A 135,961-nucleotide genomic window follows, 5' to 3' on the forward strand; every position below is an offset into this window, starting at 1 on the left:
CACTAATGGAAGATAACACTGTTAAAAGGCCATGTTTGTACATTTCCAGAAGTCTGCCCTCCTAGGCAGTGGTCTCCTTTTTAAAAAAAACAAACTGAAAACATATAATTTTCTCTGTCTTCACTGTTTTTTTAAAAAAGTGTTTTTAAAACTGGTTTTCCAAGTGAATAGATCAGATTCTATCTTTTAAGAATTTTTAATACTCCAGTATTTGTCTGTGATGTGGTAAACAAGGAATATAGAGGTGACCACTAGCCCTGTCTCTTCCTATACTCCCAAGGCACTAGAAAAGAATTCAACACTGACATTCCAGGCGTTAAGACCCTTAAATGAGTTAACAACAAACAAACAAACAAAAGGGAGGGGCAGGAGTGTCTTTACTCATCACTTTATGACTAACAATTATTCTTTCATTTCGAGAGAGTTATAGAGAGCTGGTAGAAAAAATCGGTAACTAGCATCAGTAATCATAGTACACTTCTTAATCATTACTGAACACTCCCTCTGTGCTCCCTGGGGCTCTCTCTGTGCATTATCTCCTTTCATTAGGTCTGCGGAGAGTATCCTACTTTTTCTAGTTTAGACACAACCACCACAGTAGGGATAGTTGAAACGTCTAAAAACATGTAAAAGAAATCCAGATGACATTTGTTGTGCTCTTTGGGGAAGCACCACCCAACTCCCTTCAACTGCAAACTAGGGTGATTTCCAAGATCTCTGCCCCTCCCCGCCCCCATGGTTCACTCCCTCTTCTGAGTGTTCCACTCAGAAAAGATCCCTGGACTCAGCCACCAGGTGATGTCAGCATCTTCTTATGGTATCTCTGGAGTGGAGGTTTCCTTAAGGAGTCTAACACTGACACGGTCTTAGAGTCAGTAGGCCTAACTTCTTTGGCTGGGCCCACAGCAGATGCAAGCCAAATTCTCACTAAAATTGTCCAGTCCTCTATCTTCCAAGTGTCTGAAGCACGAATGACAAATGAATCAGGCCCGTCTGAAACCTAACACTTAGCCTTTGTTTTCCTATCCATTAAAATGTAACGGGGTAATTCCTACATCCTAAAGTTTACTCACGTATTCCCTCGCATGTTCGTTCCTTCATTCGTAGGTTCATCCATCCATCCTTCCATCCATCCATCCATTCACTCATTCAGTCAGTTTACCAAGTATTTACTCCATGCCAAGCACCATTCTAGTGTGGTAATTCGCAGGGAATGATGTTCCTCAAGGGGTCGGTAAAGTCTAACGCTCTAAGCACTTACTGCTTTTACCTTTTACTATCAGGGGTCATTTCCCCGCAAATCAACAAAACAAAGAAAATTACCTAAACTACAGCGGCAAGATACAGGTCACACTTTCTCCGCACAGGATTTTCCCTGAAAGGACTCAGGAAGCAAGAAGGTCCTCCTTCACTCTGGACGGTTCTCTGAGCTGTCCTCATGAGGCCTCGAGGTTTCTGGACGACTTTTCTTGCCCAGAGAATCCAGAAGCCCTACAGCGTACTTCCGGGCTGTAATTGTGAACCCAAGTTCTGATTCTGCCCAGTACCATTCAATCTCTGTCCTTACGCTTATTAATTTTTCTGGGCTTCAGTTTTCCCGATCGAAAACCAGGTTCTAGGCTCCTGACTCGCTGGGGCATGCTTGGGGAGCAAGTGACTGAGCGTATCTGGTGCTGTTCCGAAAAGCGAAGCTTCCTCCAGACTCAAGTTCTCGGGTGGGTGGCCCGCGCCCCAAGCTTGGGCGCGCACCCCTGATAAGAGGGCGCCGATGTACAGACAGCGAATCCACCCGGTTCAACCCTGCCTTCCTAAGCATCACGAGACTTACCAGAAAATGAAACTGAAAACCGGGGAAGTCCCTCTTTCTAACCTGCCCGAGCCTCGCTCGCTAGGAGACCGGTGACGTCCCGGCGGGCGGGGTTCTGACTGGCGGCCTGGGCGTGGAATATAAGTGCGGGCGCGGGACCGGGCCCTCACTTCGCTACGCGGGCTGCTTCTGTAGCGATGGCTCCCTTCGTGACCTTGGTCCTGCTGGGGCTGCTCTCGCTGTCTGGCCTGGACGCCGTCCCGCGTGAGTGTCCCCTCCTCCCTTTCCCTCTTCCACCAGCCCGTCCTGTCCCGCTCGCAGCCACTGGGCACTAACTCCGTACCCCCCGGTCCCGCTCCCAAGTTTTCCTTCCCGACTCGGTGGAGTAGCACGCGGCTTTCTCTCGGGCTGTGGAGGCAGTGGGGGGGTGGGGAGTGGGGAGGGGGTGCGAGCCCAGGACGCCGGCTTCTCCGGGAGGGGACCTCTGGCACGCCCGCACCGGGTGGGTCGGGACAGAGCGACCGAGGTGGGGGAGGGGTTCTCTTCCGCTGGTTCGCGGGGCCTTTGGCTCCCCCCGCACAGCGGGAGCGGAGGGCGGGCTGGCAGGTCCCAAAGGGCTGGGTTGGGGGCTGTGAATGGGTGGAGACCACGCGTGGGCTTTGGGGGAGTCGCCGCCAGGGTGTATCAGTCCGCTGGGAGCCCGAGGGCCTCGAGCTTCCTCCAGGCGCCCGCCAGGTTCAGCTGACGCTCTGCACTTTCCCCAAATACGCGACGACCAAACCATGGCGAGGAAGTTGCACGCGACTTTTGTGGAATGTCCTGAGGTGTTTACATACCGTTTCACGTCGTTCATTCTCTTGTTCCCGCTACCTGTCACTCTTAGTAATAATCATAGAGCTACCCGTTGGCGGCTCACTGACCTGCGCTATGCGCTGTCTGTCATTTAATTGTGAAATGCGCCTGCGATGTAAACAGGATGCCTTTATCATCAGCTTGTCACAGATGAGGAAAGAGAGGCTCGAAGAGCTGAAGTAACTTAATCACGCAGGGGATTAATGGTAGACAGTAGAGCCTGACCAGAGCATTTGGCGGGTCGTGAGCCCTTTGCCTGTAATCGTGCGTTTTTCACAACCTTCTGGGGTGAGATTCTCGGGAGCAAGCTGGGCGGACATGGGCCCCTGTTGCCTTTCTTCACAGAGGGCCCCTCCTTTGGCTCCTTGCCTGGTTCTTTCCAAGATGAGCTGAGTCTCTACTTTCAGTTTTGAGTAAGCGAAGGTTTATCATTCAGAAAGGTTGTAAAACTAGGGATAAGAGTAATCAACATGCTTACCCAAGCTGTCTGTCAGGGACACCATGGATACTGAGTACCTTCTAAATACCCTGCAATATACCGGACCCTCAGATTTTTCTCTCTCACAAAAGGCTCTGTGAAGCGGGGTATTTTGTTTGTTTGTGTGTTTGTTGTTCATGAGAAAAAGGAAGTTAGTTTAAAATTTATTTACAAAAGAAGCATAATGTCTGTATTATCACTATTATTGATATTTGTGGTGGCATATAGCTTTAGAAAAATAGCAAGCCGACATTAAAAACTATCTGAATTTGAAAATTTCCTAAGTAGTACATGCCTGGAAGATATACAAGGCCATTTCCGGAACGTATACAAGAAACATGTAATTGTGATTCCCTCTGGGGGATCTATTTTCTGCTCTTTCCCCTGTGTGGGTTTTATTTCACTCTGGGTGTAGATAATTTTTCGATTAAACTACAGAAACTCAAATAACTCTCCCTAAAACCCAGAGCCAGTAAGTGGTTGAGGGCAGATTCAAACCCAGGCCTGTCTGATACACCTCCTCCTCTTAGAAGCCACTATTGTGATATTCTTCACAAAAAAAAAAAAACCCACAAACTGCCTAGCTCCCTCAGAGAGAGAATTCCAGGTGGGATGAACCTGTGCTCTCACTACTGTAGCACCTACTATGTTCTAATTATTAGAAGCTCAAATGCAAAGAGGTTTCTGAATTATCTTCACTTTGAACTATGAAAAAATATCGAGGCTTCATGGTATTTCCAGTCTAGCTGTTGGTGGGCCTAGGGGCCTTTTCTTTGATGATGGGACATTTCTAGACAGATACATCTGTTCAGAGTGGCCTGGTACTCCACCTTCTCTCTACCATTGGACATGGAGGATGAGCTGACCTTTATAACCATGTACTCTGAGTATATTTGTATTTAAGTGGTTATATATATATATATTTATATCAGTCTGTATATTCAGGAGCAGTAACACTTCACTTTGGAAGAAAAATATAAAAATAGAGTTTATAATATTTTCTTTACACATCCCCATGAAGGGTCTAGACATGCATCCCATTTTGGAAGCCACTGTTCTGTAGCATTATGCAATATTCCCAACCTGGCAGATTATGGCAATCACTTGAGCATGCTAATTAAAAATACAAATTCCACTGTCACATGCATTACTCCACCTGGTCCTAAAGGAGAGTATGTTCTCTCCCATTTGCCATAGTCCTCACCCTTCCCTGTTGTTCTTACCCAGCCCAACTACTTCATTTAAGGTATTTGCCAGCTCCTGTAGGTGTTTCAGTTTTATTTCTTTGTTTTCTAGCTCATGAAATCAGATACAGATTCAGATAGAGATTTGTCATATAAACTCTGGACATGATGAAGAGGTTGTGTTTTGTAGAAATATACTTTCGGTTGACTCTGTTAGGAACCTGAGCAAGGAGGTAAAATAATTACACCTGCCACTTACAGAGCAATTGCTGTGTGCCAGGCACTGTACTAGGCACATATTGAGAAGTCAGATCGGTCTGGATCTAGGCAGGAGGCAAAAAAAAAAAAAAAAAAAAGGAGTAAATATAGGGGGAAAAAATTGACTCGGTTGAAACAGCATACAATAACGGGAATTTTTTTTTTTTTAATTTATTTATTTTATTTATTTATTTTTGGCTGTTGGGTCTTTGTTTCTGTGCAAGGGCTTTTTCTAGTTGCGGCGAGTGGTGGCCACTCTTCATCGCGGTGCGCGGGCCTCTCACTATCGCGGCCTCTCTTGTTGCGGAGCACAGGCTCCAGACGCGCAGGCTCAGCAACTGTGGCTCACGGGCCCAGTTGCTCTGCGGCATGTGGGCTCTTCCCAGACCAGGGCTCGAACCCGTGTCCCCTGCATTGGCAGGCAGATTCTCAACCACTGCGCCACCAGGGAAGCCCAATAACGGGAATTTTTGATGTGGCTAATCTGGAGGGAGTGTGAAGTGAGAAACGAAGCTTGATAAGTAGATTAGGGCCAAATCATGTAGACTCTTGAATGATAAGAAATTCTGTAGGTGCTGAGGAGCCGTGAAAAGTTCTTGAGATTCTCCACAGAGAGATTATTAAAGATACAGCACAATCTCCACTGACAGAAGAAGATGTTAAGAGAAATCTGCTAGAAAAAGCCCTAAAGGCATGTGTACGGGAATTATGTGGGAAAGATACTAAGTCATGGTTTGTCCCAGAAAATGGGGGCTGCCTTTTGGAAAAATGGAAGCTCATTTGGCATGAGGGGAAATGGAATTGGGAGAAATGGAGGATCAAATATAAACCCTTGGGGCCTGATCTAGCTTTACACCAAGGTAGCCCCAAGTGAAATACTCTGCAATTTCATCTGTCTTTTCCCTGCTGCTCCTCAGGTCCTCCGAAGGTTCAGGTTTACTCACGACACCCCGCAGAGAATGGAAAACCAAATTACCTGAACTGCTATGTGTCTGGGTTCCATCCACCCCAGATTGAGATTGATTTGCTGAAGAATGGGGAGAAGATGGAAGTGGAGCAATCAGACCTGTCTTTCAGCAAGGACTGGTCTTTCTACCTTCTAGTCCACACTGAGTTCACTCCCAACGCAGTGGATCAGTATAGCTGCCGCGTGAAACACGTTACTCTCAGCGAGCCCAAGATAGTTAAGTGGGGTAAGTTTCCTTCCTTAGCTGCTGACAGTTGTATCTGAACATAGCCACAGCATAAAGCTGCCTTGATATAAAAACATCTGCATACTGGGATTATCAGGGAATGTTATTAAAGCTCTGATTAGTGGCACCTTCTGAGAGATCTCTGCACAGCGTGGTCACTGAGACAGTGGTTTCCCTGTAGTGAGAGCAGGGGGCAGTAGCAGCGCTTCCACAAGTGCACAGGCATTCCCAGTGGTTCTTCCCTACTGGCTCCCTTGGGCCTTCCTGACAGCCTCAGGGATACTCAGGACCAAGGAGAGTCTCGGGAAGGCACCGGCCTTGTCTGTAAGCCCTGCTGTGGTCGTGCCCTCCAATCCTAGACTCCTGCAGTTCTCTGGCTGGTTTGGGATCTAAGGCTAGCAGGCAAGGTGGGCACCTCCTGGGTTTTTCTTAACAAGGCACTCACGGTGAGGGACAGTGGGCTCTTCTGCCAGCTTTATTTATAACAGTTTTAGACATCTGTTAGTACATGGTATTTCAAAAGTGAAACTTAACTGTTTCTCTTTTTCTTTCTCCATTTTCTTTTCCGTAGATCGAGACCAGTAACCAGCATCATGGAGGTGGGTTTCTAATCTTAAGAAAATCTTTCTTTTATAAATTTATTTATTTATTTATGGCTGTGTTGGGTGTTTGTTGCTGCTCACGGGCTTTCTCTAGTTGCAGCGAACGGGGGCTACTCTTCGTTGTGGTGGGCTCGCTTCTTACTGTGGTGGCTTCTCTTGTTGCAGAGCACGGGCCTAGGTGCGTGGGCTTCAGTAGGTGTGGCATGTAGGCTCAGTAGTTGTGGCTCACGGGCTCTAGAGCGCAGGCTCAGTAGCTGTGGTGCACGGGTTTAGTTGCTGCGCGGCATGTGGGATCTTCCCGACCAGGGATCGAACCCGTGTCCCCTGCATTGGCAGGCGGATTCTTAACCACTGCGCCACCAGGGGAGCCCCAGAAAATCTTTTTTTAATGTCACTATCCCGGGACTGTTATAGACAGCTCTAATATGATAACCCTCACTGTCTGGAGGACATTAATCAGGGTAGCAATTTAGCAGGCAGAGAAGAACCCCATGGGGTCACATTCCCTTCTCCTGTGGGGTGGCATGAGGAAGGCATGTGGCCCTGGGTGGGGCTCTGCCAGCATCACTGACCCTCTAAAGGGAGGACAGAAGAGCTGCAGGTGTGCTGTGACAGGACAGAGGCAGCGGTTACCCACAGCACCTGCAAGGGTTTGCTCTTTCTTCTGCCATTTCTACCTTGGGCATCTCTGGGCCTTCAAAAGTGAACCGTCCCTTCCTTTGCATGGCAGTTGCTTTGTTATTTAGCCAGAAAGGAAGAGTGACATGGTTCTGCAGACACACCATTCCTAACTGTGTGGGCACTGTGGTTGCCTCTAGAAGCTCCCAGTCCAATGGAGGAAAGAAATGGAAACAGATTGTTGTAACCTAATGTAAAGCTACTATAACAGACGTATCTTTTTTTTTTTTAACATCTTTATTGCAGTATAATTGCTTTACAATGCTGTGTTAGTTTCTGCTGTATAACAAAGTGAATCAGCTATACGTATACATATATCCCCATATCCCTTCCCTCTTGCATCTCCCTCCCACCCTCCCTATCCCACCCCTCTAGGTGGACACAAAGCACAGAGCTGATCTCCCTGTGCTATGTGGCTGCTTCCCACTAGCTATCTATTTTACATTTGGTAGTGTATATATGTCAATGCCACTCTCTCACTTCATAACAGACGTATCTTGCAAGTATCTGTAGCAGCGTGAAACAGGGAGCAACTGGACTTCTCTGCATCTTCAGTTGGAGGCCAGAGGCAGATAATCCAGCTTTTCTGGGAAATTTTACTCCACAGGGTATCTTGGCACTGAAAACCTATTCAAATTTCCTGTTACACTGTAGGACAGGGAAGGTAATTTTCGAGAGCATGAGAGAGTTCGGGTGACCTGCCCAGAGTCACACAGTTACTAAATGGTAGAGCCAGGATCTGAACTGTAATACCAGCATTCTTTCCTCTAAGACTGTGGGAGAACCAATGGGATAAACTAGTAGGATATCCTCTTTTAATGAGTCTGGAAAATTATCTGCTGCTATTACTTTTACCAACAGTGATTTATATAGCATAGGTTAGGTAAAGTTTGGTAGTGCTATCTGTAATCCAAATAAAATAAATGTATTTGCTAATAACCGTTTTTTTCTTTTTTTCAGGTTTGAAGATGCCTCATTTGGATTGGACTAATTGCAAATTCTGTTGTCTTGCTTTTTAATACTGATATGCTTTTATGCTTTATGGACATAAATCAGAAGTTATATTGATGTTACCACAAATGTCCTTCTTTATAATTTTTCTTTGTGCACTGCGTCTCCACGTTTGACCTGTCTTGGCAGGTAGCTGTAGTTGGGGCGCTGGCGGCTTAGAGGTGGGGAGGAAAGAACTCTCATGTTCAGCATCAACATCTTGGTCAAATTTAAAGTCTTTATTGTCTTTTGCACACAAAACTAGGTAGTAAGATAACTATGCATATTTAGAGTAAACCTCCAATTTGTAATGTTTCTTAGAATTTTGGAAAATTTTTGGAAAGATAATTGTCAGAATTATTGGAAATTTGTTATAGCAGATGACATTTTGTCATATGAAATCATATTTACTTCTTAACATCTGTTAGTATGAGACATGGTTGTGCCTGTTTTTATTTTATTTTGTTTCACTAATTAAAATGCTGGTAAAACTTGATGTGTTTAGTACTTATATGTCACTCCTCTTCTAACCCCTTTGTTCAAACAGGGAAATGATCTTCCAGTATCACTTGGAGGAGAGTGTGAACTCCTGACGTATAGGGCTTGGCTCACAGTGGAAGGGGCATCAGCGATCTGCATTTTCCGAATGAGGAACAGCATCCCCAAGAAGTTAAATGACTTAGGGTGACACAGCTATCTGCTGGAAAACCTGGCTTCTGTCTTTTAACCAGAATTCTGTTCCCTGGGCTAAGAAATGAGGACTGTGCGGACTTTAAGAGGGAGCAAAAGTATCTGGAGGATTTCCTATTTTAGCAAGCAATATACCTAAATGAAAAATACTAGATTAAAAAATTTCAAGGCATACTGGCATACTTGATGACCAGCTTTGTGCATTTAAAAAAATTTGAGCAGGAATTTGAGTGAGTTAGTGCCAGGTACTGACGAGATGAATAAGACACAACACTGCTCTCAGATAGCCTTAGTGGAGGGGTAGACATGCACTTGAAGAAGTAAAATATATCCTGATAAAGAGTATAGCATAGTTGTGCCCAGAGAACTAGGTGATAGGAAAATGTGTTCAGGGAACAAAAATCCTTAGGTAGGTTGTACGGTAGCTCTGTTTTTATTTCTTAAGGAGTTTCCATACTGTTTTCCATAGTGGCTGTAGCAATTTACATTCCCACCAACTGTGCACCAACTGTGTTCCCTTTTCTCCAATATTTATCTGTATTTCTGCCTAACTAACTAACTAACTTCCAATATGCAAAAACAAAAACTTTAGGTAAGTGTTAAGGAAGGCATTTGCTTGTGCTGAGACTTACTGGGTAGTGGTTCTTCCAAATGGTAAACGGGGCCTGAAGTAAGGAGGTAAAACTATAAGACATATAGAGGTGTGACAGGTGTGGATAATTCCAACCAGTGGAGCAAGGGTACCTGGGTGAAGACTTGTAGGAACTCAGCTGAGCAGATTGAGGGGTGCCTTATTTAGACTGGTAACTCTCCACCCTCGATGCACATTAGAATCACCTGTGGAACTTAATAAACAATACCAGCTCTAAAAAATAAAGTCTATTAAAAAAAAAAAAACACCCAGCTTTCCAGGCACCAATCCAGACCAACTAAATCACAGTCTGTAAGTATGAAGCCCAGATATCAGTATTATTACTGGTTTTTTTTCTTTTAATTAAGACCTTATGTTTTTAGAGCAGTTTTAGGTTCACAGCAGAATTGAGGGGAAGGTGCAGGTATTTCCCATATACCCCCTGCTCCCACACATGCATAGCCTCCCCCATTATCAACATCCCCCACCAGAGTGGTACATGTGTTACAACTGATGAACCTACACTGACACATCATAATCAACAAGGTCCATAATTTAAGGTTGCTCTTGGTGTTTTGTTCTGTAGGTATATACTATGTATAATGACATATATCCATCATTATACTGCCCTAAAATTCCTATGTGCTCGGCCTATTAATTTCTCCCACCCCTGGCAATCACTGACCTTTTTACTGTCTCCATAGTTTTCCTTATCCAGAATCATACAGTATGTAGCTTTTTCATACTGACTTTTAAAATTTTTTAAAAATTTTATTTTTAAAAAATTTATTTATTTATTTATTTATTGGCTGCATTGGGTCTTCGTTGCTGTGCGCAGGCTTTCTCTAGTTGTGGTGAGGGGGGGCTACTCTTCATTGACGTGCACGGGCTTCTCATTGCGCTGGCTTCTCTTTGTTGCAGAGCACGGGCTCTAGGCGTGTGGGCTTCAGTAGTTGCGTCACACGGGCTCAGTAGTTGTGGCTCGTGGGCTCAGTAGTTGTGGCTCATGGGCTCAGTAGTTGTGGCTCACAGGCTCTAGAGCTCAGGCTCAGTAGTTGTGGTGCACGGGCTTAGTTGCTCCGCGGCATGTGGGATCTTCCCAGACCAGGGCTCAAACCCGTGTCCCCTGTATTGGCAGGTGGATTCCTAACCACTGCACCACCAGGGAAGTCCCTCATATTGACTTCTTTCACGTAGTTATATGCATTTAAAGTTCCTCCATGTCTTTTTATGACTTTATAACTAATTTTTTAGCTGGATGTACCACAGTCTATTTATCCATTCACCTACTGAAGTACATCTTGGTTTGTTCCAAATTTTGTCAATTATGGATAAAGCTGCTATAAATGGCATGTGCAGATTTTTGTGGACCTAAGTTTTCACAGTATTGTTTGTTTAAATTTATGAATAGTTCTTATGTGCAGCCAAGGTTGAGACCTATTGGGTTAAATCACAAAGGACTTTTTGTTCCATGTCACTCAACAGAACAATTTTGTGAAAAGCTGCTTTGCTGGCTAATGGTTCAATGTAATGCCCCTTTGGAGCATGGCTTAGTCCCCCATTTCAGAAGAAGAGATTGATCAAAGAGGAAAAATATTGGAGCTTAATTAAGCTTATTAAATATAACTGTGCAATGCAAATTAAAAAGTCTCAATTTCAGTAATAAAGAATTAGATCTTATATACTGACATGGAAGAAGAACCATGCTATATTGCTGAAACAAAAAGCAGTTTCTAGAAAATATATATTGGAAGCCATTATATACAAGCACATGCATTTTATATTTGTTATCACACACCATAGCAGGTCTGGTAGGTAATGCCCTTAATAGTTGTTACTCAAGGCATGGATGAGGGGTAAATAAAGAAGAGAAAGCTGACTAGTATGTCAGAAAATCAATTTGCTAAAATCCATTTTCCTTGGTGTCAGTTGGTGTTTTTCTGAAACCATATGTATTGGGGGGAAGGAGGAGGGATTTTGGGGTGGGATGAGAGTGGAGGAGTAGAGGGGAAATGGCAGGGTCAGACCCTGAACAGTGGTGTTTCCCTTCTGCTCACCATGGCCAACAATAGAGCCTGTGTCTTGCTCTTCTAAACACTGGGGGATGTGGCAGCTGAGCCAACCACCACCTACCATGGCCTGGCCAGAAGGAAGGAGGGTGGAACCCACAATACTCCGCCATTCTCCCAGGCAGAGGGCTGGTCTCACCCCAGGCTGTGCTGATGAAAGGTCCCAAAGAAGCTGTCTCTCAGTTTGGGGCAAATTAATTATTTGAAGAATTATTTGGCTAATTGATATATAACATTTTTCTTTTAGGAAATTGATTTTATTGTTCTAAAATTGTCCCCCTCATCATCAAATACTGAAAATAAAGAAAAAAATATCATGAACTCCTGTTATCTCTTATAACAGGATTACCACCTTTTGGATTCCACTGGATTCTCTCAATGTTTACCCATCACTCTCCATTTTATGTTATGGCTATTTTTAAAATTTAACCTTTGGTAAATAGTTCTCCTTCCATTTCCTTATAATTCCCCATTTAGAAGAATTTAGAAAGATCCAAGAAACTAGAGAAACACAGCATATGATCAGATGCAGGTTTTAGAACTGCAGGGACAGCCTGAGGGGACCCCCTACCTTAACTGACCAAGCAATAGTGAGAAAAAGCTTTAGGGAGGGACCCATGGCTTAAGGCAATTCACCAAGGTAAAGGGAGAAAAACACACCTGGAAGAGAGAGTCTAAAGAAATACAGAAATGTGAGTTAGGATTCATCAGTTTTAACCTGGAACTGCTCTGTTGATCCAAAGACCTACAAGGAAACATCAAGAGATGAGACTGTGACTGTAACTTAGTGGTTTGTGTATTCCTTGAGAATATTCCTCAAGAATGGTGCTCAGGGGCTTCCCTGGTGGCGCAGTGGTTGAGAATCTGCCTGCCAATGCAGGGGACACGGGTTCGAGCCCTGGTCTGGGGAGATCCCACATGCCGCGAAGCAACTGGGCCCGTGAGCCACAACTACTGAGACTGCGCGTCTGGAGCCTGTGCTCCGCAACAAGAGAGGCCGCGACAGTGAGAGGCCCGCGCACCGCGATGAAGAGTGGCCCCCGCTCGCCACAACTAGAGAAAGCCCTCGCACAGAAACGAAGACCCAACACAGCCAAAAAAAAAAAAAATTAAATAAATAAATAAATTAATTAAAAAAAAAAAAAAAGAATGGTGCTCAGATCTTGGCAACTGTGGTGGTCATCCTGCTCATCCCCCATTTCAGAGCATCAGCGTTTGCTATCTCAGGTACTCCAAGCTGAGGTGCTACCTCTGACCACATTTTTATATAGATTTAAAACAAACTACATTAACTTATTTTCTCAACCTCTCTAAGCAGATACACCAACAAGAAAAGGTCCAAAAATGTATCCAACAACCTCTTAACAATGTTTACCTGGGGTTAGGGGCTAAGATGTCAGGAGAAGATGGAGGCAGACTTTTAAAATATAATTCTACATACTTCTATATGATCTGAATTTTTACCGCTTTTATTGAGTGTATGTTCATTATTTTTAAAAATAGAAAGTTTGTATAGGCAGAAAAAAACTTGTTAATCCCACCACCTAGAGATGATCACTTATCAGTGTTCATTTTGGTGTGGTTGGCTTTTCAGGAGATTTTAATTCTATCATTTAAAAAATGGTCATTATTATTATGTTTATTTAAAAATTGTTTGAAATAATAATTTTTATATCTCACTTTTTTTTCACTGTCCCAAATGAAAACATGGCATAAAAGGAAACAATACAGAGAACTGGCAAATGTTCTTTTCTCGTTTTTGTCAACAACTACTCTCCCAATATGTTTCGGCTTGTTGCTTTTTACTTATATTTCTTATGTTGTAAACTCTTGAGGTAAAACTCAAAGCCTTTCTTTAATAAAAATCAGTATTTTGTCTGCAGTGTAGCCATCAAGATTTTAGGGCCAAAAATCAGCCTCATCTTTCCTTGAATTCTAGGCTTTTACAAAAAAAAAATTGAAGACTAAAATTTGGGTCCCAGTTATCTTAAGAAATAAAATATCTGTGAGTACCTTAATTGGAAACTTTATGCATTAAAAACTATTCTGATACTTTAGAGAGCACAAGAAGGGCTAACAGAAAAAAAACCAACTAGTAAATATAATTAAAAATCACAGTTTGATCATGTATCAAGTACTTACTATGCGCTAAATTCCACACAACTTCTCTCATTAATTGGATACAGTTATTCATCTTCTTTGGTCCTCCACAACATAGATGATTAAAAAGACTACAAAACTAAGAAGATATTTATATCTCTACAGCACACAGGCCCAACTGAAGACCTCAGTGATGTGCAGCCTTCCCCTCCCCCATGGCCCACTTCCTCTTTTTTACTGTTTTCACTTAGAAAAAACAGAGAGGACTCTTGACGCCACACAATGCCATACTGTTATTTGAAGTGGTTTTCTTGGTATACTAAGCTATCTACAACTTTGCATACCATTTGCATCATCTGAAGAGTCAGTGAATGTCTTAGGTTGAGTTCTTGCAGAAGCAGGCCCTGAGCCAGGGATTTGGATGTAAGTGATTTAGTATTAAGAAAGGGTTTCCACGCAGAGAGTCCCATACAGGATAAACCCAAGGAGAAACATGCCGAGACACATAGTAATCAAACTGGCAAAAATTAAAGACAAAGAAAAATTATTGAAAGCAACAAGGGAAAACGACAAATAACATACAAGGGAACTCCCATAAGGTTAACAGCTGATTTCTCAGCAGAAACTCTACAAGCCAGAAGGGAATGGCATGATATACTTAAAGTGATGAAAGGGAAGAAGGTACAACCAAGATTACTCTAGCCGGCAAGGATCTCATTCAGATTTGATGGAGAAATCAAAAGCTTTACAGACAAGCAAAAGCTAAGAGAATTCAGCACCACCAAACCAGCTCTACAACAAATGCTAAAGGAACTTCTCTAAATGGGAAACACAAGAGAAGAAAAGGACCTACAAAAACAAACCCAAAACAATTAAGAAAATGGTCATAGGAACATACATATCGATAATTACCTTAAACGTGAATGGATTAAATGCTCCAACCAAAAGACACAGGCTTGCTGAATGGATACAAAAACAAGATCCATATATATGCTGTCTGCAAGAGACCCACTTCACACCTAGGGACACAAACAGACTGAAAGTGAGGGAATGGAAAAAGATATTCCATGCAAATGGAAATCAAAAAAAAAGCTGGAGTAGCTATACTCATATCAGATAAAATGGACTTTAAAATAAAGAATGTTACAAGAGACAAGGAAGGACACTACATAATGATCAAGGGATCAATCCAAGAAGAAGATATAACAATTTTAAATATACATGCACCCAACATAGGAGCACCTCAATACATAAGGCAACTGCTAACAGCTATAAAAGAGGAAATCGACAGTAACACAATCATAGTGGGGGATTTTAACACCTCACTTACACCAATGGACAGATCATCCAAAATGAAAATAAATAAGGAAACAGAAGCTTTAAATGACACAATAGACCAGATAGATTTAATTGATATTTATAGGACATTCCATCCAAAAACAGCAGATTACACGTACTTCTCAAGTGCGCACGGAACATTCTCCAGGATAGATCACACCTTGGGTCACAAATCAAGCCTCAGTAAATTTAAGAAAATTGAAATCATATCAAGCATCTTTTCTGACCACAACGCTATGAGATTAGAAATGAATTACAGGGAAAAAAACGTGAAAAGAACAAACACATGGAGGCTAAACAATACGTTACTAAATAACCAAGAGATCACTGAAGAAATCAAAGAGGAAATCAAAAAATACCTAGAGACAAATGACAATGAAAACACGATGATCCAAAACCTATGGGATGCAGCAAAAGCAGTTCTAAGAGGGAAGTTTATAGCTATACAAGCCTACCTAAAGAAACAAGAAAAATCTCAAGTAAACAATCTAACCTTACACCTAAAAGAACTAGAGAAAGAAGAACAAACAAAACCCAAAGTTAGCAGAAGGAAAGAAGTCATAAAGATCAGAGAAGAAATAAATGAAATAGAAACAAAGAAAACAAAGCAAAGATCAATAAAACTAAAAGCTGGTTCTTTGAGAAGATAAACAAAATTGATAAGCCATTAGCCAGACTCATCAAGAAAAAGAGGGAGAGGACTCAAATCAATAAAATTAGAAATGAAAAAGGAGAAGTTACAACAGACACCGCAGAAATACAAAGCATCCTAAGAGACTACTACAAGCAACTCTATGCCAATGAAATGGACAACCTGGAAGAAATGGACAAATTCTTAGAAAGGTATAACCTTCCAAGACTGAGCCAGGAAGAAACAGAAAATATGAACAGACCAATCACAAGTAATGAAATTGAAACTGTGATTAAAAATCTTCCAACAAACAAAAGTCTAGTACCAGATGGCTTCACAGGTGAAGTCTATCAAACATTTAGAGAAGAGCTAACACCTATCTTTCTCAAACTCTTCCAAAATATAGCAGAGGGAGGAACACTCCCAAACTCATTCTACGAGGCCACCATCACTCTGATACCAAAACCAGACAAAGATGTCACAAAGAAAGAAAACTACAGGCCAATATCACTGGTGAACATAGATGCAAAAATCCTCGACAAAATACTAGCAAACAGAATCCAACAACATATTAAAAGGATCATACACCACGATCAAGTGGGATTTATCCCAGGGATGCAAGGATTCTTCAATATATGCAGATCAATGAATGTGATACACCATATTAACAAATTGAAGAATAAAAACCATATGATCATCTCAATAGATGCAGAAGAAGCTTTTGACAAAATTCAACACCCACTTATGATAAAAACTCTCCAGAAAGTGGGCATAGAGGGAACCTACCTCAACATAATAAAAGCCATATATGACAAACCCACAGCAAACATCATTCTCAATGGTGAAAAACTGAAAGCATTTCCTCTAAGATCAGGAACAAGACAAGGATGTCCACTCTCACCACTATTATTCAACATAGTCTTGGAAGTCCTAGCCACGGCAATCAGAGAAGAAAAAGAAATAAAAGGAATCCAAATTGGAAAAGAAGAAGTAAAACTGGCACTGTTTGCAGATGACATGATACTATACATAGAGAATCCTAAAGATGTCACCAGAAAACTAGTAGAGCTGCTAATCAGTGAATTTGGTAAAGTTGCAGGATACAAAATTAATGCACAGAAATCTCTGGCATTCCTATACACTAATGATGAAAAATCTGAAAGAGAAATTAAGGAAACACTCCCATTTACCATTGCAACAAAAAGAATAAAATACCTAGGAATAAACCTACCTAGGGAGACAAAAGACCTGTATGCAGAAAACTATAAGACACTGATGAAAGAAATTAAAGATGATACCAACAATGGACAGATATACCATGTTCTTGGATTGGAAGAATCAATACTGTGAAAATGACTATACTACCCAAAGCAATCTATAGATTCAATGCAATCCCTATCAAATTACCAATGGCATTTTTTACGGAACTAGAACAAAAAATCTTAAAATTTGTATGGAGACACAAAAGACCCCGAATAGCCAAAGCAGTCTTGAGGGAAAAAAACGGAGCTGGAGGAATCAGACTCCCTGAGTTCAGGCTACACTACAAAGCTACAGTAATCAAGACAATATGGTCCTGGCACAAAAACAGAAACATAGATCAATGGAATAAGATAGAAAGCCCGGAGATAAACCCACGCACCTATGGTCAACTAATCTATGACACAGGAGGCAAGGATATACAATGGAGAAAAGACAGTCTCTTCAATAAGTGGTGCTGGGAAAACTGGACAGCTACATGTAAAAGAATGAAATTAGAACACTCCCTAACACCATACACAAAAATAAACTCAAAATGGATTCGAGACCTAAATGTAAGACCAGACACTATAAAACTCTTAGAGGAAAACATAGGAAGAACACTCTTTGACATAAATCACAGCAAGATCTTTTTTGATCCACCTCCTGGAGTAATGGAAATAAAAACAAAAATAAACAAATGCGACCTAATGAAACTTCAAAGCTTTTGTACAGGAAAGGAAACCATAAACAAGACGAAAAGACAACCCTCAGAATGGGAGAAAATATTTGCAATCGAATCAACGGACAAAGGATTAATCTCCAAAATATACAAACAGCTCATGCAGCTCAATATGAAAAAAACAAACAACTCAATCCAAAAATGGTCAGAAGACCTAAATAGACATTTCTCCAAAGAAGACATATAGATGGCCAAGAAGCACATGAAAAGTTGCTCAACACCTCTAATTATTAGAGAAATGCAAATCAAAACTACAATGAGGTGTCACCTCACACCAGTTAGAATGGGCATCATCAGAAAATCTACAAACAACAAATGCTGGAGAGGGTGTGAGAAAAGGGAACCCTCTTGCACTGTTGGTGGGAATGTAAATTGATACAGCCACTATGGAGAACAGTATGGAGGTTCCTTAAAAAACTAAAAATAGAATTACCATATGACCCAGAAATCCCACTACTGGGCATATACCCTGAGAAAACCATAATTCAAAACCCATGCACCCCAATGTTTATTGCAGCACTATTTACAATAGCCAGGTCATGGAAGCAACCTAAATGCCCATTGACAGACGAATGGATAAAGAAGGTGTGGTACATATATACAATGGAATATTACTCAGCCATAAAAAGGAACGAAACTTGGTCATTTTCAGAGACGTGGATCGATCTAGAGACTGTCATACAGAGTGAAGTAAGTCAGAAAGAGAAAAACAAATATCGTATGTTAACACATATATGTGGAACCTAGAAAAATGGTACAGATGAACCGGTTTGCAGGGCAGAAATTGAGATACAGATATAGAGAACAAACGTATGGACACCAAGGGGAGGAAGCGGTGGGGGGGTGGTGGTGGTGGTGGTGTGTTGAATTGGGCGATTGGTATTGACATGTATACACTGATGTGTATAAAATTGATGACTAATAAGGACCTGCTGTATAAAAAAATAAATAAAATAAAATTCAAAATAAAAAAGAAAGAAAGGGCTTCCAGGAGAAACCAATAAGGGCATGGGGGATGAAGGATAGGGAATGGTAAGAAGCCAAATGAGGGTGTGATTTCAGAAGTCCTACACTCAACCTATGCCCATGGGAGTTCAGAATAAAGGAATAGACATCAGAGTTTGTCCTGCCTTGAAACAAAGGACCTGGGCTTTTGTACTCCACATCAGCCTGGCTTTGGCTATAGGCTGCCAGGAGGGTGAAGTGGGGTGAAACATAGAACTCCCAGGTACTTTCAGCTCACTCCAGTGCCTGAGGGTAATTTGCAGGACTAGGGGTAATGTGCAGGTGCAGCTGATAGCAGCAAAATATGAAAAAGCTGGGGATGGGCTCATAGACCATGGGTGGGGCTTCAGTTTGGTACTGTGAGTTTCCTGTTAACTTCCTCTACTGGGCCCACAACACATGTAATCCCAAACTTCCAATAAAGTTCAAAGTTTCTAAGCAGCTGGCATTAAAGTGTGAATACCATTGAACCCCAATTTGAGTTGAAATCCTAATTCCACAGAAGGAATGGGAAAAGTCATATTACTGTTTAAGTTTGAATCCTAACCCCATAAAAGAAATTGGAAAAGTCATTATTACTGTCTTGACTCTTTGTCACCATATCCATAAAACGGAAGAATCATCCCTACATCAGAAAGTTTACTCATTTATTTGATCAATCATTCATTCCATGAATATGGAGTGTGTACTCTGAGATTCTGTTCAAGGGTTATTCTGAGAAGCGGATGGTGATAAGAAGAGCTCTGTAAAATGTAAAGCTCTAGGCAACTGCTTTTATTTCCAGTGGTTATTTATTTTCACAGCCCACTAGAAAACATAAAATTACCTAAAACCACAGCAAGGAGATACAAGGGAAAACTTCTTGGTACTGAGCTGGTATAAGCAGGTTTTTCAAAGAGAGAGAGGAAGAGAGAGAGAAACAGAGTGTGTGTATAGGCTGGGGTCCCTGGCCCTCAGCCCTTAAATACCCGTAGGGACCACATTATTGGAAGAAGCAAAAGAAACCCAGTCAATTTCCGCCTCCATTGAGAACCACTTTTCTCAGCGTGAGAGTTGCTGATCTAATGACTAGAAAACAAACAAACAAACAACAAACTACCCGGTCGGAGATCCGGGCACGGGGGGGGGAGAGAGAGAGAGGGGGGGGGGGAGGGGGAGGGGGAGGGGGAGAGGGAGAGGGAGAGAGGGAGGGGGAGGGGGAGGGGGAGGGGGAGAGGGAGAGGGAGAGGGAGAGGGAGAGGGAGAGAGGGGGAGAGGGGGCGAGGGGGCGAGGGGGCGAGGGGGCGAGGGGGAGAGGGGGAGAGGTGGAGAGGGGGAGAGAGGGGGAGAGAGAGAGAGAGAGAGAGAGAGAGAGAATAGGGACGGGAAAGTCCCCTTTTCTAACCTGGAACAGCGATTTCTGCCCAGAGACCTGTGACGAGCTACTAGGGGCTCGAATGTTGATTGGGCAGTTGAGAAACTAAACTAGCGGGTTGAAAGGAGAGAAAACCCCAGCGTTTTCTGCCATCAGGTGGGTGGGAATAAGCGCCGCGACTGCTGCTCCGTGACCTTGGCTCTGTTCTTCACTGGGCGCTGCCGCCAGCCTGGGCGCGTTCACCGTGAGTACCCGCTCCCGCGCCGCCCCCTCCCTCCGCTTCTCCTTTTCTTCCCTGGCCTATGGCTCCTTGGTGCTCTTTCCCGGCCCAGTGTAGTCAGGCGCCAGGTTCGGCTGGTTCAGGCTCGGTCCCGAGCGGACCGACAAGCAGCGGAGGGGCCGGAAAGTGGCAGGCCGCTGGAGCGCAGGCTTCCTGCTCTATTCTTAGTGCATAGCTACCCAGGCAGGACAGGGCGCAACCGGACAAAACACTAGGTCATTGATGAGCTGCTGGCTGCGTGGGTGGAGTCGAGGGTGGTGGGCACTGTTTTGCAGGGCTGCCCGGTGTCACCCCGAGGGTTGTCTTTCCCTGAGTGCAGAGCGTTGGAGGGGCAGGCCGGTCACGAAGGTAGTGATCCGATGAGAGACAGGTGTTTGTGGGGTCTAAGATAAGGACTGACTCAGTAAGTACGTGGGCGCCATCGGGTGGAGCATTGAGCACTGCACCCTCCTCTGGGTTCCCCCCATTTTCTTCTGGGGCTCCCAGCTTCCAGGGCTTGTGTCTAAATTTAGATATCTCACACTGTTTTGTGAAATATTTCTATGGCATCTTAAAGTATTTGTTTTCGTTAAAGCTTTATTAAGGTATTTGTATTCGTTAAAGCCTCCTCTAGGCTCCCCCCATTTTCTTCTGGGGCTCCCAGCTTCCAGGGCTTGTGTCTAAATTTAGATATCTCACACTGTTTTGTGTAATATTTCTATGGCATCTTTAGGTATTTGTTTTCGTTAAAGCTTTATTGAGGTATAATTCACAAACCATAAAATCCTCCTATTTACAATGTACTTCAGTGGGTTACAGTATATTCATGGAGTTGTGCAACCATTTTCTCAATATTAGAACATTTTCATCACCCCCAAAAGAAACATTGTACCGATTAGACATCATTCCTCATTTCTCCCCAACTACCCCCAGCCCTAAGGAACCACTAATCTTTCTGTCCCTATGGATTTGCCTATTCTTGATTTATCATATAAGTGGGATCATAACAGTATGTGGTCTTCTGTGATTGGCTTCTGTCATTTGATATGATGTTTTCAAAGATCATCCATTATAGCAAGTATTGGCACTTTATTTCTTTTCTTATTGCTGAATAATATTCCACTGTAGGACTATACCACATTTTATTTATTCATTCATCAGTTTATGAGCATTTGGGTTATTTCCACTTTTTGGCTATTAAAAATAATACTATTACTGGGCTTCCCTGGTGGCGCAGTGGTTAAGAATCCACCTGCCAATGCAGGGGACACTGGTTCGAGCCCTGGTCCGGGAAGATCCCACATGCCGTGGAGCAACTGAGGCTATGCGCCACAACTAGTGAAGCCTGGTGCCTAGAGCCTGTGCTCCGCAACAAGAGAAGCCACTGCAATGAGAAGCCCGCGCACCGCAACAAAGAGTAGTCCCCGCTCACCGCAACTAGAGAAAGCCCGCATGCAGCAATGAAGACCCAACACAGCCAAAAATAATAAATAAATTAAATAAAATTTTTTTAAAAATAAAAATAATACTATTATTGACATTCATGTACAACTTTTCAGTGTGAACAGAAGTTTTCAATTCTCTTGGGTATATACCTAGGAGTGGAATTGCTGGGTCATATAATAACTATATGTTTACCATATAGTTATGTTTACCTTTTGAGGAACTGCCAGACTATTTTCCAGAGGTGCCACACCATTTTACCTTCCCAACAGCAGTATATGAGAGTCCCAATTTTTCTACATCCTTGCAAACACTTATTTTTTCTTCCAGTTTTATTGAGATATAATTGACATACAGCACTGTATAAGTTTAAGGTGTTACATCACGAAACAATTATCACAATAAGTTTAGTGAACATCCGTCATTTCATATGGATACAAAATTAAATAGAAAAAAATTTTTCCTCGTGATGAGAACTCTTAGGATTTACTCTCTTAACAATTTTTATATATAACATCCTGCTGTTAATTATATTTATCATGTTGTACATTACATCCCTATACTTATTTATCTAATAACTGTAAATTTATACCTTTTGACTGCCTTCATTGAATTCCCCCTCCCACAACCCCCTGCCTCTGGTAACCACAAATATGGTCTCTTTTTCTATGAGTTTGTTTTTGAAGTATAATTACCTACAACACTATATTAGTTCCTGTCACACAATGTAGTGATTTGATATTTCTATACATTTCAAAATAGTCACCATGATTACAGTGTCACCATACAAAGATATTACATAGTTATTGACTATATTCTACACACTGTACATTTTATACCCATGGCTTATTTATTTTGCAACTGGACATTTGTACCTCTTAATCTCCCTCATCTATTTCTTTCCTCCCCCACCACTGCCCCTCTGGCAACCACCTGTTTGTTCTCTGTAATTATAACTCTGTTTCTGTTTTTTTATGTTTGTTCATTTGTTCTGATTTTTAGATTCCACATATAAGTGAAATCAGACAGTATTTGTCTTTCTCTGATTTATTTCACTTAGCACAATACCCTCTAGGTCCATCCATGTTGTCACAAAAGGCAAGATTTCATTCTTTTTTATAGCTGAGTAATATTCCATTATATATATATATATATATATATATATATATATATATATATATATATATAATCTGTAATATTTTATGGGAAAACCCAAATGAACTTTTTGGCCAGTGCAATATATATACACATACATACCAGAACTTCTTTATCCATTCATCTACTGATGGGCATTTAGGTTGCTTCCATATCTTGGCTATTGTAAATAATGCTGCAATGAACACAGGGGTGCATGTATCTTTTCTAATTAGTGTTTTTGTTTTCTTTGGATAAATACCCAGGAGTGGAAATGCTGGATCACATGATAGTTCTATTTTTAATTTTTTGAGTAATCTCCATACTGCTTTCCATAGTGGCTGTACCAGTTTACATTCCCACCAACAGTTCACAAGTGTTCCCTTTTCTCTACATCCTCGCCAACACTTGTTATTTGCTGTCTTTTTGATAATGGCGATTCTGATGGGTGTGAGGTGATATCTCATTGTGGTTTGATTTGCATTTCCCTGATGATTAGTGATGTTGAGCATCTTTTCATATGTCTGTAACCATCTGTATGTCTTCCTTGGAAAAATGCCTGTTTAGACCCTTGGCCCATTTTTTAATCAGGTTCTTTGTATATTGTGGATACTAACCCCTTATTGGATATATCATTTACAAATACCTTCTCCTATTCCATAGGTGGCCTTTTCATTTTGTTAATAGTTTCCTTCGCTGTGCAAAAGCTTAGATGCAGTCCCATTTGGTTATTTTTGCTTTCATTTCCCTTGCCTGAAGAGACATATCCAAAGAAATATAACTAAGACTGATGTCAGAGAGCTTAGTGCCTTTGTTTTCTTCTAGAAGTTTTATTGTTTCAGGTCTTACATTTAAATCTTTAATCCACTTTGAATTTATTTTTGTGTATAGTGTGAGAAAGTAATCCAGTTGGTTTTTTGCATGTAGCTGTCCAGTTTTTCCAACATCATTTACTGAAGAGGCTAACTTTTCTCCATTGTATATTCTTGCCTCATTTGTCCTAGGTTAATTGCCCATATAAGTGTGTGTTCATTTCTGGCCACTCTGTTCTGTTCCATTGATCTATGTGTCTGTTTTTGTGCCAGTACCATACTGTTTTGATGACTGTAGCTTTGTAGTATAGTTTGAAACCAGGGCATGTGATACCTTCAGCTTTGTTCTTCTTTCTCAAGATTATTTTGGCTATTCAGGGTCTATTATGTTTCCATACTAATTTTAGAATTACCAGATTCATTGGTGAGTTCTAGTAGTTTTTTGGTGGTGTCTTTAGGAATTTCTACATATAGTATAAAGTCATCTGCAAACAATGACAGTTTTACTTCTTCCTTTCCAACTTGGATTCCTTTTATTTCTTTTTCTTGTCTGATTGCTATGGTTATAACTTCCAATACTATGTTGAATAAAAGTGGTGAGAGTAGGCATCCTTGTCTTGTTCCTGATCCCAGAAGAAATGCTTTCATCTTTTCACCATTTAGTATAATGTTAGTTGTGGGCTTGTCATATGTGGCCTTTATTATGTTGAGGTATGTTCCTTCTATACCCACTTCACTGAGAGTTTTTTTTTTAAACATCTTTATTGGAGTATAATTGCTTTACAATGGTGTGTTTGTTTCTGCTTTATAACAAAGTGAATCAGCTATACATATATACTCATATCTCCTCCCTCTTGCGTCTCCCTCCCACCCTCCCTATCCCACCCCTCTAGGTGGTCACAAAGCACCGAGCTGATCTCCCTATGCTATGTGGCTGCTTCCCACTAGCTATCTATTTTACATTTGGTAGTATATATTAGTCCATGCCACTCTCTCACTGACAGTTTTTAATCATAAGTAAATGTTGAATTTTGTCAAAACCTTTTTTTTTGCATCTATTGAGATGATCATATGATTTTTATTATTCAATTTGTTAATGTGATGTATCACATTGATTGATTTGTGGACATCAAACCATCCTTGCATCTCTGGGATAAATCTCACTTGATCATGATGTATGATCCTTTTAAGGTTTGTTGAATTTGATTTGCTAATATCTTGTTGAGGATTTTTGCATCTATGTTCATCAGGGATGTTGGCCTATAATTTTCTTTTTTCTGATATTTGTTTGGTTTTGGCATCAGAGTGATGCTGGTCTTGTAAAATGAGTTCAGAAGCATTCCTTCCTCTGCAGTTTTCTTGGAATCGTTTGAGAAGCACAGGAGGATAGGTGTTAACTCTTCTCTTAATGGTAGAATTCACCTGTGAAGCCATCTGGTCATGGGCTTTTTTTTTGGTTGGGAGTTTTTTGGTTACTGATTCAATTTCATTACTGGTAAAGTGGTCTGTTTCTTCCTGGTTCAGTCTTGGGAGATTGTACATTTCTAGGATTTTTTCCGTTTCTTCTAGGTTGTCCACTTTATTGGCATATAATTGTTCCCAGTAATCTCTTATGATACTTGGTATTTCTGTGGTGTCAGTTGTAACTTCTCCTTTTTCATTTCTGTTTTCATTTATTTGGGCCCTCTCTCTTTTTTTCTTGATGAGTCTGGCTAGAGGTTGATCAATTTTGTTTATCTTTTCAAAGAACCAGCTCTTAGTTTCATTGATCTTTTCTATTTTTTAAGTCCCTATTTCATTTATTTCCACTCTGATCTTTATGATTTCTTTCCTTTCACTAATTTTGAGTTTTGTTTTTCTTTTTCTAGTTCCTATAGGTGTAAGGTTAGGTTGTTTATCTGAGATTTTTCTTGTTTCCTGACTTAGGCTTGTATCACTATAAACTTCCCTCTTAGAACTGCTTTTACTGCATCCCACAGATTTTTGGATCATGTTTTTGTTTTCATTTGTCTCCAGGTATGTTTTAAATTTCTTCTTTGATTTCTTCAGTGATCCATTGGTTGTTTAGTAGCATACTGTTTAGCCTCCATGTGTTTGTGTTTTGTGTGGTCTTTTTTTTCTTGTAGTTGATTTCTAGTCTCATAGCATTGTGATTGGAAAAGATGCTTGATATGATTTCAGTTTTCTTAAATTTACTGAGACTTGTTTTGTGGCCTTGTGTTGTGACCTATTCTGGAGAATGTTCCATGTGCAACTGAAAAGATGTGTGTTCTGCTTCATTTGCATGGACTGTTCTTTATATATCTATTAAGTCCATTTGCTCTAATGTGTTTCTTAAGGCCAGTGTTTCCTTATTGATTTTCTGTCTAGATGATCTGTCCATTGATGTATGTGGGGTGTTAAAGTCCCCTACTATTATTATGTTACTTTCAATTTCTCCCTTTATGTCTGTTCATATTTGCTTTATGTATTTAGGTGCTTCTGTGTTGGGTGAACACTTGTTATTATCTATCTCTTAAATTATAGTCATCCTAATGGGTGTGAAATGGTATCTAATTATGGCTTTGATTTGCATTTCCCTAATGATGACTAATGATGCATTATTTTTAAATTACAAAATAATTTTTAAAAAGTATTTGCATGCTGAGGTTTTGAGAACTTTGTCTAGGTCACATGTCCCAAAGTCACAGAGCCTACACTCAAACCAAGTCTCTCTATGGCTAATGCTTGAACTCCATCTCTTGTTCCTAGATCAGAATCTAGGATAAAACTCTTTATAACTTCACTTGCTGCCTCTGTTAGAAAGGGAATCCCGGGCAAGATGAACCTCTGCATAGATTAATTGGTTCATTTCTTATTTGCTATTAGAAACTCAAATTATCAAAGAGCTTTTTAGTCTCTCCATTTTTACTCTGGAAAAAAATAAGTGTTTTCTTGAGATCCTCATACTGGATCATGTATGAAGTAGTGACCCTTTCTTAGTGTTTAATGATTTTGTGCTTCTCTTCATGTAAGTGCCCATTGGGCTTCTCCTTCTCCTCACTACCATCAGGACACAGAATGAGGAGGGACGCAAAGTTTAAACTTTGTTTAAATGCACAGTTATCAAAAACTTCTGAGTATACATTTTTCTCTATTTATCTATATATTTTATACTGCTGTCAATCTTATTTTAAGTATTACTAATGCTTAATCTTTGTCTCATTTTTTTTCAGTTAAAAATTCAGATTGAGCTTTCTCATAAGTGGCTCCCAGAAGATTCACCCTACCCCAATGTGGGAACACAGCAGTTGTGGAGATGGAGACAGGAATGGAACCAGAATCAGAGTTCAAATATACCAGAAAATGTGGGCTCTAAATTCTTATGTAAGTCAGAGACTGACTGGCCAAGAGCTGTGGGACACTGAGGACTTCAGCATTCGCTGTAAACTTTAGCACAGGTCACTTATTTCTCTGAATACTGGATCCAAAAAGCACAATGAACACAAGAATGTGCTATGGTACCAGGGTGAATTCCAGACAAGCACGAGAATTCTGTACACTGGGGCAAGGAGGCACAACTCCTGAGGTGATTCTGGCAGTGGAACTGATAGAACTTGGGGAAAGTGATGAAATAATTGACCTCACTTGTGACTCTCTAGAACCTTCAGTGATTGACCTAACTCACCATGACTCTATTGTGATTACTGAAGAAAGGAGGAGGCCAAGGGGAAATACAAGGTCACTCCAAGGCCAAACTGGCAGCTGTGTGGTGAGCAGTGATAAGGAGGGGTTGATGAGGGACAGAGATGTATCTGTAACCAACAGTGCCTATCATAATGCCCTGGAAGAAGAAACTTTAAGTTGCACACTACCTGGTTATATCTGGTGTCAAATTTGTATGGATGGGTACTTAGAGATTGAACTGAGTAAATGACATATCTACTCTACAGAATGTGGCCACATCTTCTGTAGTCAGTGCCTCTGCACTTCCCTTAAATATACTAGAAATTGCCCAGTTTGTTTGAAAAAAATCAGCTGCCATCTGTACCACCGCATCTATATGTGATGTGTGCTGTGTTGCTCAGGACAGACAGACAACCTAGCTAGATTCTTCCATGTCCTTGTGCAGAAACTATGGGTTGTTGGCATTCAGTGCACTGAGTTAAAAATGCCTGATTTTAAAAATTGTTCTCTGAAGTATATAAAATTTTTTTTTAATTTCCCACACACAATGAGACTACCTTTTGATTTGTTTTGTTTCATGCTGCAGGACTGGACTTGGTTGTCACAGTGTGCCAGAGACTGGTGGTTGTCCTCAAAGCAAATTTTCCTTTCTTTCTCATAACAATCAATTTTTAATTGGCCACATGTGAGCATTTTGGGTCATGTAAATAAGGGCAACATCCTAGAGATGATGGAACAAGAAGATGGAAGGAACCTGAGAGACTGACAACTTTGCAAACCAGAGCCACCTACAAGTTTAGGCTTTTACTTGAGAGATGAATAAACTTCATTCTTGTTTACGCAACTATTATACTGAGTCTTGTTTAGAGCAATGGGAACTTTATTTTAATTAATGGAGCAGGCAGGGTGATATCTTCCTGAATTTCCTGACTCCACTGGAATAAAAGGAAGTCAGTCCTTTCTGACCACCTCTCCAACCAGCAAGGTGGAGGTAGGTATACAAGCAGGCACCATGTCCTGCTGGGACTCCTGGTGGCCTTTGAAACCAGCCTGAGGAGTCACCTAGACACACTGGAATCTAAAGTTGTGGTTCTGTGCTCTCTGACCTGCCACACCAGAGAGAGGCTCCCTTCACCCTGGGCTTACAGGTGTGCCTGCCTTCTACCATACTGGTCAGCTAATCAACAAGTTGGTCTGCTTCTCTGTGAACAAATACATCACTGCATCACCATCCTAGCTGCTCCTGCAGCCTGACTGGGTCACAGGCTTGAGAAGACCTCATCACCCCAGACCCCCAACACACAGACACACACACACACACTAGCTCTTTTTTCTTTTGAAGAAAATCACAAAGGACTCACAATTCCATCTGTACTTTAGAATTAGAGAGGACATGATTTCTACTGTGCTCTCTCCTTTTCCCTCATAATGAAATGTGCAGTAAAGCTTGTTCCTTACTTTCAATGGTTGTAGCAGTGTTGCTTTCCTCCGTGGAGGCTCAGTTGTGCCAATGGAGCAGTGCCCATCCCAGCATCATGCCTGTTCTACACACTGCATTCTCTGCAATATCTCATACTCCAAACCTCAGTTGCTTGTCTTGGCACAGGATATGCAAGATAAATGGGTATACACCCTTGCGTGGGTTTCTTTGTATGTTCTAAAATGAAATGAGGGGATTTCCCTGGTGGCGCAGTGGTTAAGAATCCGCCTGCTAATGCAGGGGACACGGGTTCGATCCCTGGTCTGGGAAGATCCCACATGCTGTGGAGCAACTAAGCCCGTGTGCCACAACTACTGAGCCTCTGCTCTCTAGAGCCCGCAAGCCACAACTATTAAGCCCGCGTGCCAAAACTACTGAAGCCCATGTGCCTAGAGCCCATGCTCCACAACAAGGGAAGCCACCTCAATGAGAAGCCCACGCACCGCAATGAAGAGTAGCCCCACTCGCCGCAACTAGAGAAAGCCCACGTGCAGCAACGAAGACCCAATGCAGCCAAAACTAAATAATAAACTTATTAAAATTAAATAAAATAAAACGAGGAAGAAAAACAACATGAAAATTTTTTTAAAAGAAAGAAGTTCTAAATATTAGATGTAGAACTTCCTGCATTTCAATAGGACATCTTGTGTGTTCCACTTTGGAGACTGTTAATTGCTCTGTCACATAGCACAGTGTATCACAAACTTGGCTAATGATCGAAACACCTGAGGTGCCTATTAAATATACAGATTCTGCTTTTGCATATATTGCCCATGTGATCAGGAAAAAGAGCATACTCTCTCCAGCTTGCCAGCAGCCCTTGACCCTCCCTACTGTGTTCTACCCAGTCCACTACATTTTTACCTTATCTACCAAACTCATGTAGACATTTGAGTTTTTGATCTCTGCTTTAGGGGAAAAAATAGAGGGGATTCTGACTTTTCTGAAAAATTGAGATAAATTTTACAGACAGAAAAATTCACTGATCTTAAGTGTATAATTAGATGAGCCGGGGCAAGAATTCACTGATCTTAAGTGTATAATTAGATGAGCCGGGGCAAATATGTACATTCACAGGACCAACACCCCAATCAAAATATAGAACAATTCCAGAGCAGTTCTCCTGCGTTTCCTTTTGCTCTCCACCTGGGTGCCCCTTCCCAGTAAAGTCTTTTGCTTTGTCAGGAAAAAAAAAAAAAAAAAATATATATATATATATATGTATACACATACACACACACACACACACATACATATATAAAACAATTCCATCATTCCAAAAAGTTCCCATCTAGTCAATCCCCATCCCCCACAGGCAACCACTTTTTTGATTACTACCAACCACTTTTTTGATTACTACCAACCACTTTTTTGATTACTATCATCATAGATATGTTTGGGGACACTGACTTTTATTACTTCATTAGCCCAGATCATCTGGGAGGAAAGTTTGATAGGGAAATTTGGAACATAAGCATTAGGCAAGGGTCAAGGGTTTATTTTAGTGGGAGTATGACTTATATCATCTCAAGAATTGAAGCAAGAAGGTATTAATAATGACACCTACTATTTATTAAACAATAGCTATTTTCCAGGGGCTTCCCTGGTGGCACAGTGGTTAAGAATCTGCCTGCCAATGCAAGGGACACAGGTTCGAGCCCTGGCCAGGGAAGATCCCACATGCCGTGGAGCAACTAAGCTCGTGCTCCACAACTACTGAGCCTGAGCTCTAGAGCCTGCAAGCCACAACTACTGAGCCCACGTGCCACAGCTACTGAAGCCCACAAGCCTAGAGCCTGTGCTCCACAACGAGAAGCCACGACAATGAGAAGCCTGCGCACTGCAACAAAGAGTAGCCCCCGCTCACCGCAACTAGAGAAAGCCCGCGCACAGCAACAGAGACCCAACACAGCCAAAAATAAATAAATAAATTAATTAATTAAAAAAAAAAAGAAAAAAATAGCTATTTTCCAGGCACAGTACAAGGTACTTCACACATCACAGGCAGTCAAGGTATACATCTAGGCAACAGCAGGAACCCAACAGGATGTAAGAACAGAAGTCGAAGGCAGCTGCCACGGGCACATTAGTGTGAATAGGTTGGCTGACTATTGTACATGTCTGTGGGAAGAAGTGAGAACTAAAGCTAGAAAAGAATATTAAGGCCACATCATGAGTAGAGCATTGTGTGCTGTGTTATGGAGTTCAGATTTTATTCTACAGTTGCTAAGGAACCATTAAAGGCTCTGAAAAAGAGCCTCCAGAGAAGGATTCTTAAGGATTCAGCATGATATCAGTGAGGGTTGAAGATACTGTGAAAATTGGGGGGAAAATATGGAGGTAGGATCAGGAAGGAAAGATCCTGGTGTTGATTTTCCTCTCAAAATAGAAGTGAATTTTCTGAAATGTGTAAGAAAAAGGATGAAAGTAACCTTGGTCTGAGGAATGTGGTAATGCACTGGTACTCTCTTGCCCTTGATATTAACAGTTTCATTTTAGCACAGCCAGCAGGGCTGTGCAAGTCTTTTGAGCTATGGCAGCTCTTGGGAGATGGTTGTTGGTCTGAGGTGGCAATGATAGGAATCAAGAGAACAGCTGTGGCGGTTTGGATTTAGCTTTCAGGTACCTTTTTGGAAAAGTGGAAGCTCATTTGACCAGAGTGGAAATGTATTAGAAGAGGTTGGACAATCAAATTTATCCACTTGATGACCAATCTAGCTTTAGAACAAGTTAGCCTCACAGTGAGATAATCTGGCAATTTAAATTTGCTGTTTCCTGATGTTCCCTGAAGTTACAGCAGGGAACTAAAGCCAAACTTCTTGAGCTATAATATGTGAGGATTTCATCAACCACTGATTAAAATCAAGCTGTTCAAGAAAAGGGTTAAGAGAGACAGAGTGGAGAAGTCAGAAGCGTCTTTCAGCAAGGATTGGTCTTCCTATTGTCTGATCCACACTGAATTCATCCCTGCAGCAAATGTTAAGCACACCTGCCAGAAGGAACAAGTTACTCTCTGAGAACCTAAAATTAAGATGGATAAACTTTTAGATCCTTTCCTTAGCTATATCAATTAGATCCCACTGATTTGATATTAAAATCTGCATACTGAGATGACTATCCCAGGGAGTGTTAATAAAGTAGGTTTCAATGATATCATTGGCTCAGTGTCTTGTCTCTAAAACAGTAGTTTCCCTGCAACAAGAGCAGAGAACAGCAGCAGCACTTGCACAAATGCACAGGCACTCCCAACGGTTCTCTCCTACTGGTTTCCTTATTTATAAGAGCTTTAGACATTTGTTAGTATATAGTATTTTGAAAGTAAAACATGTAGTTTTCTTTTTCCATCTCCAATTTCATAGTTCAGTTTCATGTTATTATGCAGATGGATTTCCGACTTTGAGAAGATGTTTTTTGTTTCACTATCCAGGGACTATTTACAGACAGCTCTAACATGATAACCCTCCTGTATGGGGAACATTAATCAGGGCAGCATTGGACATGGGCCCTTCCCTGCCCCCTTAGCTTTCAGCAGGCAAAAAGATCCTACAGGGCATAGTCCTTTCTCCTGTGGAGTGGCATGGAGAAGGCATGTGGACCCAGGTATGACTCTGCCAGCATCACTGACCCTCTAAAGGGAGGGCAGAGGGGCTGCCAGTGTGGTGTGACAAGACAGAGGTAGCAGTTACCCACAGCACTTGGCTTCCCTGCTAAGATGAGAGCCTTTAGAGAACAAATTTCTCTCTTCCTTTCCTCTGAACAAGGCCAAGTCACAGAAGTAGCAGCTGCTGTATTCTCCAACCAGAAAAGAGAAGGTGCAGTGCATTGCTGGGCATGGACCATTCATTAATTCTTTCATTCATCTGCTCATTTGCCTAGTATTTATTAAATTTTGATAGTGTGGTAGACCTATATAGTTAAAAAGATATATAAGACAGTCTCCAAGAAGCTCACAGCTAGTGGGGAAGAGATGTGAAAATAGTTATAATACAATAAAAGAAATAATGCAGTGAAATAAAAGCTATGACAGAAATATCTGCCAGGTGCTGCCGAGGCATAAAAGAGGAAATAACTCTGACTTCTCAGTAGCTTCCTTGGAGTCTAGAAGATGGAAAATTGAACTTTTAATTTACATTCAGCTCCATGGAGTCCTTGAAGATTAATACCTACTTACATTTCTTGTTATATTTCAAGACAAAGTTAATTTGAGGGGGCATTAGTTTTGTAAACTATTTTCTATACCAATGTTAGTACAATAACAATAATAATAGCTATGACCATTTATTGGGTGCTCACTATGTGCCAGGTACTGTTAGGCACTTTACATACATCATCTAATTTAATCCTCACCACAATCCTATGAGGTAAGTATTATTATCTCTATTTTTATTTTATTTTAATTTTTTTATTTTTTGGCCACATCCCGCGGCTTGTGGGATCTTAGTTCCCCGACCAGGGATTGAAGCCATACCCCCTTCAGTGGAAGCATGGAGTCCTAACCACTGGACCACCAGGGAATTCCCTATTATCTCTATTTTATATATGATAAAATTGAGGCTTGGAAAAGAAAAGTAACTTTGGTTTATGACTTTGTTTTTGTTTCCCATCTCCTGGTACCAATTATATGGTAAAACCTGGTATGTAGTTTCTTAAACATCACTGTTCCGCTGCACAAAACTTGGTTTTTAAATAGTAAAACAGAAGCTTGAAGTGCCTTTTTGTGAGATTTGGGACCTCTTGCTACACAGGTTGTGGAATCACAAACTTTGGAGGTGGAAGGGGAGTCTTAGGAACTCATATTTTATGGTGGAAGAACTGATGCCCAGAGGAGTTAAACATCTTAACCAAAGTTACTCATTGTTCTGGTGGGAGACAAGGCTTCTCTCTTCTTTTTTTTCTTTTTTAATAAATTTATTTATTAATTTGTTTTTATTTTTGGCTGTATTGGGTCTTTGTTGCTGCTCATGGGCTTTCTCTAGTTGAGGCAAGCGGGGCTACTCTTTCGTTGCAGTGTGCAGGCTTCTCATTGTCTTGGCTTCTCTTGTTGCAGAGCACAGGCTCTAGAGCGCAGGCTCAGTTGCTCCGCAGCATGTGGGATCTTCCTGGACCAGGGCTCGAACCCGTGTCCCCTGCATTGGCAGCCGGATTCTTAACCACTGCACCACCAGGGAAGCCCAAGGCTTCTCTCTTCTAGCCCACTGTTCTTGCCCCAGGGCCAAAGACTCAAGAATGTGCAGACTTCAGGTTTTCATACAATCATCTTTACTAAACATTGTTAAACATTTTAGCCAACAACAAAACATTCAAGATGAAACAAAAAAAAATTCTTTTTTTACTTGGGGACATCGTTTCTAGGTGATCATCAGCATTTCATAGCCATTTATTTGACAAAGAATTTGATCCAATGAATGCCATGTACTGTCAAGGTAAGCAAGACACAGCACAACCCAGCAGTTGTTCACAACTTAGGGAAGGGGCAGACATGCAATCAAACAATTAAAATAATTATGTACAAGCATGTACAAAGGTTTAGGGTGCTATAGAAATGTGTAAAGCAATGATTCCCAGCTGGGGGTGGGTCCCACTCCCATATACCCAACAGACGTTTGGCAATGTCTGGAGACAGTTTTGGTTCTCACAACTTGGGGGTGGTGGTGGTGGTGGTGATACTGGTATCTTGCGATCAGAGGCCAGAAATGCTGCTAAACCTCTTAAAGTTCACAGGTCAGCGCCCCAGCAACAAAGACTTAGGCAGCCCAAAATGTCAATAGGGCTGAGGTTGAGAAACTGTGGTAGACAGCCAGCAAAATATTTTCCACAAGGGATGGTTGAGGGGGTTATATCTTGGGGGACTGGTTGTGAAGAGTTTACTGAAGAGATAATGATTGGGGTTAGGGAGGGAAGATCCCCAGAATAAGGAACAACATGTACAAAGCCACAGAAGCATAGCATATTTGGGCAATCCCACACACTGGTGGAAGAGCTGTAGGCATTAAGGCTGGACAGCTAGGCAGGGGCTAGACATTCAAGAAAATATATTGAGTTAGAGGAATTATTGTAAGAAAAACTGGTTCCATGATGGCTCTGTATAAGTCACTCAGGAGCACTGTCTAGGTATGCACTGCTGTGAGCTAAAACTGCTAAAGAAAGCTGTTTGAAATGAAGCTTTTCTCATCTTGCTTCCTTATGGTCTGGAGTTTTCCAGGCATTTGTTACTTTCTCAGAGTCCAAGCTGTTTCAATGGAATGTGAGCTCTGAGAGGTGGAATAACTATTAAAGTCAATTAGCTGGTGTCTCAATGCTGTGATGAAATCATGAGCAGGGATAAGGTGGTTATTTCTCATGTGTTAGACTTATAGGCAGATGATAATGATTATTTCCTCTTTCGTAGAGTACCCTAGGACAGAAATGGGGATATGTGACCCTTAAGATTAGACTGCCACCTTGGATCTAAATGAGTTGCCTTCCCCTCCCTCACAAAAAATGGTGGGCAGGTAGGCCATTCCAGTCAGGGTTTCTCTTTCTTTTAAGCTAATGATGATCAAAGCAACTGACAAACTGTCACGGAATCTGCCAGACCTCACTCTGGCCTTCCCCGCCTCCCAGCTCCTGGACTTTCCCTCCTTCCGTCATGCTCTGGGCCCATTCTTAGCAAACTAACAGGTCACAGACTTCTGGTCTGAAACCATCCTAGGCCTGTTGAGCTCTGGTCCAAGTGCCTGCCTCTGTCCCCTGGTGGCCTGATGATAGAGCTTCATGGAGGTGAGTTACCTTTTTCTAACTTAGCTGATTTCCGGAGCATAATGTGGAAAACTGGATCACAGAAGAGGGTATGGATTTTACAGCATGAAAGAAAATTCAGGGAGATAGTTAACTTGTGGCAGCTTATAGCTTCTATACTCTCTCTAGGCCTTGGAATAATTGAGAATTTAGAGAAGAGAGTTTGGTAGGAAAGTGATGAAACCCACCAAACACTTTTGAGAAAAATTAAAATAAATACTACACAAAAATGTACTTTCCTTATTAATATAATCACTTTATTATTTTAGATTGAAAATATTTATTATGTATAACTTGATTTGCTCATTATACTATCACACTCGGTATTTTATACTTAAAGTGGAGTTGATTGAACATTTTAAAAATTGAATTCCTTCAAGATCTCTTCGGAGCTAAAAGTAAATGCAGTTATATTCTGAATTTAGTGTTTTCTTGATGGTCGTACAGATAAAAGAAAATGTTTATTTACTACAAGAAAGGTAAAAAACCTCACTAAAATTCATCAACAAGAGATTGTGACACTGAGCCCTTAGGTTCTGAGTTATCATTTCCACCAGTTACCATTCTTACAAAGTTTAATTTAATTATATGTATATTAATCATTAAGATCAGGTTCTAATTTCCTCTATCACAGGACCTTTAGATTTGCTCTTATCCTTCTCTGTCCTTAGCTGTTGAAACAAAAAAAGGTATAAGTATTTTGTTTATAATTTCTAGAGGAAAAAAAACCCACTATTGCCTATTCCTACTACATTCTTGTTCCTTTAAGGCAAGGTCAGTAAAAATAGACACTTTTCTCTAATAGTAAAAAAAAAAAAAATCATTTGTGTAATCATGAACTTCCCCTTATTTCAAAATTTCAGGCAGAGGCTGGAAAGGACTGAATTAAATGACTTAAGATCTCTTTCAATTTTGAGTTCTGATAAGTCAAAAAGTTCATTACCTTTCCTTCTTACGTGAAAATGGCAGGATGTGTGAAGCATGTGTCCTGCTCTTATGGTAACTGTGCCATGTGGTTTGTCCTCTATAGATGAATCGTATTTCTCCATGTTTAAGGTTAATTCTTCAGAAAACCTGCCCATCAGATATTTTTTTAAATTAATTAATTTATTTATTTTTGGCTGCGTTGTGTCTTTGTTGCTGCAGACGGGCTTCCTCTAGTTGCGGCGAGCGGGGGTACTCTTAGTTGCAGTGTGTGGGCTTCTCATTGCCGTGGATTCTCTTGTTGTGGAGCATGGGCTCTAGGCGCACGGGCTTCAGTGGCTGTAGCACAGGGGCTCAGTAGTTGTGGCTCACGGGCTCTAGAGAGCAGGCTCAGTAGTTGTGGTGCAAGGGCTTAGTTGCTCGGCGGTATGTGGGATCTTCCCAGACCAGGGCTCAAACCCGTGTCCCCTGCATTGGCAGGCAGATTCTTAACCACTGTGCCACCAGGGAAGCCCTGCCCATCAGAATTTTTAAAAATTACTTTGAAATAATAAAAACTGAGCAAAAAATGCTCTTAAATATGCAACAAAGGCCCTTACCAAGCAACAAATTCCCTTAAATATTTTATTAACCATGATTTCAAAAATCACAATCCAAAACTTCTCAGGAAAAAAAAAATCTTGGGGAAAAATCATTTCTTCTGCAAGTTTCCAAGGACTACATTACTCCTTGCTTTTTCTCTGTTCTAGGAGACTATGCTTGGTGAATGGAAGGAGGAGGATGGGCTTTCTTAGACAGGCTTAGAAGGATGAATATCAATCCCTGACTTGGATTTCTCTCCCTCTGCCTTAAGGTTAGACTTTCTGTAAGGGGCTCCTAAGATTTCCAGGTAGAGAAATTGCAGAATCTTCTTTGGTTTCCAATTCCATTCCTCCCTCTAGAGCAGTGGGAAGTTTTTCTAGGTATTTTGCCTCACAAATTTGATCCATTTAATAAATTTAATTGCACAAAACATTGATTGGCTTTCTGGTGACTCAGTGATTAGGATAATGGGCTCTGGGTCAGATAAACTGTTCAAACCCAGGCTCCACCACTTAATTACTATGTGACCTTGGCAAGTTATTTAACCTCTCTAAGCTTCAATTTCCTTAAAAATGGAATAATATCTGTCTTATAAGGTTATATGAGGATTAATGTATACAAAGCATTTTGCACAGTGAAAGCTCAGCAAATATTAGCTAATATGATTAAAAGAATCCCTTGTTTTATAGCAGAGGCTATATTCATGAAAAGCAGGGTAACTGGCAAAACCTCAACTGGCAAGATGAATTCACAATCCAATTACATCAACAATTAATAGGGACTTCCCCAGTGGTCCAGTAGTAAAGAATCCGCCTTCCAATGCAGGGGGCACGGGTTCAATCCCTGGTCAGGGAACTAAGATCCTACATGCCATGGGGCAACTAAGCCTGCACGCTACAACTACTGAGCCTGCATGCCTCAACTAGAGAGCCTGCGTGCCATAAACTACAGAGCCCACAGGCTCTGGAGCCCGCGCGCCACAATGAAAGATTCTGCATGCCGCAACAAAGATCCAGAGTGCCACAACTACAACCTGATGCAGCCAAAAATTAAAAAAATATAAATAAATAAATTTTAAAAAATTAATAACATTAAATATGTATATTTCATATCATGAAATTCACCCTTCTACCAGTGGCTTTTAGCATATTCACAGTTGTACAACCATCACCACTATCTAACTTCAGAACATTTCATCACTCCAAAAGAAATTCCATACCGTTAACAATCACTCCTCATTTTCCCCTTGCCCCAGGCCTAGCAACCACTTATCTACTTTTTAAAAAAATGTTTAATTTTATTGGCGTATAGTTGATTTACAATGTTGTGTTAGTTTCAGGTGTACAGCAAAGTGATTCAGTTATACATAAACATATGTTCATTCTTTTCTGGATTCTTTCTCTTATACGTTATCACAGAATATTGAGTAGAGTTCCCTGTGCTATATACAGCATGTCCTTGTTGCTTATCAATCTTATACATAGTAGTGTGTGTACGTTCATCCCAAGCTCCTGATTTATCCCTCCCCCCACATTTCCCCTTTGAGAACCAAAACTTTGTTTTCACTATCTGTAAGACTGTTTGTTTTGTAAATAAGTTCAGTTGTATCATTTTTTAAAAATTAGATTCCACATATGAGTGATATCATATGATATTTGTCTGTCTGATTTACTTCACTTAGTATGATAATCTCTAGGTCCATCCATGTTGCTGCAAATGGCATTATTTCATTCTTTTTTAAGGCTGAGTAATATTCCATTGTATATATGTACCATATTTTCTTTATCCAGTCCTCTGTTGATGGGCATTTAGGTTGCTTCCATGTCTTGGCTCTTGTAAATAGTGCTGCAATGAACATTGGGGTGTATGTATCTTTTTGGATTATGGTTTTCTCCAGATATATACCCAGGAGTGGGGTTGCTGGATCATATGGTAGTTCTATTTTTAGTTTTTTAAGGAACCTCTATTCTGTTCTCCATAGTGGTTATACCAATTTATATTCCCAAGAACAGTGTAGGAGGGTTCCCTTTTCTCCACACCTTCTCCAGCATTTATTGTTTGTGTTTATAAAACACATGAAATAAAATTCCTAAATGGCATCCACTTCCAAAAGATACTGCATTCACAAGGCTTAAAAACCGGCTCTAGTAGGCAAGACTTTCTCTTAAATCACCTTCAATTGGCCAGGTTCTTCTACAAGTTTTATCTTATACAGAATGTATCTAATTTTAAAGTTTTCAAGATAGTCTGAGTGGCTTAAAATGCAATGTTTTTTGTCCTTTCATATTCCCTGATGGGCATAATTTTCTGAGCACATATTGAGAGAGGGTGGAGAATAAACACATTTTTTCCTCTTTACTTCCACAGAATTTCCCATTCAGCCTAGTACAAAAAAAAAAAAGGAATAATCTTTTAGAAAATCATTTGTTATCTTTGGTTAATGGAATTAAATGAATCATTAACATGTAAAGGGATGGTAAATTTAAAATTCTAACTGTACAACAGAATCATAGGAAATAAGACTAGAAATATGAGTTTGCAACATGTTGTAGAGAATTCTGAATTCTGGGGCCCTTTAAAAAAACACAAAACTTATTTTGGTAGGCTATGGAGAGCAACAGAAGATTTTTGAGGCAGAGGAGGGTTAGCAATTATTATTTCTATTAGCATTATTAACTAGACTCTGCAACTGATTAGACGATGGAGAATGAAGAAGAAAGCAGCCAAAGATAATTCAGATTTCAAAACTGAGATACTGGTAGTGCAATAGAAATAGGGAAGTCAAGAGAAGGAACTGATTTAGAAAGAAAGACACGTTCTGTTTAAGTCGTGTTGAGTTTCAAGGACCCAGTTGTGGGCTCAGAGATGTGGGCTCCCAGAGATTCAGATTTGGGAGTCACCTCTATAGCAGCTATACATGAAGTTACAGGCATGAATAGCTCACTTGGTAAGAAGAGAGTATAGAACTAGAAGAGAGCTGAAGACAGTCCTTGGTGATTATTTACTCAGGAAGAGAAGAAAAGGAAGAGAAACCAGCTGAGGCAGGGGAGTGGTCAGAGGCAAGAGAACTAGGACAGTGCTGCACTACAAGAGCCAAAGGAGAGACTCAATAAATCGAGGAGAATGAAGAATAAGTCATTAAATGAGTGTTTAGCAAACTCCACGGCAAGCTTTAAGAAAACACAGTTTCTATAGAGTGCTGGGGTAGAGGGTCTGTAACAAGAGCAGAGATTCAGACAGGTTACCTTAAGCAAAGAGGTAGCCTCACTTATCCTGAGGATAAACATCCATCCCTCTAACGTATTTGTTGAGGCCCTACTATGGCAAGGTGTTGTGTTAGGTACAGGAATCCAGGAAAAGCCAAAGGACAGTGCTGTGGTTAACATAACAGAGCCACTCTCCACATTTGTTTCTATGTGTAATTCTTGTCTCTACCAACTAATTGACTCTTTCCACCCTACATCTCTGCATTTTTTTGCCTCCTGTTTAAAATTCATCTCTTAGATTCTGTTTCCTTATGATTCTCCATGTCATGACCTTTCTGTCCCAAACTCTACCTCATAGAAATCTTTAAGCTTTTGCTTCGACTGTCAATTTCCTGATTCTCTCTTTTGTTCCCAGAGCTAAATTTGCAAGAGGTTCTGGTTTGCCCAGATCATCTTTTTTCATTGAGTTGTTGAACAGCCCATGGAATCAGTCAGAAGCCCACCTGTATTTTCATCACCCGTGGCCCAGGAGAAGGATTGGAGGCCACAAGCTATGTTCAGGCTTAACCTTTAGCATGGACTATGGGAATGACAGCAACTGTGATTAATATATCGAGTAGGTATTGGGGGTGAATCTCAGTTGTGCGAAGAATAGTGCATAGCCTTTTCTATAACACTGTTTATATTGACTTTGAGTCCCCATTCCTGCGGCTGGAAGGAAATTTAACTTGTAATCTTTGAAGAGAGGCATCCATATTGATTATTGCTGTAAGTCCATTTACTCAATCTGGTTAAGATGGTGTATAGAGGACATACTGAAATATCTTCCCCTTTCCCTCTCCCCAACCCTTCTCTGAATACATAAAATGGTTGGATAAATTGTGAAAAACAGTTGAAGCTTCGGTTTTCAAATGGCAGAATAAAAACAGTGATTTTTTTTTCCTCTTCTCAGAAATTCAACCCTCTTTAACTCAAAACTACAAGGAGAGTGAAAAATAGACAAACTTTTTTTGTGATGTAACTAGAAACACCTGTAAGCCTGGACTACAACCTATGAGTAAGAACTGCCCAATATAGTGAAAGTCAAACAGGAATGTGATAATGGATGCCTAAGGATGCAGATTTTATACAAAGTGAGAGTGACATAGCTCTCCAAAGAAAGTGACCCAAGACCCACAAGTCCTTGTACTGAACAATAAGAAGGGGCAAGCAGAGTGAAGTAGGGGCTTTTTTTTACACCCATTTGACACAAAGACTTGAGATATAGGGAAGGTGAAGTTGAAAAGGGACAAACAGCTATATTTGTAGAAAGCAGTCTGTTGGTGAGGAATAGTGAAGGACATAGACTCTGCATTGTAAGCAACCCTGAAATGCTAATCATGGGAAAAAGCAAGGGCTATAAGAACTCATGCAAATACTATTTCATAAAGAAAATGGCCTTAAATATGGTACTGCCTCCACCCTCTTGCAAGTCTCTTGCAAACAGCTGATTCAGGAAGAACTCACCTCATTCAATGTTTAAAGAAACAAAAATATAAGTAGCGTCCATAAAACAAGAGTGGGGAGAAATGTCCAGAGCAAAGCACAGAGAACTATGGAGTTAGAGAATATGAGAAGGAAATTAAGAGGAATGTGGGCTAGAGTGAGAGACTCTGACATTTGTCTGATATGAGCTTCAGAAAGACTGCAGAGAATACACGAGAGGTAATATTCCAAGAGAAAATGGCTATATTTGGTTCAGGCAGGCAAGACCCAGGTTTGGGAAGACCAGGTATCAGGGGTAAGGAACACAGGCGGTGTGGGAAACTAGGGAGCAAAGGTCTAGGGACTCAAGCTAAAGAATTTGGATAGAAAGAGGTGAAGATATAGGTATGGAAAGGGAGCAAAAGAAAGAGTCATCAATGAGTATGGAATTTGATGGATGGTGAGGCAAAGGATTTTTAGCCATGTTCCTTTGGCTAGAACAGATCTGATTATGAGTGAAACTAAGCTCACAAATAGAGGCAAACACAAAGTTATGACTGGGAATGGAGGGTTAGAAATGAAGAATAAAGAGTTCTGGATACTCAGATTCTCAAGGGGATGTACAGAAGATGGAGACAGCTCTGGTCTTAGGGTTAGAATTCTTTGGATTCCCTCGATTCTACCACTGACTTGAGTGTCAAAGCAAGTTCTGAGTTCTAGTTTTCCTTTCAAGAGCATGAGACTAACCCATGGACCAATCCTCAGGGATTCTGCCTCAGAATAAATCTTCTGTCTATATTTAAGTTTTTCATCCTTCAGAGGCCACAGTGTGCAAACTGAAAAACAGTGTATGTACATTTAACATTTCTTTTCCCCCCATTATAATCTTCCTCACTTTTGCCTGCCCAAGATTTGATCTTTTAAGTCCCATCTTAGTATCCTATATATTTCCCTTGACCACAACCCCTAGTCATGCATCAGGGACCCATCTATTATTCTCTCCTAAAACATACTTATCTTCATTATATTGATACAAATTATCCTCCTACTTTGAGAAGGTTTCATCTCAGTCCCCATTTTTATACTCCTGGATCATAGCTTTTCATCTTTAGCATTTAGGAAAAGGTAAGAATACAGAGAGCTGGTAATGGAATATGCTGGGAGCAGTGGATCCTGGCATTGGAAAATCTAAGGTGGGCAAGGTCACTTCAGGAATTCTGGCAGAAAACTCTGCAGGAAGTAGAGTCCAAAATCCTGGAATCTGGGAAGTCAATGGTGACAGCAAGGTCTTCCACACAGCTAAGTCAGACAAACCCCACAGGGTCCCTGAGGCTCCAGAAATTCAGTTCTGGTAAAGGTGTGACCTGTGAGATGAAACACCAGACTTTCTTTCAGGCCAGCCTCTCCTTGCTGATTCCAGAGCAGAGACAGGCTCTATCCATGGCTGGTGCTCAGATGAGACAGAAAAGGGTGAGTGGAGTGGGTAGGGAAGTACCACCCCTAGACCTGGGCAATGAAGGGCTTTTCCTTTGGCTTATGCTTTAAGGCTCCCACTCTCACCCTCCTCCAGCTATGTTCCTCTTTACAAGATAAGGAGTCCATGAGCCCACAGAGCCTATGCTCTTTCCTACTTTAAATTACATGCCATGTATCCAGAACTCTAAAATTCTCTGTCCAAAAGATTCTGAGTCCACTGTTAGGACTTCCATAGCTCCCATAGGCAACTGTGTGCCTAAAGGGCAGCTGTGTGTAGGGGTGTGTGTACATGTATGGAGCTTGGTTCTGTGGGCTAGGTTTTCCACACACATGCTTATGAGGTATGGGACAGGGTGAGGGGGTCGGGAGGGGAAGAAGAATGGGCCAGGGACTTCTAGTTGTACTTTGCCTTGACCCACAAGTGCTAGTGGAAACCCAGATATGAGCAGTTCATGGGCAGAGCCTCTATCTTACCCACTTCTATGCCCCAGCAAGTATGGTCATTAGAACAGAGCTGGAATTATTGAAATGTTTACTTCATCAGACTCTTAGGTATTGAGCTCAAAGCCACTTCTGGTGGCTACTTTTTGATAATAGTAGCTATAATACAGCATTCTTCAATGCAGGATACTGACAACATAAAAATTCTTGCTCTGGAGTCAGATATAGCTTCAATCTTTTAAAATTGAGGTAAAACTTACATAACATAAAATTAACCATTTTATCATTTTTTAACCATTTTAAAGTATACAATTCAGTGACATTTAGCTCATACACAATATTGCGCAACCACCACCTCTATCTAGTTCCAAAATATTTTCATCGCCCTCCCAAAGAAACCCCATACCATTAAGAAGTCACTTCCCATTTCTCCGTCCCCCAGCTTCTGGCAACAACTAATATGCTTTCTGTCTCTATGGATTTACCTATTCTGGATATTTCATATAAATGGAATCATATAATACATGATTTTTTATGTCTGGCTTCTTTCATTTAGCATAATGTTGTTGTAGCAGATATCAGTGCTTGATTCCTTCCTATGGCTGAATAACCTTTCATTTTATGGATATGCCACATTTTGTTTATCCATTCATTAACTGATGGACTTTGGGTTGTTTCCATCTGTGGCTACTGTGAATAGTGCTGCTATTAATATTTGCATACAAGTTTTTGTTTGAATATCTGTTTTCAACTCTTTGTGGTATATACCTAGGAGTAGAATTGTTGGATTATATGGTAATTCTCTGGTTAACTTTTTGAGGAACTGACAAGTTGTTTTCCACAGCAGCTGCACCATCTTACACTTTCAACAGCAATATACAAGGCTTCCAATTTCTCCACATCCCCACCAATATTTGTTATTTTCCATGAAAAAATATAACAATCTTAGTGGGTATGAAGTGGGATATCACTGTAGTTCTTATTTGCATTTCCCTAATGATGTTGAGCATCTTTTCATGTGCTTGTTGGCCATCTGTCTATCTTCTTTGAGAAATGTCTGTTCAAGTCCTTTGCTAATCTGTAAATTGAGCATCTTTTTGTTGTTGATTTGTAAGAGTTCTTTATATATTCTGGATTCTAGACCCTTAGGTATATATATTTGCAAATATTGCCCCCCACTCCCACTATTCTGTGAATTGCCTTTTCACTATCTTGTGAAAAGAAAAGTCAAATTAGTTTCTTTTCTTGTGATGTCTTTATCTGGTGTTAATATCAGGATAATGCTACCCTCATAGAAAGAGTTAGGAAATGTTCCCTTCTATTCTATTTTCTGGAAAAGTTTGGAAAGGAGTGATATTAATTCTTCTTTAAATGTTTGGTAGAATTCACCAGTGAAGTTATCTGGTCCTGGGCTTTTCCTTGTTGGGAGGTTTTAAATGATTGATTCAATCTCTTGTTATAGGCCTGTTCAGATTTTCAATTTTTCCTTGGGTCAGTTTTGGTAATTTCTGTGTTTTTCTATTTCATCTAGGTTATCCAATTTATTGGCATACAGCTTTTCATAGTATTCTCTTATAATTCTTTTCTGTTTCTGTACAGTCTGTAGTAATGTCCCTACTTTCATTTCTTTTTTATTTTATTTAATTTATTTTATTTTTGGCTGTGTTGATCTTCGTTGCTGTGCGTGGGCTTTCTCTAGTTGTGGCGAGCGGGGGCTACTCTCCGTTGCAGTGCGCGGGCTTCTCATTGTGGTGGCTTCTCTTGTTGCGGAGCACAGGCTCTAGATGCACAGGCTTCAGTAGTTGTGGCTCACGGGCTCTAGAGCACAGGGTCAGTAGTTGTGGCGCACAGCCTTAGTTGCTCCGTGGCATGTGGGATCTTCCCAGACCAGGGCTTGAACCCGTGTCCCCTGCATTGGCAGGTGGATTCTTAACCACTGCACCACCATGGAACTCCCGCTACTTTCATTTCTGATTTAGGTAATTTCAGTCTGTCCTCTCCTCTCCTCTCCTCTCTTTCTCTCCTCTCCCCTCCTCTGCCCCCTTCCATCTCTCTCTCTCCACCTCCCCCCCTCCATCCCTCCCTCTCTCTCTCTGTCTCTGTCATCAGTCCTGCTAAAGGTTTATCAATTTTGTGGATGTTTTTCAAAGACTGAACTTTTGGTTTCATTACTTTCCTCTATTGTTTTTCTATTCTTTTTCATTTATCTCCACTCTAATCTTTATGTCCTCTTTTGCTAGCTTTGTGTTTAGTTTGCTTTTCTAAATTCTTTAAGGAGGACAGTTAGCTTGATTTGTGATTTGTGATCTTCCTTCTTTTTTTTTTTTCTTCTTTCTTCTTTTTTTAATGTAGATGTTTATCAGTACAAATTTCTCTGTTAACACTGCTTTCACCACATTCCATAAGTTTTTGTATTTTGTGTTTTTGTTTTCATTCATCTCAAAGTATTTTCTAATTTCACTTGTAATTTCTTCTTTGACTCATTGTTTAAGAGTTGTTCTTTATTTCCACGTTTGTTAAATTCCAGGCTTCCTTCTCTTAATTTATAATATCATTTCATTGTAGTCAGAGAAGATAGTTTGTATGACTTTAATCTTCTAAGACTTATTTTGTGTCCTAACATATGGTCTATCCTGGAGAATGTTCTCTGTGCACTTGGTAAAAATGTGTGTTCTGCTATTGTTGGGTAGAATGGTCTATATATGTCTGTTGGGTCTAGTTGGTTTATAGCGTTGCTCAAGTCCTCTATTTCCTTACTGATAGATACTCTGTCTAGTTGTTCTATTCATTATTGAAAGCTTAGTATTGGGGCCTACAGCTATGAATGTAGAACTATCTATTTCTAACTTCAATTCTGTCAGTTTTTGCTTCACATATTTTGGTGCTCTATTGTTAAGTGTGTATATGTTTATAATTGTTATCTCTTCTTGATAGATTGACCCTTTTATCAATATATAATGTCCTTATTTTCTCCTGTAACAATTTTTGTCTTAAGTCAATTTTTGTTTAACATTGGTGTAGCCACTCCATCTCTCTTTTGGTAATTATTTGTATGAAATATCTTTCCCATCCTTTCACTTTTAACCTATTTATGGTTTTGATATAAAGTGAATCTCTGGGCTTCCTTGGTGGCACAGTGGTTAAGAATCCTCCTGCCAATGCAGGGGACATGGGTTCGAGCCCTGGTCCGGGAAGATCCCACATGCTGCAGATCAACAAAGCCCGTGCACCACAACTACTGAGCCTGCACTCTAGAGCCTGTGAGCTACAACTACTGAAGCCCACGCACCTAGAGCCTGTGCTCCACAACAAGAGAAGCCACCACAATGAGAAACCCACATACCGCAACGAAGAGTAGCCCTTGTTCGCCGCAACTAGAGAAAGGCACACACAGCAACAAAGAACCAAAAGCAGCCAAAAATAAATTAATTAATTAATTAATTTTAAAAAAACTATTAAAAAAAAGTGAATCTCCTGTAGGCAGCATATAGTTAGATCATGTTCTTTTTATCCACTCTCTCAATCTTTGCCTTTGAATCACAGGTTAATCCATTTTCGTGTAAAGTAATTACTGATAAGGAAAGACTCACTTATGCCATTTTTCTATTTATTTTCTACATGTAATATCTTTTCGTTTCTAAATTCTGTTACTGCATTCAAATAAATTTGTTCTTAGTGTCCCATTTTGATTCCCTTTCCTTTTCTTTTTCTATATATTGTTTTTATATATTGTCTAGTATTTTTCTTTTTTGGTTACCCAGGGGATTAAAATTAGTATTTGAATTTTCTAACAATCAAGCTAGAAATTCAATTCACATTAATCAAGTGTGAATTAATATCAACTTAGTTTCAATAGTACACCAAAACTCTGTTACTTCTCTTTATGTTGTCATTGTCACCAATTACATCTTTATACATTATATGCCCATTAATGTATGCTTATAATTATTGTTTTATGAATTTAAAAAATGATAAAGGAGTTAAAAACCAGAAACTGCAACAATTTTGTCTTTTATATTTACCTATGTTTACCTTTACCATTGTTCTTTATTTCTTAATGTCTTCAAGTTACTTTCTAGTGTCCTTTCATTTTAGCCTGAAGGACTCCCTTTAACATTTCTTGTAGAGCAGGTCTACTAGTGATTACCTCCATCAGTTTTCATTTATCTCCTCTTTCATTTTTGAAGGTTAGTTCTGATGAATATAGAATTCTTAGTTAACATTTATTTTTCCTGCATTTTAAATATATCATCCCACTGTCTTCTGGCTTCCACGTTTTTGAAGGAGAAATCAGCTGTATATCTTATTGAGGCTCTCTTGTACATGATGAACTGCTGCTTTTTTTTTTTTCTGCTTTCATGATTCTCTTTGTCTCTGTCATTTGACAGTTTGACTATACTGTGTCTTGGCATGATCTCTTTGAATTTATCCTGCTTGGAGTTTGTTGAGTTTCTTGGATGTTTATAGATTCATGTCTTTCATCATATTTGGGAACTTTTCAGCCATTATTTCTTCAAATACAGTTTCTGCACATTTCTCTCTCTCCTCTCTTTCTGGGACTTCCATTATGCATATGTTGGTATGCCTGATAGTGTCCCAAAGGTCTGTTAGGCTCTGTTCATTTTGGTCATTCTTTTCTCTTTCTGCTCTTCAGTGAATTTTTAATTTCAGTTATTGTACTTTTCATTTCCAAATTTTCTATTTGCTTCCTTTTCATTATTTCTATCTTTTTATTGATAGTCTCTATGTGATGAGACATTGTTCTCCTGGCTTCCTGTAGTTCTTTGTCCATGGTTCCTTTAGCTGTTTAACCATATTTAAGATAGTTGATTTAAAGTCTTTGTCTAGTAAGTCCAAATCCTGGGTTTCCTTAGGGAAATTTTCTATCGATTTTTCTTCCCCTGTGAATGGGTCATACTTTCTTGTTTTTTTGCATGGTTTTTTTGTTTAAAACTAGATATTTTGAATATTATAATGTGGCAACTCTGGAAATGAAATTCTCCCTACCTGTTTTTGTTTTTTTTTCTGCTTATTGTGGGTTGCTGTTTTTCACTTAGTGACTTTTCTAAACTATTTTTTTAGTTTGCTATCTCTGTCATGTGTGGCCACTGAAACCTATATTCCATTAACTTAGTGGTCAGCTAGTGTTTTGACAAAATTTGGCTCAAATGCTTGGAGCCAAGAAGAGAAAAAAAGAAAAATAAAATGTAATCTTCCAGTCTTTTCCAGTTGGCTCTGTGTTGGGCACTCCTTCAACATTTAGCCAGGCCACTTACCACTCTGCCTTAGCCTTTACTTCTCACTCATGTGGAGCCTGACGGTCAGCCAGAGGTGAAAGCTTAGTGTCTTCTCAGGCATTTTCTGAACACGTATCCAGACCTGGGCATGCACTTGGGTTTCTTGACTCCCCAGTATACACTGGAGCTTTTAAAAGCTCTTATGCCCCACATATCTTATTTTCTAACTTCCTTCCAAGGCTTTTTGGGCCTGTCCTATTATCCCTTCCCACAGACTGCTGTATCCAATCCTTTTGCCTTTAAGTACATTAAGCAAAAGCCTCCCAGGAGCTGCCCCAGCCCTGGGAACTCTCTGGGTTAGACAAAACAAAGGCAAGCCCTTGTTCTGACCCTTGAGGGAGCCACCAGACAAAGTGGAAAATACTACCATAATTCTTTGAGAATAAGGTACATATTTCCTCTGGCACTAGCAACCTGCACCAAGAGTGCAACTGCCATCTTCATGGCTGCCACCAATTTGGAGAGTGAGGGATGGTAAGTGAATGAAAACACTACAGTACATTCTTACTACAATGTGGCAGCTTCTTTCTTCCTTTAGTTTTCCCCTAGTTGTAATTTTTTTTTTTTACTAGGTCCTGGAGTTCTGCAAAGGTTGATTCTGACAGTTTTTGCAAGTTTATTAGTTGTTTTTGTGGAGTTCTCCCTTGACTTCCTCCTCTGCCATATTTAGTGATGTCAGTACTGAACTGAAAATTTTAATCTACTGCATTTTGTACTTAAATTTAAAACTTAGAGCTTAAGCATATTTAGTACAGGTGAGGAAATAAAATGAATCAGGCAGCTGCTAAAGGCCCAATTCAATGTTCTTCTGTAGAAAAGTGTGCAATGGTTACTATTAATCAATAGGAAGGGCTGGGCTCCTTTTTCAGTTTAATGCTTTGCCTGACCTATCAAAGCTACTCTTGTTTTATTGACTGATGTTCTTAAAGTCTATCTGAAGCCTCTGCTGGCTCTGCAAACTGAAATCCCCAAAGTGTTCAGAACTACAGAGAAAGAAGGTATTTTCTTCCTGAGTTCTCTTCTCAAAATGAGGGGTGGGAAGTACTAGGTAATTATAGTGCCTGCTTGGTCAACTGAGTTTGGACTTGGACACCTGAGTCTAGGTAGAGTGAGAGCATATTTGTTGGCTCCAGCGATCAGCTTGAGAGTAAAAAAGACTGGCTTATTTAAATCACTCAGAATCTGGGTCCTAATTGGCCAGAAAAGAATCTTTCCTGCCCTTCTCTCTTCTTCCCCTTTTACTATTTCTGTGTGTTTTTCCCCCACAACTTGCCCTTGATTTGTGGCCCTTAGCCTTATACATAGACAGAGAGGTGGTCATGTAAGTGGTATAGTTAGAGTATAGCCAGGAATGCAGCATCTAAAAGACTACTAAAGTGGGATTTCCCTGGCGGCCCAGTGGTTAAGACTCCACGCTGCCACTGCAGGTGGAGTGGGTTCAATCCCTGGTCGGGGAACTGAGATTCTACATGCTGCGTGGCATTCCCCCAAAAATTTTAAAAATAAAAATAAAAGAGTACTAAAGCTTGAAATTCTGTGATTTAAAATGTATTACTTTGAACTACCAGTTCAAGATGGCAGGCTGCACATACTGTCCACCTTCTCAAAAATCCCATACAAATTTCATAAAGTATACATATAACAAAGAATAAATCCACACCTGTGCTAGAACATAGTGAATTGCTAGGAGTGGACCAAGAACACTGGGGAATGTTTGAATGATATAAAGAAAATGGGATTTGGTGGTATAGAAACCAAACTGATAAAAAATCTGCAGCACAACTCTAGAGGAGAGACTGCTGAAGTGTTAGATCCTGACAAAACACTTTAATAACTTTAAGTTCAAAGTCAGCTGTGCTTACAGTAGAATAAGGCTAAAGTTCAACTGAGTATTAATTGAGAGGTTGGCAGAGATGGACCAGTTCTTGGCTCTGTGTAAACCGGCTTTGTGTTAGTGCCAGGTATAGCTGGCAAGAGCCTCTCTCTAAACAATGCAGGAATATGCTCTCAGTGTAGGAGTGAAAGCTGGAGAGAGAACAGGACAGTGTTCCTGGTAACTTCAAATTCTTACAACAGATGTGGGACCTTCACACACAGAAGGGATGTTTATCTGTTGGCACATTCCATCTGATTCATTTAAATCTGCCATTGCACTAACTTCTTATATGCCAAAGAGACCCACAGAACTGCAATATTAATAGATCTAGGCTTTCATTTATAAAATGGATATTTAAGAATCATCAGAAATTTTGAGTAATACCCACAACATGAAAGAGAAATCTCAAGCTACACCAGCAGAACAAATAACCAGAACAAAGAAACAAGAGTTACTACCAGAAACAAAAGAGAACTAAAAAAAATTTTAATCTACATCTCAATAGAGATTAAAGAGAACAACTTCATCCTGGAATATTTGAGAAGGGAATAACTAAACAACAAGAAAGCAGTCTTGGAAGCTGAAAACATGATTGCCTTCTAGCCAAAAATAGCTCTGAGAAAGGACTGAATATCAGAATGAATGCAGCCAAAACTGAATTAGTGGATTAGAATATCAAATTTAAGAATGCTCCTAGAATGTAAAGGGGTGGGGGAGGGAGAGAGAGGGAGAAGCTTTAAAGAAAAATTACGAGACAAAGATGTTAGATGTAGTAGATTTAATGTCCATCTAATATGAAGTCTAAAGGAAGAAAACAGAAGATAAAAAGGAAGAAATAACCAATAAAGTTAAATAAAAATTATCTGAGCTAAATAATGTTTTGATTGTTTAGGCTAAAAAGATCACTTAATACTGAGAAATACTGAAAAGAGGAATAAACTTAGAGCCATCTTGCTAAAAATTTGTGAATTTCCAAATAAAGAGAAAATCCTACAAGTTTCTAGAGGGAAATAAACTCATTCCTAAAGGAAGTGAGAATCAACCTGTCACTGGATTTCTCATCCATAACACTAAATGCAAATAATGGAAAATGTCTATAAAGTACTGAGAGGGAAAGGTTTGGAACTGAAAGTTCTAAACCTACACAAGCTATCATTCAAATGCTAGGACAAAATAGGGTTACTACTACTGGAAGTGAAATTATTCCAATGGAATATACTCCCTGTTCAGACTTTCTTTAAAAATTACTTGAAGATATACATTTTAAGTTCCATTTCTGGCAAAACTGTGAATCATTTATCCTGGAAAACCTACCACTATAGAACATCTAGAAATGCCAGTTAAGCTGTAACAAACATCCTTTGTAATGCATACTTGAGTGTGAAAGAAAGTAAAAAGAAATTCCAAAGAATACAGATTGGAAAGCAGTGAGATGGGCTGGAGTTACTGAGAGCTGTATCTGCACTGAGACCTTCTGTGTATCTCAGGAAAACCCAGATTTAACAATCTTTAGACCCACACCAAGTATGTAGTTGGACCTGAGAACCTTGAATAAAGGTAAAACATTTGAAGAGCTACATCCTCAGTGAAGGAGTAGCAAAGAGAAAAAAAACAAAACAAAACTTAACTATCTTGATCTGGGGTCTGAGTGATAAACAAGAGTGTCCCTAGAGAATTCTTAACCACAAGCTTGCCCTCATACAGGGTTAGGCTTAAAATTTACAATCCCTTTATGATCTAGAGACTTGAAACCAATAATATTAACATAAAATAGTGGAGGTTGGTAGTAATCTGGATCTCCAAGCAGAAGTAAACACAGATATTCTCTGTAGGGACTCACCTCTAATATAGGCAAAGTATAAAATAGAAGAGATTTATAAACCGAATTACACTAAAATTAAGAACTTCTGTTCATGGGAAGACACTATAATAGGGGTGAAAAGACAAGCCATATACTGAGAGGTGGGAGAAGATATTTACAACACAACCAAAATAGAACTAGTATCTGGGATATATAGACAACTACTCTGAATCAATAAGAGGACAAACAACTCATTAGAAAAAAATGAACAAAAGACTTAAATGGACACTTCTCTTAACAAAAGAGGATCCACAAATACGTGAAAAAACGTTCAACTGCATTAGTAATCACAAAAATGCAAATTAAAGTTATATTGAGGTACCATTACACACCTGCTGGTTTGGCAAAAAATAGAAAATTTGACAATAATATGTGTTAGTGAGGATATGGAACAACCAAAATTTTCATCCTCTGCTAGTACAGTGTAAATTGCTACATTTATTTTGGCAAACCGTTTGGTATTATCTAGTAAAGGTAAAGAGTTACATATCCCATGATCTAGCAATGCTATTTCTAGGTACAGATCCTTGAGAAATGCTTACACATGTTCACAAAGAGACACAAACAAGAATGTTATTAATAGCATTGAGCATTTTTTACAGATTGAAGGTCTGTGTCAACCCTGTGCTGTGCAAGTCTATCAGTGCCATTTTTCCAAAAGCATTTGCTCACTTTGTGTCTCTGTGTCACATTTTGATAATTCTTGTAATATTTCAAACTTTCAAGTTATTATATTAATTATATGAGATATTACATATTATTATATTTATTATTATATAATTAAATATATAATTATATATTATTATTCTATTTATTATCACAGATAATATGTTATCTATGATTAGGGATCTTTGATGTTACTATTGTAATTGTTCTGAGGCCCCACAGATCACACTCACATAAAACAGGGAACTTAATCGATAAAGGTTGTTTGTGTTCTGATTGCTACACAGATGGGTCATTCCTTTGTCTCTCTCCCTTTCCCTGGGCCTCCCTATTCCCTGAGACATAACAATATTGACATTTGGCTGACTAATAACCCTACAATGACCTCTAAGTGTTCAAGTGAAAGGAAGAGTCACATGTCTCTCACCTCAAATCAAAAGCTAGAAATGATTAAGCTTGGTGAGGAAGGCATGTCAAAAGCCAAGATAGGCCAAAAGCTAGGCCTCTTGTGCCAGTTAGCCAAGTTGTGAATGCAAAGAATATGTTCTTGAAGGAAATTAAAAGTGCTACTCCAATAAGCATGTGAATAGTAAGAAAGTGAAACAGCCTTATTGTTGATAATGGAGAAAGCTTTAGTGCTCTGGATAGAAGATCAAACCAGCTACAACGTTCCCTTAAGTCAAAGCTTAATCTAGAGCAAGGCCCTAATTCTCTTCCTATGAAGGCTTACAGAGGTGAGGAAGCTGCAGAAGAAAAGTTTGAATCTAGCCAAAGTTGATTCATGAGGTTTAAGGAACCATCTCCATAACATAAAATTCAAGGTGAAGTAGCAAGTGCTGATGTAGAAGATGCATCAAGTTATCCACAAGATCTAGCTAAGATCATTGGTGAAGGTGACTACACTAAACAACAGATTCTCAATGTAGATAAAACAGCCTTATATTGGAAGAAGATGCCATCTAGAACTTTCATAGCTAGAGAGGAGTAGTCAATGGTTGGCTTCTAAGCTTCAAAGGCCAGGCTGACTCTCTTGCTAAGGGCTAATGCAACTGATAACTTTAAGTTGAAGCCAGTGCTCATTTACCATTCTGAAAATCCTAGGGCCCTTAAGATTTACATTAAATCTACTCTGCCTGTGTTCTATAAACAAAGCCTAGATGACAACACATCTGTTGACAACATGGTTTACTGAATATTTTAAGTCCACTGTTGAGACCTACTGCTCAGAAAAAGATTCCTTTCAAAATATCATTGACAATTCATCTGATCACTCAAGAACTCTGATCGAGATGTACAATGAGATTCATGCTGTTTTCATGCCTGCTAACATGACATCCATTCTGCAGCCCATGGATCAAGGAGTAATTTCGACTTTCAAGTCTTACCATTTAAGAAATACATTTTGTAAGGCTATAGCTGCCTTAGATAGTGATTCCTCTGATGGATCTGGGCAAAGTAGATTGAAAGCCTTCTGGAAAGGATTCACCATTCTAGATACCATTAAGAACATTCATGATTCGTGGGAAGAGGTCAAAATATCAACATACACAGGAGTTTGGAAGAAGTTGATTCCAACCTGCATGGATGACTTTGAGGGGTTCAAAACTTCAGTGGAGGAAGTACCTGCAGATGTGGTGGAAACAGCAAGAGAACTAGAATCGGAAGTGGAGCCTAAAGATGTGACTGAATTGCTGCAATCTCATGATGAAACTTTAATAGATGAAGAGTTGCTTGTTATGGATGAGGAAAAAAGTGGTTTCTTGAGATAAAATCTACTCCTGGTGAAGATGCTGTGAAGAGTGTTGATATGACAACAAAGGGTTTAGAATATTACATAAAATTAGTTGATAAAGCATTGGCAAGGTTTGAGAGGACTGACTCCAATTTTGAAAGAAGTTCTACTGTGGGTAAAATGCTATCAAACAGCATTGCATTCTAAAGAGAAATCATTCATGAAAGGAAGAGTCAATCGATGCAGAAAACTTCATTGTTGTCTTATTCTAAGAAACTGCCATAGCCACCCCAGCCTTCAGCAACCACCACCCTGATCAGCTGTCAACATCAAGGCAAGACTCTCCACTAGCAAAAAGATTACCACTCACTGAAGGCTCAGATGATGGTTAGCATATTTTAGCAATAAAGTATTTTTTAACTAAGGTATGTGCATTTTTTAGACACCATGTTATTGCACATGTAATAGACTACAGTAATAACTTTTATATGCACTGGAAAACCAAAAATTTTGTGTTACTCACTTTACTGTGATATTCACTTTATTGTGGTGGTATGGAACCCAACCTGCAACATCTCCAAGGTATGTCTGTATATAACATTTTTTCACCAAAGAACATGAGCGGGAATGTTCTTAGCAACACTATTTATAATAGCTCCACACTGGTAATTACCTAAAAGTCTATCAACAGTAGAATGGAGAAATAAATTATGGTATATTTACACAATGGATACTATACAGCAACGAGGATGAATGGACCACAACTATATAGAACAATATGAATAAATTGCACAAATATAATGTTGACCAAAGAAGCCAACAACAAAAGAGTATATATTGCATGGCTGCATTTATATAAAATTCAAAAACAGGCAAAACTAATGTATAGTGTTGGAAGTCAGGATGGGGGTCAGCCTTGATGAGGGATAGTGACTTGAAGCAGGCGTATGGGGAGCTTCTGGGATGCTGAAAATGTTTCTTGATTGGGGTGATGATTACACAGATGTGTTCATTTTGTAAAAAGTTATTGGGCTGTACACTTATGATTCTGCATTTTTCTGTATAAATGTTATTTCTGTAATGTGTTTTTTAAAAAGGATGGGTGGAGGGCCTGGATGATATTATGGTTGGTGATATTATGCCATTGACTGAGGAATCTTGACTGATCTTCCAATTCTTTGCATATGACTTCCAGAAAACAAAAAAACCCAAAAAGGTAATAACTAGTAGAACAGAAGTTGGAAGTAAAACTTTCAACTGAAACACAGAGAAAGTGGGTGAAAGAAGTGATGTACAATGAAATACATTTCTTTGATTCAGTACTCTTTCTTCTTCTGCCTTGGTTCTCTATTAAAGTTTAATAATGTTGGGAGTAGTAATAAACTATGATGTTAGATAACAATGAATTTATTGATCACTTTCAAAGAAGAGATTATGGTGCTTTTACTCTGACTGCACCAATTCTCAGCTCCTTTAGGAATAGAGCCCACTATCCTGGAATGCTGAAATGGGCAATAAGAAAGAAAAACTCATTTTAGCTGTTCTTTTCCAAAGGTATCTTCCAACCCCTCCGTCAACATTGACCCAGACAACTACGTTGAAGTGAATGATTTCATCACTCAGATACCCTCTAAAGCGCAGATACAAGATATTACTATGGAGTTACACTGCCCACTGTGTAATGATTGGTTTCGTGATCCACTGATGCTAAGCTGTGGCCACAACTTCTGTCAGTCTTGTATCCAAAACTTTTGGAAGCAGCAAGCAAAAGAAACATTCTGTCCTGAGTGTAAGATGCTATGTCAATACAGCAACTGTACATTTAACCTTGTACTGGAGAAGCTGGTAGAGAAGATTAAGAAGCTACCCCTACTCAAGGGCCATCCACAGTGCCCAGAGCATGGAGAGAACCTGAAACTATTCAGTAAGCCAGACGGGAAACTGATATGCTTTCAATGCAAAGATGCTCGATTGTCTGTGGGGCAGTCTAAAGAATTCCTGCAGATCTCTGATGCTGTCCATTTCTTCACGGTGGGTGAGCCCTGGGTCTTGAGCAATCTTGAGCAATTCCTTAGTAAGGCTGGGAAAAATCTTTTGTTGGACTTCTTCTCTCTTCCAATACCACCCCTTTATTCAGATGATTACTAGAAAGCTCAGAGTGCTCAGAAAATACAACATATCTTGCAAAGTTCTTTTTCTATAGTTGCCAATTATAGGAAAGCAGTGAAGGAGCTCTGGTCTACTCCCTCAGTCAATCAAATATTTACCCAAACCCTGCCACGACAGCATTCTACTAGATACTGTACAGAATATGGACATATAAGATACTGCTTTTGTTATAAAAGTCTTGAAATTTAGTCAAGTTTAAAATGAATAAAACCACCAAAGCAATATAAGATAGTCTACTGTTGTGAGCTAAATTTTTGTCACATTTGTAATTCACAAACGTTTAGAATTTCAGAGGAGATTAGAGAAAACTGAAACAGTCAGGAGAGGCATGGTGAAAGAAAGTTTGAACTGGAAAATTATTTGAATTTGGATGGGCAGAAGGAAGAAATGAGTGTTTTAAGTGAGAACAATGCAAGTAAAAGTATAGATAGTGAGAACAGTGTAACTAGAGTAGAAAATATATAGAGCTCTGTTATCTTCTTCAAACCCCTGAAGTTAGCTAATAAGAGGATAAAACTAAGTTTTTCTGCTGCTTGTAATTTTCCTCACAATTTTTGGAAGAGACAGGAATTACGATACAGGGTAAAGGAAACTTTTGTAGCAAGAGCTTCCTTTTTTTTCCCCTGACACCCTGGGGCTTTGGGGGAGATGTCCCTTATGGCCCTTTATCTCTCAATTACCATGGGTTAATTCTATATGGTATTCCCAGGAGGAGCTTACCATCCATCAGGGTCAACTGGAGGCAACCCTGAAGGAACTTCAGTCCCTGAGGAACATGCAGAAAGATGCTATTGCTGCTCACAAGGTGAGGAGCAGGGTAGAGGGGTTATGAGATACAACCGGAATATACCCTCCTTGTAACTTCAGCTATGTGGGTGGAAAGGTACCTTTACATACCAGGCACCTTTGAACCAAGGTCTCTCAGATTGCTGGCTTTTCTCATCTGATTTGATCTTTCCTAGCTTCCCTAAAACTAAATAAAACTATTGCTTATACTTTCAACTTCACAGGAGCTTAATGGTTAAGAGACTTGGCAAATCAGTTCCTAGGTTGGGGGAATAAACTGGGAGTTCTGTTTCTTCATTAATTATTCTATAGAGGGGTGTCTTCTCTGGCATTTGGCATCTGGAAGAAGAAATATGTACAATGAGGGAAAGAAGAAGGATAGATGGAAATGATGTCTCAAGAGGATCTTGTTCTTGTTGTAAGAGCTCCTAGTTCAGCTATTACAGTCAACATTCATTCATTCAACAAATATTTATTGAGTGGGTGAGGTATTATACTAGACACTATATTCCTACCATGGTGGGAGATAGATGTTAATTAAACAATCCCGCCAATAACAATAAAACAACAACTGTGGTAACTACTATAAATGAAAATATAGGGTATATTAGAGCATATAAATGGAGAACCTAATCTAGACTGGGTGTTCTTTGAAGAAGCCACTTATTAAAAATTGAGAATTGAACGGATAAGTGTTATCCTTAGCCAAGTGAACTGGGTGAGGTGAATATGAAGGAAATTGCCTGGAAAATGTTCTGTGAAGAGGAAAGAGCATATGGAAAATTTCTGAAACAGGAAGTTAGTTGCTATGTTAAACAGAGAGAAGGCCAATTAGGCTGGATCATGGTAAGCAAGATGAGACTGAAAAGGCAGATATGGGGCCAATCATGTAGGCCCTTGTAGATAATGTTAGGAATTTTGAACTTCATCCTGTGAATAATGAGAAGTCATTAAAGGGTTTAAATAGGACATGGCTTCATCTCATTTTGAAAGCATCAGTCTGGTGGCTGTGTGGAGTATGGATTGGAGAAAGACAATGACAAGGATGATAGTTAGCAGAGGGCTGTGGCAGTGATCCCAGAGAATGATGATGGCTTGGACTAGAAAGGCAGTAGAGATCAAAAGAAATAAATAGCTTCAGCATATGCTTTGGAAATAAAAATTACCTGCATGTGGTGATTGATTAGATGTGAGAGGTGAGTGATGATATCAAATAGACAGTTGGATATAGGAATCTGGAGCTCAGAAGTTGCTCTAGGATGAAAATAAGAAGTCAGCATATAGATTGTATTTAAAGTTGTGAGAGGAGAGGCTATTACCTAGAAAGAGAGTGTAGAATGAGAAGGGGAAAGAGCCCAGGGCAGAATATCAAATAATCTAATATTTAGAGCTTGGTTAGAGGAGACAGAACCAACAAATAAGACTGAGAGATAGTGGTGAAATAGGTAAAAGGAAAAATGGAAAAGTCTGACCTAGAGGACAGTGAGAGTTAAGACTATTTTAAGAGTGCAATTATAATGATTGACCATAGAATGTAAGCTGGATAATAGGGGACATGAAGAGAGAAAAGTTGATGAATGGAAATGAAGGGGTCAATGAACAGGAAGTTTCAATGAGACCCAATAATTGTTGCAATAGGGGTACCTGAGTAAGTGAGCATAAAAAGCAATTTTAGAGATGGTACAATTGCTGGGGATGATAAAATCCTCAATGTGACTAAAAGAACTAGTAGATAAAGGTAAAAATCACTAGAAATGATGATGAGGAACTGAGAAGCCAGGATGTCAGATGGCATACCCATGAGGATGTTGAGGTCACCTAAGAAAAGAGATTCCAGTGTAGCAGTTATCAATTTCAGTGCTTCAGACATTGCCCATCTCTTGCTTCTTCTATATTGTCCTGGCAGCAGGAATGGCATCTCCCCCAGTTCTGACTTCTTAAAAAAGGACAGTTCTTCCAGCCTCATATGGACCCAGTCTAACAGCATCACTTGGTAGATATTGGTTTGTACTTCTGGATAAAAGGGAATTATCATTCATTTAAAAATGTTTGATTAACCCCATGGTCTTATTTAATATGGCATTGGTTCCCACCTCAGTACTGCAATAGGAACCTAGGATGACTTTTGACTATTTCATGCTGAACTATTAAACTAGCTGGGAAAGACAGAGTAAGTCTCCCAAAGGGCTCCTTTTAGTACAGTTGAATGTTGATACTCAGCCATTTGCATGCATTTTCCTGTTATAGTATTTCCCAAGTGTGTGAGTGTTAGTGGTGTGGGCCCCCATCCCCAAGTGTTAATCTCAGTAATTACCATTGTGATAATCATGGAGTTTTCCAGGAAAACAAGTTACATCTGCAGCAACACATCTCCTTGGAGTTTCTAAAGCTGCATCAGTTCCTGCACAGCAAAGAAAAGGACGCTTTAAATGAGCTCCGAGAAGAGGGGAAAGCCTTGAATGAGGAGATGGAGCTGAATCTGAGCCACATTCAAGAACAGTGCCTCCTAGCCAAGGAGATGTTGGTGAGCATCCAGGCACGGATGGAACAGCAGAACTCCTTCGACTTTCTCAAAGTGAGACTCCATACCAACATGACTATGGGTACAATAGAGGGGGAAAGAGGGTTGGAAAGGATGTAGAAGCAGATTTTCCCCTCCAGGAGGGTAAAAAAACTGCTGTAGTGCTTTTAAGATTCCTTGGGAGAAAAGCAGGAGGCTGCTTTTACCTTATACTCAGTTTTAAGCTTTACTTTCACACTCTTAGAAAAGAAGATAATAAAATGCCATTAAAACCAGCATGTTTTAATATTTCTCCATAAAGAAATTTGAAGCTTTATTTCTCAAAAGTAAGAATGTTGCCACCTAAGTTGTATCTTTTACTGGCTCTCAGCAATCATAAATTGACCTGTTTGAAAAGCTGTTGGTCAATTTCTGCTTCCTCGGGCTTCACCTCTAAAGTGGCATTGGTTACTACCTCAGTGCTCAGAAGCTTTATTAGCCAGAGTAAGGAAAAGTGGCCTTGGGGTTGGAATACCTATTGTGTTTTTCTCCTGAGACTATGTGGCAGTGTAGGTAAAAACAGTTTAACCTTAATTTCTTTCTTGTTCCCTGTAAAAGCGAACTCTAGAAAATCAGAGCAAAGTAAGCCAGTTTATCCTGGGATAGATGAAGGATGAAGATCAGAAAAGGCATATGGAGGATGAGAGGAGTTGGTGGCAATGGGATGGGGACCATCTGCATAGGAGCGCAGTTTTGACCATCAAATTCTGGTGGTGGCCTGTATGACCAAAGAAATTTCTGGAGCTGATGAACAGGCATCTAACCTTTCTATTTCTCCTTTCCTCTCCTAGGACATCACACCTCTCTTGGATAGGTAAGTGTTTCCGTGTGGTATTAATACCCTTCCTTCAGTCCCTGGAGGATGTCTAAGAATAAATGATTTATGTCCCCTGCAGCTTGCAGCAAGGAATGAGGGTGCTGACACCCAGAGAGCTTATCTCCAGAAAGCTGAACCCAGGCCTGTTCAGAGGTCCCATCCAGTATATGATGTGGAGGGAAATGCAGTCCACTCTCTCTCCAGGTATCAGTGGATAGTAGTTATTTGTTCCTGGGGCTCTCACTTTATGTTTCATCTGTGGGACGTCTTCTGTGGCCCTAAATAGTAGGTTAGCGTCTGGACAGAGGGAGGGGTGAAGTTTAGCCAAAAGAAGGCTAGTTGGTACGACTGAATTTCTTCTCTTACCGTCATCTAAGAATTTATGACTTTGTACTGGTAAACAGAGTCTGATGTCCGAATTACTTCTCAGCCTACGATTTTGTTGGATTGTTCTATCAAATGTGACAACCAATATTTTAATGTTTTTCTAAAACAGTTATGTAAGTCCCTAAGGCATCTCTGCCCTGGAGGAGGAGGTTACTGTACATACTCATCATGTGTATGAATACAGTTCCTCTTGTGCTTGATGTTCGTAACATGGAGTATCTCATCTTAGAGGAGACTGTTTAGAGATCTTAAGTGCTTCAAAAGAAAACCAATTATTTCAATAGATGTGCCTAATAAGAACACTAAGTTTTTGTCATCCTGCAGATACCAAAAAACTGAGCAGGACAAAAGAACACAAATGACATTTCAAGAACATAAAATAAAGTTCTAAATAAAAATCGTTACAGAAATAAAGCTCTAAATAAAGTTTTTTCTGGACTTCATATAGACTCTATTATTTGTAGTTACTGATTTAATGAAAATCACAAATCTATCCTTGTTAATTTTTCCAGGTAACTGACATTGAAAAAAATCAGTACTGAGGTATAATTAACACAGAATAAAATTCACCAATTGTAAAGTACAACTTGATGAGTTTGACAAATGTATACACTTATGTAAACATCTCCAAAATCAAGATATAGAAAATTTCTGTCATCCCAGCAAGTTCCCGCATACCCCTTTGCAGTCAATCCTTTTCTTCTAGCCTCAGCCACTGACACTCACTGATCTACTTTATTTCACTTTAGTTGTCTTTTCTAAAACCTCATATAAGTGGAACCATACATTATGTAGTCTTTTCTGTTTGGCTTTTTTCACTTAGCAAAATGCTTTTTGAGATTCACCTATGTTGTTGCATGTATCAATCACTGTATTTTATGGATACATCACAATTTGCTTAGTCATTCACCAACTGATGGACATTTGGGTAGTTTCTAGTTTATGGCTAGTATGAATAAACTTGCCTGAACATTTGTTTACAAATCTTTGTGTTTTAATTTCTTTAGGGTAAATATCTAGTGATGGGATTGCTAGGTTGTATGTTAGGTATATGCTTAACTATAAGAAACTATCACATTTTTTTCTTAAGTGGTGGTACCATCTTAATTGCCACCTCCAGTGGATGAGAGTCCCGGTTTCTCCAAATCCTTGCTAAAACTTGATAATGTCGATCTTTTTGATTTTTTTTAACTCCATCAAAAAAGATACTTTATTGAAGTTCCCAAAACAAATTTGAGAAGTTATGCTGGGTTTAAATTGAAAAAGGCCAAGTTAAAATATGGAAATAAAGTTTTCATTTGGTGGAAGCTGAAACTAATGTATACATTCTAATCAAAGATCTATCCCATGTGACATTTTTCAAGTTTTTAAGAGTCTACCAGGCCAAACCCTTCACTGCCTTTACTGCTTTTGCTTTGCTTTCTGCCTTTTCTTTCTTTCGCTTTGCCTTCAGCTTTTTTTTTTCCCCCCCTTTGGCCTCTGGTTCATCCATACGGAGTACTGTCCACGCTGATCCAGAAGACTCTTTTTGTTTCTCTTAATATCAATCTCCATTTTTATGTCATTTTTTTCATCTTTCACTACATATTGGGTTTTCTCTTGATAATGTTTGGATACCACCACAGTTTTATTTTACCTTATTTTTTTGAAAGATATATTCCCTCATATAGAATTCTGGGTTAATGGACTTCTTTTCACTAATATAAAAAGTCACTCCATTGTTTTCTCACTTGTATAGTTTCTGATGAGATGTCTATTATCATTTTTATATTCATTTCTCTGTATGTACTATCTTCTTTTCTCCTTGTAAGATTTACTTTTTTTGTCACTTGTTTCCACCAGTTTGATTATGCTGGGTCTTGGTGTGTTTTCTTTTTATTTATTTAGTTTGTGGTTCATTGAGTTTCTTGGATCAATGGGTTTATTGTTTTCACCAAGTTTGTGAAAATGTCAGCTATTATTTCTTCAAGAGTTTTTTTTACCTATCCACCTTTTCTTCTCTCCTTCTGGAACTCTAATTTTACATATGTTAGACCACCTAAAATTGTCTCACTTGTCATTGATGTTCAGCATTTTTTAGCCTTTTTTCTTTCTGTGCTTCATTCTGAATAGCTTCTATTGCTATTCAGGTTCTCTCATCTTTTCATCTGCACTGTCTAATCTTCTGTTAATCCTGTACAAGATGTTTTTCATTTCAGATACATTTCATTTCTTCAAAAAGTTGGGTCTTTTTATATCTTCAGTTTCTCTCCTTACCATGTTCTTGTTTCATCTACATTCTCATGCAAGTGGAAGATATATATAATAGCTGTTTTAATGTCTTTGTCTGCTAATTCCACCACTATTGTAATTTCTAACATGTTGTTATTGCTTGAGTTTTCTTGAGACTGTAGGTCATATTTTCCTGCTGCTTTGCATGGCCGGTATTTTTTAAAATTTTTAATTGACTTAATTTTTTTAGAATACTTTTAGATTTACAGAAAAATTGAAAAGATAGTACAGAGAGTTCTTGTATACCTCATTCCTAGTTTATATTATTATTATCTTATATTTAGTGTGATACATGATTTATAATTAATGAATCAATACTAATACATTACTATTAACTAAAGTCAATAGTTTCTTTAGATTTCCTTGTTTTTTTACCTAATGTCATTTTTCTATTCCAGGATCCCATTTAAGGTTCCACATTACATTTAGTTGTCATGTTTCTTTAAGCTCTTCTTGGCTGTGACAGTTTCTCAGACTTTCCTTGTTTTTTGATGACTTTGACAGTTTTGAGGAATACTGGTCATGTATTTTGTAGGATGCCACATTATTGCAATTTGTCTGATGATTTTCTCATGATAAGACCAGCGTTATTGAGTTATTGAGTAATGAGTAATGAGTTATTGAGAGGAAGACCACAGAGTTAAAGTGCCATTCTCATCACGTCATATCAAGCATCCATACTGTCAACATAATTTACGACTGTTGATGTTGGCTTTAATCACCTAGCTGAGGTAGTGTTTGTCAAGTTTCTCCACTGTAAAGTTATTCCCCCCTCCCTTTTCCATACTGTATACTTTGGAAGCAAGTTACTACGTGCAGCCCACACTTAAGGAGTGGGTAGTTATGCTCCCTCCTCCTCGAGGGTGGAGTATCTACATAAATTATTTGGAATTCTGCATGGGAGATTTGTCTCTTCTGGCTGTCAAACATGATCAGTTTTACACGGCTATTTGCTGAATTTTGTTGTAATCCTTTAAGCTCTATGGATTTAACTTTGGCATTTAGTGAAGTTATTTGAAATAACTTTGTTCCTTTTGACACTCTAAGCTTTGCTGAGCCTTTAAGCTTTGTTAGAGTGGTTCAAGAGCAGCCTTTAATCTAGGGTTAACTTTGCCAATTTTCTAAGGTATTAACCTTCTGAGTACTCTGTCTGATGTTCTACATACTATAACATTTTTCCATTCTGGCTGACAGGATTGAAAACTATTCCCAGTCTTGTGTGAGCTCTAGAAATTATTAGGCCTACTGCTTTCTGGAGATTTTCTCTCTGGACTTTATGAGTTTCACTGCACGCATGTGGCAATATTCAGCCACAGCCTTGAGGGAATCCCTCTGTAGATGTTTGAAAGTCTATGTACCCTCCTCTGTGTTACTCTACCCTGCGAATTCTAGCTGTCTCAGGATCACAGTGTTTTTCTTCTTGTATTCTTTGCCTGTAAAATCAAATCTCACTTTTAGCAATCATTTAAAGCACAAACTGATTTTTTTCTTTTTGGTATAATTTTACATTTAAGAAAATCAAATGGGATTTATTTAATAGATGGCTATTTTAATAATAATGCACCATGGTCAAACCTTGGTAAAATATACTTTATATTCCTTATTTCTAGGCCTTTGCTTATTCTGCAGATTCATATTTTCTTCTTTCCTGCCTTATAAATGAGGCTGTTGCTTTAGGATAGGGGCTGATACTTTTTCTGTAAAGGGTCAGACAGTAAATATTTTAGGCTTTGTGGGCTGTTTGGTCTTTGTTGAAAGTACTTAACTATGCCACTGCAGTGAAAAAGCAACCATGGACAATATGGCTATTCATGTATTCCAGTGTAGGGAATTGTTTAACTTAAAATATTTTAATATATTTCCTTTAGTTTTGTGTGTATTAGTAAAATATCACCAAAGTTCACTCATTCATTCAACACACTCTTCTAGAGGGCCTACTACATGCTAAGCATTAAGTTGGGCTCCAAGGATATGGAAATAAAAGACATAGTTTCTGCTCCTCAGGAAAGGCTAGAAGACCAAGTTAGACTCTGTAGCAACCCTCTAGGTGAAAAATTATTAAGATGTAAGCCAGAGGCATGGGAATGGGAATGGAAAATAAAGAATAGATTCTGGAGACAGAATTCCTGGAGCTGAAATATACAGGACAGTAACTGGTGGTAAGGATGTCAAGGATGGAAATACAGGAGATGCAGATTTTGGAGGGTGCTGATGAGTTCAGTTTTGGCCATGTTGTGTTGACCTACAGGACAACTAAGTGAATATATTCAAATGGGTAATTATTCTAACTGGAGCTTAGGAGGGAGGCCAGGGCTGGAATAATCAATATAGAGTCGGGGTAGCTGAAGCTATTCATGTAAATGAGATTTCCTAAGGAAAATGAGAACATACAGTCAAAGAGAGAGCATGTTATAGAGAATAACAACAGATGAAGGTCAATGAAGCCTCAGAAGAGACTGAGGAATTCTGGCAACAGAAGTAAAAGAAAAACCAGGAAATGAAGTCCACATGGAATCTAAAACAAAGAGACTGTCAAAGAGAAGGGAATGGTCATTCATGCCAAATGCGCAGATCAATTTAGAAAATGACTGGAAAAGAGATATTTTAAACAACAACTGGTGACTTTGGCAAGGCCAATTTCAAAAGAGTGGAATGAGTAGAAGTTATTGTGTAGGGTTCAGGAGTAATTTGGAAAGAGGCAGTAATGAAGTGAATAGATCACTCATTTGAGAAGTTTCACTAAGAAGGGAAGATGTATGAATGGAAAACATGCTGAAGGGAAGCAGCCTGTAGAAAGGCAGAAATCAACAGTATAAGAAAGGGAATAATTGGTGGAAGTAGGGAAGAGTGAGAGCTACAGCAGAGAGAGGTATTGACTTTCCACAGTTTCCTCTGAAACTGGAGAGGAGATAAAGATGGTAGAAGTGAACAATTCTGTGGGGTGGGGTTTGCAGTATGAGTGGGAAGAATTGAGGGATTCCTATAAGATGTACTGTAGCTTCTCTGTGAAACAGGAGATGAAGTCTTCTGCCTGGGAGTGAGGAGGGAAGTGGTGGAATAGGGGTTTGAGGTGGGAGTTGAAGGTTTGAAATTGCTGTTGTGAGGAATTGGAGAGGATTTGATTTGGGAAATATAAGAGTTCTGGGCAGTGCTGATGGCCAAGTATGGAGTGGAAATAATGAATTTGTAGTGGTACCTGTATGCACAATTTTGTGATTTTCCTCCTGCAATGGTCAGGAATTGGGGTGTTAATTTGAATAGTTGAATAAATCCAAGGTTGGAGAGTTGCATGGCAGATGCTGCAGAAATAGCGTAAGAGGATATAAGTGTTGAGGCTATTGGCAACAAAGCTATCACTGCTAACTGTTTAGGGAAGGATTTTAAGCCAGGAAGCAAAGAGAGATAATAAAGAGAGATAGGGGACTTGAGATGTTAATGAAGTCAAGTAATGGTTGTAGGGAGAGATGAGGGTGAGAAAGCTCAAAAAATAAAGAGTATGGCATATCTGAATTGAAGATTTTAGAGAATGACTAGTTCCTGATGACTACAAGATCCAGAATATAGTCATTGATATGGACAGCTTAGATGTAACGGAGTCAAAAGTCACCAGCAGTAAAGTCAAGGACATGCAAGAATAGAAGAGTAGCTATATCTAAAAGATAGTAAAATCACTTGAGATGATGGGCTGGATTTGGGGTAGAGAAGTAAGGTTAACCCAAAGTGCAGGGGGTATAACCAGGAACTTTGTATATAATAGCATCAAATAGAGATAGAGGGAAATATGAAATGGAATGACAAGAGCCTCAAATGAAGAGTGATTTTTTTACATGAGGATGAGGAGTAGAGTATGCGTCTGGAAGTAGCAGTGGTGGCAACCTGATCTCTGGCATCTGAATTTAGAAAATGAGTAGCCTCATGAACTTCTGGAAGCTGTTTTTTAGTTAGTTTGTTTGTTTTTTGGAAGAACCAGCCAGATTTATGTTAAATTAAGGAGGTGATGAGAGAATTCTGTAAACTGAGGATGCAGGAGAGATAATTAGGGAGGTAGTTCTAAAGGGCAGAGTGGAAAGGGTTGGGTGGGAACAGTGGAAGGATGGGTGAAGGCAGAGGAGGTAAAGAACAGAAGGGTGGGGATAAAAGTACAGTAGAGAATAAATCATTAGAGGAGTCTACATTCTGGGCGTTTATGCCAAGGATAACAGGAATATGAAGCATGGTGAAATTAATTAGTGTCAAGGTTTCAAATGGAACTCTAATTGAAGTTCATTTATTTGTTTAACAAATAGTTACTTGAATACCTAGGAACAGTTCCAAATTTTGAAGATATATGAGGAAACAAAACAGATATGGTCCCTACCCTTCTAGAGACTACACTCCAACGGAAGAGACAATGAACAAGTAAATAATTTCACATAGTGATAACTATTGTGAAGAAAACAAAGCATGGTATACTCAGTAAATAATTATTCATGAGAGAAAATAAAGCAAGATAAGAGTACAAACAGTGATAGACAGATGAACATGCTATTTTAGATAGAATGGCCAGAGAAAACCTCTCTGAGCAAACAGTCCCCTCTCCCTATGTTTTACTGTGGACATTTCTAAACATACTGAAAAGTTTAAAGACTTTTACAATGAACACTCCTACACCTACCTAGATTCTATCATTAACATTTTATTGAACTTGCATGAATAAAGGCCTGAATGATGTGAAGGAGTGAACATATGGGGAAAGAGTGTTTAGGGACAAGGTTAGAAAGTGTAAAGTCTCTGAAGTAGGAATGAGCTTAGTATGTTCAAGGAAGAGCCAAAAGGCAAAGGTGGTTGGACCAAACTAAATGGGGCGAAGGGGTGGTAAGTGGTGGGAAATGAGGTCAGAGAAGTGGGTAAATCATGTATGTCTTGTTTTCTCTGTAAGGACTCTGGACTTTACCTTGGGTGATGGGAAGCATAAGAGCATTGTGAGCAGGAGAACTGGATGATCTCATTCGTGTTATGGGCAGAATAGGCTGCAAAAAGGCAAGAGTGGAAACAGAACAGTTAAAAAGCTATTGCAGTAGTTCCAAGCCAGTGGTATTTGTGGAAGTTATCTGTCTATATATATTCGGAGTAGGCTCAGAATATATTTTAAATGTGGAGCTGACAGAACTTACTGTTGGATTGAACATGGCATAAGAAGAAAGGGGATGCAAAGCTGACTCCCAGGAATCCTCAAAGCCAGGGCCAGCTGAGCTAGCTGGAGGTGTCAGAGGTTTGGTGATGAGAGCAGACTGCGGTTCTTAAAAGGTTGGCAGGAATTCTTTATGATACCTCCAAAGAAATCCTAGTTCTCACACTGGAAAAAGTAACAACCCAAAGTGGATGAGGATCTGTGTGAGAGAGAAGATTCAGCCTATATGGGAAATTTTCAGGATTCTTCGAAGCCTCTTGTTAGAAAGAAAAAATCCTTGGGATGATGGAAAAGATTCAGGCTTTTCTGAGAAGAGAGAGATAGACTGGATTGATCTTGCTTCCAAGTATAAGTAAATCCATTAACAACAAATGTATGCATATTTGTATCTGTGTCCATGATGTGAACACACAATAGTTTTTGTGTTTCCTGTATCAAATTTTGTGCCAAGGTTCAATGATCGCACATCTAGAATTTGTCACCTTCTTGCTGATATGCTTCCAATCTCTCTTCATTTAGAAATTCTTTTTTATACTGCTGCCCATTGATTTGTCTAAACCAATACTTGTCAAATTACCTGTGATAAAGGACCAGTTTTTAAAACTGATATGTTTGTAGAATATGATATAAATTAATTACTTGAAAAAGTGGAATTAAAATAACAAAGTGCAAGCCCAGTTTTTTAACAAAATCAACTGACAAAATTACTCTGTCAGAATTCTATGAAAGTTTCTAAGAGCTTACTCTCAATTCTGTACTATCCTGTCACAGACTGGCAATCACACAGTTTGTGAACCACATTCTGATTATCAGTGGCATCAACCATTCCAGACCTCAAAAGTTCCAGGGTCTATTAAACCAAATGTAAACTTATCACCATTGTCCTCTAAATTCTGTGCCAGTTAGCTCAGTCTCACCTGCTTCTAACGGTCAAGCCCTTATCTTCTCTCTCATGCAAGCTACTGTTTTTAACTCATTCCTTTTTTGCCTTTTTTTTACCCAAAGCATCCTGATACAGCTCATAGATGTTACATCAAAACTAAAATGCTTATTGCCCTTAGAAAGCTTTCCTAGGACCCACTTACCTAATCTTTACCCTTTCAGCATTTGTATTTTCTTATATTTATTAGTACAGATTTACCTTATTTGCATTTTTTATTAGAGTATAATAATTGCTTCAGAGTAAAGTCTGATTTTTACCACAAATATAAAAATGTCTAGAATATAGCCACATGGATATCAAAACAATATAAAGTATATAAGTAATTACCTGCCTGTCTAAGAGTATATGGCATGGGGAGATAAAGCACTGGTGTCTATGTAAATACTATCTATGGGAACCTGCATTCATCCCTTTTCCCCCATGCCCTGCTTTCTCTTATTTTCTTACTAGGCCTGTCTCCATTAACTCTGGACCCTAAAACTGCTCACCCAAATCTAGTGCTCTCCAAACACCGAACAAGTGTATGGCATGGTGACATTAAGCAGGTAATGCCTGATGATCCAGAGAGGTTTGACTCAAGTGTGGCTGTGCTGGGCTCAAAAGGCTTCACATCTGGAAGGTGGTACTGGGAAGTAGAAGTAGCAAAGAAGACAAAATGGACAGTTGGAGTCGTCAGAGAATCCATCCTTCGGAAGGGCAGCTGTCCTCTAACTCCTGAGCAAGGATTCTGGCTTTTAAGACTACGGAACCAAACTGATCTAAAGGCTCTGGATTTGCCTTCCTGTAGTCTGAAACTGACTAACAACCTCAACAAGGTGGGCATATACCTGGATTATGAGGGAGGGCAGGTATCCTTCTACAATGCTAAAACTATGACCCACATTTACACCTTCAGTAGCACCTTCATGGAGAAACTTTATCCCTACTTCTGCCCTTGCCTTAATGATGGTGGAGAGAATAAAGAACCATTGCATATCTTACATCCACAGTAATTTGTCATACTATTGTAGAAATTCAGAGCATTATTAAAGAGGTATTGAAATAGTTTACCAGTCTCACTGGTTTCTCTTCCCAAGTTATGGGGAACTCTGGAATAAAGAGGATTCACAAATTGAATTCTGTTCTCACTGTTCTAAGTGGATTTCACTGGAGCTTTTCAAGATGTCATTCTAACTCTCTGGGGTCAACTATGACACAGGAGCCATTCTCATGAGCATGATCATCATCCTATTGTAACTGGAGCAAAATGCAGCTTGAGTTTGTGATGCTCAGGAACCCTTTTCAAAAGTGCTCAGAAATTCTATCATACTGTCCTTCTTCTCCAACATAATGACTCAATAGATTAACTTTTAGATGTGTGCTCTTCTTCCTATTTAATTATCTTTTAATATACATTTTGCAACACATTTATTTTCTGGAACTTGTTACTGTAATTAAAAAAAAACAAAAAACTGTTCCAGAGATTTAAAGAATAAAATGTTCTGGGCTAGTTTATAATCTTGTCTTGAATTCTCTCAAGATACTTTTTAGTCCAGCGAATCTCTGACTCTTTCTCAGTCCCTTTTTCTTGCTTTACCTACCTATGGAGCACTTGTTTTTCTGTATTCAAATACATTTAAGTATTTCCATTTACTTTTGACTATATCCTTTTAGTCATTCCTGCCTATAATTTAAATACCCGTATATTTCATCTTCTCCTCTCCAATATATTCATCCTCTAGCTTGTTCCTTCTTTCTAAGCCTAAACTTCTTAGGCTTATTGATCTCAGCAGTACCCTTGATGAACCATCCCTATGTCCTTTCCTTTGGAAGTCCCATCTAACTGGGCTTCATGCTCTATATCTGACAGGTTTTTTGGGAGAGATGGGGGGCAGGGGTGCAGTACTTAGGACCTGCAGCATGGCCCTCTAAAATTACAATTAGCACAGCTCTTTGGGCAGGATAAAAGCCCTCTATCCTATCTGTCATAGTGGGAAGGATACATACAACTACAGGTAATATTCGTATAGTGTTGGTATATACAATATACATACATTTATAGCCACTGATTTGGGCAAACAGCCATGACATGTTATAGCTACATTTAAGAAATTACCTTTTTTAAAAAAAAATGAATTCATTTTAACTGGAATGTAATAAGGACCTATTTTGTGCCTGGAGCCTTGCTAGATGTTTCAAAGGATATAAAAGAAGCATAAAAAAAAAAGAAAGGTTCATCTAGGGGGATATAAAAGAAATTCAGGTGCCTGGACCCCACCTAAGACCAATTAAATAAAAATCTCTAGCAGATGGGGCCTAGGCATTCGTAGTTTGTAAAAGCTTACTAACGTGTGGCTAGGGTAGGGAACCACTGAACTAAAGGAACATGATTTCTCTCCTTTTATAATCTTTAAAAAAAATTCAAACGTAGAGGAAAAATTACATATTTATATGATAAACTCCCATATACTCTCCACCTACATTACCAGTTATTAACATTTTGCTACATTTTCTTAGTCTCTCTCCCCCACATCCACTCCATATGATTTTGTGTGTGAGTATAATTATTACTAATGTTATTTTTGCTGAACTACTTTAGATTAAGTTGCAGGCATTATAATTCTTATTCCTAAATACATCAGCAAGTATCTTCTAAGAACCAAGGTATTCTCTTACATAATCACAGCACTAAACTATCAAATTCAGAAAATTTAACATCAACACAATACTACTTACTAGCTAATATATAGTCCATATAAATAAGTAAATAATTCTAATGGTGGGATTATTAGGCACTGTAAAATTTCAAGTAATGTAACAAAGAATTTGGGAGAAAGAAGAGGGTCTAGCTAAGTCATATACAGAATTCTAGATAATTGATATCTAAAGTCTGTCCTTGGGGACAGACAAGTGCTAAAGAGTTCAAAGAAAGGGGAGGTCAATATTCATCAGAATAGGAGAAAATTCTAAGGAAAAGATTGATTAAGTTGGACATAATGAAAGATGAGTAGCAATGAATATAAATTCTAATCTAGATTTGGAAAATATACTTCTTAAAAATGAATGTTTTGTAGTGATGGTTGCATAGCTATATATATATACTAGAAATAAATGGACTGTAAACTTATAATGGGCAACTTTTTGAAATGTAAATTATACCACAATAAAGCTGTGTTTAAAAAAAGGGAAAGAAAAAATGAATGTTTTATTCAGATCACCAGGGGAATTAGAACAGGCCACAGGTGTATACATATTTTCCACTATCTGTAGGAGTCAATCTTAATACCTTTTCTGATATACTACCTCAGCTCTCCAGTAGTTGTCTTAACACAGATGACACAAATTTTCCCACAGTTTTCCCAGATAATTGGTTATTTTTATAATTGGTTATTCTATACTGAGTAATTTGAACAATCCCTCTACTTGGAACTCAGACTATAATTAAAGGCAGGAATTCGGGACTTCCCTGGTGGCGTGGTGGTTAAGAATCCGCCTGCCAGTGCAGGGGACATGGGTCCGATCCCTGGTCCAGGAAGATCCCACATGCCGCAGAACAACTGAGCCTGTGCACCACAACTACTGAGCCTGCGCTCTAGAGCCCGTGAACCACAAGACCCCGCTCGCCGCAACTAGAGAAAGCCCACGTGCAGCAAAGAAGACCCAACGCAGCCATAAATAAATAAATAAATAAAATAACATTTTAAAAAAGGCAGGAATTCTTCTAACGAGTATGAATTATGAAACACCAATATGGGATTTCCCTGCTAGAAATAGACTCTGAATAGTATTCACTAAGAAGCATGACTGGGGCTACCTTATATACTGTTTTCTCTCAGGCCACAGGAGATGAGGCTGATAGTAACCAAAAAATGAAGTAGGGCTTCCCTGGTGGTGCAGTGGTTGAGAATCTGCCTGCCAATGCAGGGGACACGGGTTCGAGCCCTGGTCTGGGAAGATCCCACATGCCGCGGAGCAACTGGGCCCCTGAGCCATAACTACTGAGCCTGCACGTCTGGAGCTCGTGCTCCACAACAAGAGAGGCCGCGACAGTGAGAGGCCCGCGCACCGCGATGAAGAGTGGCCCCCGCTCACCGCAGCTAGAGAAAGCCCTTGCACAGAAACGAAGACCCAACACAGCCAAATAAATAAGTAAATAAATAGCATTCCCTTAAAAAAAAAAAAAAAAATGAAGTAGAGGATAAAGAGGCCCCAGTCAGTGTGTTGGGATTCACTGCGGTGAGAACCTCAAAAGGAAAATGCCTTGTAAAATACATTCAGAAGCATGTATGTAATGTATATGTACAGTTTGGAGAATAATACGAAGAAACAAACACTCATTAATTCACCATCTAGCTTTGGAAATAGAACAGTATCAAAACCTTTGAAGGCCCCTGTGTATCTCTCCCAGCCCTGAGGTAATCACTATTCTACATTTTGTGTCTGGATTTTTCTTTTTTGCAAATAATTCATAGGTATGTTTTTCCAACAAATGTATTGTTTAGTTTTTTCTATTCTACATATGTACATATTCCTAGAAAGTATAGTTTCATTATGTCTGTTCTTTCAACTTTAAATGAATGGAATCATGTTGTACGCCTTCCTTAGCTTTTTTAAAATTCAACTTATGTTGTATTCCAGTGTATGAAAATTCAACAATTTAAACATCCAAACTACTGTTAATAGGTAAGTAGTTGTTTCTAGTTGTTTTATTTTTTTAATTGTTGCTGGTGCTATTGCTAAAAGCAACAATGTTGCCATAAACATTATTGGATATGTGACCTGGTAAATGGGAGCAAGAATTCTCTAGGTTTACACCTGATAAGCACTGGTACACAAGGTATGCACATCTTCAAGTAAGTAATGCTGAACAGTTGGTCAACTCTATTGTGCCAATTTACACTGCCACCAGCAGTGGGAGTTCCCATTAATCTATGTCTTTGCCAAGTCAGTTTTTATCAGTAAGGTGAGTACACATAATGGTATCTCCTGGTTTTAGTTTGCATTTCCCTAATTACCACTGTGATTGAGCATCTTTTCATAATTTTATTAACCATTTAAGTTTCCTCTTCTGTGAAATGCCTATACAGATGTTTGCCCAATTTTGCATCAGATTGTCTCTTATTGATTCATGGGGTTACTTATATGTTCTGGATACCAACCCTTTGTTGGTTATTTGCACTGCAAATATCTTCTCCTATGGCTTAATACTTGTGTCTCATTTACAAAAAAAATCCTTCTCAGAGGTCAGAGAGATATTCTCCTGTGTTTTATTCTACATGTTTTAAAGTTCTGCCTTTTATGTTTCAATGCTTAATTGTTCAATCAACTAAAAGTAACAAGTATAAATTTGCATGCACCTAACAACATAATTTCAATGTAGATAAAGCAGTAATTAACAATAAATTAATAAATCTACAAACAACTTAGGAGATTTTTAACATGCCTCTCTCGGTAATTGATAGAAGAATCAGACAATATGATTAACAAACTTGACTCAATGAACATATGTTAGAACACTGTACCAAACACCTGAGAACATCCAACAGCTGCAGGGCATTCTTTGTAAACACACACAGAACACTGACCATATACTTCAGTCAGAAGGAAAATTTCAACAAATTTAAAAGGATTATAATCACACAAGCTATATTCTTTGACCTTAATTCATTTAAACCAGACATCGATAACAAAATAACTAATCACATGTATTTGGAAATTTTTAAATATTTTAAATAACCCATGGATCAAAAAAACTCCTATTGGAAATCTGAAAATATTTTGAATTGAATGATAATGAAAAATGACATCTGAAAAACTGGCACACAGTTTAAAGGGAATCGGTAAGTCTCATATGCGCATATTAGAAAAACAAAGGATGAAAATCAGTCATCTCTTTCAAGAAATTAGAAAAAGAACAGCAATTTAAAGCCAAAAAAAAAAGTAAAAGGAAATTATAAGGGCAGAAATTAAGGATATACAAAAGAAATATATGGGAGTATCAAAAATGTCAGAAGTTTGTTCTTTGAAAAAGTCTAATAAAAATGACAAACTTCTGGTGAGACTAAGAAATGAAAAGAAGCCACTAACATCAGTAACTAATATCAGAAATGGAAAAGGAACCATTGCCACAGAGCCTGCAGACATTACAAAATATTATAAAAGGTTTTATGGTCAACTTTATATCAATATTTTTGAAATTCTAGATTAAATGGACCCAACACCAGAAAAATATAGCTTATCAAAACTGATGTAAGGCTGGGGGTGGGGAAACTATAAAGAAAACATAATTTGAACACTGGTGATATATGACTATATTGAAGAATTGTTATTTTTTAAGTTTTTTTTTTTTTTGCCTGCACCATGCGGCATGTGGGATGTACCATGTGGGATCTTAGTTCCCGGAACAGGGATAGAAACCCTGTTCCCTGCAGTGGAATTGCGGAGTGTTAACCACTGGACCGCCAGGGAAGTCCAATGATATTGTTTTTTAAGAAGTCTTCATCTTTTAGAGATTCCAGCTGAAACATTTATAGATGAAGTGATAAAATGAGTTTTGCTTCAAAATAATAACACAGCACAACAACTTTGTTAATACTTAAGGTTTAAATCTCACAAGCACGACTGACCTGCCTCCTCCACCGAGTCAGGGGAAGCCGAGGAACCTCCTCACAATACCACGAACTGGTCCACACAGGCTGCCAGCGCCGGGAACCTTCTTCCTTGTGCCTCAGGCTTTCCCCGCCTATTACTCTGAGAACCAATCATGGAGCTGGCTTCGGACGTCCGACCAATCAGTGATCTCGGCTCCTGGCCCCCTCCCCCACGTCCTCGCTTGTGAGGCGTGTGAGGCGGCGCCATGTTTCAAGGGCAGCGGGGTTGGTTTTGCCGCAGCGTCAGCCGCAACCTGAGGCAGTTCTGGGGTAGGAAGCTGGGCAGAAGCGGGTGGGTGAGGTGGGGAGGGGAGCACCCCCTCCTCCCTCTGGTACCTTGGCCGCAGGACACTTGATGGGCTTACCCTGTGCTCTTGCCTCCACAGTGGACGAAGGGGGGACCATCAGTGACCCGAGGGCCGCCGACTTCTTGTTCAGCTGCGATGCCTCACACCCAGACACGCTGAGGTACCTGAAGCCCACCTGGCAGTACCTTTTGGGTCATGAGGAGCCAGGAGTTGGAGATAGACGTTGCAGTCCACTAATAAATATTGATAATAGGAAGATACTGGAAACGAGCAAGTTTTCAGCCCAGTCCTAGATGTGCGGGGAGGAAGTAGGGGCGGGAATAGCTAACCTTTCTCCTCTCTTTTCTGCCGCAATGGCATGGCCTCCTACCTGGTCCTCAAATCTTTTCCCGAGTTCCAGTGGTATGTTTCCATTTGACTCTCCCACATCCCCGTGGCGCCTTGAAGGACCCTCATATTCAACATGTTTAAACCAAATCTCCTGATTGCCTCTCATACCTGTACCAGCAGCTGTGTTCTTAAACTTAAAACCTTGGTAGTTTCTTTTGAATAATAACCCCTACCCCCATTAATCCATTAATTAATCCAATTAATCCATGACCAAACACCATGGATTGTGCCCCTGTAAATGTTCTTTGTTCTTCCTGCCACTGTCTTAGTATACACCGTAAATTACCTCTTGCCCCCAAATCACAGTAGTCTATCTGAGAGGTTGCTCTGCCTCCAATCTGTCCACCTGTGATCCCCCTTCACATTGCGGTCCGATTATGTTTACAAAACAGACGTCTGATCACCGTCCTGGCTGATCCCCTTCTCACCCCTTCACTCCCCCGCCCCCAGTCTCCTGATAACCTACCGATAATTCTCTTTCCGTTCATTTATTCTTTGTTTTGAAACGTTGAATACATTCTTGTTCATTTCATAACTTCAAATATTTTCTTTCTTTCTCCTAGAATATATCAGAGTCTTGATTACATAGAAGATAATGCTACAGTTTTTCACGCCTGCTATCTCTCTGCAGTAGCTAATGCTGAAACGAAAAACTCGGTGGCTTTAGGTCATTTCATTCTTCCTCCTGAATGCCTTCAAAAAGGTTAGCAAAGATCTTTCATCTAATCTCTGTTAGACTGCCAAGTCCAGCTATGTCACCCAACTTTACTGATCTTTGTTCTCAGAGATTTTTGTGTTTTGTATCATTTAATATAAATAGAAAAGCATGTACTTTGGATCAGATTGCCTTGGGTGTGTATCCTCGCTTTGTTTATCATTCATTCACACGTTCACTGAGCTCTTACTGTGTGCCATGTTTCAACCAAGGTGCTGGGGATTCAGTGGTGAGTAAGATACAGATGTTGTCCTCACAGTGTTCACTGGCTAGGATCCAACACTTACTAATTTTGTCACCTCCCGAGTTGTTTTGAGGATAAAATGAGATATTAAGTAGTCTCACCTGTGAGTATATAATTAATGTTCGTTGCTAGTTTTGAATCTCACCATTATTTCTCTGGATTTTTTTCCTGATATTTCAAGATTCAGTGTGATAATAAACCCATATATTTATATTGTTCTTTATATTATTGAAAGTACTTTCGCATTAATTATTTCAGCAACCCTATCAAGTAAAGGGCAAGTGAATAAATTGCTTCTGAGATTGGTTTGTATAGTTTTCCCTGCTTGGAACACCCTTTCTTATCCTGTTCTGTCCAAATCCTACCTATCTTTTATGGACTAACTTTAAATATCCCATTTTTGTAGGTCTTGCATTATTATCCAATTCTTGATGTGTTTTTTGATGTGTATGTGTCCATCCCTAGAAAGACTGACTGAAAGTAGTAAAAATTCCCAGTGAGCAGAGTATTTAAAAAAAAAAAAAAACTTGAAAAATGTTTCTATAGAAGAGCTTTGGAAACCCCAAAGATTGGGTTCCTTCTATAGTTGATGTCCTGGTGAGACCTAGTTATAATTTATAAAAATAAATTGTTCTAAGTGGTTATGTAAATAAATTAATGACTTGATAGGAGAATTGATTTACTCAAAAACTGCAAATCAGAGAATACCCACCTTCAGGGAACTTATATTGTGGAATGACTATCTGATCTAATTTTAAATTATCACTCCTATTAAGTCTTTGTGTTTAGCATCTTACATTAAAATGCATTCAATTTTTTAAAAAAAATCTGTTTTAAATGAAAACATGATCCTTTTTAAAAATGAAAAGTATGCATTATTATCCACCTAGACCAGGATTGTCTAGTAGAAGTGTGAGAGGCAAACAGATGTAAGCCACATACTAATTTAAAATTTTCTAATACCCACATTAAAAATAATAAAAAGTGATGAAGTTAATTTTAAGAAATGTTTTATTTAACCTAATGTATCTAAAATATTACCATTTCAATATATAATCAGTATAAAAATTATTGATAAATTTTACATTCTTTTTTGATACTGGATTTGAAATCCAATGTTTATTTTAAACTTAACAGCACATCTCATTTTGGACTAGCCACACATTTCAATATGTATCTAGTCTAGTGGCTGCTATATTGGACAGCTTAGGTCTAGAAGAATGTTAACTTTTTGTCCTTGAGTGGGCTACTGTGGAAACTTTTGAGATCATTGATTTAAGATAATTTCATAGTCCTTTGACATGCTGAGCATTGTAGAATTCCTGTACTACCACGCCCACTAGACATGTTGCTCATCCAACCTTTTTTTTAACAAAGTAAACTCTTGAATTCTTGAAGCACTCTACAGATTCAGGAATTTTATGCCTTTTATTTTGACTAGACAGTTGTCTTCTTTATTAATGCTTGGCCTAAAGACACTGACATCGGATGAAGATATGTATTACAGCCAAAAAAGTTTACAACAATGATTCTCATAATGCACTGGAGTCATCTGGAGAGTTTGTTAGAAATGCAATTCCCCAGCTTCTCCTCAATGATCTGGTTCAAAAAGAATCTGCATTTTAAACAAGTATCTTAGGTACTTTTGATGCAAGTGGAATAATACTGACTTAGAAATTTGAAACCTAAACAAAATTCAGAAAATTCTACAAAGTTACTTTTTAAAAAACAGTATTGGATTTGTTTTTCTTACTACAGAAATAAGAAGAAAAATTGGTAGTTTTATCTGGGAACAAGACCAACATTTTCTGATAGAAAAGGTAAGAGTAAATTAAGGTACTCGATTAGAATCTACAGTTTCAAAAAATTTTGAAAGCAATGTAATCTTAAAAATGCTTACTTGTGACATGTTAGCACCAATGACCCAGAGTAAGGAATTTAAAGGACATGCTTTTATTGAACATATCTAGTTTGACATTATTTTTACACTAGTACCTTAGTAAAATTGAGATATTTTTGTATGAATAAAATTATTCACGTAAAAAACTTGAAAATTTGAAAAAACTTGAAAATCTCAGTAATATTAAGGGAGTAATAGGTACACAGTATTTACCAGTTCTTTACTGCCAGTGTAGATGCTATTTGATTAATTCCTGTGTTGTACCATTTGTTAAATGTTATGACTAATACCTCTTAATAAATGTGTGCAATACTGAAAGTTTTTTAGCTTTTGCCATCCTGCCTCAAATTTGCCTATGCTTGTGACTTACTTCAGAATCTTTATGCAAAGCCAAATTTGGGATAATTTGAGCATCAAAAAGAATAATGGATTATAATACATTAAATTTTTTAAAATATAAATTTATTTATTTTTGGCTGCATTGGGTCTTTGTTGATGCTCACGGGCTTTCTATAGTTGCGGCGAGCGGGGGCTACTCTTTGTTGTGGTGGGTGGGCTTCTCATTGTGGTGGCTTCTCTTGTTGCGGAGCACGGGCTCTAGGCGCACGGGCTTCAACAGTTGTGGCACGCAGGCTCAGTAGTTGTAGCGCACAGGCTTAGTTGCTCCGCGGCATGTGGGATCTTCCGGGACCAGGGCTCGAACCCATGTCCCCTGTATTGGCAGGTGGATTCTTAACCACTGCACCACCAGGGAAGCCCATACATTAAATTTAAAAAAAAATCCGTGATTCCATAGTGATACTCCAAAAGCATAAAGAAATAAAAAAGGAAGAACAGAGGAAGGAAGGGAGGAAGAAAGGTGGAAAGGGAAGAAGGAAGGAAGGAAGGAAGGAAGGAAGGAAGGAAGGAAGGAAGGAAAGGGTAGGATAAGGGAAAATTTCCTTTCAGAATAAAAGGTAATAAACGAAGAAAGGATGATAGAATAGAAAATTCGCACTGTACCACCCCCAGTAAAATAATTGATTTAGGCAAGGGTCATTAATGGGTGTTAAAATCATGATCTAAAATGATCACTTCATTGATGATCACTTATTAATTACAAAGGCAAGCAATGCTTGTACCTTTACAATGGAGGGACCTGGCAGACACCACCATAACCAACTGATAAAATTTAGCATCACCAATATTGGAACAACCTCTTGTTATGTTCAGCTCGATGTGATATAATAAAAAGTACACAATATAGGGAATTCCCTGGGGATCCAGTGGTTAAGACTCGGCACTTTCACTGCCATGGCCCCGGTTCGAATCCTGGTCGGGGAAATAAGATCTCGCCCACCTTGTGGTGCCAAAAAAAGAAAAGTACACAATATTATCTTGTAGTGTTCTTGTTCAAAATTCTGAATCTAATCATGAGTAAATACTCACATAATTCCAGATTATGGAACATGTCACAAAGCAACGAACTGGCTTAGACTCTTTAAAACAATGTCATAAAAAAACAAAAAAAACAGGGAAGACTGTTCTAGATTGAGGCATAACAACCAAATGTGATGTATGAACCTTGATTGGATTCTGGATTTTTTAATTTAAAAAAAGGTAAAAAAGAAATTTTGAGAACAATTGGAAAAATTTAAATATGCAATGTATATTAGGTGATATTGAGTTAATGTTAATTTTCTTAATTATGATAGTGGTATTATAATGATAAAAGAATGGTTTTTTTTTTTTAGAAAATGCATGCTAAAGATTAAGGAGTGAAATGTCATAATATCTGCAAATATTTTCAAATGGTCCAGCAAAAATAAAAAATGAGAGAGAGAGGGCATGCAGTGTGGCAAAAATGTTAACACTTTGTGAATCTGGGCAAAAGGTATATAGTACTTATTGTATTATTCTTTAACTTTTCAGTAAGCTTGAATTTTTTCAGAATAAAAAGAGAGAAAATCTCTGTGTCTAAAGCCCAGCAATTAATTTATGCATTTTGTATTCCTTTCATTAACTTGTTATTTCTTCCCAAAGTGTCATCATCTGAAAATAATAGCTCTTTTAGTATCTTTGGCTATGTTGTACTAAGGATCAAATATCTAATCCTTGACTTGTCAGAGTGTTTCCAGGGACATGAATGGTGGTAGAATGGTTATTATTTGATAATAATTATTGAGTATACCGAAAGGTCCTTAAAGATCGTTAATTTAATCATTCTGTTTTAGAAATGAGAAAACTGAGGTAAGAAGGTAAAGACCTGACTTAGTTCACATAGCCAGATATTAGCAAAGTGGAACCAGATTTTCTCAGCTCCAACCCAATCCAATGTTTTTTTCTACTAAAAAATTAGTAGCACATGCCTGTACTGACTGTTGACTCTAGAAATTGTATGATTATACGGTAAAGGATTTTGTTCTTTCAAATATTGATTGATGTTGAATATTATCCAATTATAATAATGTAACCATGGAATATGTAAGTAGAAGGTACTTCATCCAATGGCAATAATAAGGGTAAATCTGGGGACTTCCCTGGTGGTCCAGTGGTTAAGAATCCGCCTTCCAATACAGGGTATGCGGGTTCAATCCCTGGTCAGGTAGCTAAGATCCCACATGCCACGGGGCAACTAAGCCCGTGCACTCTAGAGCCCATGTGCCACAGCTAGAGAGAAGCCACAGACAAGCCTTCACGCCGCAACCAAGACCTGATGCAGCCAAATAAAGAAATAAATATTTTTTAAAAAGGGTAAACCTGGAAGGTAATTTGGGGAATATTATTATTGTTTGGAGTGGATTTGTGACCCAAATATAGAAATTTCCTAATGGCATATTAAGTAAATATATTATGTGATAGATACCAGTATCTGAGGTCAGTCACTTTCACATAATCTTTTGGAAAAGCTTAATATACATTTAGTTCTTTTGTAACTTCATAGCTAAATACTCCACTTTAATTTTGAAGGGCAAACTTAATTCGTTCAGCTTACTTCATATTTTTGATTTGTAGCTCACAGGAAGCCTAGGAGTTTTCAAGTCAAGGATTTTAAGAAAGTTTAAATTAATAATACTTTTTTTGGTTTCCTTATTTTTTTAAACTAAAAAGTAATATGACCACTTTAGGGAAAATTTTAAAAAATCAAAAAGAGAATAAAATAAGTCAGTTTTACTATCTAATACAAGCACAGCTGATATTTTAAAAATCCTGGTCTTCTTTCTTTACGTATCTCTAAAAATATATAATTCTGTGTGTGTATGTGTGTGTGTACAAAATTTTGTGAGTTTTTCCCACCAAACTAGATGGGATGGACCTGAGTGTATAAATATTTTTGTGACTCTTGATATATATTGCAAATTTTTTTCTTTACTTTTTAAGAAAACGTTATCGATTGCATCATTGGTGTGCTGATTTTTTAAAATGTGATTTCTTTTGCTCTCCACAGCATGATGAAGTGACACCAAACAAAATAAAGTCCCTTAGGGAAAGCAGTGTACTAGCAACAGATCACAAAAAAGAATTATCTAAAAGGTACTGAATTTGTGTACTTCACTGATATTCAATTCAGTATAGACACCTTTGAACACTGACTGTGTGTTTATCTCATTTAATTTTCACAGTCTTATGAGATTGATATCATTATCACCATTGCCATTTTACAGAAAAAGAGATCAAGTATATATAGATTAAGTAATTCACCCAAAGTCATACAAACTTTTATTAAATGGGGAGAAGCAGGATTTGAACTGGGTCAGTCTAATTCCAGAACGCATGCATTTAACTATTACGCTAGACTATCCTTGCAGAAAATAAACAAAAATTTTATGTATATTTTGATCACTGTTACATTATTTTTAAAATATGTATTATAATGAGAAAGAAATATTAGCAGTAATTTTATTATGATTGGAAGTTCTGGGTGATTTCCCCCTTTCCTTTCCAAATTGTTCGTAATGTGGCTACTTTGGTTTAAGAAATTAAAATTATATCTTAAAAGACAAACAAACATGGACTTGCCATTGTGTTAGCGCCAGTCTCTGAGAGGCCCCCTTGTTTCAGGCTTACTCATTATCTAGTCCTAATTCCGTATTTTCCAGTTCAGTGGTTTTCAGATGTTCATAGGGAGCATTAACTATATGAAAGTCTGGTATTTAGCTGCTGAAATAAAAATGATCTTTCTTCAATATAAGAATTAATGAGTTTAATTTATATAGTTTTTTTAATTTTAAGTTTTTTTCCCATAATTTTTTTATACCTTTTGTACCTCCTATCTGTTTTTCTTTAATTTGAAATAAGTTACTATCTGATTTAACACGAAGTTTTGTATTTAATTATTTTAAGTTTAGTAAACTATTGCTTCATGGTCCTATGACTTCTAGATAATCCACCACTTGGGTTTGAGTATCCATATTCTAGGTCTTTGGGATCTCTATGTATAGCACTCCTTTGAACTTGTTATGGTTTCTGAGATAAGAAACTGATAAGGAGAGGAAGAAAAATGAAATAGAAGAAGTAGGAGAAAATGGTTATCCTAAGTGACCTTGTAAGAGAAGAATGGGAAATAGAAATTAAAAAGTAACTCCCAGTGATTCACTTGACTAGGGAAGACATCAGATATATATATGTTTTTTTGTTTTTCAAGAAATGGTTGTCCTTGGACTTCCCTGGAGGTCCAGTGGTTAAGACTCCACTCCCATTGCATGGGGCCCAGGTTCGATCCCTGGTCAGGGAACTAGATCCTGCATGCTGCAACTAAAATATCCCACATGCCGCAACTAAAGATCCCGCGTGCCGCAACTAAGACCCGGCACAAGCAAATAAATTAAAAAAAAAAAAAGAATTAAAAAAAAAAGAAAAAAGAAATGGTTGTCCTGCAAAATGCAGAAGCATAAGGAAAAGATTGATAATATGACTACCAAAAATATTTTAAACTTGCACATGGAAATAAAAATACCATAAACCAAGACAAAAGAAAAATATACACTTGAAAAAGTATTTGACAAAGGCTATTTTCCTTAATATACAAAGAGGGCTTACAAATCTGGGGAAAATATGTCCAGTATTTTCCAATAACAACAACAAAAATAGACAAAGGTAGGTGTCTACTTAGAGCCTTTTTCTTTGTGGAACCACCAGAGGGTGCAGTGCAAACATAGATAAAATACACTTTGTCCCTACTCGAAGTTTATTTTTTTGGCATGCTACTAGTGATAGTGAACACTAAGTGGTGAACTAGTTTTTGAACACTTGCCAAATACAAGACATTTGTGAGCTAAGCAGTTCACAGTATTTCATTTGATTCTCACAACCTTGTAAGATAGTTAAATAGCATTAGCCTCGTTTTACAATTGAGGAAACAGGTTCAGAGAGCTAAATAATTCACCCAATATTATTTAAGTAGTGAACCTAATTTGACACCGACTCTAGCTGATCCAGAATCCAAACTCTTAATCACTATGCTGTTTTCCTTTCCCAGTATGTTCCCAGATCTTCTGAAAATGGCATGAATTTTTGCTTATTTTTCTTGTTCTTAATTATTTTATTATAATGTGTGTAATTTGTCAAAATGGAAAATACTAAAAAAAGAAAAAGTACTAAAAAAGAAAAGAATAAAGAAAATTTAAATTATAAGCAAACCCACCACTCAGATAACCACCATCAACATTAGTACGTTTCTTGCTAGCATTATACAGACATACACATTAAGTAGAGTTGAGGTCAGACTGCAGATATAGTCTGTCTCTTGATTTTCCATTTAGTATTCTATGGGCAGTTCCCCATTTTGAAAAACCTTATTTGATATTATGATTTGTAATGGCTGTATATGGCATTTAATCTTATTGTCTGTTTAACCACATTCCTTTAATCTTTTTTAAAAAAATTTACAATTTGTTACTCTTGCGGCACTTTCATGAACATCTTTTTAAAAATAAATCTTTCTCTACTTTTTAGATTTTTTTCTTTTTCTTTTGGCCGTGGCACGTAGCTTGTGCGATCTTAGTTCCCCAACCAGGGATAGAACCCAGGCCCTTGGCAGTGAAAGCACAGAGTCCTAACCACTGGACCACCAGGGAATTCCCTTGATAATTTTCTTAATGTAAATTCTCAGATGTGGAATTTATGGTATTAATGAGGTGTGAGTGTTTTTAAAGGCCGTGATGCCTATTGTCAGTTGCTTCCCTCAAAAGCACAAATTTAAAACTACCACCAGTGTTGGTCTCACCACATCCTCATCAGTATATTGAGTATTAATAAGAAGGCTTGTGCTAATTTAATAGATGAAAAATAGCATCTTGTTTTAATTTGCATTTTTCTTTGATTACTAGTAGGTTTGAATCTTTTTGAATTTATTAGCATTTTACATTTTCTTTTCTGTGACTTGTTTTTATCCTTTCTCCATTTTCTATTGGGAGTCTTATTGCTTTTCTTATCAACTTGTCTGACATTTTTAGCTATATTATCCTTTTGCCAGTTTGTCACATTGTTTCCTCAGATTGTTCTCTGGCTTATATTTTTTAGAGATACAAGCTTTGAGTTTTTACATTGTTAAACTAATCACTTTTCCTTTATTATTTCTTCTATCGCTTTTATATTCAGAAAAGTCCTTTCCCATTCAGTTATCAAATTGGTTTTTAATTCTGCAGATATTTATTTTGATGTATGGTAATAGGTGAAGATCGAAGTTTATTTTTGTCTTACAAATAAGAATTTTCCACCAGTTTTTTAAGAATAAATCTATCTCCAACTGATGTGATTTCCATTCTCATATGTTGTGTTTAATGTGTCTGGAGATCTGTTTTTAGACTGTTTTATTCCATTAATCTATGGATCTATTTTGATATCAATACAATATTCTTTTAAGTTATATAACTTTATGTATTTTAATACCTGACAAGGCAAGTAAATACCAAACTCATTACTCTCCTTTTATTTTTATTTGTTTATTTATTTATTTATTTCAAATGATACTGTTTATATGTGGAATCTAAAAAAATGATACAAATGAACTTATATGCAAAATATAAACAGACCCACAGACATAGAAAGCAAACTTATGGTTACGAAAGGGGAAAGGTGGGGGAAGGGATAAATTAGGAGCATGGGATTAACATACACACCCTACTCTATATAAAACAGATCATCAACAAGGACCTACTGTATAGCACAGGGAATTTTTTTTTTTTAACATCTTTACTGGACTATAATTGCTTTACAATGGTGTGTTAGTTTCTGCTTTATAACAAAGTGAATCAGTTATACATATACATATATCCCCATATCTCTTCCCTCTTGCGTCTCCCTCCCTCCCTCCCACCCTCCCTATCCCACCCCTCTAGGTGGTCACAAAGCACTGAGCTGATCTCCCTGTGCTATGTGGCTGCTTCTCACTAGCTAGCTATTTTACATTTGGTAGTGTATATATGTCCATGCCACTCTCTCACTTTGTCCCAGCTTACCCTTCCCCCTCCCCATGCCCTCAAGTCCATTCTCTAGTAGGTCTGCGTCTTTATTCCCGTCTTGCCCCTAGGTTCTTCATGACCATTTTTTTTTTAGATTCCATATATATGTGTTAGCACACGGTATTTGTTTTTCTCTTTCTGACTTCACTCTGTATGACAGACTCTGGGTCCATCCACCTCACTACAGATAACTCAACTTCGTTTCTTTTTATGGCTGAGTAATGTTCCATTGTATATATGTGCCACATCTTCTTTATCCATTCATCTGTCGATGGACGCTTAGGTTGCTTCCATGTCCTGACTATTGTAAATAGAGCTGCAGTGAACATTGTGGTACACGACTCTTTTTGAATTATGGTTTTCTCAGGGTATATGGCCAGTAGTGGGATTGCTGGGTCGTATGGTAGTTCTATTTTTAGTTTTTTAAGGAACCTCCATACTGTTCTCCATAGTGGCTGTATCAATTTGCATTCCCACCAACAGTGCAAGAGGGTCCCCTTTTCTCCACACCCTCTCCAGCATTTATTGTTTGTAGATTTTTTGATGATGGCCATTCTGACCAGTGTGATACTCTCCTTTTAAAAATCTCTTCCTTAGTTCTTCATGCCTACTTATTATTTTTCTATTTTCAAATTTTAATTATTTTTAATAGGAAATACATTCATATGGTTCAAAATCCAAGATACACAAAAGGGGAAACTATGAAATATACTGACTCCTAGATAGCCAGTTTCCCTCTCAGAGGCAACCAATGTTATCAGTTTCTTATATATGCATATACTAGCTAATTCAAATAAATATTCTTTCATTTTTTTCTTTTCTTCACAAATAGTAATATTCTATAAACATTGTTCAACACCTTTCCTTTTTTCTCTTAATAATTTACCTTGGAGATCATTCCATATTACTACATAAAGAGCTTTTTCATTTTTGTGCTGTGTAGTATTTTATTGTATGGATTTACCATAATTTATTTAACTAGTCTCCTATTTTACTGGACTTTCAGGTAATTTCTAATTTGCTGTTAAAAACAGTGCTTCAGTGATTGATCATGTAATGTCATTTTGCATGTGTGCGAGTGTCTTTAGGGTAATTCTTAGAAGGGGAATTGCTAGGTCAAAAGGCATATACATTTTGTATCCTTGATACAATCATTGTCAAATTGCCCTCCATAGAGGTTAAACCAGTTTACATTCCTAGTGTTTGTATATTTAAGTACCTTTTCCAGGCTAGGGTAACCAGCCATCCAGGTTTGCTTGGGACTGTCCTGGTTTTAGCACTGAAAAGCCCATGTCCTGAGAAACCCCTCAATCTACGGTAAACTGGGATGGTTAGTCACCATTCTTTCTTCTATACTTTCTCCAACGCAGTGTGCTAACATATGTTTTGGTCTTTCCTAATCTGATAGATATAAAGTGGTATCTCACTCTAGTTTTTTGTCTGAATTGCCATTATTATGAGTGAGGTTGAATGTCTTTTCATAGTTTAAGAACCATTTATAGTTCCTATTCTGTGAACTGTTTGTTCATATCCTTTGCACATTTTTCTATTGACTTTTTTTTTTTTTGCAAGAACCCTTTACATTTAGGAGAATGAATTTTTTGTGAAATAAATTACAGTTATTAGCTTATGTTTGTCTTTTGACTTTAAAAATGTTGGGTTTTGCATGCAGAAATTTTTTACTATATGTATTCATTCTTATTAATATTTTCTTTAATGGCTTTTTGAGTTTTATGTCATACTTAGGAAAGTCTTCTCTAAGATTACTGTTATTATTTTGCTATGGTTTCTTCTTAGTGATTTCTTTATTTTTAAATTCAAATCTTTGATACGTTTGGAATATATCTTGGTGTAAGATATGAGGTGGCGATCCACCTTCTTTTTTTTTCAGATAGTTACCTACTCTTGGCTATTGATTGAATAATTCATCTTTTCCCCCACTGTACTGAAGTGCCACCTTTATCCTAGGTTAAATCCACATAAGTATCTGGGTCTATTTCTGGACTTTATATTCTATTCCATTAATTTGTCATGCAACAATGCCACTCTGTTTCAATTGTTTATAATATGATTTAATATCTAGAGCTAGTTCCTCCTCCTTGCTCTTTCCAAATTTTCTTAGTTAACTATTCTTCCTGGTTTACTTTTGCATCTGAATTTTGGAACCAGCTTGTTCATATTAAAACAAAAATTTCTGTTGTTATTTTTAGTGACATTACAAAAAAATATAGATTAATTTAGGGAGACTTTGATATTGAATCTTCCTATCCGAGAAAATGGTATTTTTTTCCTTACTTGTTCAAGTTTTCTTTTGTGGTCCTTAAAAAACACTTTCATATTTCCTTCATATAAATCTTATACTTCTTTTAAGATTATTACTAGGTATTTTTTTCATTCTGTTGTAAATTTGTTCTTGCCTCCTATTAGATCTTCTAACGTGATTGTTCATGTGAATTTTAGAATTATTTTTTTCTTAAACACTAAAATCCCTTTGGGATTTTATTGAGAATTGTATGAAAGTTGAGAAGAATTGATGTCTTTATAATTGTCAGTATTCCTCTCCAAGACAATGCTTTTTTGTTTTTCTTTATTTTTCTTTTCTATATCTTAGTAAAGTTTCCTGACTTTTCTACAGATAGAATCAGAAACTGCTTATTATGTTATTCCTAGATTTTTATGAATTTTGTTGCTATTGTGGATTGGATCATTTTTTCCTTCATTAGTTATTGCTGACATAGAAAAGTCATTTATTTGGGGGTATTTGTCTTATATTTACCCACTTGGAATCTTTAAGATTCTAAAAATATTTCAGTTGATTCTCTTGGCTTTTCAGGGTACACATTTATATCATTTGTTAATAATGAAACTATTTCTTCTTCCGTTTTACTATATAACTCTTCCATTTCACTAGATATCTCTTCCATTTCTTTCTCTCCCCTCCCCCATCTCTTTTTGCTTGGCCAGAAATTTTAGAGCCATGATAAATAATAACAATGATAATGGGTATCCTTGTTTAGTCCCTGAGTTTTCTGGGAACATTGTTTTGCTTTATTTGTAGGATCTCATCCTAACTGAGCTATGGTTTCTTTTAGAAGAGTTTAGATGAACTCTAACTTTTAAACAAATTGAAAATAAAACCTTTGTTATCACTCAGTGTAATTTTAGATTTTTTAGGAAAATAAATTTAAGGATGACTTCAATTTTTTATTAAGGTTTTTATTTTCATACAATTGTATTATCTATGGATTATATGTAGTCTAAATATAGTAAATTGTTATTTGGCAGTTAGAAAATAGGATATTTTAGTTGAAAACTGCTTAGCTCTTTAAAAATTAGAATATAATTAATTATATACTATACAACCACACTCAGAATAATTTAACTTTTTTCTTTTTAACTCAGAAGTCACTTAGTATACCTCATGATTTTCCCAGACATCATTTTTTATTTATTTTAAAGTGTGGCAGTATGAATTAATAGAATTCCAATTATTTGAACACTGAATAATAATAAATGCTGTGATTATTTAAAATGGAGACTTTTAACATATTTAAGATTACATATGTATATCTGTTTTTTATCTAATTATAAAGTATTATTACATTATTATACTTTCAAGAATATTGAGAAAAAGACCCACGTCTGTATTTACTCAGTAAATATTTGTTTTATGAAGCAGCCAAGAAAACCAAAAATATGTATATGGGCCCTTGTATTACTTAGAAGCACAAAGAAGTTCGTAGTTAACGTTTTCACCCAATAAGACTGAAGTCTGATCACGGAGCAATTAGATTGCTATATATATTGCCTGGAATCATTTCTCATTTGTAAAACAAGTCCAAAAAAATATAAACATGACTTTCTATATGTTTCTATATTTTATAGCACAGAAAAGCATTTTATAAGGACTCCAGTTGTAGAAAAGCAGATGTACTTCCCTCTTCAGAATTATCCAGTGAACAACATGGTAACAGGTAATTTAAAATAAAATTTAGAGTCAACACAAGTAGGGAAGAAACAAGGGAACATTTTGTACAAAGTAGAACCCCCTCTATTATACATGCTAATAGGAGACATCATTCACACGTTAAATAAATTAATCTGCAGAACTAAGCCAAAGATAGGCCCCATATTTTCTATGTTAAAATGCTGGTCTTTCCTGCCCCTAGACGTAGAGAATAGACTTGAGGACATGGGGAGGGGGAAGGGTAAGCTGGGACGAAGTGAGAGAGTGGCATGGACATATATACACTACCAAATGTAAAGTAGATAGCTACTGGAAAGTAGCCACATAGCAAAGGGAGATCAGCTCGGTGCTTTGTGGCCACCTAGAGGGGTGGGATAGGGAAGGTGGGAGGGAGACACAAGAGGGAGGAGATATGGGGATATATGTATATGTATAGCTGATTCACTTTGTCATAAAGCAGAAACTAACACACCATTATAAAGCAATTATACTCCAATAAAGATGTTTAAAAAAAATTCCTGGTCTATAGGTAAGGTGAAAACACACCCCTGTTTACATTAGACAGTCCCAATTTATACGTGTTGTCCTAGCATTAGCGTTTACTCTTTTTTATATTTTTAACATCTTTATTGGAGCATAATTGCTTTACAATGGTGTGTTAGTTTCTGCTTTACTCTTAAGTGTCCCAATTTGGAAGATTAATTGTATGGACAATTCTAATTATAGTTTCCTTTGAGAATCTGATGAAACATAGGTCCCTTTCCCTAAGCATACACACACACAAACATAACACACAAACTTTACATGTAATTTAAAGAGGCTCAGATATGCCCGGAAGCCCTTTCATGGATCACCCAGGTGTCGATGGACTCCATATTTGGGTTTCCTAGTGCCCAACATAAAGAGAAGACAGCTAACTGAGGCTGACATTGAGAGGGTGCAAACAAGGGAACTAGTTGAAAAGTAACCATTGGGATTTGGATAGTGCTACGTGAGGTGAGATAAGGAAATAATATTTGGATAATTTGATCTGGGTAGTATTCAGCAGGGTCATCGATAATTTTAAAAATAGAAGTTTTAAAAAAATTGTTTTTAAAACACTGCAATTAAAAAGTATAGGCTTTTTGACATTTCATTATAAAATCATTTGTACATTTATCATTTTCTCTTTATTTAGCAGTGTCAAAACTACCTCTTGCAACTAGTTCACAAATTCGTAAATGTCTTCTCTCATATTACTGTTCCTTCTAACCAATTTGTCTAGCCATTTGTTTTATTATTTTTTTTCTCCTGTTCATTTGAGTGATATAAAATAGCCTTCAGAAAAGCACTTCAAAAAGAACTTTTAATGTGTAGTTTTGGGCTGAGTGTTGGAGACATCAAAGAAAACTTCTATCCAACTGTGATAGTAGAAAAGTCAGTTTTGGAACGCTTAGGAGCAATTGTTGACTCCAAAGGACAATGAACTAAGTAGAAGTACAGTTGACCTTTGGAAAACATGGGTTTGAACTATGAGGGTCCACATATATGAGGATTTTTTTCAATAATAAATGCTACAGTTCTACATAATCCTCAGTTGGTTGAGTTTGTGGATGTAGAACCACAGATAAGAGGAACCTTGAATCCCCAGGGCTAGCTATATATTATAAGTGGATTTTCGACTACAGGAAGGGTTGGCACCCTTAACCCCCACCTTACTGGTGAGTCAACTGTACTTAAGTACTAAGACTGGGAGTAGCTGATTGCTGCCTAGATTTATCCTTACACCTACATATTCAGATAAAGTGTAGGTACGTTAAACCATGGTTGTGGTATAGTACTGGTATTGAGTTTGCTTCAGGCAACTCCATCACCAGGTACTAAATATCTTTTGTTCATTTGGACTTACCAAGTGTTTGATAACATATTATAAAGATCAATGATAAATATTAAAATCAGCCACACAATAAAGGCAAATGCTTAGATTTGGACAAGTAACAATGTTGCTCTATGTTTCATTGCCATCTGACTGTTCAAAAAGACATGACAGTGTTAGATAAAAACAAACTAAAAAAGAACTGTAAAAATAATCATTAGTCAGAATCTTTAAAGTATAATTTTAACCTGTGGTAAGCTGGTATTGATTTTATCAGTAGAAGTAAAATTTTTGATTTTTTAATTTGTGCAATTGAATAATTATCTTCCTTTATATTTCTACATTAAATTTTAAAATAACACTTTCTTGGAAGAAAGCTTCATTTTTTAAAAGATAATTCAGGGACTTCTCTGGTGGTCCAGTGGTTAAGACTCCATGCCCCTTAAGACTCCATGCTCCCATTTCAGGGGGCACGGGTTTGATCCCTGGTTGGGGAACTAAGATCCTGCACGGTATGGCCAAAAAAAAAAAAAAAGATAATTCGTTTGTCTTTAATTTTGATGTGAAGTGACAGTCCTTCCTTTTTTACCATGCCCATCTGCTTGTACAGGAAGAAATAACTTCTTGTTGGGAAAATCATCTTGTGTTACTTAAAAATGTAGTGAGTGAGAGTTCTAATTTAGGCAGTGGTATCAATTTTTGTGACTATACCTTGACTGTCTCTTCCTCAAAATGGGTTGAGTTCAACTCAGTGAATGTTAAATCTCTTAAAATAAAACTAATTAGATGTTTGGTTTTAGAAAGTACAAGTTGGAGCTATACCGTAGAACAGGGTTTCTCAGTCCTGGAACTGCCGGCATTTTAGGACAGGTATTCTTTGTTGGAGAGGGCAACCCTGGCCAGTGCCCACTAGATGCCAGTAGTATCCCATCCAGAAACCTGCCCCCACCCCCGTGACCCCCAAGTTGTGACAACCAAAAATATATACAGGCATTACCAATGTCCCATAAAATATCAACGGATTTTTTTTTGGTCTGTTTTTTGTTTTTGACTGCAATTAAATCCTCTAGGTCTGATATCACTGGTTATTACCCATGATAAAAAGTTCTGATTAACAGCTACTTGTGTGATTAATAAAAGGAAAAAAATTACTAATAATGATAAATATCTTGCAGGCAAAAATTTTTAAACAAAAATTCTGATAATTAAAAGTTTGGGAACTTATAGTAGATACTGTATTAATTATCTGTTGCTGTGTAACAAATTGCTCCAAAACTTAGCAGCTTAAAACAACGGACACTTACTATTACATAGTTTCTGAGGGCCAGGAATCCAGGAGCATCTTAGTTGGATACTTCTGTCTCATAATCTCTAATAAGGTTGCAGTCACTTTGTTTGCCAGGCTGCAGTTATTTCAAGGGACAGCTGGGACTGGAAAATCCATTTCAAAGCTCATGCATGTGGTTGTTGGCAGGCCTTGGATTTTTGCTGGGTTTTGGCAAAAGGCTTAGACTCCTCACCAAGTGGACTTTTCCATAGGGCTGTTCACAACATGGTAGCTTTCTTTCCTCAGAGTGCGAAATGCAAGTGGGAGAAAGAGTGTGCCCAAGACAAAGAGAAGCCATGTCTTTTTTATATCCTATTCTCAGAAGTGACATATCATTACTTCTGCCAAGTGCTGCTGGTCATATAGACCAACCCAAGTACAAAGTAGGAGGAGACTACACAAATTCGTGAATACCAGGAGATAGGGATCATTCAGGGCCATCTGGGGCGGGCTGGCTACCACAGACTCATATGGAATTGTCCACCAAGAATGCCTTTCCTAAGAACTCTCTTTTCTTCTTCCCAATTCATTTGGGTTACATTTTCTAAAACATGAGCTTGCTCCTACCCGCAACAGTTGGTTTGGGAATGAATACCTGATCTGAGCTGGGCCAATCACAGTTCTTTGTCTGGATTTCTAGACATGGAATGCAGCAGTCATGTCATTCTTATTCAAGTGACCATAGCTCTAAGATATAAAACTTAAGGGCTATCAGCGGGCATGTTTTCTACCATGTACGGAAAGCCAGCTTGTGTCAAGAGAGGAAAATGAAACTAACATGCAGAGGAAAAAACTGGAGGTTAGTGACATGGCCATGAGAGCTGGTGCTAGTTATTTCTGACTCCCAGCAATATGTTTGCCTTCTCCATAGTTTGACTGATATGGCAATGTCCTTCCAGTAAACTCCCCTTTTGTTTAAGCTAGTTTAAATTGGGTGTATGTGAACTTCAGCCTAAAGTCCTAACTACTCCAAAACTGCTACAATAATCCATTTTTATGCATAAATGTCCTATCCTTCTTTACCTTACAGGAATATTTTTATTAATATGGTAATTATTTAAAAATTTTCTATCCTCACACATATCTTTAGAAACTTCACACAGTGTATATGTGCAATTAATTAAACATTAATATTTTTATGTGCTAGTTTATTTTACACAGAAATCTAGCCGTTAGGCAAAGACCATGAACAGTATGGAGTATAGTAATTGTGCTTTAAAAGATTTTCTGAAGTAAATGGCTATGATTAAAATATCTTTAAAGATACTAGTCTATTTTATATAATCGGCTTCATAGTTAATTTATTAACTGTGAATTTATTATCTATTATTATAAACAATCAAACTGTATAGATAGCCTGGTGATAATGGTGGTGGTCTAAATTCAATTATCCCTGAGCTCTACCAGAATTTTTTTCATACAGTATCTACTTTTAAACCAGGTTTCAACTTTAGTATAAACCAAAAACACATATTACACATGAAACATTATCACTCAGATGAGCAACTGCTATCAAGGAAATATTGCTTAAAGTCATTGAGTCCTTAAGCTCTCCCCATTCTAGGTTTTCTTTTTGATTCTCATATCTATTTCAGATTATTAATAACATCAGAATTACTCACACCTATAACCTTTGTTGACCAAGCAGTGATAACAATTTTCCTATTAATTTTTTTACTGAAGACTGTTATCTCAGTGTTAGCAGTGCAGGAAAGTGTCGCTTGCTGTACTAGGGAAGATGAGCTAGCTGTTTGTGCTGTTAGTAGCTAGTTGGATAGGTAGTTCTAAGTGATTACATTCTAAGCCAGACACATGTCCCAGTTATTTTGGTCTAGGTACTTTTATGTTCCATCCCCAACCTGTACATCACACTCTCTGTAGTCAAAGTGGCAAATCAAGAATCTGTGTTTTAAAAGGAGGTAGAAGGCTGGGGGGATAGTGGTGAAGGGGGGAGGAGGGTGTTCCCTGATAATTATCAAGTTTCACGGAGAATCTTCTCACTGGTATTTCTTCTTTTTACTTCTTTTCTAAAAACACTCTTTGGGAATCTTAACTCTAATAAATCAAAGACATTGAAAAGCAGATAATATGATAGAATTTCGTATATATATATTTTATTCTGTAGGTTATGTATCAATTGATGCCATGAAGAAATTTCTTGGGGAGCTACATGACTTCATTCCTGGAAGTTCAGGTTATTTGGCATACCATGTTCAAAATGAAATTAACATGTCTGCTATAAAAAACGAATTGAAGAGGAAATAATAAGTTAAATATTGTCCTTCTATCTCGGCATTTATTTTCTGTAAAATATTACCAAAGATGTACATAATTTTAAATTCTCCTCTTTGGGACAGAAAGATGGGGAAATGGAGAAGAAAGAATTCTTTCTTCCTCAAAATGTATCTTTAGGAAATTCAGATTCATTTGGCTCTGTGTTTTGACATTTGGGCTGGACTTTTCCCCTGCTTGTAAGGTTATGTTCACAAATTCTGAGTGCACAGTTGTTATGGAGTAATTGTCAATGAAACATACTTCATAAGAAGTCTTAATTTCTCTCTCTCTGTGTCAGATATTCTTTTGGCTTTAATGTTCTATTAATTATGCACATTTTTTCTAGGTTTAATGTTGTAAATGCTAAGTTTTATGATTCTGGTCATCTTATTTTGACTAAAAAATTAGAACACAATAGTTGAGTTTTGAATTACTGTTTCTGACTTGAAAAATATGTAAGAAAGTAAAAGTAAAACATTTTAATAACTCAGACTTCATGTATGGACAGTTTCTGATAATAAATGTATCAGAAGTGATTTAATGTAAACAAGTGTTATGTCTTCTGAAATGAACCCGCAAGGTCCCATAGAATCACAGCGCTGGAAAGGACCTTAGAGAATACTGAGTCCAGCCTGTTTGTTTTTAATGAGAAAATGAAGGCCTTGAGAAGGTGTCTTGCTTAGAGTGACTAACTGGGAGCTAAACCAGGACTGGAACACAACCCTCTTGATTTTCCAGGCCAGTGCTTCCCCACTCTCCCACATGGTATATGCTGTAGTCTATGTCAGATATAATAGCAGATATGCAAAGGGGACTCAGAAACAAGCCAGCATGCTTGGCTTGTCTTTTAAATAAGCTGAAATAGTGTTGAGATTTAGTGATTTCAAGAAGGCAACTTCTTATCTTTATTCATATGATCATGCTATGTAGAATCTGGTGGGTTTATTACATTGTGGAGATTTGTAAATGACATACCTGTGAAGCTATGATCTTATTAAAACTGTACTTTCTTCTAGAAAGTGCATACCAGTTGTAGAATTATCTAAAGAAAATGAACTTTTTTTAGTGTTTGGATCATTTGTGTATATGTGGGCCAGACTTTCTCTCATGACTCAAATTCATAATACAAAATTTTAACACTAATCTCAGCATCAGCTGAGAAAGTTCTGTTTTTCCCATATGGTAACTTTTCCTTATATATCTTCATATTTGTGGTTAAATTCTTCTGAACACCTAAGTATCAATGATCTTTTTCCTGAAATGTATTAAATATTATCTCTCCTGAACACTTTATCTTAGTCACATCCAGTTGATTATGTTTCTTATGTAAAAACCAAGCCTGTCTGTGTATCTTGAATTGATTAAAAGGATTAAGTAAAGTTACACCAAGTTATGTACTTGGGATTTCTTGGGAGTGTTCAAGTATTTTTCTGACATAGGTAGTATGCATGTATTAACAAAGTAAATAAAAAATTACAACAAAAGTGATTCCCAAACAAAAGTGATTATATCTTTAAGTGTATATAGAAAAGGTCACATGCAATATATATGCTTGAAATAGAACCAGAAGCAATAAAATCAGTTGATAATATAAGCCTTTCAGGAATTAGAAGCATGTGAACAAATAAAATAGGCAAAGATAAACTGTTTTGTTAAAAATCTATTGTCTTCTTTATCCATTCACCTGTCGATGGACACTTAGGTTGCTTCCATGTCCTGGCTATTGTAAATAGTGCTGCAGTGAACACTGTGGTACATGACTCTCTTTGAATTACGGTTTTCTCAGGGTATATGCCCAGTAGTGGGATTGCTGGGTTGTATGGTAGTTCTGTTTTTAGTTTTTTAAGGAACCTTAATGGGAAGTGAAAAGCAGTATGATTTTTTCATTGATCATTTAAACTGTTTCTTTTTATTTGCCTTTCTGTATCTGATAGATTGCCTCTGGCTCCCATTTTATTTAAAATGCTGCCCCACATTAGAACTTTTGGTTATTTCTCTACCCTTTTGCAAACATGTCTCCTATGATGCTTTTCACTATTAGGCATAGTCATTCCTCATACTGTTTATTTAGTGTGTAGTTCTTAGTTCATCTTATTTATTTCATCCTTCGTGATCAGATTATTTTTCTTTCTAGCTTTTGGTAGGGTTTTGTGTCATTAGATAAGCTATGAGTCATTGGCAGAGTCTGCTACTAACTTCTGAATGTCTGTTTGTTTCCCTTTCTTCCATGATGACAGAACCCCTACTTTCTATCTGGGCACATGCTACCTAGAATAAAGATGATATTCTCAGTTTCACATGAAATTAAGTATAGCTGTGTAACAATGTTTTGGTCAATGGATGCACAGTAGAAATGGCATCTGGGAACTTTCTTTTTTTTGTCTGCGCTGCGTGGCTTGTAGGATCTTAGTTCCCTGACCGGGGCTCAAACCCAGGCCCTTGGCAGTGAAAGCGCCAAGTCCTAACCACTGGCCCACCAGGAAATTCCCTGGGAACTTTTCTTAAAGACATCTGGCACATCCCCTCTGTTGCCCTTTTCCTTCCACTCATTTTTCTTGCTTCTTTCATCCTGTTGCTTGGAATGGGGATGTGATAGCTACTATTTGAACTGTAAAAGCATACTCTACGATTCGCAAAGCAGTAGACTAAAAGGAGCCTGGGGTCCTGAGGACATTGTGGAGATATCTGCCACCCCAGCCCTAGGTTGCCTACCTCTAGACTTTTTTTAAAAATTATTTTATTTATTTATTTTTGGCTGTGTTGGGTCTTTGTTGCTGTGCACGGGCTTTCTCTAGTTGCCGTGAGTGGGGGCTGCTCTTTGTTGTGGTGCGCGGCTTCTCATTGCGGTGGCTTCTCTTGTTGTGGAGCACGGACTCTAGGCATGTGGGCTCAGTAGTTGTGGCTTGCGAGCTCTAGAGTGCAGGCTCAGTAGTTGTGGCGCACGGGTTTAGCTGCTCCGCAGCATGTGGGATCTTCCCAGACCAGGGCTCGAACCCATGTCCCCTGCATTGGCAGGCAGATTCTTAAACACTGTGCCACCAGGGAAGCCTTAGAATTTTATGTGACAGAGAAATAAACCTCTCCTTTGTTTAAGGCACTATATTTTTGTGTCTCTTACTGCCAAACTAACCATAAATGAGACTTAAGAACAGGCTACTGACCTTGTTTTATGGAAGATAATTGTGTGGAAGATAACTAGTTCTTTACATCTGTAAAGTATTAATCTTGAAGTTATAAAGGTGACCTTAGTGACATTACATGTCTATTAGATTTATAGCAACTTTAGTAGAAAATAGTTCTTTCAAATGGAATGTTTGGTTACGCTGTTACTCAGCAGTGTGGAAAAACTGAAAATGACCTCAGTATTTGATAATGAATTAATAGAATGGCACCTTAAATCATATTGTATCAATTTAATGGAATAGTAATTTTTTTCTTTTTAACAGCTTTATTAAGATATAATCATATACCACACAATTCACCCATTTAATGGGTACAACTTAATGGTTTTTAGTATAGTGACAGAGTTGTGCAACCATCACCACAGTCTGATTTAGAACTTTTTCATCATCCCAGAAAGGAACCTCTTGCCCACTAGAAGTCAGCACCCGTGCCCCTCTCCCACACCCATACTGCTAGCCCTAGACAACCACTAATCTACTTTCTGTCTCTGTAGATTTGCCCATTCTGGACATTTTATATGAATGGAATCATATAACACATGCTCTTTTGTGACAGACTTCTTTCACTTAGCATAATGTAGAGTTTATTCATGTTATAGCATGAGGTATCAATACTTTATTCCTTTTTATCGCCAAGTAGTATTCTATTGTATGGACATACCACATTTTATTTATCTATTCATCAATTGATGGATACTTGAGTTTCCACTTTTTGGCTATTGTGAATAACGCTGCTATGAACATTTCATGCACAAGTTTTTGTGTGGATGTGTGTTTTCATTTCTCTTGGGTATATATCTAAGAATGAAATTGCTGGATCACATGGAAACTATGTTTAACATTTTGATGAACTGCCGAACTGTTTTCCAAAGTAGCTGTATCATTTTACATATCCACCAACAACGTGTGAGGGTTCCAGTTTCTCCACATCCTCACCAACGCTTGTTATTATCTATCTTTTTGAATATAGTCATCCTTGTGGGTGTGAAGTGGTATCTCATTGATGTCTATTGTTGGGGACATAGTTGGTCATCAAGAGGATGTGACCACTGGTTGACCTGCGAGCTGGACCTGGGGTCAGTAGCTTACCACCCCATCCCCTATCTTTGGAATGTTTGTTCTGCCCACTGTTCCCACAGTGGGAGCCATTTTCAAGGACACAGGCTTGGGACTTCCCTGGCGGTCCAGTGGTTAAGACTCTGTGCTTCCAGTGCAGGGGGTGTGGGTTCAATCCCTGGTCAGGGAACTAAGATCCCACATGCCGTGCTGTGCGGCCAAAAAATAAAATAAAATAAAAAAAAAGGACACATCCTTGAGAGAGTAATGTGTTGTTGAGACCATCTGGACAATATACGTGACTGAACCCAGTTAAGGACTCTTTATAAACTTCTAAGATTCCAGTGGATGGGTGTGGAGATCTACTCGTATTGCGGCCACACAAGACAAGCCTCATATGTCACTTCCCTTGCTTATTGAAACTGCCATCTTCTAATCTGCAATGGTCTGCCTTTTCCTTTGGTCTCTCCTTACCCTCCATGTAGGGGGACCAGTTACAGATTTTACCCGGGAAGCTCCCAAGTTTGCCAACCAATAGCTATTCGAGTCCTTTGCCCATTTTATTTGTTCTGTTGTTTTTGTTTGTTTGTTTATGTTTTTCTTCCTTTGCCCATTTTAAATTTGGGTTGTCTTTTTATTATTAAGTTATAAGAGATCTTTATATACTCTGGATACAAGTCACTTATATATATAATTTGTAAATACTTCCCCCCACTATGTGAGTTGTTTTTCACTTTCCTTTTTATTTTTATGTATAAATTTATTTTTTAATTAAGCTTTTATGAAATTGCCATTCTATATTTGGACTCTTTTTTTAATTTCTTTTTTTTTTCATCTTTATTGGAGTATAATTGCTTTACATTGTTGTGTTAGTTGCTGCTGTATAACAAAGTGAATCAGCTATATGTATACATATATCCCCATATCCCCTCCCTCTTGCGTCTCCCTCCCACCATCCCTATCCCACCCCTCTAGGTCATCACAAAGCACCGAGCTGATCTCCCTGTGCTATGCTGCTGCTTCCCACTAGCTATCTGTTTTACATTTGGTAGTGTATATATGTCCATGCCATTCTCTCACTTCGTCCCAGCTTACCCTGCCCCTCCCCGTGTCCTCAAGTCCATTCTCTATGTCTGCATCTTTATTCCTGTCCTGCCCCTAGGTTCTTCAGAACCATTTTTTTTTTAGATTCCATATATATGTGTTAGCATACAGTATTTGTTTTTCTCTTTCTGACTTACTTCTCTCTGTAGGACAGACTCTAGGTCCATCCACCTCACTACAAATAACTCAATTTTGTTTCTTTTTATGGCTGAGTAATATTCCATTGTATATATGTGCCACATCTTCTTTATCCATTCATCTGTCGATGGACACTTAGGTTGCTTCCATGTCCTGGCTATTGTAAATAGAGCTGCAGTGAACATTGTGGTACATGTATCTTTTTGAATTATGGTTTTCTTAGGGTATATGCCCAGTAGTGGGATTGCTGGGTCGTATGGTAGTTTTATTTTTAGTTTTTTAAGGAACCTCCGTACTGTTCTTCATAGTGGCTGTATCAATTTACATTCCCACCAACAGTGCAAGAGGGTCCCCTTTTCTCCACACCCTCTCCAGCATTTATTGTTTGTAGATTTTTTGATGATGGCCATTCTGACTGGTGTGAGGTGATAACCTCATTGTAGTTTTGATTTGCATTTCTCTAGTGATTAGTGATGTTGAGCATCCTTTCATGTGTTTGTTGGCAATCTGCATATCTTCTTTGGAGAAATGTCTATTTGGGTCTTCTGCCCATTTTTGGATTGGGTTGTTTGTTTTTTTTGATATTGAGCTGCATGAGCTGCTTGTAAATTTTGGAGATTAATCCTTTGTCAGTTGCTTCATTTGCAAATATTTTCTCCCATTCTGAGGGGTGTCTTTTTGTCTTGTTTATGGTTTCCTTTGCTGTACAAAAGCTTTTAAGTTTCATTAGGTCCCATTTGTTTATTTTTGTTTTTATTTCCATTTCTCTAGGAAGTGAGTCAAAAAGGATCTTTTTTTTGTGTGTGTGCAACCTATGGCTTTTACTTTTATTATAAACAAACAAAGTACATGAAAAATATCAATTATTTCTTTTTAACTCTCTGTTTGCTTATTTCCAGATGCTTTAAATAGGATAGAAAAAGCAAAGCAACAAAACAAATTCCATCCACTACACTGAAGGCTGACATTTTAGTGTTTCACTTGTAAAGAGTCAATAGTAAAGTCATAACTATAAAAAGAAGGAAAACAATTATCACTTAAGTGCTTCCTTAGTTCCTGAATTATTTTTCCACAAAGAAATGGTAAATATGAGCCATATATTACTGCAGAGAAGAGTTACTTTTTTCTTTTCATAAACTTTTTTGCTTCTTTCAAAAGCCCTTCCATATCTTCCTTTTCTAGGTCTTCCTTTCCTGGTTCCCAGTCGGAATCTTCATCTGTTGGCTCATATTCTTCTTCCTCATCATCTATAATGCTGTCATTCAGGTTGTACTCACTGGGTTGCCCAACACTGTCATCTTCATCTGAAATGTTTCTCACTGGAAATGTACTAAGTCTATAGTCTATCTTGTGCTGGGGATTCTTCCTATAACAAGATGCTCCATAGGGACATTCGGGCTGGTCATCAGCCTCACCTTGACACGTGATGTGTACACCTCCATAATCACTATCACCAGGGTGACTGAAGTGTTGAAAATGGACAGGATTCTTCCTATAGCAGTTTGCCCTATATATGCAGGATGTCCTCTTGACCTTGTTTTCTTCAGAACCCTGTGGAACTGAACCAGCTGCCTTTGCATGCAAAGTTTCAGGATCGGAGGGATCAGAGCCAGACTCAGGATGAGATCTTTGAGGCTCCTCATGGAAGGACTTGCCTTGGGCACTCAAACAACTCTCAGAACAACTCCTCACCTTGCTGTCTTTATTTGCTGTTCCCTTAGTGGTGATTTTATGTTCAGGAACCTTACCAAGTTCCTCTACTGGGATTTCATTTCTCTGTGCATTAGTCATCATGTTATTTACCTCTGTGTTATCTAACGTGATCGCAGAAAATGACTGTGACATTTCCTTGGATGAAATGATAGACTCTTCCTGGTCAGCATTTTTGCACTTTTTTCCTGTGTCTTGCTCTGCTGATATACTTTCTGTACTTCCTGATGAAATTAATCGCTTTCTTCCCTGCTATGTGATTTATGTCATGGACTGTTCTGCCTATGTTTTCCTCTAAGAGTTTTATAGTGTCTGGCCTTACATTTAGGTCTTTAATCCATTTTGAGTTTATTTATTTATTTATTTTTTTAATCTAACTCCTTGATATAATAATGCATACAATTCAAAATGATTACACTATCATTACATATAGGGCTTTCTGTAACTACAAGGTGGTGGTTATGGAAAGCATGGCCCTTGGTATCAGTATCTAAAAAGCAGCCACCACCTTCTTCTATGTGTGTTCTCTTTTTGCGTTTTTTCTTCATTTTTCTTAATCAACTCTGCTGTTGTTGCTGCTTCTTAGCAAAACTGGTAAAAACAAAATTGTAATCATTGAACATAGCGCTCTGGCAATCAAGACGTTTAAAACCTTCAATCTTCTGGGGCGAAGAAAGCACTGTGCGACATTTAGAACTCTGATTTACAAACAGGGTAGTCACAAATTTTCCTGGCTTGAAGACTTCCACAACTTTCCTGATCAGGTCATCATAGGAGGTCTGACTTAAGTTTGTTTCAAAGCTAACATAAGAAAATTCTGGTTCTGGAGTGATGTGAATAGTCCAATAAGTTCCATCCGATTTCATTCCATTCATTGAATACCCACAAGGATTGAACAGTGTGGCATCAATGACAGAACCTGGTATCAGGTCACGAATTCCACTCTCACGAGTGACATCCTTTGCAGTAACACCATCTTTCATGTAGAACTGGTCCATAACTGCTGGGTCAAGCTCACTCATCAGAATTTCCAGGGTTTGATCTGGCTGATTGATTACCTGACTCTCTGGGAAATCCAAAGTATGCAAGTACCAACAATCAGAATTCATGCGTCCCATACAATATGCTGCTCCATTTGGGAAAATTGCATTAAGAAACTCTATTTCTTCCTGGAAATTCCGGTGTGGGTACCCTTGGTGAGAAGGCTTCATGAAATTCTTACGAGAATAAAAGAAGCTTTGAATTGAGTCAAACCCACTGTAATCCCTAGCAAGTTTCAACAGGGGAACCAGTGCTTTCAGCAAGAGGGTGGTACCACATGTCTTCAAAATGAAACGTCTCTTGGAGACAAACATGCTACTCTCACTGAGTACATAAGCTTCCTGCTTGTCAGTTTTTGTCATACTTATGATTGAACATTGCACATCCTTCAAAAGTATGTCCCACTCAGATCTTCTTCACCTCTTTCTCTCCATAATCTCCACAACAACTTCTGGCTCAAGGTGAGGGGGCGGGGTTGGGGTGGTAGTGAAGATGGCCTGCTTCTTGGTCCTCTGGCTAGAAAGTCAAGGCTTTAGTTTCCCCACTCTGCAGCAGTCTGCTACAGGACTGCCTGAGCTTGGGATGGTGCGAAGATCCCCAGATCCTTGGTTTGCATCGGGTTGCTGCCTGGAGAACCAAACCTCCAGCAGCTTCTCGGTCCCTTCGAAAAAATGTGCAGCTTCCATCACCGTGAGACTAGCGAACAACCAACAACCACAGAAAATCAACTAAATTAGATCTCTTCTCCCGCCGCTGCCGCCGCCGCTGCGGATTGTTCCAGCTGTGTTACTAAAGTTCAGGCTCCTTTTTTGCTATAATTTTATATTAACTTTTTTTAAAAAAGGGTTAATAAATTTTCCCGGCTTTTTTTTTTTTTTTTTTTTTGTGAGCGAAAGTTGAACGTGAGTCTGTTGGAAATAGAGGCAGATACAGCTCAGTCTCTTGTAGTCCGCTGTTTCCCTGTTAGAGAGAGTAGAGCAAGCGCTAGCTAATGTCGCCGGCCATACTGTGGGACTTGAGTTTATTTTTGTGTATGTGTTAGGGAGTGTTCTAATTTCATTCTTTTACATATAGCTGTCCAGTTTTCCCAGCACCACTTATTGAAGAGGCTGTCTTTTCTCCATTGTATATTCTTGCCACCTTTATCAAAGATAAGGTGACCATATGTGTGTGGGTTTATCTCTGGGCTTTCTGTCCTGTTCCATTGATTTATATTTCTCTTTTTGTGCCAGTACCATGCTGTCTTTTTTTTTTTTTTAATTTTTAATTCTAGAATTTTTATTTTTTTATTTTATTTTTTAAAATTTTATTTATTTATTTTTGGCTGCGTTGGGTCTTCGTTGCTGCATGCAGGCTTTCTCTAGTTCTGGTGAGTGGGGGCTACTCTTTGTGGTGTGCGACCTTCTCACTGTGGTGACTTCTCTTGTTGCGGAGCATGGGCTCTAGGCACGCAGGCTTCAGTAGTTGTGGCATGTGGGCTCAGTAGTTGTGGCTTGCAGACTCTGGAGTGCAGTTTCAGTATTTGTGGCACACGAGCTTAGTTGCTTAGTTGCACACGCACGGCATGTGGGATCTTCCTGGACCAGGGCTCGAACCCATGTCCCCTGCATTGGCAGGTGGATTCTTAACCACTGCACCACCAGGGAAGTCCCCCATACTGTCTTGATTACTGTAGCTTTGTAGTGTAGTCTGAAGTCAGGGAGCCTGACTCCTCCAGCTCTGTTTTTCTTTCTCAAGATTGCTTTGGCTATTCGGGGTCTTTTGTGTTTCCATACAAATTGTGCAATTTCTTGTTCTAGTTCTGTGAAAAATACCATTGGTAGTTTGATAGGGATTGCATTGAATCTGTAGATTGCTTTGGGTAATATCGTCATTTTCACAATGTTGACTCTTCCAGTTCAAGAACATGGTATATCCCTCCATCTGTTTGTATCATCTTTAATTTCTTTCATCAGTGTCTTATAGTTTTCTCATAGAGGTCTTTTGTCCCCTTAGGTAGGTTTATTCCTAGGTATTTTATTCTTTTTGTTGCAATGGTAAATGGGAGTGTTTCCTTAATTTCTCTTTCAGATTTTTCATCATTAGTGTATAGGAATGCAAGAGATTTCTGTGCATTAATTTTGTATCCTGCTACTTTACCAAATTCATTGATTAGCTCTACTAGTTTTCTGGTGACATCTTTAGGATTCTCTATGTATAGTATCATGTCATCTGCAAACAGTGACAGTTTTACTTCTTCTTTTCCAATTTGGATTCCTTTTATTTCTTTTTCTTCTCTGATTGCCATGGCTAGGACTTCCAAAACTATGTTGAATAATAGTGGTGAGAGTGGGCAACCTTGTCTTGTTCCTGATCTTAGTGGAAATGGTTTCAGTTTTTCACCATTGAGAACGATGTTGGCTGTGGGTTTGTCATATATGGCCTTTATTATGTTGAGGTAAGTTCCCTCTATGCCCACTTTCTGGAGAGTTTTTATCATAAATGGGTGTTGAATTTTGTCAAAAGCTTTTTCTGCATCTATTGAGATTATCATATGGTTTTTCTCCTTCAGTTTGTTAATATGGTGTATATCATTGATTTGTGTATATTGAAGAATCCTTGCATTCCTGGGATAAACCCCTCTTGATCATGGTGTATGATCCATTTAATGTGCTACTGGATTCTGTTTGCTAGTATTTTCTTGAGGATTTTTGCATCTATGTTCATCAGTGATATTGGCCTGTGTTTTCTTTTTTTGTAACATCTTTGTCTGGTTTTGGTATCAGGGTGATAGTGGCCTCTTAGAATGAGTTTGGGAGTGTTCCTCCCTCTGCTATATTTTGGAAGAGTTTGAGAAGGATAGGTGTTAGCTCTTCTCTAAATGTTTGATAGAATTCACTTGTGAAGCCATCTGATCCTGGGCTTTTGTTTGTTGGAAGATTTTTAATCACAGTTTCAATTTCAGTGCTTGTGATTGGTCTGTTTATATTTTCTATTTCTTCCTGGTTTAGTCTCAGAAGGTTGTGCTTTTCTAAGAATTTGTCCATTTTATTGGCATATGGCTGCTTGTAGTAATCTCTCATGATCCTTTGTATTTCTGCAGTGTCAGTTGTTACTTCTCGTTTTTCATTTCTAATTCTGCTGATTTGAGTCTTCTCCCTTTTTTTCTTGATGAGTCTGGCTAATGGTTTTTCAATTTTGTTTATCTTCTCAAAGAACCAGCTTTTAGTTTTATTGATCTTTGTTATCATTTTCTTCATTTCTTTTTCATTTATTTCTGATCTGATCTTTATGATTTGTTTCCTTCTGCTAACTTTGGGGTTTTTTTTGTTCTTCTTTCTCTAATTGCTTTAGGTGTAAGGTGAGGTTGTTTATTTGAGATGTTTCTTGTTTCTTGAGGTAAGATTTTATTGCTATAAACTTCCCTGTTGGAACTGATTTTGCTGCACCCCATAGGCTTTGGGTCATCGTGTTTTCATTGTCATTTGTTTCTAGGTATTTTTTAATTTCCTCTTTGATTTCTTCAGTGATCTCTTGGTTATTTAGTAGTGTATTGTTTAGCCTCCATGTGTTTGTATTTTTTACAGGTTTTTTTCCTGTAATTGATATCTAGTCTCATAGCATTGTGGTCAGAAAAGACACTTGATATAATTTCAGTTTTCTTAAATTTACCAAGGCTTGATTTGTGACCCAAGATATGATCTATCCTTGAGAATGTTTCATGAGCACTTGAGAAGAAAGCATATTCTGTTGTTTTTGTATGGAATGTCGTATAAATATCAATTAAGTCCATCTTGTTTAATGTATCATTTAAAGCTTGTGTTTCCTTATTTATTTTCATTTTGGATGATCTGTCTATTGGTGAAAGTGGGGTGTTAAAGTCACCTATTATTATTGTGCTGCTGTCGATTTTCCCTCTTATGGCTGTTAGCATTTGCCTTATGCATTGAGGTGCTCCTATGTTGGGTGCATAAATATTTACAATTGTTATATCTTCTTCTTGGATTGATCCCTTGATCATTAGGTACTGTCCTTCTTTGTCTCTTGTAATAGTCTTTATTTTAAAGTCTATTGTGTCTGATATGAGAATTGCTACTCCAGCTTTCTTTTCATTTCCATTTGCATGGAATATCTTTTTCCGTCCCCTCACTTTCAGTGTGTATGTGTCCCTAGGTCTGAAGTGGGTCTCTTGTAGACAGCATATATATGGGTCTTATTTTTGTATCCATTCAGCCAGTCTGTGTCTTTTGGTTGGAGCATTTAATCCATTTACATTTAAGGTAGTTACCGATATGTATGTTCCTGTTATCATTTTCCTAATTGTTTTGGGTTTGTTATTATAGGTCTTTTCCTTCTCTTGTGTTTTCTGCCTAGAGAAGTTCCTTTAGCATTTGTTGTAAAGCTGGTTTGGTGGTCCTGAATTCTCTTAGCTTTTGCTTGTCTGTAAAGGTTTTAATTTCTCCGTTGAATCTGAATGAGATCCTTGCTTGGTAGAGTAATCTTGGTTGTAGGTTTTTCCCTTTCATCACTTTAAATATGTCCTGTCGCTCCCTTCTGGCTTGCAGAGTTTCTGCTGAAAGATCAGCTGTTAACCTTATTGGGATTCCCTTGTATGTTATTTGGTGCTTTTCCCTTGCTGCTTTCAATATTTTTTCTTTGTACTTAATTTTTGATAGTTTGATTAATATGTGTCTTGGCGTGTTTCTCCTTGGATTTATCCTGTATGGGACTCTCTGCGCTTCCAGGAGTTGATTGACTATTTCATGTCCCATATTAGGGAAGTTTTCAAGTATAATCTCTTCAAATATTTTCTCAGTCCCTTTCTTTTTCTCTTCTTCTTCTGGGACCCCTGTAATTCGAATGTTGGTGCATTTAACATTGTCCCAGAGATCTCTGAGACTGTCCTCAATTCTTTTCATTCTTTTTTCTTTATTCTGCTCTGCAGTGGTTATTTCCACTATTTTATCTTCCAGGTCACTTATCCGTTCTTCTACCTCAGTTATTCTGCTATTGATTCCTTCTAGAGAATTTTTAATTTCATTTATTGTGTTGTTCATCATTGTTTGTTTGCTCTTTAGTTCTTCTAGGTCCTTGTTAAGGGTTTCTTGTATTTTCTCCATTCTCTTTCCAAGATTTTGGATCATCTTTACTATCATTACTCTGAATTCTTTTTCAGGTAGGCTGCCTATTTCCTCTTCATTTGTTTGGTCTGGTGCGTTTTTACCTTGCTCCTTTATCTGCTGTGTATTTCTCTGTCTTCTCATTTTGCTTAACTTACTATGTTTGGGGTCTCCTTTTCTCAGGCTGCAGGTTCGTAGTTCCCATTGTATTTGGTGTCTGCTCCCAGTGGGTAAGGCTTGGTTCAGTGGGTTGTGTAGGTTTCCTGGTGGAGGAGTTGGTGCCTGTGTTCTGGTGGATGAGGCTGAATCTTGTCTTTCTGGTGCGCAGGACTGCGTCTGTTGGTGTGTTTTGGGGTGTGTGTGAACTTAGTATGATTTTAGGCAGCCTCTCTGCTAATGGGTGGTGTTGTGTTCCTGTCTTGCTAGTTGTTTGGCATGGGGTGTCCAGCACTGGAGCTTGCTGGTTGTTGAGTGGAGCTGGGTCTTAGTGTTGAGACGGAGATCTTTGGGAGAGCTCTCGCCGATTGATAGTATGTGGGGACAGGAGGTCTCTGGTGGTCCAATGTCCTGAACTCGGCTCACCCACCTCAGAGGCTCAGGCCTGACACCTGGCCAGAGCACCAAGACCCTGTCAGCCACACGGCCAGACAAGCAAAGTTGAGAGTCAAAGAAAATTTTCATTCTCTCATTTCATGGCATAGCAACATTGCTATCCTTGATTTTCACAACAGATGCAGAGGTCTTATGGTATGTTTACCTCTTAGAATAAGCCAATTTGAATCTTGTTTCATAAGAAGTTCTTCATAAGATCCCCAAAGATGATCTCCCATAGTCTTGTGGTAATTTCATAGCTACCTTCTGTTGCTATGGCATGGAGCTCGACTGTTGTGAGCATCAGCTTCAAACGCCAGAGACCTGTTTTTCACTCTCTTGATGGCACTGTTTGCAGCCTAAAAGTTTTTAATTTTGATGAAATCCACTTTTTCTATTTTTATTTTGTTGGTTGTGCTGTTAGTTTTGTATCTAAGAAGTCTTTGCCTAAACCAAGATCATGAAGTTTAGTCCTATGTTTTCTTCTAAGACTTCTATAGTTTTAATTCTTACATTTAGGTCTGTGGTTCATTTCAAGTTAATTTTTGTTCATGGTGTGAGGAAGGAGTACAAATTCATTCTTCTGCATGTGGATATTCAGTTGTTCTAGTACCATATGTTGAAAAGACTATTCTTTCTCCCATTTAATTGTCTTAGCAGGACTAACTCTTTTATTTTTCTCATTATGTGTGATGTGTTCCTATAAAAAATTAAATGGCATGTAAATAAATAATATAAAAAGTAAAAGGCCCTTAGAATTCTACCTCCAAAGATAATAACTGTTAATACTATAAACGAGTGGTCTGGAATAACTGATCTCTAAGGGACCTTCCACACCTATGTGTATATAAAATTTAATGAGGTACAAATTATTCCCAGAAATACTATTTAGCATAACTTCCTATTTAACATGAGTTATTCCCTGAAGGACTCAAAGGAAGGGCCTAGTGGCCCAGTGATGTATCTATCATCTTGTTATTACTCTATACCAGGAGAACCCACTTTAAGCTATTAATACTTTTATTTTTTTTATTTTTATTTTTTATTTTTTTAATACTTTTATTAAAATATACAGATCTTTCCTGGAATACCCATCTGTTCTTTTTTTTTTCCTACTTTGCTTTCTTCATTATGCCAAGCAAACATGCTCCTAAATGCTACTTGCACTCATCTCCTCTGCACTGGAGAGGGCATCACATCTCAATAGCAATAAAAAGGAGTAGCTAAGAGCACAGAGTCAGACTGCCCTGTTTATTTTTTTATTTTTAAAAATTATTTATTTATTTATTTATGGCTGCATTGGGACTTCGTTGCTTCGCGTGGGCTCTGGTTGCGGTGAGCGGGGGCTACTCTTTTATTTTATTTATTTTTTTAATTCTGAAAGACATATAAGAAACTATAGATGAGTGATTCTTTTTTTTTATAAGCAGATATTCATTTTTAATTATTTATTTATTTATTTTTGGCTGTGTTGGGTCTTCGTTTCTGTGTGAGGGCTTTCTCCAGTTGCGGCAAGTGGGGGCCACTCTTCATCACAGTGCGTGAACCTCTCACTATAGTGGACTCTCTTGTTGCAGAGCACAGGCTCCAGACGCGCAGGCTCAGTAGTTGTGGCTCACGGGGCTAGTTGCTCCGTGGCATGTGGGATCTTCCCAGACCTGGGCTCGAACCCGTGTCCCCTGCTTCGGCAAGCAGATTCTCAACCACTGCGCCGCCAGGGAAGCCCAGCGGGGGCTACTCTTCGTTGTGGTACACGGGCTTCTCATTGTGGTGGCTTCTCTTGTTGCAGAGCGTGGGCTGTAGGCGTGCGGGCTTCAGTAAGAATGATAAAAGATTGTGTTCACCAGGAAGATATACAACTCTAAGTTTATACTAACCTAATAACTTAGCCTCAAATAAAACAAAAATTTATAGAACTAATAGGAGAAATAGGCAAATACAGAATCATATTGAGAGCTTTTCAAAATACCTCTCTCAGTAATTTATGGAATGCAAACTGTATCACTAAGGATATATATTTGGATATACAAACCAGTGAACTTGGCTTAATTGACACATAGAACATCACACCTTGAAATTACAGTTCTTAATTCTTCTTAAATATGCACAGAACATTTAAACAATTTGACCATGTTCTGGATAGCTATTGCTGCATTACAAATTATAATTAAATGTAGAACTCAAAATAACAATTTATTATTATTATTATTATTTTTGGCTACACTGCACAGCTTGTGGGATCTTAGTTCCCCGACCAGGGATCGAACCCGGGGCCCTCGGCAGTGAAAGCGCAGAGCCCTAACCACTGAACCGCCAGGGAATTCCCAGCAATTTATTATTATTATTATCTTTATTATTATTATCTTTCAAGGTTCTGTGGGTTGACTGGGCTCAGATGGGTGGTTTTCACTTGTCGTCTCCTATGTGACTGCAGACAGATATCCAAGATGGCTCCTTTAGTCACATGTCCTGGCATCTTGGTGCTCCTTGCCCTCTCTTTCTCTTCTCAATGTATCTCATCCTCCACGTCTTTCCACATGGCTTGAGTCTTTCACAGCTTGGTGTTCTCAGGGTAGTCAACCTTCTTACATGGTGGCCATCTTCCAAGAAGCTGGAAGCAAAAGCTGCCAGGACAGCTATTTTATCCTGGTTAGTTACAGGCCTTCCTAGATTAAAGGGGATGAAAACATAGACTCGCCCCTTGATGGGCCAGTGGCAAAGTCACATAGCAAAAGGGTATGTGGCATTGGGATATTGTTGTGGCCATCTCTGGAAAATATAATCTTCTACAGACCATATGCTGGGCCATAAAGCTAGTCTCAACAAATTTCAAATAATTGAAATAGTCAAAGTATGTTCTCTAACCACAGTACAATTAAGCAAGAAATCAATGAAAATAATAACTGGAAAACCCTCATATTTGAATAATAAGAGATATAAATACATCTAAATGACCCATGCATCAAAAAAGAAATCACAGTGGAAATTAGAAAATATTTTAAACTAAATGATAATAAAATACAAAAGTTGTGGAATGCAGCAAGCAAAACATGTGGGATGTGTGCTCTAGGAAGTTGTATAGTCTTAAATACACACTTTAGACAGGAACAAAGGCTAAAAATCGATCTAATAACCATCCATCTCAAGAAACTAGAAAAAAAATCACCAAAAACCCCCAAGAAAAATAGAAGGAAGGGAATAATATGGATAAGATGAGAAATTAATGAAATAAGAAACAAACCTATAATAGAAAGGAACAACAAATCAAGAAAATATTTCTTTGAAAAGACTAATTAAATTGGTACATTTCTGGTAAGACTAGTTAAGAAAAAGAGAAAGAAGCACATAAAACCAATAGCAGAAATGAAGAGGAATACATCTCAGGCCCAATAGACCTTAAAAAAATTATGAGAGAAATTTGACTAAATTTATGCCAGTAAGTTTGATGGTTTAAATGAACTGTCTAAATTCATAGGAAATATATTTTACTAAAACTGACACACAGAAAAGAGGAAATCTGATTAGTCTTATAACTATAAAAAATATGAATTTATAAGGTAAAAAACTTTCTACAGCCCCATGAGTTACTAGTGTTGTGATCTTGCCAAGCTATGTACCTGTTTCCCCATATGAGAAATGAAGATAATAACATAATGTCATAGGTAACACTGTGAGGATTAAATGAGATAATGCCTGTAAAAACACTTTGCCCATGGCCTAGTAGTTGCCACCTGCTCAGTGTAAGCTAGCCATTGAGTCTCCTTTACAGCTCTGGGTGTGTATCACTGAATGCAAAAACGTGCTCTGCAGGTGCCCTAGTATGCGTGTTCTGAAAGGTAAAAGGGCCTGGTCTCTCTTTTTCTGAAGTAAGAGTGGTCGGGGGCACTAGATGCATTTGAAATTTTAAAATAAAATTGAAAGTAAATCAGTTTTGTCCTTAAATCAGATTATTTCTGCTTTCCTTTTGTACACCTGCCTCAGTGTACAATTTTTCCTGCCGTTGTGGGTGCAACTTTTGTGTGCAGAACTGCCTACACACCTCCAGGCATGAATCTCGACTTTAGTGGCTTGGAAAAGGCTATCAGAACTTGTAATTTACACTCCAACCCAGTCAATGGCTGTTTCCATTCTTCTTCTGTCTCCCAGACTGTTGTCTGATTCTTGTTCTTACTGCTCCTTGATCTCCGGACTTTCAGTACTTTCTAGCCAGAATATCGCCCATGTCACATAAAGTTCTTTTTGCCTTATCTGATCTCTGCTCATACTTTGTCACTCTGGGGCTTTGCTCAGATCTGGTTGTGTAACATTCTTTAGGAGATTTCCCTTTCCTTGGTCGGAGGACTCTTCATACCTCTAGTCCCTGCCTCTGCCGCTTTTTTGAGTTTGTGACACAGACTTACCTCACCACCTGGAATTGCCAGCTTTGCTCCCTCTCCAGGCGAGTTCTTCTTCGCAGCATTGCCTTCTTAAACAAGAGTTTAAGAAGGAGCTGTGTATATGTCAATCCCAATGTCCCAATTTATCCCTCCCTCTCACCGCGCCGGCCCCCCGTAACCGTAGGTTTGTTTTCTACATCTGTGACTCTATTTCTGTCTTGTAAATAACAAGATTGTAAATCAACAATATTCCAATAAAATTTTTTTAAAAAAAGAAGAAGGACCTATGGAGCCCTCACCTCTCTCATGGGGTTTTTTTCTCTGCCACCCTGTGATTTCTTCCACCCTGCTCTTTGGAGTCCATTTCATTTACTTGTCTTAATTAGTCTCTTCACCACACCTCCTCTGCATTGTGTTTCCTCCTCATCTGTCAAATTTTTAAAGCTGTTTCTTTCCCTCCCTCCATTCCAACTGTTCAAATCCTGTCCTACCTTCAAGTATCATCTCAAAGGATAAGTCTGAATGAAGGTTCTTTTGCAAGTGCCTCTTCTTGCCCCCCTCTCCCCACAGGACTGTTTATTCTACTTATAGCACTTAGTTTACTCAATCTAAAATTATAATTATTTGTGTATAATTATTTGTACTCTCTACTAGATACTTAGGGACTTGAGGGCAAGGATACTTTTTACTCATCTTTGCAGCTCCCAAAGCACCCAGCATGGTGCCTGGCACATGGGAGCTGTTCAGGGACTATTTGTTAAATTGAATTCATGAACATGAGACCCCAGAGGATAAAGGCAAGTGTTTCCCTCAGTTTTCAGGCTGAGACCAACAGTGCCCTGAGTGGCTTCATTGTTTAATCAGGAAATGGGTTGTATGAATCTGAAGGTCCCAGATGAAACGAAGGCTTCCATAAAGCATGTTCATCAATCTTGTAAGAATTGTCTCATTCATTCATCAACAAACGCCTATTGAGACTAAGTGCTAAACCTAGTGAAGAGATATGACAGGGAATAGGACAAATGCCATTAAGGCATTAGTAATCTTGTTTAGGAGTTTGAAACATAAACATCTGACTGTAAGGCAAAGTGAAATAGGTACTATAATAAAGTATAGACCAAATTCTCTGAGAACATTAGTCCTTGATTTCAGGAGGGGGAAGGTAGGGGGACATTGGAATAGATGATGATGGCTCAGAAGAAGAGCAACTTTGTTTTTCCCATTGGACTCATAGCATCAGCGTGACAACAAGGCCCCTGAACTTTTCTGGCTCACCCCTCAAATCTCTGCACCTGATGGGAATGGGAGGTAACAATGGGAAGGAGGAAGCAAGTCAGGTTACTCTAGACCTGAGCTGTCTAATACAGTAGCCACCAGCCAGATGTAGCTACTACTGGACGCTTGAAATGTGGCTAATCTGAATTGAGATGTACCTAAATATAAAATATTCAGTGGATTGTTGAAAACTTAGTACAAAAAATTAATTTTATATTGATTACATGTTGAAACTAATATTTTGAATATATTGGGTCAAATACAATATATTCTTAAAATTAATTTCACCTGTTTCTTTTTACCTTTTTAATGTGACTACTTGACAATTTAAAATTAGATACAGCAGGACTTCCCTGGTGGCGCAGTGGTTAAGAATCCGCCTGCCGGGCTTCCCTGGTGGCGCAGTGGTTGAGAATCTGCCTGCCAATGCAGGGGACACAGGTTCGAGCCCTGGTCTGGGAAGATCCCACATGCCGCGGAGCAACTAGGCCCGTGAGCCACAACTACTGAGCCTGCGCGTCTGGAGCCTGTGCTCCGCAACAAGAGAGGCCATGATAGTGAGAGGCCCAAGCACCGCGATGAAGAGTGGCCCCTGCTTGCCGCAACTAGAGAAAGCCCTCGCACAGAAACGAAGACCCGACACAGCCAAAAATAAATAAATAAGTAAATTTATTAAAAAAAAAAAAAAAAAAGAATCCGCCTGCCAATGCAGGGGACACAAGTTTGAGCCCTGGTCTGGGAAGATCCCACATGCCACACAACTAAGCCCGTGGGCCACAGCTACTGAGCCTGCGCTCTAGAGCCTGTGAGCTACAACTATTGAAGCCCGTGCACCTAGAGCCGGTGCTCCGCAACGAAGAGAAGCCACCGCATTGAGAAGCCCGTGCACCACAACGAAGAGTAGCCCCTGCTTGCCGCAACTAGAGAAAGCCCGCGCACAGCAACGAAGACCCAACGCAGCCAAAAATGAAATAAATAAATTAATTAATTAATTTTAAAAAATAGATACAGGGTTTGCATTATACTTCTGTTGGGCAGCACTGTTCTGAAGTCTGTTCCCCAGGTTCAGGGAACCTAGAAAATTTGGAAAACACAGACAGATTTTGATACTGAACCAGGACCCAGGCCCAGTGGTATTTACCATTCCTGACCTGGATCCAAACCTTCAGGGACTTCAGTCATCACTTGGGTCTGGGCTGGGGCAGAGAGTTTGGCCACAGATGGGAAAGTTGGTTCTCTCCCTACTGCATTTCCCTGTGACTAAGGTCACAGGGACAAACATGACAGGGAGTTGGTTTGTCTTCTGTGTTTCTTTCAAGCAGCTTCCTTGAAGTTTCTGAGAGGCAAAGATAAGGGGCTGGTCTGGTGGAGTCTTCCATAATAACAACTAGGCCTTTGATCATTAATCAGTTAGGTTGGTATACTGCTTGCCCAAGGTGGGGGTGGGACTTATATCAAATTGCTGACTGATCTTTAAAGATCTTTAAGATGATCTGCATTACTAAAATAAAACCCTGAGGGTGTGAGAACAACAAAGTCTTAGTGGAGGAGCTTCAGCCCTTGATAACACAGTAAAGCTGCCCATCATGGGCATCTAGGTTCCCAAGTGCCCTACCCTACCCTACTGCTTTTACCCTTTGGTTCTGATCTCCCACAGCCCTCTGACTAATGCTTTCAGATTCTGCCCACCACCCTTAATATTCTCTCCAAGGTATTCCCTGTGCCAGGAATAGTCTCCTGTTTCCCTTAAGCCCCACTGTTTCATGATCCATTTTTAAAAATGAGATGAAACTACCACATGGATTCTTTTTGGTTTTTTTTAATTTTTTTAAAAATTATTTATTTATTTATTTATTTTTGGCTGCGTTGGGTCTTCGTTTCTGTACGTGGGCTTTCTCTAGTTGTGGCAAGTGGGGGCCACTCTTCATCGCGGTGCGCGGGCCTCTCACTATTGCGGCCTCTCTTGTTGTGGAGCACAAGCTCCAGACGCGCAGGCTCAGTAGTTGTGGCTCACGGGCCCAGTTGCTCCGTGGCATGTGGGATCTTCCCAGACCAGGGCTCGAACCCGTGTCCCCTGCATTGGCAGGCAGATTCTCAACCACTGAGCCACCAGGGAAGCCCTCTTTTTGTTTTAATTAAGCTCTTTTGTAAGAGATAAGGATTAATAGTCCAGCTCAAGTAATAGGAGTTTATTTTAAGATGGCATGTAGCAATAAGGAAGATAGGCAAACCATGGCAATCCAAGAACAGGGAATCTTCTGGGTGCAAGATGGCTCTAGGAATCTCAGTGACAGGAGTTAATAGATCTTCATTGTACTGTTCTTCTGTTTGTGACTTATCTACTAAGACTTTGCTTATTAGGGGAGTTACCACCTCTCCTGACTTCATCAGCATCCATTCGATATCTCCTCTTGACCTCACTACTTTTGTATACTCATAGTTTCTGTTTCCTCATAACTTAGCCCTACTGAAGAACTACAACTTGCTTCTGGCCCCACAACTTCCTCCCTCCTTATGTCTTTTTAGCTTCAGTTCCTGCCCCTAATTTCTTGATTCTCTTCTTACTTCCCATTTCAGATTGTAGAGAGCAACCTGCTGCTACCTTACTTTTTAGGCAGAACTTTCTCCACTAAGCTACATCATTAGTATCTGATCAGCCTGTGGATCTAGCTGACTTTGGGGAATTGGGTGCCCACACATGGTCCAATCAACTGTGGACCAACTAGGCTGCCCAAGTTCTTTCTCAACAAGGACTGTGAGAATACCAGTCACCATGATTGCCGTGTCCAAGATACTTTCACTTATGTCATCTCATTTTAATCCTTATAATAATCCTGACAATAGATACCATCCTATTTTCTATAGATGAAGAATCTAGGGAACAGAGAGATTAACTAAGGCAAAGTCAGCATGCAATCTCAAATCTGCCGTCAGAAATCACCATGCAGAAGCCTCAAGGAAGCATGTTAAGTGAATTCTCTTGAAACAAAATTACAAGGCAGGGAGATGTCAGAGGTTGGACAGCACTGCTGCTGCCCTATGCTCCTCCCACAACTGCATAAAGGACAGGTTTTCCTAGGAGAACTAACCCATGGTTAGTGTGTATGTGTGTAGGGGGGGCATCCTGTGCATTCAAACCCGGGATATTACTTAGAATAAAGCCTGATGGATAAAGTCTAAGACAAATCCGTCTTATACCATAATCCACCTTAAGGTAAATGGTAAATACAGATGTATCATCTTAATGTAAAAATCCAGATTTACAAAACAAGTCAATGAAAATATAATTTTTTTTTCCTGTTGCAACTTCTTTCCACCTTATTCTGGACCCTGGGTTATGGGATTGGTGTAGGAGTGGTTTGAGGGAAGCCCCAGGCTTAAGGCCCTTCAGATTTCTCCCTGTCCCAGAATAAAAGTCAGGAAGATTCTGCACATGTGGGTACAGGGTGAGTGTGGTGGGACAAACTGAGGGTGGTAAATCAGTAAGTATCTACTTACTAATACACTTCTCCCTGACAGATGAGGAGATGGGAAAAGGTGAGAGTTGGGTGAAATAATATAAGGGAAGCCTTTAGAATAATGCCTGGCTGTATTAGTTTTCTATGGCTGCTGTAATAAATTACCACAAACTTACTCACTTAAAACAACACAGATTTGGGAGTGACATCACCAAGATGGAGTAGGAGATTCTGCCTCCATTCCCCGACAAAGATCAGCAATTAGACAGCTATCCATGAATAAACACAGCTCTGGAGAGCTCTGGAGTCCACTTAAGACTATTGAACAAAACACTTGAGAATAACCACAGGAAAAGGGAAGGAAGACAGCTTCATTTGTCTGCATGAACCCATCTCCCAAGCTAGCATTGCTCAGCACCAAGACAGAACTCTCCAGCTAGGACTCACCAGGAAAGGAAGAACAGGGTGAGCAACCAGCTTCTGCAGCCTTTTGGGGCATCACATGAAGGACCTGCTTCAGTTTCACCCCACTCAGAGACTGGCAAAGCTGAGATGTATAAAGATGGCTAGGAATAGGGAAGAAAAGTGGGGGTTCCAGTAGCAGTCATGCAGTCAGAGCAACCACAGTTCCCAGGTCACCCCTGCTCCACAGGTGACCCCAACAGCTTTCAACACTGAAGAAACCAACAGCCCCAACATCTGCTGGGGATCCCCTGCAGATTTCACTGGCTTTTATCCACAGGTAGTTGCATTTGCTAATGCCAGCTTCCTGAGTCCCTCCCCTTGCCCACTGGAGCTCGGGAAGTGCCCTGGCAGCCAGCCCAGGCCTCTGCAGCACATGAATGCAAGATGCCAAGCTAGACCTCTGCAGCTGACCCCTGTCACTGTGCATGCACTTGGGGATAGCCCCTCCATCTGTGTATTTGCATGCCACTGGCCTGTTGCCTGTCACCAGACTCCACTATTGTATGGATGTCCATGAGGAGACTATGCAGCCAACGGACAGCACACCAATGACTTGGGACCATGCAGCTGCTTGTGGGCCTGGATCAGGCCCTGTCTTCTGTCACTGACCTTCACCACAACACTCACCTGCAGCTAGCCCCTCCAGCTGCATACCTGTGTACCCTTGGTCCAATCCCAGGTGGGCTCCACTGCCATGTGCCCATGGTGAGACCCAGCAGCCATGGTAGTGCACACAGACAGCCAGAGCCCCTGCAGGTGCCAGTGTGTACACAGTTGGCCCTGGCCCTTGCTGCCTGCCCTGATCCCAACCACTACATGTGTGTTCAATTACCCCCTGCCACTACAGGCACCAACAGCTGGCCCCCACAGCTGACTGTGTGCATACTATCAGCTCCAGCCATCACTGCTGCTTGCCCTGGTCGATAGCTGCTGGATCTGGAGGCACTGCTGAGGACCCCAACAGCCCTTGCAGTCTCTGCGGACTCCCAACAGCCCTTGTCAAGGGCCATGCAGTTGTAGATGATGTGGACCCCAATGGCCTGAGCCAGTGAGTCACCATGACCCCCAGACCTGGTGCCACTAGACCTGCCTTATAAGAAATGCTGGAAGAAGTTCTTCAAGCTGAAATGAAAGGATGCTAACTAGTATCAGGAAAATATATGAAAATAAACATCATACTGGTAAAGGCAAGCATATAGTCAGATTCAGAATACTCTAGTACTATAATATGGTGGTATGTTGACCACTGAACTCTAATATAAAGGTTGAAGGACAAAAGTATTAAAAATAGCTATAAGTACAATAATTTGTTAGTGGATACATGATATAAAAGATGTATAGTGTGACATCAAAAACCATAAAACATAAAATGGGAATAAAAGGGTATAGTTTTTGCATATGATTGAAGTTTAGTTATCATCAGCTTAAAATGGACTGTAATATCTATGTTTCAAGTAAGCCTCAGGGTAACCACAAAACAAAAACCTATAATAGATACACACAAGATAAGGAGAAGGGAACCAAGTATACCACTATGGAAAATCATCAATTCACGAAGGAAGACAGCAAGAGAGGAAGAAAGGAACTTCATAACAGCCAGAAAACAATGAATAAGATGGCAATAGTAAGTCCTTTCTTATCAATAATTACTTTAAATGGATTAAGTGCTGCAATAAAAAGGCATAGAGTGAATGGATGAAAAAACAAGATCCACCTATATGCTGCCTATAAGAGACTCGCTTCAGCTTCAAGGACACACATAGGCTCAAAGTGAAGGGATGGAAAAAGATATTCCATGCAAGTGGAAATGAGGAGAACAGGGGTAGCTATACTTATATCAGACAAAAGAGAATTTAAGTCAAAAACTATAACAAGTGACAAAGAAGGTCATTATATAATGATAAAGAAGTCAGTTCATCAAGAGGATATAACAGTTGTAAATATACACATGCCCAATATTGGAGCACCTAAATATATTAAGCAAATACTAACACATCTGAAGGGAAGAATGGACAACAATACAGTAATAGTAAAGGACTTAAATACCTCACTTTCAACAATGAATAGATCATTCATGGGCTTCCCTGGTGGCACAGTGGTTAAGAATCCGCCTGCCAATGCAGGGGACACGGGTTCGAGCCCTGATCCAGGAAGATCCCACATGCCGCAGAGCAACTAAGCCTGTACGCCACAACTACTGAGCCTGCGCTCTAGAGCCCGTGAGCCACAAATACTGAGCCCACGTGCCGCAACTACTGAAGCCCGTGCATGCTGGGGCCTGCGTGCCGCAACTCCTGAGCCTGTGTGCTGCAGCTACTGAAGCCCATGCACCTAGAGCCTGTGCCCCACAACAAGAGAAGCCACCGCAATGAGAAGCCTGTGCACCGCAACAAAGAGTAGACGCCACTTGCCGCAACTAGAGAAAGCCCACGCGCAGCAACGAAGACCCAACACAGCCAAAAATACATTAAAAAAATTTTTTTTAAATAGATCATTCAGACAGAAAATCAATAAGGAAACATTGTACTTGAACTATATTTTAGACCAAGTGAACATAGAGGACATGTATAGAACATCCAATAGCAACAGAATGCACATTCATTTCAAGCACACTTGGAACATTCTCCAAGATCATACATTAGGTCACAGAACAAGTCTCATCAAACTAAAAAAGACTAAAACTATACCAACTATCTTTTCCGACCGCAATGGTATGAAACTAGAAATAATAGGAGGAAACTGGAAAATTCACAAATACATGGAAATTAAATAACATAGTCCTGAACAACCAGTGGGTCAAAGATAAAATCAAAAGGGAAATAAAAAAATAAATTGAAACAAACACAGCATGCCAAAACTTATGAGATACAGCAAAAGCAGTGCAAAGAGGAAAGTTTATAGGCATAAATGCCTACATTAAGAAAAAAGAAAGATCTCAAATAAACAATCTAACTTTATACCTCAAGGAACTAAAAAAAGAAAAACAAACTAAACCCACAGTTAGCAAAAGGAAGGAGATAACAAAGATCAGAGCAGAAATAAGTGAAATAGAGAATAGAAAAACAATAGAAAAGATCAACAAAAATGCGTTGTTTTTTTAAAAAAAGATAAACATAACTGGGAATTCCCTGGTGGTCAACTGGTTAGGACTATGCACTTTCACTGCTGAGGGCAAAGGTTTAACCCCTGGTCGGGGAATTAAGATCCCACAAGCCGTGCAGTGCAGCAAAAAAAAACAAAAAAACAAAAAAAAGGATAAACAAAACTGACAAACCTTTATAGATTTACCAAGAAAAAAAAGAGAGAGGACTCAAATAAATTGAATTATAAAAGAAAAATGAGACACTACAACTGATACCACAGAAATACAAAGGATCATAAGAGACTACTATGAAAAATTATACACCAACAAATTGGATAACTTAGAAGAAATGGATAAATTCCTAGAAACATGCAATCTACCGACTCTGAATCATGAAGAAATAGAAAATCTGAATAGACCAATAACAAGTAAGGAAACTGAATCAGTAGTCGAAACCTCACAACAAAGAAAAGCCTAGGACCAGATGGCTTCACAGGTGAATTCTTCCAAACATTCAAAAAAGAATTAATAATCTTCTCAAAATCTTCCAAAAACTTGAAGAAGGGGGAACACTTCCAAACTCATTTTACAAGGCTTACATTACTGTGATGTCAAAGCCAGATAAAGACATTACAGGAGGGAGTTCCCTGGCGGTCCAGTGGTTAGGACTCTGGGCTTTCACTCCCGGGGCCCAGGTTCGATCCCTGGTTGGGGAACTAAGATCCCGTAAGCGGCACGGACAAATTAAAAATTAAAAAAAAAGACATTACAGGATATGAAACCTATAGACCAATATCCCTACAGACCAGATGAATATAGATGCAAAAATTCTCAACAAGATACTAGCAAACCAAATTCAACAGTGTATTAAACATAATGCAAATCAAAATGAATAAGTTTTGAAGATCTTAATATACAGCTTGGTGACTACAGCAAGTAACTTGAAGTATACTTGAAAGTTGCTATGAGAGTAGAGCTTTAATGTTCTCACTATAACAACAACAAAATGGTAATTATATGAGCTAAAGGATGAGCTAAAGCTAAATTAGCCCTATTGTGGTAAACATCTCATAATATAAACATGTATCAAATCATCACATTGTACACCTTAAACTTACACAGTGTTATATGTCAATTACACCTCAATAAATCTGGAAAAAAACACCAACACCAACACACATTTATTCTCTTACAGTTCTGAAGGTCAGTAGTCTGAAATCAGTTTCTCTGGGCCAAAATCAAGGTGTCTGCAATGCCACACTTCCTCCCGAGGCTCTATGGAAGAATCTATGTCCTCATCTTTTCCAGGATCTAGAGCTGTATCTTTGGTGGCACCTTCCTCCATTCTGAAAGCCAGCAGTGTAGCATATTGCTTCAGTCCTCACACTGATGGTAAAATCTCCCTCGACTTCCCTCTCTTAAGGACACCTACAATTACATTTACTGTCTACCAATTTAATCCAGGATAATTTCCCCCATCTCAAAATCCTCAGTTTAATCACATCTGCAAAGTCTGTTTGCCATATGAAGTAACATCCACAGGTTCCAGGGATTAGCACCTGGATATATTTGGGGGCCATTATTCAGCCTGCCACATCGGCATAAAGTAAATGCTTACGAAACATTAGCTATTATTATTACTGTGCTAAGCACTTCATAATGTATTATCTCATTTAATCCTCAGTACAACCCTATGAGGTAGAGACTATATTTATCCCTATCTTACAGAGAAGAGGTTTGAGAGCTTATATAGTTCCTAAAATCAAATGGTAAGTGGAATTCCAATGTTAAGAGACTAACTCCAGAGCCCATGCTCTTGGCTTCTATCACAGGCTGGCTTTGAGGAGCATATCTATTACTCCCCTTGCAATAACAGTGAAGCTCCAGCCTATTTTTCTATTTGAGTCATTTGAGTTGATGCATATTTTCTTGGGGAAGGGAGATCCTTCCCCATGGACTGTCATCTTTTTCAGGACAAGGGAGTCTGTCATGCACCTTGTCTTGTGGTTGTTGCTCTGCATGTACTGAAAACAAATCAATGTTGATTTAACTGCTAAAGCTGGAGACCATGAAGATAATTAAGTGCAAACAATACTGATCAAACAGAACAAAATCTACATCCTTATTGTGCCACCCTTAGAAGCTGACATAGTGAGGGGGGGAGTTGAAATTGAGAAGTTTAGTTTCATCTTCTAAAGGTCAGCAGGTATATTGGTGTCTGGGACATGTAGAAATTAGAACAACCACTCTTCAAGAAAACATCTTCTCATTTTATTCTATGAAGAATACATAGTGGTTGTTTAAAAAGTAAATTTATTTATTTATTTTTGGCTGCATTGGGTCTTCATTGTTACGGCAGGCTTTCTGTACTTGCGGCGAGCGGGGGCTACTCTTCATTGTGGTGTGCTGGCTTCTCATTGCAGTGGCTTCTCGTTGCAGAGCACGGGCTCTAGGCGCGTGGGCTTCAGGAGTTGTGGCGCATGGGCTTAGTTGTTCCATGGCATGTGGGATCTTCCCGGACCAGGGCCCAAACCCATGTCCCCTTCATTGGCAGGTGAATTCTTAACCACTGCACCACCAGGGAAGTCCTACATAGTGTTTTGTTAATGCAGCATGTTCTGGTCTCTCTGGCATGTTGGGACTGTGGTTAAACTCAGTATAGCATGGGGATGGGTAGGAGATGGACGTCATTCAACAGAAGATGGTCAAACCAGGGAATGAACTATGAAGAAAGAGGTATCCACAAGGTCAACGTGATAAGTATTCTGAGTGACAGTGGGGAAAAGCACTGTGTGAAGGAGAAGAAAGGTAATGGAAGTATGTGATGTTGGAACTGCGTTCCCGGGAGATAATGAAACATGAAGAAAGAGAAGAAAAGAGAGGCTTAGAGCTAGGCAATGAGAAGGAGAAAGAGCTTGGTTAATACAAGATTTTTTTCTAAAACATGAGAGAAGGAACCAGAAGTGACCATATAAAAATTAATAATCCTGTTTTCCTTCAGAAGGGGTAAGGGCTAGTTAGTATTTGGTAACTCTGAAAAATCATCATCACAACCTTGTCTTTGATGAATCATGTAGCAGCCACCCCAGAAACCTGAATCACCAAAGCCTCCTCTTCCCTCCTTATTTTCACGTAACTTGAGTAGATTGGGGTGGGAGGAAAAGATGGAAACTACAAACAGTAACCAAGTATCCTCACCAGCAACTCCAAGGCACTAGGGGAAGTGAGGTGGACAAGGTCCTGGTCTAGGATGTTTAGATTTCCACCCATACAGCTCTAAGGGAATTGACTGGATACACTGTTGGCTCACCAGTATCTCCCCTTCCTGTGGGCACATCTATGTGGAAGTCAAAACGTCACCAGAAGATTGTTTCAGAAGCATGAAACCAGGGAGTGGGGGAGGGGATTGTTCCAATGGCTGATGCCAGCCTTCTTTGTGGCCTGATGCCTCTACATCTGTCATGGGGATGTTCCATCTATAGAGACTGGCTCCTCATACTCTCAGGTCAGGAAACTATCTTTCTAGGGTGTTTTTGGAAACAAAGTACCCCTTCTGCTAGCACATTTTTTTTTCTTCTCACATTACTACGCAACTGATTTAGGTTTAAATTTAACCTAATCCAGTCCCATCCTATTTTCCTGAAATGACAATATACCCATGTCACTTTAATTTGATCTGGGTGAGACTCATCTATTACACATTCACAAATAATCCCTTTGGCTGTGTCGTTTCTCCTGGTGTCTGATCTCATCCCTTTTATCTGGATCTTATTGATTTTATCCTAAGTTCGAGGATACATTGGGGTGTCAACCCAACATATTGTCCGTATAAATACTGTCTCATTGATTCCGCAAATGATCATTATGGAGTAGTTAGTGTTATTCTCATTTTAAAGCTGAAAAAACTGACTCTAAGACTTGTCCAAACTTGTCCAAAATAACATAACTGGTAAATTATAGAATTGTGACTCCATTCCAGATAAGTCTGATTTCAAAGTTCAGCCTCTTCCTACATAATACTGAAGTGACTATGAAAAATGACTGTGAAAAGTCAAGCTTCCAAACTGACATTTCAATTGGGAATTTACTATTATGTTGCCTAGTGACAACATCTTATACCATGTAAACAGTGGTTCAAATCTGACTGCATATCAACTGATGTTGAGCTTTTAAGAACCACACATGCTTTTAATATATTATTGCAATTAAATTTGCTAATATTTTGTTCAGTATTTTTGCATCTATATTTATGAGAGAGATTGGCCTGTAATTTTCCTTTCTTGTAATGTCCTTGTCTGATTTGGGTATTAAGGTTATGCTGGCCTCATAAAACAAGTTAGAAAGGGTTCCCTCTTTTTTTATTGTCTGTGTTTAGAAAATGTTATCTATACTATTTGTACCATTTGTACTTTACAGAGATTTTCTTTTTGGTCTAATATATGGTCAGTTTTGTGAATTATTCATAGATACTTAAAGGAAAGTGTATGTTTTTTTAGAAAATTTTATCTATGTTATTAATTATGCACTTTAGACCAAAGTCTTTAAGGCTCCTACTACTGTGTTTCTATTTTTCCTTGTATATCCTGTGGTTTTATGATTTAATTAATATTCATGTTGATGCTATATTATTTGGTACATATATTCATAACTTTGTAAACTTAATGTGAATTGCATTCTTTATCATTATAAATGACTGTTATTTGTCACCTTTAACACCTGTTTGTCCGGATGTTAACCTTGCCTGATGTTAAAATTACAACCTCTGCTTTCTTCTTGTTTGCAGTTGCAAAGATTTCTGAATTATTTTGTTTTGGATCCCTTGTATACAGAATAAAATTGGATTTTGCTTTGATTCAGTAAATTTCTTTTATTTTAATAAATTATTTTGGTCCGTTTATATTTATCAAATTGACATATAGTCTTAGTTCTGTCATACTATTTGATATGACGCCTTCTATTCATAGATTCTTTAAAAACTCTTTGAAAATGTGGTATGTGTTTTTATTTTTTCTGAAAATTTGGAAGGCTTGTGTTTTTGTTTTAGTGGGTGTCTTTATAACTTATACACCTAATCTTCATTTCTTAGTCATTATTTTATCAATCCCCTAATTTGAACAAATAATAAAATTAGTATATTTTCTTTTTTTTTAATTAATTAATTTTATTATTTATTTGGCTGCATCAGGTCTTAGTTGCAGCACATGGGATCTTCAATGCAGCATGCAGGATCTTTTTTTGTTGTGGCGTGTGGGCTCTTTGTTGTGGCACGTGGGCTTCTCTCTTGTTGTGGCATGTGGGGTCCAGAGAGCACAGGCTCAGTAGTTGTGGCACGCAGACTCTCTATTTGTGGAGTGTGGGCTTAGTTGCCCCGTGGCATGTGGGATATTAGTTCCCTGACCAGGGATCGAACCCATGTCCCCTGCATTGGAAGGCAGATTCTTAACCACTGGACCACCAGGGAAGTCCCTGAAATTAGTATATTTTCTTTTCTTCTCCTTCTCCTGCCCTCTATAGCCCTTTTCTTTTTGCCATAGTTTTCTCATTCATCACTTGGTTGGCTTAAGTTCATCTTCTAGTAGTTACTTCAAGAAAGACTCATGGAAACAATATTTCTTGAGTTCTTGCATGTTCAAAAGTGTCTCACTGTGCCTTTTTGGGTAAACCACAGTTGGCTGGGTATAAAATGTATGGGCGACACTTACTTTCCTTGAGGACTTCCTAGGCATTGCTTCTAGCAATGAATATTTCTATGGAAATGTCTAAGCTAAGCCTGAATTTTTCCCCCCTTTTAAATGAGTTGATTATTTGCCTAGGTGCAAAAGGATTCTTTATTTATCTGTGAGACCAAGTAACTGCTTCTCAGTGTTGACCTTTCCATGTTAACTTTAACTTGGATATGGTGTGATCTTTGTAGATTCAAATGTTCTTTTATTTTTGGAACATATTCTTGAATTATACATTGAAATGATTTTCTATTCTGTTATTTTGGTTTTCTTTATCAGGGAATCCATTATGCAACTATTGGATCTCTTTTGCCTATCTTTCATATCTATCATTTAAGCTTTAATCCCTTTAAATGTCTCATTTCCATTTCATTTTGCTTACTGTCCTCAATCCTGTCCTCTATGTCCTTTGCTGTGTTTTTGGCAGGGTCTTTCTCCTTTGTGATACTTCCAGTTTTGCTTTGCTTTCTTTCTTTTTTTTTTTTTTTTTAATTTATGTTCTTGTTTATTCTGCTTTCCTTCCTGAGGTCTTCCAGCTCACATTTCATTTCTTTCTAATATTTCAGGATTGCTTCCCTGAGCTTTTCATCTCTGCTTTATGCTGTTTTCTTATAAAGGCAAGTGCATTATTGAATTTCCCTGCATCTTTATTTTTAAATTTTTATTTCTAGAAAAGTTACAAGTACAATACAAAGTACTTTATTTCCTAACCCATGGAGTATAAATTGCCAACATGATGCCCCCTCAAAATTAGGATATTAACATTGATGTATAGTATTACTATCAGCTAACCCTCAGACCTCATTCAGATTTTACCAACTGTCCCAATAATGTCCTTTATAGCAAAAGGATCCAATTCAGAATCCTGTGTTGCATTTAAGTGTCATATCTTTTTAGTTTCCTTCAGTCTGAAACATTTCCTCAGGCTTTCTTTGACTTCCATGACATTGACATGTTTAAAGATTAAACACCAGTTATTGTAGGATGTTGCTCAGTTTGGTCTTATCTAATGCTTTCTCATTATTAGATTCATTTTATGCATTTGGGGCATGAATATCTCAGTAGTAATGCTACTACTAATGTTTTCTTCTCATTGTATCCTATCAAGTGGTACAGAATTGCAATTTGCCCCATTCCTTATGGTACCAGCTTTGATCACTTGATTAAGGTGATATATGCCAGTCTTCTCCATGATAAAGTTACTGTTTTCCCTGTATAATTAATTAACACTTTGTGGGTAAGTGCTTTGGATTATGTAACTACCCATTCTTTGTCAAACTTTCAAAGTGTTAATTAATTTTTATCATTATGGAGTTGTGGTTTCCTATTTTATTCAATGGGTTATGATCTGTTACTATTAATATTTATTTTTATGCTCAATTTTTCTCTAATTTGACCAGTAGCAGTGTCTTCAAGCTGGCTTCTGTGACCTTTAATATATTCCGTCATTCTTGGAATACTGCCTTACTTTCTGCCACAACAAGTTCACAGGTTCATCCTGTATGTTCCCTTCTCAGCATACTTTTCCTTTCTCAGCCCTAGATTAAGTCATTTCTTCAAGGAGACCTAGTTTCTGTTAGTGGAGAATGGTATTTAGAAGCTAAGATTTGGTGTTACATGTGCTTTTTGCTGTTGAGTATCACTGTTCCCAAGCTCTTTCAGTAGACAGAACTATGGAGTGTGTGTGTACACATACAGATATTTATATTTATTTGTCTGTCTATATTGAAAACCATAAGTTCACACTGATCTCTTCAATTTTATCCAATACCACACAGGGTTCATTCTGTTTTTCTCTCTTTCTGTATTTGTTTTTGTTGTTGTTTTTTTGGCCACGCCACGCGGCTTGCGGGATCTTAGCTCCCCAACCAGGGACTGAACCTGTGCCCTCGGCAGTGAAAGCCCAGAGTCCTAACCACTGGACCTCCAGGGAATTCCCTCTCTTTCCATATTTGTAACTTCCTTCTCTAACAGTGAAACCTTGCTCCCATCATCCTTGATATATTTACTTATTTGCCCCCTCACCAAAGCAAATGCTGTCCCCAACTTACCCAGGCTCCCACACCCCACACTGGCTCCTCCTCATGGTCATCATCTTCATCATACTCAGTCTCCCTCACCTCACACTGAGCTGTGCTCCCCTTAGATGGAATCCTCCTCACCTTTCTAGGGCTTTGACACTCCATGTTACTACCACTCCCCTGTGAGGATGCCCTTCTCATCCCACTCAAGCTGCCACCCCCTCATTGACCCCCCTCCTTACCTCCAGTGTGTAGTATGTCCACATTAGATGCCCTCTTCAGTTTTATGACAAACTCTTCTATCACAAGTTTCATTTGCCCCCCCCAACAATATTTTTCTGGTGAATGTTCTTTTCATTTTTTCCCTTTCCTTTTTTCCTGTATGATGTTTGTATAGTTCCTATTATAATGCTTTATGGATAACTAATTTCTGAATGAAATAAGTTATTCCTGACCAGCTATTTGTAGACATGACATGAAGGAAGAGGACAAGGTTAAGTTCTAGGCTAACAGGAATTTCCCCTATGACCCAGATTGTCTATAAGAGCTCTTTTAGCTCCTACTTCTCCCAGCCACAAAGATAGGCAACTGTTGAGATGTTTATAACAGAACCTACCAGTTCTTTCCCATTGCCTCCTTGTCAACAGGATTCCTTATTCAACCCATCTTCTCTGATTCTCAGAACCAAACCAGTTCTGGAGCTTCCACCACTAAGCTATGCTCCCTGTTCTTGCTGCAAAATGGACTTTGTACCTTAGAGTGAACTCCTCACCTTAGAGAAGTATAATTTTCCAGCTTTTTCCCTGAGGTCTTCAGCCACAGACATTCTCACATTTCTTCTTGCACTCCTGCATTTTTAACAATGTGAAACACTGGAAGACCTATATATACCCCTGGGTTGGGTCCCCTTGCTCAATGTGGCCCTCCCCGACTGCTGACTTTTAATGATGGTCTCCTCCCCCTTGAGGATTCCATGTGTGTGGTTCCTTCAGCATTGAATATACACTCTCTCCTTTGTCTCACTGCTGTGACTACCTAATTCTTTCAAGTACAGCTTATACATCACTGTCTTGGGGCAAACTTTCCTTGCTTTCAAGCTAGACTGAGTTTCTCTGTTACACACTTTTGTGGTATCCTTACCTTTTTCTTCATAGCCTTTACCATTATTATGGATGAGTCATTACTTTTGTGTTTATCTATTTAATAGCTTCGCCTCCCTCAAGTGGGGATTCTGTTTGTCTTGTTCATTGTCTTCCGAACACTTTGTACCTGGCATGTCATAGATATTTATTACATATTTGCTGAATGAATGGATGAATGATCCCAACCTATTATGGCTCCTATTCCCATCTTTGCACTAAAACCATTTTCCATGATCACCAATAACTTCCTTGTTGCTAAATCCACGAGATACTTTTTGGTTTCTACCTTGACTTCTCGTAAGTATTCCACAGTTGGCCACTTCCTTCTTAAAACACTGCCTTTTCCTATTAGGGCTTCACTAATTCTCAGGATACTTTGCTGGTCCCTCTTTCTTTTCCTCATCCCTCAGTGTTGGATGCTCAGAGCTTAGACCTGAGCTGTCTCTTTTTTCATCCTACACCCTCTCCCTAGGTTATCTCGTTTCTCTTATTGCTTTAAATATAGTCTATATATCAGTGATTCCAAATTTAGTCTAGACTTTTCAAGCCTAGACTTTCCCAGACCCTTATATTAAACATGCCCTTACATCACGTGGTCATTTCACCTGGATGTCTCATAGGCATCTCAGACTTGGCCTATCCAAAATTACCTGCCTGATCTTTCTCCCAAATCTTCTCCTCCCTCAGTGCTGTCTGTTATCAGATAATTATATCTCATCCCTCCAGTTAATCATGTCAGAAATCTGAGAGTAGACCTTTCCACTACATCCTCCTCAACTTCTATGAGCCAATCCCCTACCAAGTCCCATGGAACCTACCTCAAAAATAAATCTATCCTCTTCACTCCATCTCTACTTCTACCATTTGTCTAAGTCCAAGTTATCATCCTCAGCTGACATGTGGGAGTAACCTTTAACTCCATGTCTGCTTGCTTCCACTCTTCTGTGCCAGCAGCATGGCCACGACTACCACCAAGCGCCTCTCTCCCCTGGATAGTTCTAGATTAAAACTCCTGCCCTCTTAGTTCCTTTTTCTAACCCTTCTTAATCCTTTCTTGAGATCTGCTAATGGCAGGTATATTACTAGTTCCTTGGGGAAGCCCATTAATCTCATCTATTACATATGGATTTTACTAATTTAACTCTCATTGGTAACCTTACTTCCAAGGTCTGCAGGAAACCTCATGGTTTCTTTTTGGTTTTTTGTTTTTGTTGTTGTTTCTTTCTTTCTTTTGTTGTAAGTAGCCAGGTTTGAGTAATTGAATAGTTGATGACCAAATGGAGAAATCTGGAAATCAGAATTTTATAACTTTTCTGATCTTTGGAACACTAAGGCGCCTCAGCACACTGATTTTTCTTGTTAGTATGCTGTGTAAAATTCCAGATCTGAAGTAACCCTGTATCAGTGATAGGATGTTCCCTGGGCTAATGTGTCCCTTTTTCTGGATATGTGCCCCCAGAAGATATGCATCCTGTGATTTAATTTTTAAATTCCAAATAAGTTTTCACAGCAGAATTTTACTGACAAGTTGTTGAAGTTATATTCAGTGGAGAGAGTGCCTAAAAGTGCCGTACTGTTTGGGAAAGTTAGACAGAGGCCCAGAGAAGCTGTGCTAAGCAGGCCACCAGCAAAGGCAAAGCCAGCATTTTATCCCTTATTCAGTAAAATGCCTAAAAAACCTGTTCCTCACCACTGTGGATGCTGGCCTCTGTTAGGAAATTATGTAGAAATATCACAAGTTTAAATACTATAATAACAACTTGCTTTTTTGTTTTAAAAATGTCACTTTCTTAAGAATCCTTATCAACTCACCATGTTAACTTTTCTATAAAGGGCCCTAGTCGTAGAATATATTTTTAAAGGTATCTCCTGCCCTTCCAAATCTCTTGGTCCTCAGCCAACAACCTTCAAGAGAGTTTCAAAGCCCTATTGCTCAGGAGAAAACAAATACCAGTCCAAGTGTGGCAGTTGTGTCATTATTTTAGTGACTTTTGCTTTGGTTCTAGTGTTCTGTTTTCTTAATTTAAAACTCAAGAAGTGTCTACTTCAAGTAGCCCTCATCTCTTAAGCCATTCCTGGGGCTTTCTCCATCTTCAGCTTTCATTGGAAACACATTCTGGGAGACTGTCATGAAACTCCTCAAGACAAGGAGGGGAGGCTGAATTTTAAATTCAGGTGCATGAGTGAAGGCAGGTAACTCCTAGTCAGTCATCTCTCCAAGGCCTGCTCAGGAGCTGAGTGCAGGAGCAACCTGGGGAACAAGCCAAGCACAGCCAAACCTTGTGGGAGGTGTCTCAAAGCAAAAACAGGACTGACTCTGCAAGTCCCCTGCAAAATCCATCCCATTGCCTGTTATACCTTGTAATACGCCCCCCGCTCCCCGCCCTCCCCCCACACACTTCCCTTTTTGTCGTTATTGGCATTCCAGAGCTTGATCCATGTTCATCATCCAAAAAAAACTTTTTGTTTTTGAGATCCTACACTGTACAGAACACTTTACCAGGTTCTGTTTAAGAAATGAGGCCTGGGACTTCCCTGGTGATCCAGTGGCTAAGACTCTGTGCTCCCAGTGCAGGGAGCCCTGTTTCCATACCTGGTCAGGAAACTAGATCCCACATGCTGCAACTAAGAGTTCACATACCGTGACTAAAGATCCCACATGCCGAAACTAAGACCCGGGGCAGCCAAATAAATAAATAAATAAATAAAATATTAAAAAAAAAGAAAGAAGGAAGGAAATGAGGCCTTAGCCTCAGTGGTCTTCCAGTGCATCTGGGGAAGGGATGATTACTGGTGAAAATACAGGCTGTGTCCCGTATGTGAGGCCTGCAGTAGGTGCCACACTGAGACATCTTCAAGGAATGAGGTGCTGGGGAAAGTGTCCAGGAGGAGGTCAGAGGATCTGGTAGAGTGTCTGGAGGAGGAGGAAAGGCTGTAGGGAATGAAATCCCTACACTGTCTTCAAAGTCTGAAAAGGAGGGTGGGGTCTTTACAGACTTAGACCTTTCCAGAGGGCAGCTCACTCCCCTTAGAGTAAAATTTCACTATTTCTTGAAGGGGAGAGAGGCTTCAAGAAAGAATTTGGGCAGAAATCCTGCTTCTAATATAAGAAGCAGAGCTGGTTAAGAGAAAGGGGCTCACAGATTTCATTTCACAGCTCCTTTACACTGGTGTGTCAGGCCCGTGGGATGTTGCACCAATTCGTTCATTCACTTCTGGTGCCAGGCACTTTGTGGATGCTGGGGACATGGGGCCAACATGGACACTGCATCAGTGCAGGGCCTGTTCCCCACTTGTAGACCGTGCCCCACCTGCAGCCTCAGCATTATCAATGCTAATAATACAGACCCTCAGGCCTCAGCTAGGACTAGACTTTACTGTATCAAAATCTCAGTGCTGGTCCTGAG

The 135,961-nt window shown here is 38.8% G+C and overlaps 5 protein-coding genes, 1 long non-coding RNA gene and 1 pseudogene across 7 annotated transcripts; 5 read left to right on the plus strand and 2 right to left on the minus strand.

Moving 5' to 3' along the window:
* Positions 1 to 1,912: 1,912 nt before the first annotated feature.
* On the plus strand, positions 1,913 to 8,538 carry B2M (beta-2-microglobulin). Its single transcript, XM_068550747.1, has 4 exons — positions 1,913 to 2,071; positions 5,497 to 5,772; positions 6,344 to 6,371; positions 8,013 to 8,538. The coding sequence occupies exons 1-3, from the start codon at positions 2,005 to 2,007 to the stop codon at positions 6,355 to 6,357; spliced, it is 357 nt and encodes a 118-aa protein (XP_068406848.1). The 5' UTR covers positions 1,913 to 2,004; the 3' UTR covers positions 6,358 to 6,371; positions 8,013 to 8,538.
* An 11,369-nt stretch (positions 8,539 to 19,907) lies between these two features.
* LOC137759488 (uncharacterized) lies at positions 19,908 to 27,991 on the plus strand. Its single transcript, XR_011073105.1, has 3 exons — positions 19,908 to 20,085; positions 26,705 to 26,855; positions 27,742 to 27,991. It is a non-coding gene; the product is annotated as an uncharacterized lncRNA (long non-coding RNA).
* Positions 26,866 to 27,725, plus strand: LOC137759481 (E3 ubiquitin-protein ligase RNF4 pseudogene; annotated as a pseudogene).
* Positions 27,992 to 56,494: 28,503 nt separating the features above from the next.
* On the plus strand, positions 56,495 to 71,032 carry TRIM69 (tripartite motif containing 69). Its single transcript, XM_068535780.1, has 6 exons — positions 56,495 to 56,968; positions 57,816 to 57,911; positions 60,234 to 60,467; positions 61,244 to 61,266; positions 61,349 to 61,473; positions 70,491 to 71,032. The coding sequence occupies exons 1-6, from the start codon at positions 56,594 to 56,596 to the stop codon at positions 71,030 to 71,032; spliced, it is 1,395 nt and encodes a 464-aa protein (XP_068391881.1). The 5' UTR covers positions 56,495 to 56,593.
* Positions 71,033 to 76,875: 5,843 nt separating this feature from the next.
* Positions 76,876 to 97,082, plus strand: TERB2 (telomere repeat binding bouquet formation protein 2). The gene is made up of 7 exons (XM_068535793.1): positions 76,876 to 76,939; positions 77,056 to 77,137; positions 77,931 to 78,070; positions 80,085 to 80,146; positions 83,654 to 83,739; positions 91,554 to 91,642; positions 96,943 to 97,082. The coding sequence occupies exons 1-7, from the start codon at positions 76,876 to 76,878 to the stop codon at positions 97,080 to 97,082; spliced, it is 663 nt and encodes a 220-aa protein (XP_068391894.1).
* A 6,308-nt stretch (positions 97,083 to 103,390) lies between these two features.
* LOC137761857 (aprataxin and PNK-like factor) lies at positions 103,391 to 104,829 on the minus strand. The gene is made up of 2 exons (XM_068538939.1): positions 104,698 to 104,829; positions 103,391 to 104,530 (listed from the first exon to the last, which is right to left on the minus strand). Exons 1-2 carry the CDS (start codon positions 104,827 to 104,829, stop codon positions 103,688 to 103,690), a joined length of 975 nt encoding a protein of 324 aa, XP_068395040.1. The 3' UTR covers positions 103,391 to 103,687.
* LOC137759506 (S-adenosylmethionine decarboxylase proenzyme-like) lies at positions 104,744 to 106,065 on the minus strand. Of its 2 annotated transcripts, XM_068535814.1 has the most exons (2): positions 105,891 to 106,065; positions 104,744 to 105,659 (listed from the first exon to the last, which is right to left on the minus strand). In XM_068535814.1, the coding sequence occupies exons 1-2, from the start codon at positions 106,006 to 106,008 to the stop codon at positions 104,839 to 104,841; spliced, it is 939 nt and encodes a 312-aa protein (XP_068391915.1). In that variant the 5' UTR covers positions 106,009 to 106,065; the 3' UTR covers positions 104,744 to 104,838. The 2 variants fall into 2 exon arrangements, with proteins under 2 accessions (XP_068391915.1, XP_068391906.1); XM_068535805.1 differs by lacking the exon at positions 105,891 to 106,065 and having other exon boundaries at positions 104,744 to 105,676.
* Positions 106,066 to 135,961: the final 29,896 nt, after the last annotated feature.

The sequence above is a fragment of the Eschrichtius robustus genome, chromosome 1, assembly GCF_028021215.1.
Source record: "Eschrichtius robustus isolate mEscRob2 chromosome 1, mEscRob2.pri, whole genome shotgun sequence".
Classification (NCBI taxonomy): domain Eukaryota; kingdom Metazoa; phylum Chordata; class Mammalia; order Artiodactyla; family Eschrichtiidae; genus Eschrichtius; species Eschrichtius robustus.

Coding starts and splice junctions, on each gene's coding strand:
- LOC137761857 (XM_068538939.1), bottom strand. CDS start 104,829: ATGAAGAAAAAACGCAAAAAGAGAACACACATAGAAGAAGGTGGTGGC. Junction 104,531..104,697: donor GCCCTATATGTAATGATAGT/GTAATCATTTTG, acceptor ATCACATAGCAG/GGAAGAAAGCGATTAATTTC.
- TERB2 (XM_068535793.1), top strand. CDS start 76,876: ATGTTTCAAGGGCAGCGGGGTTGGTTTTGCCGCAGCGTCAGCCGCAAC. Junction 77,138..77,930: donor TCACACCCAGACACGCTGAG/GTACCTGAAGCC, acceptor TCTTTCTCCTAG/AATATATCAGAGTCTTGATT. Junction 83,740..91,553: donor AAAAAAGAATTATCTAAAAG/GTACTGAATTTG, acceptor TATATTTTATAG/CACAGAAAAGCATTTTATAA.
- LOC137759506 (XM_068535814.1), bottom strand. CDS start 106,008: ATGGAAGCTGCACATTTTTTCGAAGGGACCGAGAAGCTGCTGGAGGTT. Junction 105,660..105,890: donor CACCATCCCAAGCTCAGGCA/GTCCTGTAGCAG, acceptor ACAAGCAGGAAG/CTTATGTACTCAGTGAGAGT.
- TRIM69 (XM_068535780.1), top strand. CDS start 56,594: ATGGAGTTACACTGCCCACTGTGTAATGATTGGTTTCGTGATCCACTG. Junction 56,969..57,815: donor ATGCTGTCCATTTCTTCACG/GTGGGTGAGCCC, acceptor TGGTATTCCCAG/GAGGAGCTTACCATCCATCA. Junction 60,468..61,243: donor ACTCCTTCGACTTTCTCAAA/GTGAGACTCCAT, acceptor TTCCTCTCCTAG/GACATCACACCTCTCTTGGA.
- B2M (XM_068550747.1), top strand. CDS start 2,005: ATGGCTCCCTTCGTGACCTTGGTCCTGCTGGGGCTGCTCTCGCTGTCT. Junction 2,072..5,496: donor TGGCCTGGACGCCGTCCCGC/GTGAGTGTCCCC, acceptor GCTGCTCCTCAG/GTCCTCCGAAGGTTCAGGTT.